Source organism: Cetorhinus maximus, chromosome 6 (assembly GCF_964194155.1).
Source record: "Cetorhinus maximus chromosome 6, sCetMax3.hap1.1, whole genome shotgun sequence".
Lineage (NCBI taxonomy): Eukaryota > Metazoa > Chordata > Chondrichthyes > Lamniformes > Cetorhinidae > Cetorhinus > Cetorhinus maximus.
Window position 1 is genome coordinate 17824725 of NC_135884.1, and position 142840 is coordinate 17967564.

The 142840-nt window shown below is 41.4% G+C and overlaps 2 protein-coding genes across 6 annotated transcripts; one reads left to right on the forward strand and one right to left on the reverse strand.

Annotated features, from left to right (window-relative positions):
- Positions 1–23930: 23930 nt before the first annotated feature.
- Positions 23931–33180, forward strand: cidec (cell death inducing DFFA like effector c). Its single transcript, XM_078543302.1, has 5 exons — positions 23931–24241; positions 25485–25623; positions 28376–28525; positions 28819–29006; positions 31838–33180. The coding sequence occupies exons 1-5, from the start codon at positions 24189–24191 to the stop codon at positions 31971–31973; spliced, it is 666 nt and encodes a 221-aa protein (XP_078399428.1). The 5' UTR covers positions 23931–24188; the 3' UTR covers positions 31974–33180.
- Positions 33181–33343: 163 nt separating this feature from the next.
- LOC144681586 (mitochondrial mRNA pseudouridine synthase Rpusd3-like) lies at positions 33344–57551 on the reverse strand. 5 transcript variants are annotated; one of them, XM_078543296.1, is made up of 11 exons: positions 57480–57551; positions 54882–55013; positions 54067–54227; positions 49107–49151; positions 46026–46116; positions 41028–41135; positions 39819–39903; positions 39111–39237; positions 38151–38290; positions 37180–37400; positions 33344–33511 (listed from the first exon to the last, which is right to left on the reverse strand). In XM_078543296.1, the coding sequence occupies exons 1-11, from the start codon at positions 57485–57487 to the stop codon at positions 33481–33483; spliced, it is 1149 nt and encodes a 382-aa protein (XP_078399422.1). In that variant the 5' UTR covers positions 57488–57551; the 3' UTR covers positions 33344–33480. The 5 variants fall into 5 exon arrangements, with proteins under 5 accessions (XP_078399422.1, XP_078399425.1, XP_078399423.1 ...); XM_078543299.1 differs by lacking the exon at positions 57480–57551 and adding an exon at positions 56817–56903; XM_078543297.1 differs by lacking the exon at positions 57480–57551 and adding an exon at positions 56460–56608.
- Between the last annotated feature and the right edge of the window lie 85289 nt (positions 57552–142840).

Here is a 142840-nt window from a genome sequence, read left to right on the forward strand (position 1 = left end):
CCAGATCAGAACCCAGTGGGGAGATGTTTAAATTTGTACAAGCTCTTCCAAAATTTGAGGAAAGGAATGTTGAAGCATACTTTATTTAAATTGAGAAGATAGCCAAACAGATGAACTGGCCAAAGGAAAACTGGACATTGTCCATGCAGAGCAAATTGACAGGGACAGCACAGGAAATTTATGCTTCACTGTCAGAGTGAAGTTTTTAGGGATTATGATGTGGTGAAAAAGGCCATTTTGAGTGCATATGAGTTGGTCCCTGAAGCATACAGACAAAAGTTTTGAAATTTAAGGAAACCGCCTGGGAAAACTTACATTGAATTTGAAAGGGTTAAGCAAAGGAGTTTTGACAGCTGGATACAAGTATTAGGAGTTGAAACTACCTATGAAGTTCTCGGAGAGACCATTCCCTTGGGAGAATTTAAAAACTCCCTACCTTCTGTAATAAGAACCCATGTTGAAGTCCAAAGGGTTGCAACTGCTAGACAGGCAGTAGTAGTGGCTGATGATTATGAGCTGATCCATAAAACTAAATCTTTTTTCCATCACCCACATAAATTTTAAAAGGATAGAAAGGGGGAGAGTGAAAGGAAGGTGAGTAGCCAGGGTAAAGAATGGATAGCTGGGAATACCTTGAGATCTCCTCACCAGGTCAGAAAGGAAGGTACTGAGGGTGGAGGTGAAACTCGAAGACCTAAGTGTTTCCATTGTAATAAAGTGGGACACATTCATTCAGAATGCTAGAAGTTGCGAGAGAAGCCCATGGGAGTTATTGGAATTCATAAGAGTGAGTCCAGAAAGGGAGCTCTAAAAGAAAATGCCACGGATCAAATTGTAGCTTTAGCTACAAAAAAGGGTCTGGCGGTAAACACTGCTGTGAATGCAGGTGGAGTGAATAAGGCAGATGAGAGACAAAAAGGGTTTTGTCTAAAGGAAAGATAACCCCTATTTCATCAAATGATGCAGCTAAACCCATAACCATATTAAGGGACACGGGAGCTACTCAAACTCTTTTGCTGGAGAAGGACGTAGTTCTTCCTCCAGAGGGTTCAATAAAAGCTAAAGTATTGGTAAACGGGATAAGAGGAGAGTATATCTCAGTTCCATTGTACAAAGTGCAATTGGGTTGTGAAATTACCCGTGGATGGAGTTGATTTACTCCTGGGGAATGATTTGGCAGGAGTGAAGGTTATAGCTTCGCCCACAATTACGGAAAGTCCGAGAGAGGCTAAAGAGACAGAGCAGTTACAAGAACAAGTTCCTGATATTTTTCCATTGTGTGTGGTGACCAGAGCAATGACTAAACAAAGTCCATCACCAGAGGTCAAAGTAATACCACAAGCAGATGTTAGAGTAGCCAAAACTTTATTTAAGGATGAGGATAATTCAAAGGAAGTGTTTGGCATGTCTTCCTTAATTGAGGCTCAGAGAGCAGATCCAGAGTTAACAAGTTAACACAGTCAACTCACACTGAAGTTGAGGCGGAAGGAGTTCCGGAGTGCTATTACATTAAAAACAGTTCTGGTGAGGAAGTGGAGACACCCTCACAGACCTGCGGATGAGGAATGATCGCTTGTTCATCAGATAGTGGTACCACCCAAATATTGTAAGAAGATATTGCAAGTAACACATGAAATCCCTATGACAGGACATGTAGGAATACAGAAAACCCAAGCATCAATAAACAGGCATTTTACATGGCCAAGACTTTATAAGGACATAGTGCAACTATGTAAAATGTGTCATTCATGTCAGGTAATAGGTAAACCTCAACATGTAATCAAACTTGCACCTGTAATAACATACCAGTTTTTGAAGAGCCATTCAGTTGGGTATTAGTAGATTGTGTAGGACCATTACACAAAACAGGACATCAGTATATCGTTACAATCATGGATATGACAACCCGATTTTCAGAAGCTATTCCTTTAAGGACAATTACAGCTAAGGTGATAGTGGAAAAGCTAACTCAGCTTTTCACTCATTGTGGCCTATCAATTGAAGTACAATCTGACCAAGGTTCCAACTTCATGTCTAAAATTTTCCAGGACATAATCAGCAGTTTAGGTATCAGACAACTAAAGTCTACTGCCTATCAACCACAGATACAGGGATCTTTAGAGAGAGACCATCAGATTCTCAAATCTATGATTAAGTCCTATTGCAATGGATACCCAAAGGATTGGGACAAAGGATCAGATTTCTTATTATTTGCTACCAAAGATTCTCCGAGTGAATCTACTGTATTTAGTCCATTTGAATTGATCTATGGTCATGGAATAAGAGGTCCATTAAAAGCGATTAAGGAAAAGTTCCTAAAGCAGAAAGACGAATCCTCCATGTTGGATTACGTGTTCGTGTTTCTAGAAAGACTCACAGGAGCATGTAAAGTAGCACGAGAGCACTTCAAAATTTCCCAAGCCAAAATGAAAGAATGGGCAGACTAACATGCTACAACTAGAACGTTCCAAGCAGGAGATGAAGTATTGGTATTATTACCTTTGCAGGGTGAACCCCTGAAAGTCAAATTCAGTGGCCCCTACAAGATAGTTAGGAGAGTTAGTAAAGTGACTTACCTGATAGATACTCTCGAGCGTAGGAAGAAGAAACGGTTACGTCATACAAATATGTTGAGCAATATCATCGCAGAGAAGATGATAAGACAGAGCAAGTGTGCCGGGTGGTAGGAGTCATGGAGGATGACAGAGACAGTAAGGGCAAGGTAGAAGGAGAAGTAGACAGTGCCCAAAGCAAACCTCCTACAATTCAACTAGGCAATACGACAATTCTGGGACAGTTAGACATTGTGTTCTCATACTTAGAGGGAGGACCAAAGAAAGATCTAATCAGGTTACTTAGGAAGTATAAGGGAATTTGTAGGGATACACCTGGATGAACTACGTTAGCTAAACATGACATGGATGTAGGAGACTCAGTGCCGATAAAACAACATCATTATCGGTTGAGTCCAGAAAAACAAGCTCAGTTAGAAACAGAGATCAAATACATGCTAGACAATCAATTAATTAAGCATAGCCAAAGTGGCTGGAGTTCACTGGTAGTGCTGGTTCCTAAGCCGGATGTATCCATTAGATCCTGTATAGACTACCGGGAAGTGAATGTAGTAACGGGTCAGATTCATACCCAATTCCTCGGTTAGAAGACTGCATCGATAGAATTGGCAGTGCCTCATTTCTTTATAAAATTGACCTATTGAAGGGGTACTGGCAAGTGCCATTTAACGTCAAGGGCTAAAGAAATATCTGCTTTTGTTACACCAAGTGGGTTGTATCAATGTCTGGTCATGCCGTTTGGGTTTAAAAACGTACCAGCTACATTTCAGAGACTTATGAATCAAGTTGTAGCTGAAGTACCTAACTGTGTGGTTTATTTAAACGATGTCATAATATATAGTAACACAAGGGAAGACAGGTAAAGCAATTAGAGGACCTGTTTAAGCAATTGCAGTTGGCTGGTTTAGTCATAAATCTGGCCAAAAGAGAATTTGCGAAAGCAAGGGTAACTTACCTAGGATACATTTAGGGCAAGGGCAAGTGTTGCCAAGAACAGCAAACGTGAATGCTCTAATAGAATTACCTATTCCTAAAACTAAACGAGAAATCATGAGGTTATTGGGAATGTGTGGGTTTCATAGGAAGTTTGTGCCTAACTTCAGCACAATAGCTGTACCTGTTACCAATTTGTTAAGAAAACAGGCAAAAGTGGTATGGTCAACAGAATGCCAAGCAGCCTTTGAAAATCTGAAGGCAATTTTAATAAATGAACCAGTGTTGGCTGCCCCTGACTTTACCAAACCTTTCAAAATGGCAATTGATGCTAGCGCCTTGCGGGTAGGTGCAGTCCTATTACAAGATGGTCAATTAGGGATAGAGAAGTGGGGTAGGGTACTTTTCAAAGAAATCAAATCAAAATCAGAGAAAGCACTCTACAGTAGAAAAAGAAACTCTAGCATTGTTGTTGCCTCTTCAACACTTTGAAGTTTATATCCGATATGATAACAAAGAAACACTAATCTACACTGACCATAATCCACTGGTGTTCATTGAAAAGTTTAAAACTAGAAATGTTTAGATGGAGCCTATTGTTTCAACCATTCAATGTTGTTAAGGTTGTTCACATTACCGGTAAAGTAAATGTGATCACGGATGCATTGTCCCAGGTATAAAATACTGAAATAAGTTAAAAGGGGTAAGAAGTGCTGAAGACTGTATAGGATTATATAAGAGGAGGATGAATGAAAGTAGGTCTCATATTTCGTTGTCCATGCGTCACATACCTTGTGATGAAACACATTTTTGAAATGGCATTTCATCTCTTTTAAGAGTGCAGGCACGTAAGGAACATATCTTTTTATTTCTGTTGGACTGTTGAACAACAAGTTTGTCAAACATGATTTCCCATTCATAAATCCATGTTGACTATGCCCAATTTGATCATTATTATCAAAGTGTCCATTCTTTATAATAGATTCTAGCGTTTTCCCGACTACTGATGTAAGGCTAACAGGTCTGTAATTCTCTGTTTTCTCTCTATCTTCCTTCTTAAATAGTGGGGCGATATTTGCTACCTTCCAATCCACAAGAACTGTTCCAGAATCCATGAAATTTTGGAAGATGATCACCAATGTATACTAGCTCCATAGCTACCTCTTTCAACACTCTGAATATCATGTCCCAGGAACTTATCAACCTTCAGTCACATTGATTTCTCTGACACAAACCTTCTTACTAATTTCCTTCAATTCCTCATTCTCCCTAGTCCCTTGGATCTCTAATTCTGCGAGATTTTATGTATCTTCCTCAGTGAAGACAGACACAAAGTAATCATTCAGCTTCGACTTTACTTGTCAACGCAAGCTTTAAAAGTATCCATCAACAATATTTGGTCGTTAGAAGTAGGGTGATCTGTTTTTGTAGTAATGATTCACTAATAGCAAAAAGTCAATTAAGTGATCTGCTCATCACAGATCCTAACATTAGATTAGTGCAGGTAGAGGACACACCAGGCTTTACCAGATGGCATGGGTACCTGTTTAAAAAAGATGTTCTTCCAGCACCAATAACAACTCTATTGATGATTACCATCAGAAAGCCAGGCAATGTTTTAATGATCAGCCCATTCATTTCCTTAGTATTGTACCAAGATCCATTCTCCCAAAAAAAGACTTGCATTTCCATAGTGCCTTTCACAACCTTGGGACATCCACCACAGTCAATGAAGTAAGTGCAGTCACTGTTGTAATGTAGGAAACATGACACCAAGTTTAAGCGCAAAAAGCTCCCCCAAGGAGCAAGTTGATATTGACCAGATAATGGGCCAGAACTTCTGAGGATTAGCACTCCATTCCTTTTTACTTACACTGGAACGCAGCTGCACATTTCGCACCCGACCTTCCAACTCGGACCGGGTGAGAATAGTGCGGTGCAGTGGGTTCCCGAGGCCTTCAGTCTAGAGCCGCAAAGCTGGAGGAAGTGAAGCCACGTTCCTCCCTTTTTACAGTACTAGCTGCAGTAAAGGCAAGCAGGTAAGATTAAAGATCACAACCATTTTGAGAAGCCAGGGAGAAGGCAAGTATGTAAGATAAGTGAGTAAAGTGGGGGGATTGGGGGGAGGGGTTCAGTCAGTCGGGGGCTGGGGAGAGCAGTCAGGGGACTAGTTGGGAGGTTGGGAGAAGAGTAGGGGGATCGGAGGGTAAATAGGATGGCATGATGGTCAGGAGGGTAGGGGGTTAGTCGGTGGGTTGGGAGGGCATTTGGAAGGTCCAATGGAAAGACTAGATGGGAGTGGGGTCATTACTATAGTTACCCAGGAGTTAGAAGTGCTTTTAATTCTTCTAACTTCTCCTGGGTCACTATTCTATTAAGAGAGTCGGAACCATCCAAAGTCTCCAATTTAAATTGGAGTATTGGATGGTTCCCAGTACAGGGTAGTTTCCTTATAAGTTTGAACTCCTTGGGAAATTCCCATGCAGTCCTTGCGTGGGGGGCTTCAGGGTGGGCGCCAGCGCATTGCATCTTCTGGGTACGCCCCCACCTCCCCCACCCAGCAGGTCAGAAGTTTTAAGCCAATCTGTTTTTAGTGATGTTGATTGAGTGATAAGTATTAAGTAGCTCACGATTGGCCAGGACTTTCCCCTCAGCGATTTGGGGGCAGGGCCCGCTCACCGAGGGGAAAATGTCGCGGGATGACATTGGGAGGAACCCCCGACGTCATCCCGGTCGCTTTAAATATTCATGAGGGTGGGCGGACAGCGAAATCAGCTGTCCGCCTGCCGACCTGTCAATGGCCAAACGAGGCCATTGACAGGCTAATTAACCTTATTAAACACCCTGCCCAGCCAACCTTAAGGCTGGTGGGCAGGCCAGGAGCCCCAGTGGGCTGTAGATTATTAATAAGACTTCATCCACTGGCGGGATGAAGTTCCATGTCCGTTTTTTAAAAATTTAATAAATTTTATGTGTTTATTATTAACATGTCCCATCTCATGTGGCATTGTCACAGGAGGGGGACATGTTAATAATTTTAATATTTATCTATTTTTAGAGTTTACTTACTTCTCACGAATATCCCTGAGACAGGACTTTGCCTCAGGGAGCAGTGCGCTCTTTCGCACTTTGACAGTTGGGGATTCACTCCACCCCCCACACAGGAAGTGCATAGTGCTTCCTGTCGGGCAGGCCGCTGGGCGGGCCTTAATTGGCCTGCCCACTCAAAATGGCGGCAGGCCCCGTTTCGGCGGCGGGGTTTGGCTGCCCGCCCACCTGCCAGCCAAGAGCTAAATTTTGCCCATTACTTTTCTTTGAAATAGTGCCATGAAATCTTTGTATCCGTCTGCAAAAGCATACGGGGTCTTACATCTCATCCAAAAGGTGGCATCTCCAACAATGCAGCACTCCATCAGTACTGCACTGGATACAGCCTAGATTCTTAAGCTCCAGTCTCTGGAGTGGGACTGGAAGCCACAAAGGACACCAGCTGGTGAATCCTACGAGATTAGCTGAACAATATTCCATATTTTGTAGGTCAATATGGTGCTTCAACAAGTAAATGCAATAAATGTTGGAGCAAAATTTTATTAGAAACTCCAGTAAACTATAAGCAGTCCATTAGCTTGTCAGAGTGCAAATGTTTGTCAGATTTTATATTTTTAATAATTCTTCTCACCTTTCTTCAGTGGCACATTGACAAAGTTACGTCGAGGAGTCTTTTCCCCATCAAAGATAAAAATTCTGATCTAGATGTAACATTGACACTGGTGGATCTCAAAAATCTCAGAACACTTCCAAAGAGACTAGAAACAGAAGAAAATGCACAAGAACAGAGAGAGAAAAGCACTGCTAAAACATCAATATTTAAAAATTTCACAACACTGCTAAAGAAACTAGAAAGAGAGGAAAATGTACAACAGAAGGAGTGGAACACTGGTAAAGTACCGATACATATATTTCTGATCAGGGAAAACACCAAAGTGACTCCAGAAACATCCCATAATGCCTGGGCAATGACTTGTATTGCACAGCAGACTGCTCAAACACCTCCAAGGACTGATCAAATAGATACTAGCATTCATACTTTAAGTAGGACACCTCCAAGGACTGATCAAATAGATACTAGCATTCATACTTTAAGTAGGACACCTCCAAGGACTGATCAAATAGATACTAGCATTCATACTTTAAGTAGGACACCTCCAAGGATTGATCAAAAAGATACTAGCATTCATACTTTAAGTAGGACACCTCCAAGTACTGATCAAAAAGATACTAGCATTCATACTTTAAGTAGGACACCTCCAAGGACTGATCAAAAAGATACTAGCATTAATACTTGTAGATGGAGGACACCTCCAAGGACTGATCAAAAAGATACTAGCATTAATACTTGTAGAAGGAGGAGCCTCCAAGGCCTGATCAAAAAGAGACTCGCATTCATACTTGTAGAAGAAGCAATTTGATGAATGCTGAAAGACAGCGTTGCAATTACTCTTGAAGTTTCAACATCTCATCATTGAGCAAGTGCACATGTACCGGAATGATAAACTATCCAAGCTTCTCTTCATCAATTACAGAAAAACACTCCAGTTAAGGATGCATCACAAGTTAAAGACTTTCCAGACATTGAACTTTCATCTATTATTCAGCTTCCACCAAAAGACTTTTTTCCTCAATGACTGGACACAGTTTAATTCAAACTTTACAAGTTTTAGAGTTACAAAGGTGATCACCAGCTGTCCTTGGTCCTCCTCTCTTATTACTATTGAAACATAACTCTTATGTCATCAGGTAGCTACTGTACTTACTACAGATCTGACCAACAAAGTGGTCGAAGTAGAAGACGAGACATTGCATGGATTTCTTGTTGAGACATTGTCATTTCTTAAGCACTAGTTAGATCATTCAATACACGAGCGCTTAAATGATATCAGAACTTTATATGATGTTATTAAAGCTTGAGGCAATTGCAACCTGAGAAAATATTGTAGCTGCATTGATTGTTGGTTCCACTGTCCCGAATAAAATCATCAGGAAACTCCAAAAGATTATATTAAGGAGCTGGCTAATGTTAAAATTTGTTATCCTTTAACCCTGGTAGTTCTCCAAATACTAAGCCTGTGGTCAAGGGGTAATACTAATCCTCCCTGCCAGGCTGAAATTAGGCAGGCAGGCAGCTAAAACCTGTGAGGCAATTTATCTGCAAGCAGCAGGTTGTTAGCTTAACCTGTTCTTCAGAGCAGGTGAGAGGGATACCCACTAGAAGGCAGTATTGCCCTTCTTTAAATACGTAGATTGGGCTCTATGTCTCTTTTGGGGCCTAGTATTAACCGGAGGCCTGCATGGGGAACCACCAGACTAATCTCTGAGGAGCTGGGGCCTGAGAAGCCCCAGGAAGGCAAGTGTGTTTTGTTAAGTGTCCTTGTAGGCCAAGAGGAGCAGGAGTGTTGCTCTGGTGCCTCCCCTGCCTGTTATTCCCTCCCACACCCCAGACTGCAATGTCCACCCAACACCCATTCCAACCACTTAGTGCTGGGGCCTATTCCTGCCACATTGAATCATGGTCTCACCTGACAGCCATGACTGCTAGAAAACTGACAGGTTAAAATCTCCAGGCCTCACATGACAGAGTCTCAGATGCTTTGCCGTCCACCTTGGCTTTCACCCACAGGGCTCCTGGCTGGGACTTAAAATCGGGGCTCTGGTATATGTTTTAGACACTAAATTTTTGGTAAACTCAACACAGAATTTAAAAGTACCTAAACATTCGTCATCACCACAGGAACAACCACTTTCATTTATATGGCACATTCAATGTAGGAAAACATTCCAATGTGCTCCGCAGAGACACAATCCAAAAAAGGCATTGAGCTTAAGAAGACGACATTTGGGAAGTTTGAACAAAAGCTTGGTCTAAGGGAGGGGTCTTAAAGGAAGAGAAGGATTTAGCCAGGGAGTTCCAGAACGTGGAGCCTAGGTGCTGAAGGCACTGGTGCAATGTTGCAGAGAGGGGAGAGGGTTGTGCAAGTCAGAGTCAGAGGAATGAAGAGCTTTAAGAAGGGGTGTTGTAGAATTGAAGGGGTTTAAGAAATGGAGAGGGGCTAGACCATGAAAAGATTTAAACTGAAGGATGAAACTTCTAAATTGGGAGTGTTATGTAGGTCAGTGAGAACAGGAGTGATGGGTAAGCAGAACAGCCTGGGACACGATGCAGGCAGCAGAGTTTTGGATGAGTTGAAGTTTATCCAGTCTAGGCAGTGCTTCATCAACTATGTACTATCATCCCATTTTTATTTGTTTTCACCCTATAGCTAAGTATTTCACCTTACTGGAGACAACATCAGTGTAATGCATGCACTCAGCATTTAACCATTTCACACTGTTAAGCTGTCTCGTACCGGTTGAATGATGTTAAGATATCTCGTCGTGTGTGCTGTGTGTGGGCTGATGTACAGGGCACCCAAATAGTGATTTCACTGTGTTCTGTACTCCTGGATGAAATGTGATCACTGATCTCTGTGGAATGGTCAATGAAAAGCATATTTAGTGATTTTAGTGCGTGTACAGCATGAAGTGTGAATATAGCAGAGATTTTCTGCATTAGCATTCATAAACTTAATGACCACAAAAAAGACAAAACTTTTTTTGACAAAATGTTTGACATCATTTGGGAGATTGCCAATGGGAGGGATTATTGAACTCAACCGTGCTGTTGGTAACCCCGTTCAAGAGTGTCAACCAGAATACCCTTGCTGTTGACATCATCATCCTTCACCCCATCCATCGACATTCGCCTCCTCTTAGTGTACCAGTCATCCTTGTGTGCCAATACTAATCTCCTCTCAATATTGAAACACTGGTGACAGTGCATTCCCACCACCAAAGCATCAGTAATCTTTCAGGGTTAACAGAAAGAAAAACTTTCATTATAACCCCCTTCACATTCCCGATTAATTACTTCTGAAGCATAGTCAGTGTAGACAATGACAGCACAGGAAGATCCCACAAACAGCACTGAGATAAATGACTAGTTAATCTCTTTTGGTTTTGTTGATTGGGCTCTAAGGGAACACCCCTGTTCTTCTTTAAATAGGAATCTTTTACATGCCTTCTCATCTGCTAGTCCACACGTGAACAGTATTGCATTGAAGTGTCAGCCTAGGTTGCGTGTTTGCGTTCCTGGACTAGAGCTGAAACCCCTAAGATGGGATGCTATCCACAGTCAAGTTGACACTTGCGGTATTACCCATTTCAGAGCACTATCAGAGGACCCTTCTCAAATGTCAACAGCTACTATCAAGAGTAAACAATAGCCCACATCCCCTCCCTCTCAACCTCTTCCCAATCCCTGGGGTTAATTAAAATCCGTCTCAGTGTTGTAAACATTTCAATTTTTACTAGGATCTTCTAGCCTGTGTCTAACTGGTCTATTCTTCAGTCATTCCATTAATTAATATCATGGTTTATTTTCTATCTTTGTCATCAAACCCATTCTTTGGATAAAGGGCTTTGTCTGAGATTAATAGGTCTCATTGAAAATAGATATAACACAACAATTTGTTTTGTGTTCTTTATTGGGAGATATACAACTCCAGACAAATATAATTAATCCTAACACATAGTATTGAAGCTGTTTTGACTATCCATTCAAAACATGTTAAGGATGAATTATTAAAAAATCCACTCATTACCAAAAAGCCTCATTCCAGCCAATTGAAACGAATTGATTTGAGTCCAATCTATTGTAAACTGAAGCAGGATTGCCTCTTATTGCAGCACACAATCTACTCCAACTATCATGAGGTGAATAGAAATAATCCGACATAATACGTAAATCATTTCCTTAGCGTAAAATAAAAATACTTTAAACAATGTTTAACAAAACGTTCTCTCCCTTTATCTGGGATGTTTTCTCCTCCATTTTTCCTGTGAGACTCAATATCTTGCTACAGTACAGTTCCGCACGTTGACTGGGGTTGTGCACTTGATACTCCCACTTAAGTAATCATTCTTTGTAATAGCATGAGTAAGTCAGAGGCTGTTTGTCCACAGTGACATCACAGCCACATTCAATCATGTGCTTCCACATGCATTCTCAAGAATGATTGAAACATGAATCATGGACAACTTCTCCTCCCTTGTCCAGCTGCCCTGCAGCCAATTGTAGATTTCTTAGATTAACTGACTCAGCGCAAAGCAGAGCTTGAACCTGGAATCTTTCTGGCATTTGTCATTCAGATATTCACTACTTATCCATTAGCCAAGGGCTTGCAATTCAATTTTCTATCAAATTTCTAAAACTTGCCTGTAAGAAGTATTGCCACAGCCTAGGAAAGGAAGAAATTATAAATTCTTACATTACAATACAAAGAAATATTGGCAGTGCCATCTTATAGGATCAGTTATTTGAATTCAGGACAAAAAAGTCGATAAGAATAGTCAATTTTGTGCTGAATTGCCTTCCAAGCTAATTCTATAAACACCACATACTAAAAACTGCAATTGGATCATAGTAATGGACTCTAGTATTGTAGATTAATTGAATGACTTGAGCCAACTTAGATACTCTCACTTCAATGCCATAATACCCATTAATAATCAAAACTGGTCACGCCTGCAAATATGTTTAATTAACCAATCAATCCAGGTTGCACACATAATTATGTTTAAAGTTACAATGTCTTCCACAAGGATCACAATTAGAGATTAGAATGAAAGAAGCCAAACCATTAAAACATACTCTTCTTAGCATTGTTCATTTATGAGAATATTCAGCTTTTTCACGATCAAAGTCAGTTTCAGGAGTGTTTGCTTTGTGTGGACCTATGCTTCCCTGTTAACATTAATGATGTAGTCAGAAGTAAGGCAGGGTCCAAGCATCAAGTATCAAATACCAAAAACTTGTTTTCTATAAAACTAATAACCCCCAATGCAGAGTGTACTCACAGAAATGTGCTTGGGTAACTATTTCACATGTTCATCAACAGAGTGATAGATGTTATGTGCAATAATGTTCTCTTCAATAAGGACACCAGTCACTACAGGCTGGCGAACACCACAGGCAGATACAGGAAATCTGGGCAATAGGCATGATGCTATTTTATCTTCAGTGAAAAGACCAATCAATAGCTATCAAGAAGGACAAGCCACGACGCTACCACTTAATTTCTGCTCTTTAAAGGTAGCAAACTTTATGAGTTACAAACATTTATCTTTCTAGGCTGGTAATCATAACCAACTCACATTGGGAAAGATACCTGGGAAACGTTAGTAAAGGTGTACAAATTCTGAAGAAAGCTAAGACACCAACAGGTTCAATGTTCGCCAAAGCCATCTGTCTCATATTGGAGTAGTTATGGCTTAGTTTTGCCAGCTGCAGAGAAAAATCATCTCCTCTTTGTTGACATCCTGCCATCCAAGGACCTGATGAGGATGGCTGACTAGCTATTTTATGGCAAGTCAATTTCCTTCATCTGAGAGATAGTTCATCAGTCTGGGTTATAACCAAAACAGCATTGCAATTGCCCAAAACACATCCCCAATTTAATACCAGGGCACCACAATTGCTGCAACTAAGTGCTCCGAAATTCAGTTTATCTACACAGGGTAGCCTAGCAAGCTTTTTCACCCTGCCTCATCTACCTGTGGGTCACCTAGAGCTATCTCTTGTATGTTTAAAGATAATCATTATTTGCTGAATCAAGAGTTCTTGAACACATACTGCCTAACTCTGACTTAGATCTTGACACCTGGAAGAACCTTTACCAGATCTGCTGTTCCTCCCCTGAGCCATACGATAATGATATTTCACTTAGCATCAACTCTGCAATGTTTAACTAAATAGTGCATACTATAAAACGGGCACTGTTGTCTACTTTACCGCCTATTTTAAATTAGAACTAGGTCTGGTGGGTTTGAATAAAACCCTTGAATTGATGACTAACAATCACTTCAGCTAAGAGGACATTGCAAACTTTGGGGCCAAAAGACTATTGAAACAAATGCAGGATTAACAAGAGTTTAGAACAATTCAGTTTACAGCAGGGAAATCAGGTATGGCTACACAATCCATACCTTTTTGGCACATATTCAAGTGACCTTGCAGTGCAGGTACATAACGTGCACTTCACAACCAATATATCTTAGTTGAGAATGATGAGCTCATTCTGCCAGATGACAGAATCATCCAACCAATTAGTTACCCATCCAGTAACAGTCTAAAGTCTACCATTACATCTATTTTTAAAAATGATACCAAATTTTTCCATTTACTAATCATAAGAATCATTTCCAATGCCTTTTACCAGTTTGAAACTGTGCTCGCGTTGTCCTCGTCATATAATTCGCTTGAAGTTAGTGTTTACTGACAAATATATTACATATTTCAATCAACTTTTTTAAGTTACTTTATATTTACTTCAAGATTTTAGCTAGGATAAACTGGTTTTGTAGATGTTCGTGTTGATATTCTGTGTAAAACTGACCCTATGCTGTAACATCCATTAATCGAGGGATAAGGGTCTGGTTTAACTGTTAGTTAGTGTTTGATAGGCTCAATGTTAATGGAGCGACGTCATCACACAGGGAGCAGTAAAGCAAGCCAGATGATGTCTTTGTAGCGGGCGTGTGTCTAAAGATCAGCCTCTGATCTATGTTCCTCCTGGAGAGCATATATCTGTTCAAAATTTGCCTTCTTTTAGGTGAGTACAGGTCTGAACAAGGCCGTGTATGTCTTATACCCTTCAGCGAGAAATCCCTTAACTCAGTCCTAGAGTGTGTATTTCCCAACATAAAGAATCAAGAAACATGCGGGACGAGGAATCCACAAATTAAGCAGGTCTATTTTCGTCCACACTCGACAGTGGCTGGGCTGGCGGTGGGTGTTGGAGCTGGTGCTGGCTGAGTGAGCCAGTTCCTCACCTCTGGAGCCCAGCCTGCGGTTTTAATCGATGGTATTTATTACAGTGAGTGGTTCTTGCAACACATTAATTAAATCGTTGCTACAAGGATGGTGTGACTATTTGTGTAGATGTTAAATCTGATCGTTTACTACTTTGTAATTCCCGGTTGCAGTTCCTGGAGATACTAGCTGGAATTGGCGAATGTTTTTCTATGGGTCTGGATGTGAAATTGCTCTGTTAGTTACACCAGGTTGTTGTCATTATGGGGGAGCGAAATAAGCGGGAAAGAAGAAGAACCCTTTTCCAAATGAAACATGATTTTTAAAAAAATTCATTCGCGGGATATGGGTGTCGTTGGCTAAGCCAGCATTTATTGCCCATCCCTCATTGCCTTTTGAGAAGGTGGTGGTAAGGTGCCGTCTTGAACCGCTGCAGCTCATGTGGTGTAGGCACACCCACAGTGCTGTAAGGAAGGGAGTTCCAGGATTTTGACCCAGTGACAGTGAAGGAATGGTGATTTATTTCCAAGTCAGGTTGGTGAATGACTTGGAGGGGAACTTCAGGTGGTGTTCCCATCTATCTGCTGCCCTTGTCCTTCTAGATGGTGGTGGTTGTGGCTTTGGAAGATGCTGTCTAAGGAGCTTTGGTTAGTTTCTGCAGTGGATCTTGTAGATGATACACACTGCTGCTACTGTGCATTGGTGGTGAAGGAAGTGAATGTTGTGGATTGGGTGCCAATCAAGTGGGCTATTTTGTCCTGGATGGTGGTGTCCTGGTAGATGGGTAGACATGTACCCTACAAAAATAAGAGTGGTACTGCCAAATCTAGACCCCCCTGGTTGTCTAGAGGAATACAGAAGATCAAACAGAAAAAGAAAGCATATGATATGCACAAAGAACTAAACACTGCAGATAGCTTAGACGAATATAGGAAGTGCAGGGACGAAGTAAAAAAGGAAATAAGGAAATCAAAGAGATGGCATGAAAAAAGATTAGCAAGTAAATTTAAAGATAACCCAAAGATGTTTTACCAATACATTAATGCTAAAAAGTTAGTTAAGGAAAAAGTGGGACCTATCAGAGATGAAGATGGAAACTTGTGTGTAGATGCAAAGGCTGTGGGAAGGGTTTTGAATGAATATTTTGTCTCCGTGTTTACAAAGGAAAGGGAGGATGTAGCTATAGTAGTCCAGGAGGAACACTGCGAGATATTGGACGGGATAGTCATAAAGAGAGAGGAAGTATTCAAAGGGTTGAAATCCTTGAAAGCTGATAAGTCATCAGGGCCAGATGGATTGTTTCTGAGGCTGCTGAAGGAAGTCAGGGAGGAGATAGCAGATGCTCTGAGGATGATTTTCCAATCTTCACTAGATACAAGGGAGGTACCGGAGGACTGGAGAAATGCAAACGTAGTTCCATTGTTTAAAGAGGGATCAAAGGAAATGCCAAACAATTATAGGCCAGTTAGTCTTACTTCGATGGTGAGCAAATTAGTAGAATCAGTCCTGAGAGATAGGATTAACTGTCATGTGGAAAGGCATGGGCTAGTCAGGGATGGTCGGCATGGATTTGTTAAAGGAAGGTCTTGCCTTACAAATTTGATTGAATTCTTTGTGGAAGTGACAGGATGGGTTGATGAAGGAAGTGCAGTGGATGTTGTGTACATGGATTTTAGCAAGGCATTTGACAAGGTCCCACATGGCAGATTAGTCAGGAAAGTAAAAGCCCATGGGATTCAAGGTAATGTGGAAAACTGGATAAAAGGTTGGCTTTGTAACAGGAAACAAAGGGTAATGGTCGATGGATGCCCTTGCGAATGGGAAGTTGTCTCAAGTGGTGTTCCACAGGGCTCGGTATTGCTGTTTTGTGCTATATATTAACAATTTGGACGTGAACGTGCGGGGCACGATTGGGAAATTTGCAGATGACACAAAGATTGGCCAAGTAGTGGATAGTGTAGAGGATAGCCAAAATCTCCAAAACGATATAGATGGGTTGGTGGAGTGGGCGGTAAAGTGGCAGATGGATTTTAACATAGAGAAGTGTGAGGTCATACATTTAGGGAGGTCAAACAGTTGTAGGGATTACACAATAAATGGGAATATACTAAGAGGGGTAGATGAAGTGAGAGATCTTGGTGTTCAAGTACACAGGTCCCTGAAGGCAGCAGTTCAAGTTGACAAGGTTGTAAAGAAGGCACATGGAATGCTGTCCTTTACTGGCAGAGGTATAGAATATAAAAGTAAGGATATAATGTTGGAATTGTATAAAACACTGGTGAGGCCACAACTGGAGTATTGTGTGCAGTTCTGGTCACCACGTTACAGGAAGGACGTAATAGCTCTGGAGAGAGTGCAGAGGAGGTTTACAAGAATGTTGCCAGGGTTAGAAAAGAGTAGCTATGAGGAGAGATTGGATAGGTTGGGGTTATTTTCCTTAGAACAAAGAAGGCTGAGAGGTGACTTGATTGAGGTGTACAAAATTATGAGGGGAATAGATAGAGTGGACAGGATAAAATTGTTTCCCTTGATGGAGAATTCTAGAACCAGGGGACATAGATTCAAGATAAGTGGCAGAAGGCATAGGGGGGGGACATGAGGAAGAACTTTTTTACGCAGAGGGTAGTGGATGTCTGGAATTCGCTGCCCAAGTTGGTGGTAGAGGCAGAAACCCTAAATTCTTTTAAAAAGTACTTGGATCTGCACCTTAAGTGCTGTAAGCTGCAGGGCTATGGGCTGGGTGCAGGAAGGTGGGATTAGAAAGGGCACCTGGGTGTCCTCGGGTTGGCATGGACAAGATGGGCTGAATGGCCTCCTTCCTAGCCTCTCATCTGCTCTTGTAGCCACAGTATTTATATGGCTAGTCCAGTTCAGTTTCTGGTCAATGGTAACCCCCAGGATGTTGGTAGTAGGAATTCAGTGTTGGTAATGCTATTGAATGTCAAGAGGTGATGGTTAGATTCTCTCTTGTTGGAGATGATCATTGCCTGGCATTTGTGTGGCATGAATGTTACTTGCCACTTTGCAGCTCTAGCCTGGATATTGCCCAAGTCTTGCTGCATTTGGACATGGACTGCTTTGGTATCTGAGGAGTCGTGAATGGTGCTGAACATTGTGCAATCATCAGCGAACATCCCCACTTTTGACCTTACGATGGAAGGAAGGTCAGTGAAGCAGCAGCTGAAGTTGGTTGGGCCGAGGACACTGCCCTGGGGAACTCCTGCAGCGATGTCCTGGAGCTGAGATGATTGACCTCCAACAACCACAACCATCTTCCTTTGTGCTAGGTATGACCCCAACGAGCGGAGAGTTTCCCCCCTGATTCCCATTGACTCCAGTTTTGCTCGGGCTCCTTGATGCCACACTCGGTCAAATGCTGCCTTGATGTCAAGGGCAGTCACTCTCACCTCACCTCAAGTTCAGCTCTTTTGTCCATGTTTGAACGAAGGCTGTAATGAGGTCAGGAGCTGAGTGGCCCTGGCAGAACCCAAACTGAGAATCAGTGAGCAGGTTATTGCTAAGCAAGTGCTGCTTGATAACACTGCTGATGACCCTTTACATCATGTTCATGATGATCAAGAGTAGAATGATGGGGCAGTAATTGGCTGGGTTGGATTTGTCTTGCTTTTTGTGTACAGGACATACCTGGGCAATTTTCCAGATTGCCTGGTAGATGCCAGTGTTATAGCTGTAATGGAACAGCTCGACTAGGGGCGCAGCAAGTTCTGGAGCACACGTCTTCAGTACTATTGCCGGAATGTTGTCGGGGCCCATAGCCTTTGCAGTATCCAGTGCCTCCAGCCATTTTTTCATATCATGTGGTGTGAATCGAATTGGCTGAAGACTGGCATCTGTGATGCCAGGGACCTCTGGAGGAGGCTGAGATGGATCATCCACTTGGCACTTCTGGCTGAAGATTGTTGCAAATGCTTCAGCCTTATCTTTTGCACTGTCCTGGGCTCCTCCATCATTGAGAATGGGGATATTTGTGGAGCAGCCACCTCCTGTGAGTTGTTTGATTGTCCACCACCACTCATGACTGGATGTGGCAGAGCTTGGATCTGATCTGTCAGATGTAGAATCACTTAGCCCTGTCTATCACTTGCTGCTTATGCTGTTTGGCATGCAACTAGTCATGTGTTGTAGCTTCACCAGGTTGACACCTCATTTTAGGTATGCCTGGTGCTGCTCTTGGCTTGCCCTCCTACACTCTCCATTGAACCCAGGGTAGATTGGGGATGTGTCAGGCCATGAGGTTGCAGATTGTGTTTGAGTACAAAGCTGCTGATGGTTGCCCAGTCTTGAGTTGCTAGACCTGTTTGAAATCTATCCCATTTAGCACAGTGTTAGTGCCACACAACACGATGGAGGGTATCCTCAATGTGAAGGCGGGACTTCGTCTCCACAAGGACCATGTCGTGGTCATTCTTAGCTATATCTGTCTATGACAGTATTGCTGCGGCAGACAGGTTGGATGAAGATGAGGTCGAGTATGTCTTTACATCTTGTTGGTTCCCTCACCACCTGCCACAGACCCAGTCAAGCATGTCATGTAGGACTTAGTCAGCTTGGTCTGTGGGTGGTGCTACTGAGAAACTCTCGGCGATGGACATTGAAGTCCATCACCATTAACACCCTTGGTGCTTCCTCCAAGTGATGATCAACACGGAGTACTGGTTCATCAGCTGAGGGGGAGGGGGATTCATGGTACATGGTAATCAGCAGGAGGTTTCCTTGCCCATGTTTGGGCTGATGGTATGAGAATTCATGGAGTCTGAAGTTGACGTTGAGGACTCCTGACTATATACTACTGTGCCACCACCACCTCTGTGGGGTCTGTCTTGCCAGTGGGAGAGGACATACCCAGTGATGGTGGTGTCTGGGACATTATCTGTCAGGTATGTTTCCGTGAGTGTGACTGTCAGGCTGTTGCTTGACTGGTCTGTGAAACAGCTCTCCAATTTTGGCACTAGCACCAACATGTTAGTAAGGAAGATTTTGCAGGGCTGGGTTTGCCATTCATAGTTTATGGTGCCTAGGTTGATGCCTGGTGATCCATGTGATTCAATTCCTTTTAGACTTTTTAGCTGTTTGATACAACTGAGTGGCTTGCTAGGCCATTTCAGAAGGCAGTCAAGAGCCTGGAGGCACATGTAGACCAGTCCAGGTAAGGACAGCAGATTTCCTTCCCTGAAGGGCATTATTGAACTAGATGGGTTTTTCCTGACAATCGATATCATTGAACTTTTAATTCCAAATTTTTAATGGGATTCGAACCCGGGTACCCCAGAGCATTACCCTGGGTTTCTGGATTACCAGTCCAGCGACAATACCACTACCCCACTGCGCCTCCCATTGATTACTTCAACAGCACATGAGTAAAAGGATACATGGTGAAATGTTTGCAATGCAGCTTTAGACTTGGTTTCTGAGCCTCTTTTTTTAATGGCTATTAAAATTGTCTAAATCTGATGCTGAAGCAGTGAACCTGCCATGAGACAATAGTGCCAACTGCTGCCCAAACTCTCATCCATGCTTGGCTAGAGATAGCAATGTTGCAGAGGTGGGAATAGGCAATTTTAATAATGGTTCAGCCTCAAGATAGTTTCTAGGCAGGAGAAGTTGATGGAAGGGACTGAAATAGTGGTTAAATTTGGGCTTTGTTTTGGGCCAGTATTATTTAAGGTCATCCAAACTTTGCTGCCCATGCCTTAACTCATACCAAGTCCTGTTCAGCCATCAGCCCTGTGCTCACTGTCCTGAAATGGGTCCTACTTAAGCAATATCTTGATTTTAAAATTCACATCTTTTGTTTTCACATCCTCTGTTACTTCCTCCAGACTCGAGACTGCCTGATATCTGCACTCTTCCAATTCTGGCCTCTTGTGCATTCCCTATTTTAAGTTCTCCACCACTGGCCATGCTTTCAGTTGCTAAGGCTTTAAGCTCTGGAATTCCCTCTGTAAACTTCAGTCTATTTACTCCCCTTTCCTTTTTAAGATGCTCCTTAAAACCTACCTCTTTAACTAAACTCTGCTCTAATATCATCTTGTGTAGTTCATCTGTTATTATGGTTGTGGGTCTTAATGTGATTGTTGTGGGTCTGGACTTCCAGACAAGGCTGTTGGTAAACTCTACCTTTCATTGAACATTAACTATGTACAATACAGACTCAGCAGGAGGCTTACATAGAACTTCGAACTATAGTTCAGTGCCAAATTCTGTTTGCTAACACTCCTGAGCAATTTTACTATGTTAAAGGTGCTTTATAAAAGTGCAATGATATTTCAACTTTGGACTTGTGCTTGTGTAACTGATGTCATACAATCAAGGAAGTGGCTTTCCTCTGACTGTGTTCTGTGTCTCTCCCCTGCCCCTCCCAACCATCCTGTGTCAGATTTGTGCCTGCAGCAGATCATGTTTTCCAAAGACCTTTGCTTTTTAAACTACAGTAAGTGAATTCACTGTTTTAAAACACAACACAAAATGGCTCAACACGATCATTTCCATTTAAGGGAGTGAGGGAGGAGGAAGGAAAACTTATTTCAAAATGTGATAATAAACACAAATTCATTGATGCATTTCTAATGTGCTGCTGTGGAGCAATAATGTCTTGTTGGTAGAACTTTGACCCATATGAGTCATTTGCCTTTAGTTGGAATCAGTGAAAACCAGTCAGAATCTACAGAGTGGGTAAGAGAGAGAGTTGAAAAGGAGTGGACCAGGCAGTTTTAAACATTTAAGATAAAGTGAGTATTGTATTTCCATTTTATATTTATCTTTTTTATTTGGATAATCTACGTATTCTGCTTGACTTGGACAGAATTGGCAGTGCTGTAATTTATACAAGTTGGCCTTCCTTTCATTCTTTTTTTTCCCAGCTCAAATCACTCCCCATACATGGGACTTTTCTGTTTCTTTTTCTATTCTTTCATGGGACGTGGGCGTCACTGGCAAGGCCAGCATTTGTTGCCTACCTCGAATTGCCCTGAACTGAGCGACTTGCCTTTTCAGGCAGCAATTAAGTTTCAACCACAATGCTGTGGATCTGGGGTTGCGTATAGGCCAGATAAGGATGACAGATTTCCTTCCCTAAGGGACATTAGTGAACCAGATGGATTTTTACAACTATCGATGACAGTTTTCTTGGTCACCATTATTGAGACTAGCTTTTAATTATTAATTAATTGAATTTAAATTCCACCAGTTGCCTGATTTGAACCCATGTTCCCAGAGCATTAACCTGGGCGCCTGGGTTACTTGTCCGGTGACATTACCACTACGCCACTGTCTCCCACATTTCTGTCCACAAGTGAAACAGCTACATTGAATAGAATTTGAATCTGTATGAATTGGCAAGTTTCCATACTAATGTCTTTAGAAACAAAAAGTTTCTCTCCTGCCTGTTGCAGCACTTGCTCAGTAACTATTCTTATTGTAACTCCTTAAATCTTAATGTATCACGGATCACAAGGTGGTAACTTTGTACCAAATTAAAACGTCGTAAGGAATGGAGTTTTGCTGATCATAAGGAAGTGGATGGGCACTGGGAGTGTCTTTTAACCCCAGTGTGGCTGCCTATTGCAAACAACAACTTGCATTTATGTGGAGCCTATGGCAAAATGTCCTAAGGTGCTTCACAGGAGCGTTATAAAACAAAATTTTACACTGAGTCACAAGGAGATATTGAGGCAGGTAGCCAAAAGCTTGGTCAAAAAGGTTGTTTTTAAGAAGAGTTTTAAAAGGGCATACGAATTAGGAGAAGCAGTTGGCCACTCAGCCCCTCGAGCCTGCTCCGCCATTCAATAAGATCTTGGCTGATTTAATTGCAACTTCAAGTCCAATTCCCACCTACTGCTGATAACCTTCCACCCCCTTGCTTATCAGGAATCTATCTAGCTCTGCCTTAACGTTCAGACTCTGCTTCCACCGCCTTTGAGGAAGAGAGTTCCAAAGACTCACTACTCTTTGAAAGAGAGAATTTTCTCCTTATCTTCATCTTAAATGTGTGTCCCCTTATTTTTAAATAGTTCTTGATTCTCCCACAAGGGGAAACGTCTTTTTCACATCCACCCTGTCAATACCGCTCAGGATCTTGCATGTTTCAATCAAGAAAGAGGTAAAAGGCAGAGAGCCTAGGGTAGGGAATTCCAGAGCTTGGGACCTTGGCAGCTGAAGGTACAGCTACCAATGGTGCAGTATCAGAGATGTCCGAGATACCAAAATTAGAGAAGCACAGATGTCTGAGGCTCATGGGTCTGGAATAGTTTAAAGGTAGGGAATGGAAAGGCTATGGAGGGATTTGAAAATGAGGATGAGAATTTGGGGGGAAAAAAAGCGTTGCTCAGCTGGGAGCCAACATAGGTCAGTGAGCACAAGGATGATAGTGAATGTGACTTGGTGCAAGTTAGGACAGAGACAGCAGAGCTTTAGAATTTTGGGATTAAGTATGACAGCTTGGTTGTGAACAGTATGGGTCTGACTTGGACAGTTGCCAGGGAGAGGACTGGAGTTGTTCTTTTGTGGGGGGAACCGAGTTGGGGATTGAAGGTGATGCTTTGGTCTTTCCAATTTTTAATTGGAGGAAATTTCTCATTTAGTATTTGATGCTTGACAAGCGGTCTGATAGTTTAGAGGCAATGGAGGGGTCTAGAGGTGGTGGTGAGGTAGAGCTGGGTGTCATTAGTCAGTGTGGAAACTAACATTGTGTTTTTGGATGATGTGGATGAGATATAGTATGAGGATGAGCAATAGAAGGAGTCTAGGAGAAACCCTTGAAAGATACCGGAGATAAGGGCACAGGAGTGGGAAGAGAATCCATTGCAGGTGAACCTCTGGCTACACTTAGATACATAAGAATGGAAGCAGGTAAGAGCACTCCCACCCTGCTGGACAATGGTGGAGAGGCTTTGAAGAGGATGGTGTGGTCAACCGTGACAAAGGCTGCAGACAATTCATAAAGAACGAGTTGCACAGAAATCTTAAATCTGTAATGCCCTGTCAGTCTTTCCACCCCACCCCCACTAGAGCTGTACCTTGAGTGTCCTGCCATCCATTCTTAATTAGCACATTCTCTTAGATAATATCACCACCTTTAACATGTCTTTGTTCCTTTGTCTGTGACATCTTTTGATTATCTGCTCCTATCACTGCTTGCTTGTCCCTACTACCACCACCCCCCCTCCCACCAACTTCTCTCCCCCAACCTTAAACCAGCTTATATTTCACCCCTCTCCTAACTTTACTCAGTTCTGCTGAAGGGTCATGAGGACTCGAAACGTCAACTCTTTTTTCTTCTCCGCCGATGCTGCCAGACCTGCTGAGTTTTTCCAGGTAATTCTGTTTTTGAGTTGCACAGAATGTCATCTGTGACTTTGAGAGCTGTTCTGGTGGCAGAAGCAGGGATTCAAACATGGGAGTTCTGGGAAAGATTGGCATGGATTTGGGGAAATGACAACACATTAAAGAATTTAGAAGAGGAATGGGGTGGTGGTTTGCACAGATGGAGAGTTTTTTTTTGAGGAGAGGTGTAATGACAGCAGATGGTATGGATATTCCTCTGAATTTAAACTTCTCCACTACAATGCATTTAACTCTGTAGCCTTGTGTAAATACTGACTGGGGCTGAGGTAATGAAGAGGAGAGATTTCTGTAGTACAATATTCTTTTATTTCAATCTCTATTTAATCCAGATGAACATTCACTGATCAAAATTTTTAAGGAATGTAACTTTTAATTTTTAATCTGGCAGGCTTAAACCCTTGTGAAAACTGAAAATGGAATATGCAAAGAAATCCCTCAGTTTCTTATCTCCCAGTTCCATATCCAGGTAAGATCTCCACAAATGCTATTTTAGAAAATGATTTTCTACTTACCTTCTCAGATTGTGATTGAAGACTTGTGAGGAATTTTTTAGTGATCTTCAGTTCATACAGCCTGTTTGTGACCTTTAGGAACAAATACCCTTTTCATGAGTTGTTCAAAAGATTGTACTATTGACCCCTCTTGGCCCTCCAACGTGGTGACTGCCTAACCTCTAAAATACATCCTGTATCACTGCTCGACAAGATAGTATTGATTCTGAACTGTCAGTGCACCTGCTGGTAGCTAGCAAATGCTGTAATGGAAACCAACATAATTCTTCAGAGAATGGTATAGGGGAAGAAACTTTAAAATGTGCCTACATCACGTGCCTAGAGTAATTCAGACCAATATGCTGACTCTCCACTAATCCCTTAAAGATTTTTTGTAAAAAAAAATGGTAAACTCTTGTCTGGCATTTGGATGAAATATCATTTCCTCTTTTGGCCAGTTCAATCATTGGTTTATATGAACTTGTATTCTAGCAAGGAATGGAACAGATTGGTTAGTTGAGCAGTGCTTGGGAGTTTGGATCTCATTCTCTCGATTACTGTCTGTAAATTAACCACCAAACGATTGATATCCATCCCACCAATATCCATTATGTGAATATTCTGGAACTTGTTACCTATTGGCTTCATGGGGAGCACAATAACCTAGAGTTTCAAGAAGTCCAATTTGGTCCCCTGTATCTGAGAGCACATGAAACAATGTTTTTTTTTCATCACTTTTTCTCTCCAGGCTAGACACTTAACATCAGCATTCTCCATAGTTACAAGTCTGTTTGACTTATCCTGCTTCTAGGTTGTTTCTGCCTCTAGGTTATTCCTATAACAAAAGGCATTTTTATGTGGGCAGGTCATTGGCCTGATTCTAAATGCTACTTGGGAGGATTGGTGAAGTGCCTTTAGTCTGGCTCCTATCTTTTGGAATGCCTGGCTTGGGTGGCCCTACCAGGGGTTATATTGCCTCAATCATGGCTATTGATCATAGGAGATGTGGTCAGCCCCTTGGAGCATACCAGGAATAGACAGTAAAAGCAGCCTTTCTGAAATGAAACTTCAAACCTATTATGCTCCAAGGAATGGTTTTAATTAAATAATTAAGCACCATACTGTAGTACTCTTACTCATTCCTTACCAGTTAACCCAAGGAAAGTCTCCATGGCAGTAGGAATATGAATGGGCATCTATAATTTTGTCTCTGAATAGGTGTGTTTCAGCTAGTGCATCAGCAACATCACAACTGTTGCACAGTACTCCACAGCAAAGACCATTCCGGGTGTGCAACTGGGATCGGAGCCTGAAGAAAGGCATCGTGGCTGGGAGCCTTCAGGATTTCCTGGACAAGGTGAAAATCAATTTGCTAAATCATCTTTCTGTGAAGTTTTTGGTGTGGGCTGGCAATATTACTCTGCCTTGCACAAATTGCTCCAGGAAGTCTAAACATGCTCTAGTTTTGCTTTTATACAAATACTGCAGATGCTGGAAATCTGAAATAAAAACAAAATGCTGGAAAAACTCAGCAGGTCTGGCAGCATCTGTAGAGTGAGAAACCGAGTTAATGTTTTGAGTCCATTATAAGAAGAGTCATACGGACTCGAAATATTAACTCTGTTTCTCTCTCCACAGATGCTGCCAGACCTGCTGAGTTTTTCCAGCATTTTGTTTTTATTTCCCCCTAGTTTGTATTGGCTTACTCTTCTGATCCATACCCCTGGGAAACTAAGTGGATGCAACTTATTATTAACCCAAACGTCTTGTCTCGTTGTTCCTACCATACAGAAGCTGGTCTTTGTCTTGTTTTTTTAATATTGAACTAATGTAGCTGCTGAAGTCTCTAGTATCTAGTGACTGAGATTCATAAGCATTTTAAGGTGCTAAATTCTGCTTTTTTGGTTCTCTGACTGTACATTTGCTCAACCAGGTAACCAAAATAGAGCATGCTTTACTCATAGTGAGTCTGCTTGTTTTGTTTTTGTTTATTGGATGTGGGTAGTACTGGCAAGATCACACTTATTACAAATGCCCAGTTGTCCTGAGAAATTGATGGACCTTTCCTTGAATTACCGCAGTGCTTGATGTGAAAGTGTTCCTGTAAGTGTTCTAGCTGAGGAATAGACTGTTGACCTGAGACTTTAAAGAATGGTGGTGTATGACTTTGAGTTGATAATGTTCCCATGACTTTGCTGCACTCCTCAATGGTAGAGGTCATGGGGATGGGGGCTAGGAGATGCTGTCAGAGTTTGAGTTGCTCTAGATAGTAAATACTGCAGCAAGATGTGGCAGAGTCCAGTGGTAGGAGAGCTAATCAGATTGCTTTTGCCCTGATGTGATTAAGCTGATTGTGGCACAACTGGACTTATTCAGGCAGACATTCCACTCTACTCCTTGAGTCTGTAGATATTGAAGAGACTTTGAAGGAGTTGGCAGATGAGCAATCTATCACAGTTTCCAAGTTATGTCCCTGCTTTGAGCCACTATGGTTTAGTTAACTTGTTAACTTTCGGTTAATTCTTGACAATTCTCCTGCCCACAGCCATCAGCCTCCCCCCCCCCGCCCCCCCCAATTCAATTCTGTTGTGTTACTGTTGAAGCTCAGGGAGGTTGGTGGTTCCATTCTGGAAGATGTTCATTGCCTGGCACTTGGGGATCTGAAGAATAGACAGTGATTACACCTCAGTCCTGAACACTTGAGGGAATTAGGGAGGTCATTAAAGTAGTTGAAAATGGTTGGGCCCAAGGCACTACCCTAAGGAACTCCTATGGTTGCAAGCACTGGTTTCTGTCATTCGCAACCATTTTCCTCATTTGTCTCTGACTCCAGCTTTTTGATTTTTTTCTATTGACGTAGGGCTGCTTGGTGGCATACTTAGTTGAATTTTACCCGGTGTCTTTCAGTTACACTGGCCTCTCTATTTCAGTTAACTGTTGTGCCCATGTCTGGAACTAAGTGGTTCTGGCAAAATCTACACATTGTTGGTGAGTAGGTGTCATTTAATGTCTTGTTCTGTTGCTCTGAGAAGACAGAGATAGAAACTGGCCAGATGAGACTTGTCCTGCTTTTTGTGATTAGGCTAACCTGGACAATTTCGCTGTCTGGGAGATTCCAGTGCAGCCATTGTACTGGCATAGCTTGGCTAGGGGGTGTGGTGGTGACATGAGGGAAACCTTTTTCATGCAGTGAGTGGTTAGGATCTGGAATGCACTGCCTGAGTGTGGTGGAGGCAGATTCAATTGAGGTATTCAAGAGGGAATTGGATTATTATCTGAAAATGAAGAATTTGCAGGGCTATGGGGGAGAACGTGGAGTAGTGGCACTAAATAAATGGCTCCTTCAGACAGCCAGCACAGACATGACAGGCCAAATGACCTTCTGTGCTGAAACCATTCTGTGGTTTTGTTCTTTAGCGCTAGAGCAGGGATATTGTGTCGTAACCTTCACTTTGCTCAATCACTTTCTCATGTCATCTGGAGTAAAGAAAATCGGCATTAACAGAGATGGAGACCTTGAGAGGGGGCCAAGTAGCATTTCACAAAGGCTAAATAAAGCTAAACTAGGGATCTGTTGTGAATATAGCTCATGATACACATTAATTCATTTTTGCACACTTTCTTTTGAAACTGATGCAAATATTTTTGATGTGTTTTGGGGATTCCAAAACTGTTGCATAAACACGAACATTTCTGCTTACAACTTTTTTTTTTTGCCCTAAAGGCAATTATTTTTCATCTGAATCGGTGATGAAATGCATTTCAATCAGGTTAAATTATAGTAAGCTAACTGGGAAATGGGGTTCTTTCTGATTTTTGTTTTTAAGGTTGACATTTTTTTGGGAGATTGCTATAGGAGCTGCCTCTTCACAGCCAGCTTTTTGTTCTATGAATTCCACCACAATCTCCCTATCGCCCAAATTCAGAACCAAAGCTAATTACGTGTACAGCAAATTTTTTTTTTTTTTTTACTGTTTTCGATACAATAATGTTCATTTCCTTAAACTGGAAACTGTCTTTGTGACCCAGCTTGCTTTCTTTTGTCACTTTCCCTGTACTAGTCTCTGCTCTCTGCTATCTATATAAACCATTTTACACTTGTGCTGCAGGTTCAAGAATCATTAGACACAACATCCAGTGCCTCATTGCTACTGGAGGAGGATGGGACCATTGTTGAGACAGAAGATTTCTTTCAGACTCTACTAGATAATACACTGTTCATGGTACTTGAGAAGGGACAGAAATGGACACGATCAGAGGTGAGGACTGCAGTAGCATTTTATTGGGGAATATTTTTAAATTCTGGAATCTTATTGAAGCATATCTTTATTCCAGGTACTCTTTTTAATTCTTAAAGTCTTTACAAACAAAATTCAAATCCAAACCTAATAACTAGGAATGCCTGTACTGTTTTGAGTACAGCCTATTGGTTACAATGTATATGGTACCAGTTCATAAAATCACAATTTTGGGGATAAGTCCTGTAGTTTCCTTTTTTTTTTAAAAATATGGTCTGGTGTTGAGAACAATTGTAATTTTTTTTTTTAAACAGAATAGTGGCTTTCATCTGGGTTTCACAGAGAAATTGCGTAGAAGAAAAGATGTTGCCAGAATAACCTTTGACCTTTACAAAGAAAGTCCTCAGGATTTTATTGGCTGCCTGAGTGTGAAAATGACACTCTATGGCTCGTATTCCCTAACGTATGATGTCCAATGTGTGGGAGCAAAGAAAATAGTGAGGTAAGAAAAGAGAATTCCAAGCTAAAATCACTGAATTGCTAATCAGGCACATAATGACTCGAGGTTTAAATGTTTTCCATTTTGAGTAGATTATTGGCTACAAGATTCATATTGCAGCTGGTATCTTGAAATTCTAAAGATACCACCCCAGAGTCCTAAAGCCTGTGAATTTCATTAAAATTATTGTCCTGAAATGTAATCATCAGATTGTATGTTTTTTGGGAACCTGGTATTTATTTTTTGGGGATTTTTTTTTCTTGAGCCCCAGTTTTCAGATGAGATTGAAGCCTCAAACACTTTTTTCTGACGAAGGTTAAGTAGGCTTGGGCTACAATTGAAGTGTTCTAATGTTCAGTGTCTAATTTGGCTTCAACACTCCAGTGAAGTGTCTTAATGTTTTTTTGTTGAAGGTGCTATATAAAAACAAGGTGTTGCTGTTGTCTGTCATGTTGTTATAATGATATAAGCACCAGTCGCTTATAAGGGATTATGTAATTGTGTAGTGGGTTCACTTTAGACAAGTCACTCGAACAGATATACATAAACAGAAAGCTTGAAGACATCAGCAGCAGAGCTGCATGTGAGCTCTGCCCAAAAAACAAAAGTGAAACCAAGACTGGATCGCATGACACACTTCCCTTCTAGTGATGTCATGCTGCTATCCCTTGTCCATAAATCCCAATCTTACACCCTAGTCTCTCTGCCACCAGCATTTCTCTCTCCTTGTTCCATGTCATTTGCTATTTTGTCACTGAACTCCCAGTTCATTTGTCTCTTCACCAACACCCATACCATTCCCCAATTCCTTTCAGTTTTAACCATCTTTTTCCCATCTCTAAAATTTGCCCTTCTTTCTATGCCAGAAATGTCCCCCTCTCTTCTGATCTGTTTTTACACTCAGTAATTTTACATTTATCAAATTCAGTTGCAACCTGCACTTGTTTACTGTGCTCCTGCTTAATCTCACCCTCCATCAACTTCCTCTTGTCCCATACATTTACCCCTCCATTTTATTACATGTGGCACTTCCACTATTTATAGTGATGAAACCCCCTCCAACTTGTTTCTTTCTTTCATTCCCGCCCTCCCGCCTCCAAACCCCTCCCCTCCTGCCTCCAAACCCCTCCCCTCCCGCCTCCAAACCCCTCCCCTCCCATCCAACCCCCTCCCCTCTAACCCTCCATTTCCCTGAGAGTAGTAAACTACCTCTTTCATTCTCCACCCTGCTCCACCCCTACCTCTCTCCATGTCTTGACCTGCTTAAATGATTCCTTTGGTGTTGTTTTTCCCTCCCACCTCCATCACTTATGGTATAGCAATCCCTTATTGCAGCCTCCATATATTATGTAGCTCTGGCACCAAGTTATCTTCTTGCTGCTTCTTAATCAAAACTGCTCATCTCAATTATCCAAGAGATCCAAACAAATGGTGAAAATTAAATAGCCAATGTGGAGCGGTTGAGCTGAATGGTCTGTTTCTGTTGTCATGCCCAATAAAGGCATGTTATATTGTGAACTCTCAGCCAATACATGGATACCAACAAGCTGTTAAGATGGCTGCTGAAAATCATGTGCATTTTGGCATTTGGACTACAGAAAGTATCAGATCTCTGGTGAATACCTAATTAAACATGGGTATAGATGAGAGTACTCTCAGCCATCTGTGGAATTCACACATTCTTTAAGGATGATCCAACACCTAAAGACTGTGGAACTTCCAGATTGCCTGTCTCCATGTTTTGTACTAGACAAGAAGGAAAGTCAAATCTCAATTGCCACGATTAACACCCCATTGTATCACAATGGCCTCTCCAAACTAGACTGGATGAGCCTCAAGAGTGTTAACCTAGTGGTCATGTGATCAAAGATGGTTTCAGGGACTGCACCTTTATTACCCACCCAGCCGCCCCCGCCACGACCCATCAGCCAGCCTGAGAACCAGACTCTGAAACTAGCTGCATCATCAAGTAGCCAAAGTACTTAATTTGTACCAGTTTGAATGTTCACCTGAGAACCAACCTCCTAGATATTTTACTATAAGGAACCTCACAACCTACTGTGAACCCTGGTGTTTTACAAGATCCTCATTTCAAACCATATGTACGAAGAGTACGAGTAGGCCATTCGGCCCCTCAAGCCTGCTCCACCATTTAATAAGATCATGGATGATCTGATAGTAACCTGAAATCTGCATCCCACTTACCCCCGATAACCTATTTCAACTTTAAATCATATCCATTCAAGCAACCACAGGCCTTCCATGTGGGAGTCTGGAAATCATGTATCAGACACTGAATTAACTGTAATTTGTAAAAGTGCACTATCTTTATCTGTATCCAATCTGTGTGTGCGCGCGCACACATAAGACAGTGATGGTGCATTTAATTTGGGTCATGTGTGAGAATGAATGATCTTTTAAACTTATGAAAGCCTGCAGCTGAATTATTTAATTGAAATACACACTCCAAAGTAAGATGCATCCCTTTCCATACAAAACATGCTAATTATAGGCAGTGAGAAAGCAAATATGTTGTCTGTGACATTGCTGTACAATTGATGTAACTGCAAAGTTGCTTCTTCCATTACTAATATTACTTATCTATTCCCTGTTTTGATCCCATTTACTTTCTCCACCACCCCCCCCCACCACATCCCACATAAATGGAAAAGAGAATTTTATCCACCCTAAGTTTTGCAGAAGAGTTTTAATTAATTATTGACTTTGCTCCCATGGAGTGAGTCTTGCACTGTGGACTGGATTTTATACAACTTTTATGTAACTCTACCTGTTTTCCAATAGCCTTGCTATTAATTATTTTTGTTTCCTCTTAGGGAAGCCTTGCGTTTGACAATGTTCACAATGCAAGCTACAGGTCATGTTCTACTTGGAACGTCATGTTATGTGCAGCATCTGCTGGATGAGGAAGAAAAACAGGCAGCAGTCAAACCCCTCTGTGCTCTTGAATGAAGTGCATTTGCCCTGCCTACTCTTTAAAAAATCTGCAAATGAACCTTAACCAGAAAGCACACTTCTGGCACAATTTATGTAGCCACAGCATAAAGTTGCCCTGAAAGATTTCATTAGTGTACAATGTTTGTTTATGGTTAGTCTGATGCAGAAATATATAATCAGAACATGCATTGACATGGTATGTAGTCAAATGTGTGCTGTACATTACATGTATCTAGCACTTTTGAGGGTATTTGTCTCAAATGAACTTGAATGTATCTGCTTTATTGTGCCAATCAAAGAGCTATACTAGTACAGGGTAACACTTGTATAACTGGGGGATATGTCTCACTAGTATTTTTGTGGAATAAACATGCATTTAACTGGAATATTGCAGGCTGTGCAATAATGCTCATCAAAGTAAGTCACTTGTTATTTTCTGTATCAAGCTATACTCTTGGCCCCTAATCCATTTGAGACTGGGCTGTCAATCACTTTCTGGGGCTAGTTTTATACTTTTTCCCTCAGACCTAGCACTGCTCACATTTTTTGTGCCTGCTCCCTCTACACGGCCTACATCAACTAACCATTGACCTCCAGCTATAGTAAAATGGAACTGTACTGTTAAGTGATTTAGTTAAACCACACCTGAGCATTGGTTCAGGAAAGACAGTACCCAAGCCTGCAGACAATATAGTTTACAATTCTGCAATTTTTTTCTTTCCATTGTCCATTTTAATCTACAATGGTATTGATTGGCAATATTCTAGAATGAGTACGACTTGATATTATATTGCTTAATTTATTGACCGCAAAATAGAGCTGAGATTATTAGCCGATTGACTGACAGACTATAGGATTTATTCAAATTGCATTTTCCCCTTTTAAATCCTTTCTGTGGCTGGGGTTCATGGGATAAAGGCACTCAGCAGGAAATTAACTCTTAACTCAACCACCTTCAGGATCTGCCAGTTGACAAAAATAACTGGACAGATTGATGAACTGATATATCTTCAAGATGGTTATAAAATAAATGAGAGTATGACAACATTGCATTTATCCCAGAAAAATAAGCACAACTTATTAAATGCAGTCCTAATGTAAGCATATTACTTGAGTTTTGGTACATTTGTACTAAAATGCTTCTTGTATAAAGTTAACTTAATTCAAGTGAAAAAAATGTTTGTAATTACAAAGTATTTATTAAACCAAATCTTGGCTTTGTTGTGAATAGTAAATCTTTAGGTGAACAATTGTATCCTGGGTTAGAGTATTTTTCCTTTAGATCTGCAACTTGATTACAATCCAACTCAGCATTTCATCTCGAAGGTTTGGGTTTCCACCGCACAGTAACTCAAGCATTGGGGAAACAGGGTACAGGAGTCATTGTCGGCTCTTTCCAAGAACAATCCAGTTAGTTGCACTCCTCTGCTCTTTTCCCATATCCCTATATCGAGTGCATCTGCAATGGACTTGCTTGACATTTAAATTCATGATGTGGTGTGTTTCCAGTGCCCTTGTCTTTCTAATCTGCCTTTGTTGTGTTGGGCTCATGTCTGGTTCAGTGCATAAAATAAAATCTAGGTAAAAGTTGAACACCACCATGCAGAATACAAGCCATCATCCCAAAATAGCAGTAGAAAATCCCAGGGATAAAGCATAATGTGAGACACTTTTCAAACCCCTTTTATCTTTAAATAATTTTCACATTTGAATAGTGTAACAAGGACTTAATTCATCTATTACCATAGACTACTTGATTAAAAATTAGTTGGTTCAAATGTTAGCACTAAATTCCCAATGACATTAATAAATTTACATTGTTAATTGTAGCACTGATACTGATATTTGAATTCTCAGTCTATACCATACCAAGTACTGGACTCCAGTCATAAACATTGTGTTAAGGTTTTTTAGCAGTTCATTTCAAACTAGGGTTAAGATTATGTGGGTTCTCTGTGTGCAATGGTTTGGATTGAAAAATACTTTTCACTGGTTTGTCATGCTTAGTGAAACACTCTGGAATCAGGTTGTGGGCTTTAGTGATGTCCTGGTGACCACAATATTATGGTGCTCCAGATGCTGTGGCTTTGCTTCTCTTCTTGGAGGAAATTGGTTTGAGCTCATGACAAATGAATTTGTTCCTCCTTTAATGACATTTAAAAAGCATTAAAGCCAAGTCCTAATTTGTTTCTCTCGCATTGCCCAGCATCTGAGGCAAAGGTCAAAATGCAGACAATATTCCCCCCAGTTCACACTGTTGATTGATGTATGGACAAATGTTTCATTTGAATTGCTAGCCATTTCACTTTCTTTCAAAATTAATTAGCAGGCTATTTCTAAGCTGTCAACCAAGCACAGATTCTCAATAACTTTATGATTGGAAAGAAAGAAAATGTCCAGATATGAGATCTAAGTACGTTCCAGCCTGGTCTTATGCCTGGCAGAGGTAATCCTAAATCTACCATGTTCCAAAGTACTGTCGATTTAGTTAAAAAAAATGATGTGCAGTGGAGGGTAGTGTGATTGGGATGTTAAACAGCCTAAGTTTGATCATTTTACAGAACAAAATAAAGAGTGCATTAGAAAGCATATCAAATAGAAATATTTGTGCCATCTAGTGGAAGAATAACTAAATGCCCAAGGTTTGGTTTTGCACTATATACTAAGCTAATGCAGGTTGTTTAAACTGCTCCAGAATTTAGCATTTTCAAGATCTTCCTAGCCCTCTGATCCTTCGTCTTTCCCATCTTTGATCTGCTTATTTGATGACTTCATCCATCTCTGAAGTTCATCCATCTCTGAAGTCAATCCAGCCAAGTGAAATAATAGAAGAAAAATAGATGCCCAGTGGCTTTAACGTGAACTTATATATCTGATTCAGTGAAGTGACATTGGCTAGGGTTTCCCACTTCTATGTTTATGAGCCCATATGTAATGGGAAGACAATTGCAGGCAATTGAGCAAAAAACCATGGTCATCTTTTCAGCACATTGATAATTATAGTGATGCATTGAATGTTCCAGCCCAGCTTCACATGCTTTGATCTCATTTGTGACAGAAGGATGCAGCAGCTGGCACTCTGAGAAGCACAGTAATGACCGAGTCACCACATTTGAGATTTGGGACAAAGTGCTTAAATGCAAGCTGTTCCCACACTTAGTCTCTTTACTGGCAGCAAACCTGAGGGTGATTGTCAAGTAATTTTCCATGAAGGAAACTGATATTCCTACAATTTGCAGCAATGGGTACAACTCGTTCCTTCAGACATTCATGAAAATCACCTCAAATTAACTTATAAACTAAATATTTGCAACTTTATAGCACTATAATCATGACACTCAAAAATATCAGTGCTCCATACTCAACAAATCATTTGCAAAAGTAGTACCACAGATTTTTTACACTTTATTTTTTCAAATATTAATCGACCGAAGTAGCTCTGGAAAAGGGGGTTGTACCAGATAAATAACTCAGGCCACCTGTGTCCACTGGTGTGGTTTCAAAATCTCCCATGCAGGTGATATTTATCAGAGCAAGTTCCCTCAATGCTGCTGCAGATGCTATTAAATAGACAACACTGTACATGTCTCAGTGCTAAACCATAGCATATATCAGCACAACCAAAGATCAATGGCAGAGGCGTTTGTCAATCCATTATTTCCCCCCCCCCCCACTCACCTTAAAGAGCTATAAACTGCAGGCTGATTAGCATAAAATGAAAAGCCCCAGGAAGTGTATTTAATAATTTCACAAAGCAATCAATACTAAATAGGAGCTGTAGATTCACTTACAATCAGACACACTCAGCAACCATTATAGACTCACGTTGCATTCTGCCAGCAGCAGCAACCTGCCACTGTGCCCGAGTGCAACAGATTATGATTTCTTTCTTGATAGAACCATAGACAAGTGCAGCACAGGAGGAGGTGGAGTGGGGGCTGGGGGCATACACCCTTTCAAAGAGCATTCCAGTTAGTCCCACTCCCTTGCTCTTTCCCCATATCCTTGTAATTTTTTTGCTTTCAAGTATTTATCCAATTCTCTTTTGAACTCTGCTACTAAATCTGTATCTGTTACTCTCTCAGGTGGTGCATTTCAAATACTAACCGCTCATTGTGTAAAAGACTTTCTTCATGTCACCTCTGGTTCTTCCGCCAATCAGCTTAAATCCTTGCCCTCTGGTCATCGACTCTTTAGTCAGTGGAAACCGTTTCTCTTTATTTACTCTAATTAAAATCCTTCCAGATTTTAAAGACCTCTACCAAATTCTGGTAGCACGGGCAGCTGGCAGTTTGATTTCTTTATAAAAATACTTGTGTCTGGCCACTGCCAAATTAACCCTTTCTACACTTGGACATTTTTACACAGCTTTAACGTTTTGTGTTTATGTGAGACTGGAATCAACTCAGCTTGTTCTACCTTCAGGATATGGACCATATGTGGCCACAAGTAGGTAAAGTGAATTACCCCCATGCTTCTTCCTGGAACCACAGGGTCAGCAAGGACACCAAAGATAGCAACCTAGGAACAACTGTCCCTGTCTTTTCCTCAAAATTTTTCTGCAGCAGTAAGTGGGATTTGCAACTCTTTGGAGTGTACCACTTATTGGTTCAGCATCACAGTCTGCTGTTTCCCATGATCTTTTTCTTTTTAAACTCTTTCTTCCTGAACCTGCTGACTCTTTAGCTGGGATATGGCAATAGGAAGCTTTCCCCATCTTGCTCAAGTGGCCATTCTTCATCTAAGTTTAGACAATGAGTGTCAACAGGCCACAGGAGCACTCTGCACACATGATTATATTTTCACCCACCATCCACATAGGTATATTGTTAATTGCGGTCATTAGCTATCAGAAATGAGAAACTCTGGCTGTTTTTACTTTCCTGAGCATTAAGGTATGACGCACCATGATTATTTCTGGATAAAATTGGGTTTTGGTAAATATTGCACCAAATTTCTAGAGTCATTCGTATTGCAGATAATTAATTGTTCCCATTGTTCTGTGGAATAGATACCTTGACAACACATCTCATCTGGAAGCTGCAGTTATTCAGGTGCATTTCCTTGTTGCATGTCAGTGAAGAAATATCCCTGATCTTGCGAATTTATAACCAGCATTTACAGTTGGATTTTACTACAAAATAAACAGCACAGAGATGCAGCAACTTCTTTATCCCAGAGTACTGGCTTGAACTACTGCTGAATACATACAGTTCCTTACTTTCTTTTTGTTATATTTTCTTCAGCAAACTCATTCATTGTTAAACCCAAGAGTTCAAGAGTCCTAAGAAAGTATGCTGGAGGAGCGACCGTAATCATTGTCTCTGATTTCTTAGTTTCGAAAGGTGGAATTGAAAGTTTGTGTAAGTGAAGGTGAAGAGGCATTTTCCACATCTGTTTCTGGTCAAAATGCAGCTTCCGCAGCAAGGATTTATCCAATACCTAATGAGTTAAATAAAGTGTTAGCAAGGGTTTCCAATACCTACTGATATTGGGGCAGGCACAACTTCAAGTTAACATTTGGGCATACTGTCTAGGACACATTAGACATTTATAAGGAAAGATCATCCAATATAAGACTGGAAATATGATGGTGCTAGCTTGAATCAATGATTACCTACGAGTGTGGAGCAATATCTGCACAGCTCATTTAATACACTGAGGTTCGTAAACAATAAGGAGGATAGTAATAAACTTCAGGACATGGATAAACTAGTGAAATTAGCAGACACATGGCAAGTGAAATTTAATGTAGAGAAGTGTGAAGTAATACATTTTGGTAGGAAGAATGAGGAGCTGTAATGCAAACTAAGTGATGCAGTTTTAAAGGGGGTGCAGGAACAGAGAAGGGAATTCCAGAGCTCAGTGGCGCAGGCAGCTGAAGGCATATTTGCCAATAATGGAGCAATTAAAATTGGAATATTCAAGAGGCCAGAATTAGAGGAGTGTGGATATCTCGGAGGGCTGTGGGCTGGAGATCACAGAGATGGGGGGCGGGGGGGTGTGGTGAGGCATGGAAGTTTCTGAAAACAAGGATAAGAATTTTAAAATCCCTCTCACACACATATACTTTCCCCCATTCCCTAATAGTACTCCATCCAGTAAAACCTACTTCCCTCCTGCTCATCCTTCCTAACAATATCCCATCCCCCCTACAGCACCCTAATCTCTATTACACTACACTATACTTACCTGAGTTCGAGGAATTGCTGATTCCACTGGGAGGCAGAAGGGAACTCCAAGCACCTTCCCCAGCCGCGCAGAATGCACATGGTCCCCAAGAACTGCACAGAGTTTAACAGTGAGGTGGACCTGCAACAGGCTCTCAAAGGCTGGAGGGAAAAGTATGTAAACATTGAAAAATTGTCAATCTTAGTTAGGATATAACCAACTGACAACAGCTTAATTAAGGTTTAACCAGACATCATAACCCTGTAATATTAATATATTTCACTATTACAAATGGTTGGGACTGGTGCTTAAAAATTAAATAGGAGTTAAAATAAGAATGATAGATTTACGATTTTTGCACCACTTCTTTAAATTTTAGAATTCCTGGGACCCACACATTGTTTCTTAAATCAGATGCAAAGCTAAGAGTTAAGGATGTCAGACTACTAAATCAGCTTTTTCCAGCACTAGTCAACTTTTAGTAATGGAGACAAAAATCAGAAACAATCAATCTGCTGGCCTGTACCACTGACTTCTGCCCTTCTATCTCTGTGACTATCAGAAACCAGAGACAGAGTGAAGATCAGTAGCACAGAGGTATCAAACCACTGCTCCAGCCATCACTCTATTCCCAATTATAAACTCCAAAAACATTATAGTTCTTGCTTCCAAGAGCTCAGCTCATAACATTCATGGACCGTTCCCTGATCCTATTTCAGCCCAGGTTCATTTCTGTCAATCCTCTCATCAATGGAAGGTACAGACAGCTACCACTGCCTCTTATACAAGCCAAGTACTAGTGAAGTGTGAGCTTCTGCTACCACTCCATCTAGGAACAGACATCAGTCCATATTCTCCATCTAGGCATAAGTTTCTATTGTACTCCCTGCTCTCACCATTGTCTACACTACTCTCAAGCCCATCTGGTCTGCACTCCTTTCACTGATAGACTGGGAGTATTTTCACCGCTAACTGACTCACATGTGAGAGGCTGAAGCTGTACCAACGCACAGCCATCTGTAGAATCCAGAACCTTGTACCGTGTAACAGCCTTCCTTACTTCCCTCCGCTGAAAGTTTCCAGGAGTGGGATGAAACACAGGAACCACCTATTAGTGTAAATAAAGTATGATAAAGCAACTTCATTGCAACATTTACAAGCCCAAATAAGCAGGAATAGTGATTGTATATCTGTGCCACATTTCCCTCACTACATGACTACTGGGGATATGGGTCTGTCATTACTTCCAGAATAGAGAAGTGCAGTCTGCATTTTCAAAGCAGCATAAACTTGAATTTATTCCTTTTCCATATTTCTTGCATTTCCTCCGCAAGAGAGCTGGTAGTCAATGGCACGCAGGCTACTTCCAATGATATTATTCTGTTATCATTAGCAGGAAGAAAGCTTTGAGGTAGAAAGTCAGCTGTCCCTAATTTTCCTTCCCTCTGTCTAGGGAATTGTCTCAACATGGCTCAGCATCTCCTGCAACAGGATAGCTGATATCAAGTTCTCATGATGGAGAGTTCTCATGTGAGGAAGTCCATGTATTGCCATGCATCAATTATATAACATTACAATACACGGTTGCCTGTTTCTGATTTTCCACTTATTTTTCACTAACCAGTCACCTTTTCTTGCTGCTTATTCTGATGGGGTAAGTGGAGGGGGTGTATCAAATAGAATAATTACCAGCTCATGCTCCCCAATGTTCTGTTTTTTCAAAGCAACACTGATTTCTCCCTCTGCAGGTTCTGGAACACCCACTGTCACTGCACTGTTAGAAAAGGAAAATACAGTAAATGCAAGTAATCCAAAAGGGAATCTATCAACACACAGAACCCTGGAGCAGTAAGGTGTGATTCACACCACCTTCATGTGCCATGCATTTATAATTTCAATTCATTAAACTTGACACTGTTATATAGAATAAATTGATATGGTAAATTTATAATTAAACAATGAACGGACGTCATTATATAGTACCTTCTCACATCCTCAGAGCATTTTAAAATAGTTTACATCCAATGAATTATGTCTGAAATACACTCTTGTTATCTGGTAAATTACGTGTTGAAAGCAAAGAAATTGAAGGGGATTAGTTCATTCTCTCACCTCCTCCTTCGACATCTTATCTTAACAAGTTCCACAACCTTTCCTGTTATGCAACCCAGCCACTGATGCACCGCCTCCTACTCTTGTCTCCTGGGCCCAACACAGTTCTGCGATATCTCCCAGCTACACTCTCACACCTGCACTCACCCTTATACATATCCCACCACATTCACACCCCTCCACCATCTCTTAGCCACACTTGCACATTTGCAGTGACATAGATCTGGCAGCTGGCCACAACATCAGTTGAGGGCAGCATCTAGCACAGAGAGAAAAAAAAAATCTGCAGGAAAGAAAACAAAATATCTTTTTAAAAAAAATCTAAGTTGCAATTCAAAACATGGCAAAAACACTTGAAGAGTTTTAAACAAAACTGCTGGCTGGAGTGCTACTCCCAGGTCAAATGGGACAGAAATTTAGTTAGTGATAGCCCTGTGCTCATTAATATCCAGTTTGTGATAGCCTTGTTACTCACAATGCACAGCCACTAACACAGCTAAAATATTGGTGCTGTAACAGAGCAAAGCTTGTGTGAAGTGGCTTTATATTGGTTTGAATGAAGAGAAAATCTAAGACAAAGTATGAGTAATGCCCATTTCTGGATGTATCTAAATGGCAACTCCATTTTATTGTTGAGTAGTTAAAAGATACTACAATTGTGTTTCCATTACACTGTTCTTGCAGATTTTGTTCCTTTGATTAGTATGTGTGACAAGAACCCCAGGTTAGTATGTATAAGCTTTAATAATTTGTTTCAATGATTTTGTATAATAACTCAACCATTACCAGTAACTGGCGAACGCTCCCTTCTTTCTCCGAGCCTGTATGAAGGCATCCTCAATGTGCTTGGTGGTTTGATGACAGGTGGAAAGCAGCACCAGGCCAGAATAGTCCCTGTAAAGAAAGTGCCATATTCAACTGTTTACAGAGGGTTACCTTCTGTTAATACAAAAGAACATGAATAACTGAGTTATTCACATACAACCTGTAGATTTTATAGCACCAATAGCTATGTATGAGTGTAATGATTCTGGACCAGACCCCCAAGTTTTCAGTACAATCCGATAAGGGACCAGCATTTGTTTGTTCAAAGGTAGACAAAATTTGAGATTCAAGATACTTGCTAAAATTCCACAGTTTTTGAACAAACAAAGCAAAATAAACTGTACTAAACAGGGTCAGAAAGATAAAACAATTTACAATTTCCATCTTATATTCTTGGGTGAAAGAAAGCTGGCACCATAGTGAAGGTTTCTTTACAAGGGCTTTACAATTTCTTTACAAGAAGTATTTAACATCATAAACTTCCAACAAATAGCTTATTACGTACTGTACAGATAAACTTATCATTTTGCTGCACACTTACATACATCATATCACAGTTACAAAGGCTTAACCAAAACAAGAGCCAGTACATGTAACCAGTAGGATTTGCAGGATTTAAACATCATAGAATTATCAAAACTCAGGACCTGTCTTTTCTCCTATTCTCTCTCTTTAAACTCTGGACAGGGTTTAACAACAATTACATTTTTTTTCCCCCATAATCTTTTCATGGTCAACCAAAGGTGGTGAAGTTTTCTTTAGAAACATTTTGACCAGCTTGTGTTTCTAGTTTGTGCATGGGTTTTCAACTTTTCAGCATAACTAAAAACCAATACTCTGGTGGTTTTCCCCTCTTTACATATGCTTGCATATTATTCACTCTATATGATACAAATGACTTTCATATAGGCTTCTCAACATTAATACAGAAGAACATGGGGTTTTTCTTATTTTTTTCCCCTGTTGATGGAAGCATGCCTTCAATGGGTCCTCTAAGTTTGCTACGGAAAGCACACGTCTGATTAACAAACAGCTTCAAAATTATTTTCTTCATTCACTTCTTCCATAACAGATTTTGTCATTTCATTGTTTTGATTAACAGCAAATGAATAAACCTGCACTGAGGGGGTTTTCCTCATTTTACTTAAGTCATTTTCTAGCTTCTCCAAGAGATGTTCCACAGCCTTCTGCACATGTTCACATTGTTCTCGTTAATGTTTGGAAAATGGAACCTTCACCTTCACTTCTTTCATAATTTCATTCAAGTATTTGTTTGTTCTCTTATTTTGCAATTCTTTTCCAAGCTTATTAATCTTTTCATTCAGGTCAGCAACTGTTTGGTCAGTTCAATTGGCTTGCTTTCAGAGTCATCCTTATACAAGCTTAACAACTTCACATGAGCATTCAGTTAATTTTGGAATCTTTCTCCCATGGTTACTGACTGCACCTTAGACTTTTCCAATTCACTTGTTAGATCCTCAATCTGTTTCTTCAAATTTTTCTTATCTGCTTTTAAAGTTTGGATGTGCTCTTCCATACCACATGTCTCATCCATTTTGTGCTCCAGAATGCATTGATGTTCAAGAATTTCACTGCTCTTTTCATGATGAAGTACCAACAGTTCGTCAGTCTTGGTTTTTAATTCCACATTCAACCGACTGTTCTGATTCATCAGCAATTCCTTTTCGTGTTCAAGGTGCTTTTCACCATACTTAGAGACTTTCGATACTTGAAGTTCATCAAGTTTTAACTGAAGATCTATCTTTGTTGAATGTGCTCCCACAAGTTTATCATTTAGACATTTTAAGTCCTCATTCAAGTGTTCCACTTCCTGTGACCGATACTCCAGCGTTCTCACCAGTTCTCGTTTCTCATTAGCAAACTCTTTGTGCGTGGAAGTCGGTTCTCTACACTGATCAGTTTTCCCTTAGCAGAGCCAAATTCCTCGTGCAACTTTTGACACTCCTGCATTTCTGATGCTAACTTTTCTTAGTCCTGGGCTAGTTGTTTTTCCACCTCATTCTGTCTAGCCTTATAAGCTCGGACCACAAAATAGGGAACAATCCAGTATGATACTCCTGCAACATCCCATTTCTCTCCCCTCAACTGGCTTTCTTGAAACTCTCAGAGATGCTAAGAATTTCAAACCTGCCAAATCATTACCCAGTATAAAATCTATCCCTCCCAAGGGTAAACTAGGAACAATTCCCACTGTAACAATTCTGTTTACTAAGTCACTTCATAAACTGTCTTTACACCAGTGAACAGGTTCATAAGTCCCGTAAAGAGCCCAATAAATACTTTCTCTTTCATCAAACCATCTGGAACACAAATCTTGTTATCAACCACCATCAATGACTGACCTGCCTCAGTAAGGGCACTAGTTTTCAAAATTTTAATTTGTTTACTGGTTTGGTTGGAGGAGCAAGTGAATACTTCTCCCTTAAAGACAATACTTCTATAACCTCTAGCAACCTGCCTCACTTTACCAGTTTTCACGGAAGAATCCCCTTGACTATCCTAAGCTGCATTCCCCATTCTAGTAGGTTCTGAGGGAACACATTTCACTTGTACCATTGCCACTATTTTAACACACATTTCCTTTTTTGAAAACTCCTTAATCATTCCTATTACTGCCATCGATTTACCTTTCAATTTCTAACAACTGGCTTTGAGATGCCCTGTCTTATGGCAATAAAAGCACACTGGTTTCTTTACATCACTTTTATTGACTGGAACAGCTTCAGCCTTCTCCCTAAAGCTAGACTATTTTCTATTCCTCCAGATTCCCTGTGGAGATCTACTGCTCCCAGTTGCCTATGTAATATATCATACTCTCTTTCACCCTGAAACCTAAGCTTTTTTCTAGCTAGTTCTTAAAATCTGATTTCTTTCTCTCTTTGACACTCAAGCTTTCGCATTTCCATTGCTTTTACTCTTTTTCAAGTTTTTTCATTTCCTATTTCTGTCTCAAGCTGCTTCATCTGCAACTAAATTCTAGCCAACTCAACTGAAATGCTATCTGGGTTAACTTTTCCTTCTTCCTGTCCCACATGTTGTTCGATTATCTCAATTATGTCTGCTTTCTTAGCCCCTGCTTTTAACTCTTAACTCTTTTGCTAATGCAATTAACCAATAATTGGTTAATTATTGCAAACCATTCAGAGATAAATCCTCCCTCTGCGGAAAGGTTGTAGCAACTGACAAAGCCATTCTGCTTTTCAATCGGTATAGTAAAATTCACCATGGAAATCTTATCAGCCTTAACCACAGCAAGTACCAGCACTTGTACCTGTCTGTGGATTTGAAATCCCACAAGAGGCCCCAATTTATGTTATGATCCGGGACAAGACCCCCAGGTTTTTGCTACAATCCGCTTAGAGACTTGTAACTTTTTTGTTTAAAGTAGACAAAATTTGAGTTTCAAGACACTTGCTAAGAGAATAAAGCCACAAGATTCCATGGTTTTTTGAACAAAAAAAAAAGTTTTAATATACAAGATCAGGAAGATAAAACAATTTACAACATTTATCTTAAGTTCTAACATTCAGGGTTAATATGAGGGACAGGCAAATTAACAGGCAAACTGTGGTCAAACGCACTACGCTGTACACTAAATAGCAAATGCGACCAAGGCAGACCTCATGGATTTCTCAGCAACCCACCCAGGCATCAGTAAACACTGCGAGTCAACCAATGTCATTGGAACTCTCTCTCTCACAAGGGATTCCAGTCTTCACCTTTGAGAAGCTAGCCTTGAAATTTTCTCCAAAAGTCGCTCCAACACAGGTGGCCTCAATGACGGCCCACCTCACAGGGTTTCAATCTCATCTCCTGCGACTCCGCTCCCAGGTCTGCACTTCAGCACCAACGCACAAGCACAACTTCAGTTCTTCAGCTGCGCCCAACAGAACACTACTGCTCCAAAGGGATATCTTTTCCCCAACAGCCGCAGCACGGAACACCAGCCTTCTGCTGCCTTCTTTGATCTCCGGGGCTTCTCCCGAGCCGTCGCTACTTAGTCTACCACCCACAGCCCTCTTCCTGCTTGGAGCCTCTTTCTCTGCTCCTCTATCTTTCTTTTTAAACTGGGACCTCTCCCTGTCCCCTCTGGGACTCTTCTTTGGTTACTGCACCCTCGTCCTTGGTCACCTGATTGGAGTTTTTGCGCCATTTTCTTTTTACGCAGGCACACTGTGCCTGTCCTTGGCCCAAAGAACTACAAAACGCCGGATTGCCTATGCGCTGCCTGCCCCAGGTCCGCGCATGCGCGGAAACCCATGAGGCCTGTCAGGACCCTGCTCACCAATAAGATAAGTCGGATCTTGCAGCAATGAGACTTCATGTACGTCCACGTTTAATAGTCTTCTAAATGTGAGGATTACTTACAGGCAGTATCCTTATCTATGAGAACAGTCTGGAGTTGTTCTTCTAAATTTGTGTCGTCTTGAAGCTATCACCTCTACGTCACTGATACCTCTCTATACATGCTGCTATAAATCAGTACACGTAACATCAATACCCCAGTATTTGCTTTGCTCCTGTAGGTATAGCTAGGCTGGGCTGTAATGTGCTCTCGTACTGTATAAGGACCAGCACGACCAGCACTGCTCTAGCATGCACTCTGGTCCTGCATGTGTACCTAACCTACTCTAACATGCACTCTGGTCCTATGTTTATCTGTGTCACTCCAACATGCATTTTGGTCACGTATCTGTGCATGCACTCTGCTTCTGTATACAGACCTGCACTATTCCAACATGCAATTGGTCCTGTGTCTGTATCTGCACCGCTCTGGCATAAACACTGATCCTATATTAAAATCAAATCCATTATGCTGTGTTTCTACATTTTAGCTATCAGACCTCCAAATTACATTCTGATCCTGTATGGAGTGCTAGATTCACAGTACTTCCTAAAGGAGAAGTAGTGTCAGGTTTCCACAATAAAGCCACTTACCTGCTACTTGCTTTTACAATGTGGAGTTCTTTTGAAAGATGCAATCGCTGCTGAAGTTCTGGAAGCAGTGAGGTCAAAGAGAGGTCTTTACCTGATGCAGTGGAAAAAAAGAAATGCTTTGTCTTTTCTAAGCAACGATTCTCATTCAGTCAGCAGTAATTAAGCAGCTTTTGTAGTCTGGTTGGAGCTGACACAGCACTAAAATTTTGTGGTCCATTGCTAGTCCAGTTCTATCCTATCTATTTATTCATTTAGCAAATGGAAAGGTAGAACAGAGGTGTTGAGTAGGCCATTCCACCTGTCAAGCCTGCTCCGCCATTCAAACAGATCATGGCTGATCATCTGCCTCTATGCCATTTGTCCCCATATCCGCTGATGTCATTAGTATCCAGAAATCTAACAATTCCTGTTTTGAACATACTCGATGATTGAGCTTCCACAGCCCGCTGAGATTGAGCATTCGAAAGATTCATCACCCTCAGCGAAGAAATTCCTCCTCACCTCTTGTCTTAAATGGTCTGCCTCTGATTCTGAGACTGTGCGCCCTGGTTCTAGACTCACCAGCCAGGGGAAACACCCCATCTACATCTCACAGCCTGTAAAAAATTTGTAAATTTCAATTGGATCACCTCTCATTCTTCGAAACTCTAGTGAATACAGGCCCAGTTTCCTCAATCTCTCCTCATAAGACAATCCCAACATCTCAGGGATTAGTATGGTGAGCCTCCTTTGCACTCCCTCTATGGCAAGTATATCCTTTCTTAGATAAGTAGACCAAAGCTGTACACAATACTCCAGGTGCAGTCTGTTCAATTGCAGCAAGACATCTTTACTCCTGTACTCAAATCCCTTTGCGATGAAGGCTAACATACTAATTGCCTTCCTAATTGCTCGCTGCACCAGTGACTCATGAACAAGGACACCCAGGTCCCTTTGGACATCAACACATCCCAATCTCTCACCGTTTAAGGAATACACTGCCTTTCTGCTTTTTCTATCAAAGTGGATAACTTCACACTTATTCACATTATATTCCACCTGCCATGCTCTTGCCCATTCACTTAGTCTGTCTAAATCCCCTTGAAACTTCCTTGCATTCTCTTCACAACTTACATTCCCCCCAATTTGGGCCCCACATTCAAATCATTTATATAGATTGTGAACAGCTGTGGCCCCAGCACTGATCCTCGTGGTACCACAAAGGCCTGAGAATGACCCGTTTATTCCTACTCTCTGTTTTCTGTCTGTTAACCAATTCTCAAACCATGCCAGTATATTACCCCCAATCCTTTGTGTTCTAATCTTGTTTATTAACCTCCTGTGTGGGATCTTATCAAAAGTCTTCTAAAAATTCAAATACACCACAGCCACTGGTTCTTCTTTATCTGTGCTACAGGTAACATCCTCAAAAAACTCCAACTGGTTTGCTAAACATGAATTTCCTTTTCATAAATCCATGTTGACTCTACCAAGTCATATTATTTTTTTTAAGATCACATCCTTTACAATAGATTCTAACATTTTCCCTATTACTGACGTCAAACTAACAGGTCTGTAGTTCTCCATTTTCTCTCTTCCTCCTTTCTTAAACAGCGAGGTAACATTTGCTACTTTCCTGTTTGCAGGAACCTTTCCAGAATCTATAGAATTTTGAAAGGTAACCACCAATGCACCCACTATCTCTCTAGCCACCTCTTTCAACACTCTGGAATATAGATCATCTGGTCCAGGGGATTTATCAACCTTCAATCCAATTAATTTTTCCAGTACTACCTCTTTATTAATACTAATTTCTTTCAGTTCCTCATTTTCACTAGTTCCTTGGTCCCCTAGTATCGCTGGGAGATTTCCTGTATCTTCCTCCATGAAGACAGATTCAAAGTAATTGTTTAGTTTCTCCACCACTTCCCTGTTCCCCATTATAAATTCTCCTGTCTCCACCTGTAATGGCCCCAAATTTGTCCTTTAGCTCACTGAGCTAAAGCCACATGTTTATACCTTCGAGAGCCAGGACTTCCAAAGACTACAGAAACACTTCAGAAATAACACTTAAACTGAAAGAATCTCATGAGGTGCCCTCAGACAGAGTTTATCCAGGTCCCCGTTTCTGTGTATACCCTGCGAGGGCGAGGCGTGCCTGACCCTAGTTTATCTGCAGTGCCCTCTGTGGGAGAGTTCTTACTGTTCCAGTTTCTCTAGAGTATTCACTCTCTCCAATCGTAGTATTTACAAGTGAAGTCCTCTTTGAATTTTCTTTTAAGTGGTGAGCAAAGAACTAATACTAACTTCTTTCCCTCTCACTCTTCCCCTTGACCCACATAATCTCTATACGGTTGACAACTCCTCCTGAAGGTATTAACTTCTTCCCAGTGTCTGGCTCCACGGTGCACGGACATCCTACTCCTTTCACCAAGCGTTGGTTATTCCTGTGTGAGCATTGTCAGTGAGTGTTAAACAGAAGAATCACTGCTGAGGCAGACTCTGTCCTCACCCAGCGTATGAATAAATACACTTCAAAAGTGCGCTATATATACTTCAGTCAATCTGAACTTACCCCTATATCATTGTCTCTTTTGTTGGAATGAGCTACTGCCTCAGTGAACTATTCCGAATGATTTTCTTTGCCCATCGGAACAGGAGCTGAGCAGACTAGGGATCATACTTGCATCCTCCCACACATTGCAAACTGAACACTAATTATGTTGCCATTTTCTCCCTCTACTACTTTACCAAACAATGCTCAACTAAGAGAAAAGCTGGATAGATATTTCTAGCAATTCATCAAGGTCGTTCTGTAACTAGCCACCAAGAGCTGTATAAGAGCTTGGCAGAGAGTAACTCTACATCTTGTTCTTTTTTGCGTGGCTAGGCACTGAGCCGCTATTCAATGTCACTGTATGACAGCGATTTTTAGATCAGAGACCTACTGTGAAGGTAAGGGTAGATCTGACGATACATCCTGCAACTTTTAGAACCTCAATACCTGGTATCACCCATGCTGGACTGTTATTTTTAATCTGGTTCAAGTATGATGTTGGAAAGATGACAAACACTTCAACTCAAGAATGTGCACACTGTTACCTGTGACGGGGAGCCCTGAAGGTTTATTGATGCCGATCAGAGGATCTGGTAGAGAAGCAAACAGTAAGTTAGGAACCAGCTTATTCTCTTACATGCACAATATATTGATTAAGAGAAATGCTACCAAGCCGTGCCTCTGCACACAACACAGAAACTATAGTGAACGTCCTGAAGGGAGTTACGACAAAGTAATTAAACGTGTCTCAAGTTCTTTAAAACATTAATAATGTTAGCGTGTCTCAAGTTCTTTAAAATGCTTCACATGACCCGCATGATGTGCATCAAACAAACATTTATCCCTATTGTTCCAGAGCAGTGAAATATCTTCATATGGTGTTCCCATATCTGCGAACTTTCAACATCGCAAAGGCATAGATGTCAAGGGCATAGTCACTGCACAAAAATGTATTAAATTGTTAACTCTTTTTGTATATGTCCAATGTTCATAAGGTTAAAGTTATCCTATATTTCAGGGATCAGATGGGAAATGTTTCCACACTACACTTTAACAACAGGGGTTCAAATGAGTCCCTCCAATTCCAGCAATAATTTTTTTTATTTAGTCGTTCACGGAATACGACTGTTTTTGGCAAAGCCAGCATTTGTTGCCCATCCCTGACTGCCCTTGAGAAGGCGATGGTGAACCACCTTCTTGAACTGCTGCAGTCTGTGTGGTGAAGTTACCCCCATAGTGCTGTCAGGCAGAGAATTCCAGGATTTTGACCCAGAAATGATGAAGGAATAGTGATTTAGTTCAAAATCAGAATGGTGTGTGACTTGGAGAAAAACTTGCAGGTGCTGGTCTTGCGCCTTCTGGCCTTGTCTTTCTAAGTGGTATGGTCACTGGTCTGGAAGGTGCTGTCAAAGAAGCCTTGATGAGTTGGTGCAGTGCATCTTTTAAATGGTACACACTGCAGCCACTGTGCGCCAGCAGCAGTAGGAGTGAACGTTTAAAATGGTGGACGGGATGCCGACCAAGCGAGCTGCTTTGTTCTGGATGCTATTATGGGAGCTGCACACATCTAGGCAAGTGGAGAATATTCCATCAAACTCCTGATTTGTGCCTTGTAGGTGGTGGGACTTTAGTGAGTCGGGAGGTTACTCACTCGACATAGAATATCCAGCCTCTGGACTGCCCTTGTGCCACAATATTTACGTGGCTGGCCCATTTAAGTTTTTGGTCAAGGGTGACCCCCAGGTATGTTGATGGTGGGGTACTGATAGTAATGTCATTCAGTGTCGAGTACAGGTGATTAGCTTCTCTCTCGTTGGAGATGGTTGTTGCCTAGCACTTGTGAGGTGTAAATGTTAAATGCCACTTATATAGAAATGGTAGAAAAGTGGTAACGTTACTGCCCTAGTAATCAAGAGACATGAATTCAAATCCCACTATGGCAGCTGAGGGAATTGGAATTTGGCTAATTAAATAAATCTAGAATTAAAAAGTTAGTCTCAGTAACAGTGTGCATGAAACGCACTTGGTTCACTAATGTTTAGGGAAGAAAATCTGTCATCCTTACCTAGTCTGACCTATATGTGACTCCAGACCCACAACAATGTGGTTGTCTCCTAACTTCCCTCTGAAATGGCCTAGCAAGCCGCTCACTTGTACCAAACTCTCAACCACCAACTCAAGGGATGGACAATAAATGTTGGCTTTGCCAGCAATGCTTACATCCCGAGAATGAATAATGTTGTTCAGGTCTTGCACGCAGTGTTTCATTATCTGAGGGTCTCTTCTTAACTTATGTATATCACTATGCTAGTTTTTGACAGGCTTTAAGTGCCAAGTAATTTTTATTAAATCACAACAGAGTAAATGCAAAGTAACACAACGTATATTTTCACAGTAGTTATTATGCTTAGCCAATTCCTCTATAGTAGGAAATGCAATTACTCTGCTGAACTATAATGCAAATAATATTCTTACAAAATAGTTCCTTTCCTTTCTCAACTACAGAAGCAATCAGACCTTTGTCTTTCTTTTAGGGCTTTAGATAAGATTCTCAGATTTGAAGAAGACAGGTCAATAAATACATTAAAGTGACTGGGACTAAGCAAACTGAAATAACAAAGCAATAATTGCCAATCAAGCACATAATTAAAACACATCCCCCAAGATGTTTGCACTCGAAATGAATAACTTGGCCTCTCCCTTTCATACTAGTCTCAGGCAAACCTGCTATTTCTGAAAATTGTGAGGGGGCTGTTGTTTTTAAAATTTAATTTGTATTTTTTGAGACAAACCCTAACTAAAAGAAGAACTGAACTGTAAAGGGAAACAGAAAGGGAAAGTTAGATGGGAAACTGATCCTCTCATTTTCAAAGGAAACAAAAACAAACTGAGGTTTGGAAATCAAGCGTTCTGGAGAAACTGACCCTGTTTAAAAGATATAAAAAGATACAGATCAGTCCAAGCCGAGCAGTAGCAGTTGAGTCCACTAGTGTAGTACAAGCAAGCTAAAGAAGACAGAAGAAGACAGAGGCTAGATCCAGAAGATGGGAATAAGTTACTGCAGCTTCTTCTGTTGCTTGAAGATAACGTTGGTGGATCTACCCCCTCCGGACCGAGTTGAGCAAATTCTGCAGACATGCTATTTTCGGTGACGACTGTGCCCATGGAACATGGGCTGGTTGTGTACTGCTGTCAGCTGGGGATCAGACTAGCTCCTAGAAAGAGAAGAGCTGAAATTCTTCATGAAGAAGACAGAGTTTAAAGGATATTGTGACTGAGTGTGATTACCAAAATCTGAGAGGACAGCTGAGCCAATTCATAACTGTCTTAGTTGTATCTGCCATTCAATGTGCAATTTGTATTTTATATTCCACCACAATTTGCTGTTAATTCATGGTTAACTCATTTTAATTTTGGATGTTAGAGTATAGGACAGATAGTATTTATTGTCTGCTTTGTTGACTCTTGTAGAGTAAAAATACTTCTGTTTTAAACTGTGGAATCTTGTGGCTTCATTCTTTTAGTAAATAACTGGGATTTGTATTTCTTATATTTTATTAAAAAAAACTTACTGGGGGCTCTCCAACGAGATCATAACAATTGTTTCAAATTAAGTTGGTTTTTAAAACCTTCTGTATTAAGGTAAAATCAAAGAACCAAACAGCATGCTGCATCTTAATTTTTTGTCATATCCTGTGTGAAAACGATTGTACTGCTGCAGTAACGATAATACTGTGAAATCCGATACTTAAGTTAGCTTTGAATCAGCAATTGTAGTTTGGGAACTACAGTTCCCATCGGGCCTTGGGACTTCTGTGCACGCGCAGGCCTGGAAATGGGCACATGTGCAGTTCGGGTTTTTTTTAAAACATAGTTCGGGCCTTTCACTCATGCGCCGGCCAGGTGATGGCCACGAGTGCGCAGATAAGTGTTTTTCCGTTCTTCAGGCCAGGAGCCAGCCCAGATGAAAAGAAGTCAAATGAAAAGTAACAGAAAGGGCAGGTCTGCTGATCTGTACAGGTGCACCATTGCAGAGAGTATGTCCCAAGGAGCAGGACACCAGGAAGGGGACAGGGGGAATATTCCAAACCAAGAAGAAGGTCCCAAACAAGGGAATGGGACAGAAAGACGTCTCAGAAGGAACAGGCAGGCACAAAGACAGGGATTAGAAAGGGGCCCAGAAGATAGTCCCAGGTAAGGGCAAGCACAGAGATCAGAAACAGATCCTGTAAAGATGGGAGAAAGTAGCAGAGAAATAGGCTCCAAATTAAAGGCAGAGCTCCAGGGATCAGACTTGAAGCAAAGTGGGCTCGAGAGAAGCCCTGAAGATCTGAGGAGGCAGCCAAAGGTTGGTGACTCCTTATTGTGGGTCTTTTGGAGCAGTGGTGTTCTGCTTGGCACAACCAGAAATTTGAAACTGGGCTTGGAAGGTGAAGCTTGAGCGTACATGAGATCCAGAGGGAAGGAATCTCAGAAGGTGAGATTGAAACTTTGGGGGTGGATCCTTGTTGAAGTCATCTGAGTGTGACCGACATTTGGAAAGAATTCCGAGGCGAGTTCTTTGAATGTGGAAATTGGAATCCCTCGTGAAAAAGACAGTTTCAGTGACGCTGGTTGGTTCAGTGTGACAAGTGTCTGGGTGGATTGTTGGGAAATCCATGGAACCTGTTTGGGTTGCATCTGTCATTTACTTTGGAGTGTGGTGTGTATGACCACAGTTGGCCTCTTAATTCACATACGCCGCAGAGTACCATATCTATCTTATACTCTTAGGGTAAGTGTTTCATCTTTCCGAATTTGTATGTGTCTGTAAGGATATTGCTGGGGTGAAGGAATAGTGAATATTTGGATCATTTTCTTGTGTTTGTATTGAGATCTTTCCAATCTTTTTGTCTGGTGTAATATAGTTCATTTTTCTTGTTTAATGAATATTTTATTCTTTGTATTAAAAGTTCATGTGAATTTGTTCAGTAACTTTCCTCCATGGTTTTAAAATAAATGTTAGGATCCATCAAGCCAGGTTCCATTCTAGGATCTGACTTGTCCAGTATCAACATCAGCTGGGATCACAACAATACTTCAGAAGCTGTGCTAATAGGCACATTTATTAAGACAAAGCATTAGAAGCAGTACTCTCTATCTAACCCGTGCAATATTTGACTGACCTGGGAATGGTGAATAATGACAATGCATGCTAAAAGTGAGATTCCTTTGCTGCCCCTAGCTGAAGGTAATGATTCCTTACTGGGGTAAAGTTCCATAGGTATCTTCTGGTATCTGGCCCAAGTACTCACATACAAGTGTGGAAAGCGACTAATAACATGGCACTTAACCACAGAGGCAGCATGGCTGAGACCCCTAGGCACACCTGTGGGCACATTATTTGTCCCTAGATACACAGGTCCTAACCCAGTTACACATTTACAGCTTTACGAGTACGCTGCACACTCCCTTTTGTTTAACCTCCAAAAAGGTGGAGTTGATTTTACTGAAACGGACACTCACTTTCCTGGTATACCACACTGGATGCTAGCAATTCCAGGAGGTCATCTTTAGTCAGTTTCCGGAGCACCAGGATACCTGGATCCCGGAGGATACTAACAGCATTGTCTTTTTTCAAATGCTGCCTATGTTTCTGTGTCTGTTCCTTTAGCTGTATATCATACCTAAAACAAAACAGGGACATAGAAGGAAAGATAAAACAATGGTAGTCTTATCACCTCTCTCTCTGAACTTTTAGATCTAGGGTCATCTGTTCCTCTGAAATTCCCAGCTCCAGTTCTCCCCATATCACTGTTTTCCCAATTCCAATCCTGCCCGTCACTCTACTCACAACACTGCCTGCATTTTACCCCTTATCATCTATTTACGTTATCCTCATCAGAAAAATTAGTATTCTAATACAGCTAATGGCACTTTTTGGTCAAGCTACCAAGAACTTACCCTTCCCCATCCTTTCCTAACAACCCAACGTACAATGGCAAACTTCCCATGAGGAGGTCCAATTGTCCACTGTCATTTGAGACAGGGTATGAAACTTGAACTTTGTCATTGTGAGACTAATACTACGCCATTGTACATCCCTATTCTGCTGCTCTTTCACAATTGCACTGTTTAAAGTACTGTGTACTTGTGCTCAGCTTTGCTCCCACACAAAGCCAAATGGGGACATTCTCAACTGGCAATATGCTAAACACAGCAGTTTCCATGCCCTTGTCTAATAATAGTTGAAACTCTACCCATACTTTGATAAATATTGAACTGTGCCTGGATATACTAAAATACTTCAGTTTGGGAAATAAAACAATTTAGCCACTCACCAGGACACTGCACTAGAGAGATGTGACGCTGAGTCAGTCACAAGTCTTCGTATGAAAAAACAGAAGTGTCCATGCATGACAGCTGTCCGAGTCACACTTCCTGTCCATATTTGTTTCCATATCTGGTTCATCCTGAAAAAAAACCACAACTACATTAAAATCTCAACCACAGCTGAAGCTCACAGGATAGCATGATATTCTCAGAACCTTCCTTTTGGCTCCCTAAGCACAAATCACCCAAAGTTATGCCTTCGTCTGCCTGAAATAGGGGTGGGGGGGTGGGTGGAACTAATTGGATAGCTCTACCAAAGAGCCAGCAAAGGTATGTTGAGCCAAATGGCCTCTTTCTGTGCTTATCATTCTAGGGTTCTAAATATAGCTAGATTCCACTAACAAAGAGGCCAATTAAGCCATGAATTCCAATAAAAGTTATCAAAGTTCAATTGTAGAGAAGTTGCCATAAACAATGATTATCTAAAGTCTCACTAAATAGTAGCAAAATTACTTAAGCTTCCTATTCCTTCATTTGCTTATGTAGATCACCATTACCACATAATTACTGACAGAAACCAGATTAATCTCATTGGTAGGTTTAAAGACTCAGATGCAATCCAATGTTTTATCCTTGTAACACAGTTGACTGTATACCTATTAACTTCATAACAGGCTCAATAGTACAAGCAGAACATACATTACAGATAACTAGAAATAACTTTGTTCTAAAAAGTTAGCAAAAACCAAGCCAGATAAGTCACTCGTCACTGATGACATGCACCACTGGGTGTTGATGGAGGTCAGACAGGAACTAGTAAAGGCCCTAATCAATATTTTAGTCCTGGCTAGTTGTGTAAATTTTGCCTAGAGGATAACCAATTTAATATTTCTGTTTAAGGAGGAACTGAAGAATTAACTGAGACAAGCATCAGATATGGGAAAATTTAAGAATACAAAACTCTAGCTAGGACTAGTGCCGTTTTAGAAACAGGAGTTAATTTTGGCCAATCCAGATTAAGGAAAGGTAAATTATGTTTGGCAAATCTAATGAGTTCTTTGAAGAGTTAATTGATTGGATAAAGGGTATACGGTATACATACATGGATTTTAAGAATGTTTTTAATGAGGTTGGTTACAAAAATACCAGCATCTGGTATAAAGGTGAATGTTTCTAATCCATCAAGCACCCACAGGGTTGATGGGTTTTGCCAGATTGGAAGAGGTTAGTGCTGGGTCCACCTAGATTCCTCAATCAACATCACTGAAACAGATTGTTTGGTCATGGTCACATTGTGGGACCATGCTGTAAACTGGCTGGCATATTTCGTACATCGTTGCAATGACTACCCTTCTGGCTGTAAAGCACTTTAGGAGCATGTGAAAGGCACAATAAAAATACACTTCTGAATCCTTTATTCAGTAATACGGAATACGTGCGTAGGCGTCAAATTTCCCAATGTCAAGGTGTTGACAGGCAAACAATGCAGACTTCAGAAAGGCAGAGTCATTGGCAGACAGGCGGGAGGGGGGGAATACACTTTCCAAGTTAAAAAAAAAATGTACACACAATGGAAGGATGCTGACCTTAAAAGTGTGAGCACAGACAAAGTTACAAAATCAAATTATAAAGATGAACCCAGGATAAATGTCTGAACCCAGGATAATACAAAGCAAGGGGAGGGGGTTGGGGATGTGAGTTTTGGAGTCGCTGCTCTCGGAGGCCTGGATCCAATGCTCTCGGGGGGCCTGGATCCCAATGCTCTCGGGGGGCCTGGATCCCGGTGCTCTCGGGGGGCCTGGATCCCGGTGCTCTCGGGGGGCCTGGATCCCGGTGCTCTCGGGGGGCCTGGATCCCGGTGCTCTCGGGGGGCCTGGATCCAATGCTCTCCCTCCGAGTGTTTCTAAACCTGCAGCTTCCTTCCGTCCGTCCCCGAGACTCACTGCAAACAGCTGCCCTTTCACTGAGTCTGAGTCCGGCTCCACCACCACCGCCTCCCAAAGCCCCCAGTGCGATTCATCCAGACAAACCCGCCCTTCAGCCCACCGGCCCCTCCGAGCTCCACTTCCTCATCGCCGGCCAGAAACTCGAGCTCCGCAGATTGGTTCCACCCCACCTCCCAGGGAAGAGCCCAGCTGAAGGCCGTCGCAGCAGCTTTTTGTGTCTGAGACCCTGTATCCCGCTTGTGTCGCTTTACCTTTCCTGATTCTGCTTATTTGCAGTTTTTTCCCAACGTTATTAGAGTGAAGTAGAGAATCATTGACACGTGGCAAGATTAAGTGACCCAGAGGGTATTTTCAAAAGTCAAATGCAGTTAAACTCGGAAAGAAAGGTGACTGTTGTTGAGAACAAACGATAATTAGCAGGTCTTGGCAACGCAATTTCTTTATTTAGCACAGGAACCATTCCCAAACTCAGTTACCTCCCAATCACAAAAACACTCCTCAACTTACCCCCAATCCCTCCATAGAGAGGCATGCAATACTCCATAACTAACCCACCATCAGTGTACACTTCCCAACTTTCCTCTTAGATTCCTTAACTCATCCTCCCTTTAAAAAAGTGTTCCATCAATTCAGGGGGACAGCTGTCATCCTAACTATTACCTTTTCATTTATCGATCTTGTCACTGTCAGACCTAGCTGATGCTCTAGACACCAACCAGGCTATACGGGACCAGGCATTGTGCAATGGGATAGGATTAATGACCTCATAGTGAAGGCACCCCTAGATAGCAGCGATCATAATATGATTTAATTTTACATTCAGTTTGAGGGAGAGAAGAGTGGGTCCAAGACTAGTGTTTTAAACTTAAATAAGGACAATTATGAGGGCATGAAAGCCCAGCTAGCTAAAGTGAACTGGCAAATTAGGTTAAGGGAAAAGTCAATAGCGATGCAGTGGCAGACATTTAAGGGGATATTTCAGGATACACAGAATAGATATATTCCAACAAGAAAGAAAAATTCCAAGGGAAGGACCCACCATCTGTGGTTAACTAAAAAAATTAAAGATAGTATCAAACTTATTAAAAGCATATAATTGAGCAACACTGGATGGCAGTCAGAAGATTGGACAGACTATAAAAAACAGCAAAGAATGACCAAAAGGTTGATAAAGAAGGAAAAATTAGATTACAAGAGGAATCTAGCTGGAAATATAAAGATAAGAGTAGTAAGAGTTTCTATAGATATTTTAAAAAAGAGTTAACAGAGTGAGCATTGGTCCTACAGAACGTGAGTCTGGGGAATTGATAATGGGAAATAATGAGATAGCATATGAATTAAACTGATATTTTGCATTGGTCTTCACAATAGAGGATACAAATAACATACAAGAATGAACTGTAAATCAGGAAATGGAAGGGAGGGAGAAACTCAGGAATATTACAATCACCAGGGAAATGGTACTGAGAAAATTGTTAGAGCTGCGGGCTGTCTAGTCCCTGGATCCTGATGGACTTCATCCTAGGGTCTTAAAAGAAGTGGCTAGTGAGATAGTTGATGCGTTGATTTTAATTTTCCAAAATGGGAATGTTCCATTAGATTGGAAAATAGCAAATGTAACTCCTTTGTTCAAAAAGGGAGGGAGATAGCAAGCAGTAAACTACAGCCGAGTTAGCTTAACATCTGTGATAGGGAAATGTTAGAAATTAATATTCGAAGAGTTATAACAGGGCACTTGGAAAAATTCAAGGTAATCAGGCAGAGTCAACATGGTTTTATGGAAGGGAAATCATGTTTAACCAATTTATTGGAGTTCTTTTTAGAAGTAACATATGCTTTGGATAAAGGGAAACTGATGGATGTACTGTATTTAGATTTCCAGAAGGCATTTGATAAGGTGCCACATCAAAGGTTATTGCGAAAAATAAAAGCTCATGGTGTAGGGGGTAACGTATTGGCATGGATAAAAGATTGGCTCACTAACAGGAAGCAGAGGGTAGGCATAAATGAGTCTTTTTCTGGTTGGCAAGATGTAATGAGTCGTGTGCCACAGGGATCAGTGCTGCGGCCTCAACTTTATACAATTTATATAAATGATTTGGATGAAGGGACCAAAGGTATGGTTGCTAAATTTGCCGATGACATAAGATGTGCAGGACAGTAAGATGTGAAGAAGACACAACAAGCCTACAAAGAAATATAGATAGGTTGAGTGAATGGGCAAAATACCTGGCAAATGGAGTATAATGTGGGAAAGGGGAGGTGGTGGCATAGTGGTATTGTCACCAGATTGGTATTCCAGAGACCCAGGGTATTATTCTGAGGACTGGGGTTCGAATCCGAATTTGAATTCAATAAAAATGTGGAATTAAAAATCTGATGATGAAACCATTGTCATAAAAACCCATTTGGTTTTCTTTAGAGAAGGAAATCTGCCATCCATACATGGTCTGGCCCATATGTGACTCCAGACCTACAGCAATGTGGTTGGCTCTTAAATACCCTCTGAACAAGGGCAACTAGGGCCTAGCTGGGGATAAGCCGGCCTAGCACTTCCCATGAATGAATAAAAGAAAGTTGTACAGGTGAAATTGGTGAGGCCATATTTGGATTACTGTGTACAGTATTGTTATCCTTATTTAAGGAAGGATATAAATGCATTGGAAGCAGTTCAGAGAAGGTTAACTAAACTAACACCTAGATTGGGCGGGTTGTCGTATGAGGAAAGGACTAGACTTGTATCTGCTGGAGATGACTTGGTTGAAACATATAAGATCCTGAGGAGTCTTAACAAGGTGAATGTGAGAGGGTGTTTCCTATTGTGGGAGAATCTAGTACTAGGGGTCATGGTTTAAAAGTAAGGGGTCATCCATTGAGGAAAATTTGGAACTTTCTTCCTCAAAAGTTGGTGGAAGCAGAGTGTTTGAATATTTTTAAGGCAGGGGTAGATAGATACTTGATAAGCAAGGGGTGGGGAGTGAAAGGGAATGTGGAGTTGAAGTTACAATCAGATCAGCCATGATCTTATTGAATGGCAGAAAAGGCTCGAAGGGCCGAGTGGCCTACTTAGACCATAAGACATAGGAGCAGAAATTAGGCCATTCGGCCCATCGAGTCTGCTCCGCCATTCAATCATGGCTGATAAGTTTCTCAACCCCATTCTCCTGCCTTCTCCCCGTAACCTTTGATCCCCTTACCAATCAAGAACCTATCTAGCTCGCTCTTAAATACACTCAATGACCTGGCCTCCACAGCCTTCTGTGGCAATGAATTCCATAGATTCACCACTCTCTGGCTAAAGAAGTTTCTCCTCATCTCTGTTCTAAAAGGTCTTCCCTTTACTCTGAGGCTGTACCCTCGGGTCCTAGTCTCTCCTACTAATTGTCCTTCTGCTCCTAATTTGTATGTTCACTCAGAACTTTGTACTGCAGGGTGGAATTCCTGATCTATCCTGAGACCAGAAATTCTCCACTTGCAGTCCACAACAGAAAATCTACTCCTGGAAGAAAGTAAAGGCAGGAGATCTGAGCCACCTCAATTACAAGAACAACTTCTATTTATATGGCACCTTTAACATATAGTTAGGGCCATAGATGAATTTAAAAACAAGGATGAGCATTTTAAAACTGAGGTGCTGGTTAACCAGGAGCCAATATAAGTCAGTGAGCACAGGGATGGTGGGCGCACAGGACTTGTTACAAGTTAGGATATGGGCAGCAGAGATTTTGATAATCATAAATTTATGGACGGTGGGATGCCACCAGGAGTGCATTGGAATTTGGGGGAGACAGTGTCTTAGTGGTAACGTCATTGGATGAGTAATCCAGAGGCCCTGACTAATGGTCTGAGGACACAGGTTCAAGTCCCACCATGGTAGATGGTGGAAATTCAATTAATAAATCTGGAATTGAAAGCTAGTCTCAGTAGGTAACCAGGAAACTATCACTGAATGTTGAAAAAACCCATCTGGTTCACGAATACCCTTTAGGGAAGGAAATCTGCTATCCTTACCTGATCTGGTCTACCAGTGACTCCAGACCCACAGCAATGTGGTTGACTCTTAACTGCCCCATGCAGTAATAATCCTGATTACAAGTTCAAATCCTACCATGCTAATTTGAAAATTTGTATTCAGTTTAGAGTAAGAATGTTGGTTCACTAACAGAACCTCCCCTAGTATACTCTCACACCAATTTAACCATCCTTAAGAGTGTCTTAGCAAATTAATGCCTTATCAGTAATACCCACATCCCAAAAATGAATTAAAAAATAGGTTTTCCCCTATACTTTGAACATATGAACAAGGAGCAGGAGTAGGCCATTCAGCCCCTTGAGCCTGCTCCATTTAATAAGATCATGGCTGATCTGATAGTAATCTGAAATCTGCATCCCACATACCGCCAATAACCTATCACCCCATTGCTTACCAAGAATCTATCCACCTCTGCCTTAAAAACATTCAAAGACTCTGCTTCCACCACCTTTTCAGGAAGAGAGTTCCAAAGACTCACGACCCTCTGAGTGAAAAAATTTTGCCTCATCTCTGTTTTAAATGGGAGACTCCTTATTTTTAAACAGTGACTCCTAGTTCTGGATTCTTCCACAAGAGGAAGCATCCCCTCCACATCCACCCTGTCAAGACCTCTCAGGATCTTATATGTTTCAATCAAGTCATCTCTTACTCTCCTAAACGCCAGAGGATACAAGCCTAGCCTGTCCAACCTTTCCTCAAAGACAACCCACCCATTCCAGGTATTAGTCTGGTTAACCTTCTCTGAACTGCTTCCGATGCATTTACATTCTTCCTTAAATAAGGTGACCAGTACTGTATACAGTCCTCCAAATGTGGTCTCACTAGTGCCCTGTACAACTGAAGCATAACCTCCCTACTTTTGTATTCAATTCCCCTCGCAATAAATGATAACTTTCTATTAGCATTCTTAATTACTTGCTGTACTTACATATTAGCCTCTTGTGACTCATGCACTAGGACACACATATCCCTCTGCACCTCAGAGCTCTGCAATCTCTCACCATTTAGATAATATGCTTCTCTTTCATTCTTCCTGCCAAAAAGGACAATTTCACCTTTTCCCACATTATACTCCACCTGCCAGATCTTTGCCCACTCACTTAACCTGTTTGTAGCCTCCTATGTCCTCTTCACAACTTACTTTCCTACCTATCTTTGTGTCATCAGCAAATTTGGCAACCATCCCTTCAATCCCTTCATCCAAGTTATTTATGTAAATTGTAAACGGTTAAGGTACCAGAACTGATCCCTGTGACATGCCACGCATTACATCTTGCCAACCTGAAAAAGACCCATTTATGCCAACTCTCTGCTTCCTGTTAGCCAGCCAATCTTCTATCCATGCCAATATGTTACCCACTATACCATGAGCTTTTACTTTCCGCAATAATCTTTGCCTGTACTTCATTGCCTGTAAAGCACTTTGCGATATCCAATGGTTGTGAAAAGCTCCATATAAATATTTTCTCTGGAGGAGTACATAGAGAAAAACTAGGTGGGGTGATCACACACCCATAAGATACTGTAATTTTCCAACCATTTAAAATATGGAAGCTCCATTACGGGCATGTACCTTTAAACTTTAAACTTTGTGTCGACCATCTGTATGTTCAAAACACTCAAGTTTACAGGTAACAATTCAGAGAAAATTAAAGACAAGGAGAATATTTGAGTTGGATTAATGAAACAAGAATAAATAATTAATGTTAGCATATAGATAGATAGAAATTGAAGTATCATAAATTCTAAGGTGATTAGCTTTGAAAGAACTGAAACTGCCATTTATGCAACTAAAGAAAACCCTCAATATCTGACACTTCAAACATACAAATATATAAATATACTCAAAGCAGCCTAACTACAAGAAAGATGAATGGAGCTAAAATTAACCCACCTAAATGCTACCGCAAATAAGCATTTGAACCCAAGTGGTGCTGCACATACTTCCCAGACAGAACAGCATTCAAGGGATGATGGACTGATTTTACAGTTGATGTCATTATCTGTTTCCCTTCTGGAAGAAGGTCGTGGAAATGTTAGAGATATTTCCAAAGATACAGATCTCAAGAGCTCTTACAACTTATGTTCCAATGCACTAATACAATCACAGGTTGGGCTCTGTGGCTTGTTGATGGCATAGTAAAATCTGATCCATAGTTGGAATGGTTGACCTCTTGAGTCAAACTGAGAATTGGCTTAAATAAGGTGTTGATAATTAGATGTTATTTGGAGGCAATTTGAATGTCTTGTTTGCAGATCAAAGTAATCCCTAATAAAAGAAATTAAAAACTAACAGAGGAATGCCAAGAAATTAAGTTTCCAGTATTGACAAGGAAAGTGATAAATTTGGCAATTCAAGTAGTTTGTTTGATATCTAAATTTTCGTCATCAAAAAGTAATCTGAAACTGATTGCGTGAGAATTTTTTATTTTTAAAGATTCAGGGAATGCACCTTTCTGTGTTCTAATTTCTTTATTGGTCCCATTTATGCTTCACTCTGCAGCATATGGAGCTGCAAACTGAATTTACACAAGCTTCCTCTCCACAGTAGATTATTTTCCTCTTAATTTACCAAGATTCATTAACAGACCATTTTTAATGTTCTTTTAATGTATTTTCCGAGGGCTTGGGTGTTTTGCACCCAATCAGAAGATACATGCAGTAATATTGCTGTGTTACTTGCTTTTGGTTGTTTCACATCTCATGTTGTGTATAGGATGCTTTTACTTAATGAAACAATAAAGAGTTGCTGTGCATCAACAAAACACCTAACAAAAATGTCCCTCCTTAAAGGAGAAAAACTATAAAGGAAACTCCACCATAAGGCAAAGGAAACTTACAAAATTAATATAGCCACCCCTTCCCTCTGGTACTCCAGTCAAGGGAAGCTTCAAGTGTAACAGCGGACACCACATGTTCCCTCTCCAGGGTCAATTGTTTATGGGATGTAGTGGGAGGAGAAATTGACACTGTACCAAAATAACAAGCACTGAAATTGAAAAAAATAGATAGTGGGAAATTGCTTTGAAACACTGTGATGTAAAAGGCAATAAATAAACATAAGTGGTACTGTGTAACTTTTACTTGTTAAGCTGCTAACTTTCAATTTACTGAGATTGACGCTGCAAAAACTGACTATCCTTTGTTGTTTCATGTTTTTGCTTTGATTGACTTCAGCAGATTGTGAGAGAAGTATTGTTTCCAAAACTGGCTAATGCATATAAAGAAAATTATTCTGCTTTTTATTTTAAAAAATAGAAACCTGTGCCAAATTTATAATTTGTGTCAGTGCCCCTCACTGTTTGTGGTATGTCCTCCCCACCAGCCACTCCCATGGGCAGGATAAGGTTGCCAGTGCTTACTCAAAAAAATTTTTAAATTTTAACATCCTTTTTCACATGTTCCTCTTCATGTGACTGAGTCACATGTGGGGATGTGTTCATCTCATATGTTAAAAGTTTATTTTTGTATTTAAAATCAATCAGCTCCCTGAGGCAGCTCTGTGCCTCTCCCACGCATGCGCATACCTCAGCGCTCACGCTCCTCCCACCCTCACCTCGGCAGCGCTGAGTCTCCCAGTGCGTGTTTCACGCTGGCTGGCCACCAGCCAGTGTGAAATCGCGGTCGGAGCCCGATAGCAGGCTGCGGTCAGTTTCACGGCCGCTCCCAGGCCTGCCCGCCGGATGAGGGAAAAATTCTGCCCAGGGGTCAAGACCAAGTATAGTGGTCAAGTGAATTGGGGTAAGGGAGGAGGGCATAATTTGACCAGGATGTGTAGATATTATTTAGTCCTCATTTTAAAATCATACATTCATTCCTTATTTTTATATAATACTTTGATTTGATATTATTATTAGTTATATAGCAAAACATGACAGTTTGGGAAGTAAAGAAGTAGTGTTGGCTGGAGCATAGCACTTTCTCAATAGTGTGAACTGAGGAATTGAAGGACTCAAAATAAGGTGCTGAAGCATCATCACTGATGAGAAGTGCAATTACACAGTGGAAAATTTACACAGGCAGTTTTCATTATAAATGTGGTCATAGTAAGCTATCATGGAAAAACTAAGACAGAATTGTGACAACAACACAATCAGAACATAAGGTTTTGTATACAGGAAAAGCACACAGACATAAGTTTAACATTATAGATGCTGTCAGATCTCCACATATTTTGTTACATTCAGCATTTATTGTACTTGATTGCATCATATTTGTTACGTTTAATATCTATTATATCTGATCCATTCCACATGTTCTGTTGCTTAAGTAATTATTGTGTATATAAGTTTGCCTCTGATATTTTCAATTTAGTTGGTCGATTGACAAAAGCAGAGGTAGGATTTTTTTTAATATATAAAGTAGAGAAAAACAACAGATCATAATATAATCAACGATGAGAACAATGTCCGATTCATTATTAAAATCACCTTCAATTTTCCAGGTATACCTATATAACCTGACAGTTGTTCTTTAAACTATTCTAAAGCATTATCTTTCAAAACACAATTGCTGTTTAATAGTGCCAATTGTCTACAGGGTAAAAACTGCATTTTACATAAAGATAATTTTTGAGGGCACAAACTCCCCAACAGGAAGTGCAGAAAGTTTACCTTTGTGTTAGTGAAAGAGTTGGAAAAGACCTATCAGCAAAGTACTTCTTTTACTGAGACAGCACAAAGTATCAATCAGAAAAGCCCTAGAATTATTGGAGGAACTGGGGAGAACTTGTCAGCATGGCAATTGTGTTACTGAAAGAGCGGAAAAGAGCTTGTTAGCAGATGCTTCTTGATGTTGAACAGGTTACTAGTTGCATTCTTATGGGTTTCAATATACTTGTTGCTGATATCATTTGACGCTTTAAATTGAGGCTGCAAACCAGTAATGTGGAGCTGTGGAATATTCTGATCCTTTAACTGCAGCCGTGGTGAATTGTATGAGTAACGCAATGGAGCAGATTTCTCATGGATAGCTCTAACTCTGTTTGCATCTGTGACAGCTGAGGATCTTGAGTGCTGCCTGTCTTCAAAGTTCAACATGTCAAGACTCAAACATTTCAAATTTACATGGAGGGGATCTCGAAGTATCTGTCGATTGGGCAAGATTAGGTGCTTCACAGACATGCTCATCTGTGAGATTTTGGATTTAGGCTGTAAACGTTGCTTGCTGGTTTTTCTAATCCCTTCAATTTTGCTAAGCCTTGGCACTTCATAATCTTGTTCCACTTTGTCATCAGAGTCACATTTGGTATCGCTTTCAGTCACAGTAGCCTGAGCTATTTCAGCAAGGTTATTTTTCATTTCCTGCATCTCATCCCATGCCTTTAAAATACTGGTGCCTAGAATTTTGGGACTGCTTAATTTCTTTGCCTTTTTACGATTGAAACTAGTGGAATTCCTTGTCTTGTGAAAATGTTTGGAAACACTGGAAATTTTTATCTTGCTGGAGTTGTTGGAAACATCAGGACTTTCCTCTTTACTACAACTGTTGGAACTTCCATGATCTTGAAGAATATTGTTGGGATCTTTGGAAATACTGTTATAATCCTTTGCAGCGTTAGGATTGGGAACTGTGGAATTATTTACATCACTAGAATTATTGGAAATGAGAGAATCTTTTTTATGGCTGGACTTACTGGGATTTAAAGAGCTGTTTGCAACGCTGGAATTACTGGGATTTAACAGATCCTTAGCAATGTTGGAATCAGTCAAATTTAATGGCTTTTCTGCGACGCTGGGATTATCAGGATTTAAAGAATCACTTGGAGTGCTGGTATTATTGGAATTTAGCAGATCTTTTGTGGAGCTGGAATTAGTTGAATTTAATAGATTTCTTGCAGTGCTCAGATTACTGGGATTTAACGGATCTTTTGTTGAGCTGGAATTAGTTGAATATAATATATTTTTTGTGATGCTGAAGTTATTGGAAGTCAAAGGATTCTTTACCTCACTCAAATTATTGAAATTTAGCAAATTCTTTGAAATGCAGGAATTATTAGGATTATATGGGATCTTTGCAATGCTGTGATGATTTGGAACAAAAGGATTCTTTTCATTACCAAAATTGATGAGATTCTTTACATTATTGCAACTCTTTGCATTAGTGAAATTGTTGGAATTGAGTAAGCGCTTTGCAAATTCAGGATTGCCGTTAATTAAGGAGTGTTTTGATTTGCTTGGTTTGCTGCATATTTTTGTATTGTTTCTATTCCTGGAATTTTCAGCATTGGCTGGTCTGTTTACATCATCATTCAGGATGACGGAGTGGTTATGCAATGTGAGACCACAGATCTTTTGCACAGTTTCGGAGATCTGGGAGATATTGCGCAGCCCATTGCTCTGGGTCCTCTGAATGACAGCAGGTGGTTTCTTCATGCTTGAACCTTCAACCAGTAGATTTATTCCTAGATACAGAGGAATGGTCATGGTACACTGTAAAATAAAGTAAATCAAATGAAAACCAAGCAAGATTGCATGATCAGCATCATGGTTATGTATATTATTTGAACCTTGGTGTTATTGGTTCAAAGTTTTAGATAATTTTATCAGAAAATAATGGAATTATTGGATTTGTTGCATGTCTTCAAGAAAGAGCTGGCCCAGTTCTTGGGTGCAATAGAGATTGTGGCAAACAGAAGGTAGGTGGAATACTAAGTAATATAAATCACAGTTAATTTGGTGGTCTGAACTGGCTTTTGATTGCCTAAGGAGGTTCAGAGGAAAATTTTCCAATTTTTTTTCTTTAGTTTGACCTTGAATTTATTTATTTGTTTCGGTATGCTACTTGCAGAAGATTACCTGGGCTGGTGGGACAGAGGGAAGTTGGGGTGGGGGGGGAATTGCCAGGGGGAGTGGGATGTTAAGATGTTTTAGGCATCACAAGTATCACAGTCATAGAGTCATAATGGCACAGAAAGCCATTCGGCCCATAGAATCCATGCTGGCATGGTGCAGAGCAATCCAGTCAGTTCTATTCCCTGCTCTATCACCATAGCTCTGCAAGTTTGTTTCTCTCAAGTTCCCATTCAATTTCCTTTTGAAATCATTCGTCCTCTCCACTTTTATCACCCTTGTAGGTAGTAAGTTCCAAGTCATTACCACTTGCTGCATAAAGATGTTCTTTCTCATAACTCCCTGCATCTCTTGTCTAAAAATTTAAATCTGTGTTGCCTTGGTCCATATAGCATCAACTAATGGGAAGTTTTTTTTTGTCTACCTTATCTAAACCTGTCATCATCTTGCACACCTCCATCAAAATTCCTCTGAATCTCCTTTGCTCCAGAGAAATTTACCTAGTTTCTCCAACCTAACCTTGTAGCTAAAATCCCTCAGTCCTGGAACCATTCTGGTAAATCTCCTCCACACCTCTCAAAGATCCTCACATCCTTCCTAAAGTGCAGTGACCATAACTGGATGCAACACTCTAGTTGTGTCCTAACCAGACCTTCTAAAGATTCAGCATAACTTTCCTGTTTTTGCACTCAACACCTCCAAATATGAAGCCCAAGATTCCATATGCTTTGTCAACTGCTCTAACAATATGTTCTGCCACTATCAAAGACTGATGCACATGAACCCATAGGCCCGTCTGTTCCTGTACTATCTTTAGAACTGTGACGTTTATTCTATATTGCCTCCCCCTATTCCATCTGAATGTATCACCTCACACTTCTCAGCATTAAATTTCATCTGCCGTTTCTCTGCCCATTCTGTTAGCCTGTTGTGATCGATTGGTATCAGCCATCCTTGGCTGAGAGCCCAGACATCAATCAGTCCATTGATACAGCTTTGCCTAAGGGAAGACATTGCTTGATTTACAGTTTTTTCCTCTTAGATCTATTTCTTAATTGCTCAATCCCAGAATCAGCCCCGGACATCATTTTTAAATGTCCATGGAGTCTCCCCGACTGTACAAAAGTCCAACCCATTGTGTTCAATTCTGAGCATCACACTTTAGGAAGTATTTCAAGGCCTTGGAGAGGGTGCAGAAAAGATTTCCTAGAATGGTACCAAGACTAACAGGCTTTTGTTATGTGGCAGTACTAGAAAATCTGAGGTTGTCCTGCTTAGAGCAAAGAAAGATGAGTAATTTGGATCGAGTAAATAAAGGAAAACTATTTCAGTGGCAGAAGGGCCAGTAGCCAGAGAACACATCCCTTTTTCATTGTAATAGGGGTGCGGTATTCTGAGCAGGAAGCAATCACCTTCTTTATTTCCCTAAGTGGGGTCACTTTCTTCTTTACTCAGTGATGTTTTATATTACCTGTTTATACAGAAGCTCAAATCCTCCTGTGTCACAGATCTTCTCATTCTTCCGGTCGACAACAACTTTTATTGTGTCCTCTTGAACGTTGCTGCACAATGTGGCTGTCACGGGTGTTGAGGGTGACATTGTGGGGCTACAATTAATTTCAATCAGCCATGGTTTGAAATCCTCTCCCAACAGGAAATCGGCACCATACAACTCAAAACTGTTCTTGCGAGGTTTCACAATGTCCTGCATTACCTGCATGGTATTCACAATTGCCTTCTTCATGCCAGGGGAGATGATATCCTCCCAGATGTTTTCAAAGCCATTCTTGTTCAGATATTCTTTGAACTGTTTACTGGACCACATGTTGTCTCTAGGAACTAATGGGTGACGGCTGGAGGAGGTCACAAAGTGTTTTTGGATTGAGTTATTACACAAGTGAATTGCTCTAAATGACACAAAGAGAAATTTATTAGCTGCAATTAGATGGATTGCAATTATTTTTAAGGTGTGTGCACATTTACATGGACAGTTTCGATACAATACTATGCAAAATAACGCATTGCTTCTGCATTATGAGGGAAAATATTCGTAAGATATGCCTGACTTACTGCCTGATGTGGAATATGATAAGACTGAAATTCCATAACTGATCAATTCAATCCTAAGATTGAAGCATAATTCAACAGGCTAAACAGTACAGTAAATCTGTAAGATACCTTTTGTACACATCTACATCGACAGGCAGCAAAGTGTAATTCCATGATCCGCATCAGTGAAATTGGCCCCTGATGCCATCATTTCACCCGGTTTCCACATTTACACTGGATTCTGATAACTTGTTGCCTTCTCCAACTTTAAATTACAGTCAGTCATATTTGAGTGAGAAAGGAGAGAGTAAGTTCCACAATTCATTTCAAGTCCCTTTTCCTGCCTGTTTTCCGTTAGATGGGACTGAGGAGGGGTAACTGAGTTAAAATTGGGCACAAAGTTTTAGGGATATGATATTCATAGACAGGTTTCCTTGGGAAATGACTTGCGTTGTCCAGAAAGGCAATGATTGTTAAATTTGTCTGACTTGTATGTCAGCCACCATTTGAGACTGGTACAACTACTGATTATGGCATTGAACTTTGGCAGAAGGTCAAGAATATTACATCTTTTGCATCCCAACTTGCCTAACAGCCCAAAGTTCCGAATCCTTTAATGGCACTCAGAGTGCATATTTTCCTCACTTATAACTCTTACTGTTAATGTGATGATACTCTACAGTGAATTACCATTCAAAAGGCATTGCCTGTGATGTCATGGTGATACATACGTGTCCAGATTGTCCAATGTGAATGCTTGAGTTGAGAAGCGCAGGTAACAGTCCTTATAATACCAGATCGTCACAGGGTTCCAGTCTGTCACTAGAAACCACTGCCGCACATCGAATTTTGTCCCATAAATAAGTAGCGGGTGTTCAATGTATTTCTGCACTACCCACTTGCCATCTGTGATGAGAGTTGTCTGGCCATAAACTAGCTTCACGATCTGCTCCAATCGGTTCATGCAGGTGATTCCTGCAGAGATAGACAATAAAAATCTCATTCCACCTCACTAAAACTACAATTCAGGCAAATAGTAGGAAAGTGGTGTGGGAATAAGGATACACTGAGGGCTCCACTGGTAATGTGCACTTGCTACCCTCCAATTCACAGACACACAGGGTATATGAATAAAATCAAAGAATTACAGAATAATACAACATAGATGAAGGCCACTTGGCTGATTGTGTCTGTGCTGTATATTTGGCAGAACTATTTAATTAATCCTGTTCACCATAGTCATGTAATTTTATTTCTTTCAGGTATTAATTTAATGCTCTTACAAATGTTACTATTGATCTGCTTCCAGCACCTTTTCAGGCAATGCATTCCACATCATCTAGGAGATATGTGCCTTTCCACTTACCTGCTAGATCCAGTTAACCTGCTTTATCCAGCCCTCATGATCAGACAATCCCCGATTCTTCCCATCTCATCCATGAGGCTTCTGATTTCCCTCAAGGCCTCCAAGGCCCTGATAATATTCTCTACTCCGAGGCTTATAATCACCTACCCTTCTAATCTCCCCTCTCCCAAGGCTCTGCCAGCAAGGCATTTCCAATCTCCCACTGATCCGATCATACCAACCCCTCCCCAAGGCTCCCAACCTCTCCACCTACCTCAAGGTCTATGATCTCCTCCACCATCAATCCTTTCAATCACCACCCCGCCCTGGTGCTTAAGCTGCCTGGTGCTTAAGGCTATCTCCCTGACAGGCAACCAGCTTCTCAATCTGGCTGGCTGTGGCTGAGAAATGGAGACAAAAATGTTAGTCAGAACTGACCCTGCCTCCAAGTTAATATCCAGACCCATACTTCAGCTGAGCACTAACCAATGTTTTATAAAGGTTTAGCATAATTTGCTTGCCTTTGTACTCAATGCCTTTACTATTAAAAGGCCAAGAATCACATCTGTTTTTTTTTTAAACAGCCTTCTCAACTTAGCTTCATACGCTCAGGTCTCTCTGTTCCTGCATCCCCTTTAAAATTATACCATTTAGTCTTCTTATTCTTCCTACAGAAATGTATAATTTCACATTCTCTGAATTAAATTTCATCTGCCGCATGGCTGCCCATTTTACCACTTTGTCAATGTCCTCATGAAGTTTGGACCTATCCTCATTGTTTACTACATTTCCCAGTTGTGTGCCGTCTGCAAATTTTGAAATTATGCACTCCGTACCCGATTGTAGGTCATTAATATTTATAAAAAACAGCAGTGATCTTATACCAACCCCTGGGGAACACGGCTGTATACTTCCCTCTGGTCTGAAAAATAAACATCCTTCAAAACAGGGACTCATTGAAGGACAGATCAGTAATGTAGATACTCCTTTTATACAAAGGTTACACTGAAGTAACCTAAACCTCTCAACATACAAGGGAAACACAAGAGGGTGTGTACCCATAGTGTTGAACCTTCCTTAAGGGACACCTCTGCAGTACACAACAGAAAATCTCTTCATTTAAATGGTTTTAAATTGCTTTGACAAAGCCTAATTTTAAAAAAAATCATAGATTCTGCAAGAAATCCCCAGTGTCTGGATGGTATATCATTATTGTCTAACCCACTGCCAGGGAACTCACTCTCTCAGTGGGAGACAGTGGCATAGTGGTATTGTCACTGGATTTATATTCCAGAGGCCCAGGGTAATGCTCTGGTGACCCAGGTTTGAATCCCACCACAGCAGATGGTGAAATTTGAATTCAGTAAAAATCTGGAATTAAAAGCCTGATTATTGTCGTAAAAACCCATCTGGTTTATTAATGTCATTTAGAAAATCTGCTGGTCTACATGTGGCTCTGGGTTCATAGCAATTTGGTTGACTCTTAAATGCCCTCTGAACAAGGGCAATTGGGAATGGACAATAAATGCCCACTTCCCATGAATGAATAAAGGAAAAAAAAATTCTGCTGTTACTTTTATTCCTCCAGGGTTAATGGGACGTAGGAAACTAATTAGCACATGGTTTTACAGCTGCAGAAAAGATGCATTGAAAATGCAAAAACTTCTTGAGTCTTGGGTTCCCTATTTTGTTCTATACATCAGTGAGCTATGAGGAACTCACTGAGGAAATTATCCCCCATGTAGCTTCCAAGGAAACTGTTACTCAAAAGCTATTACAAAGAACTGCAAAGTTTCAGAATTTCTCTTGGCTTTGAAAACATTTATGTCTTGTCTTAATCTGATTGTTTTACTTTAATAGCTCAGTATGTCTTTTTGCTTCTCACATTTTGTGCATAAATAAATTTGACTGTATGCACTGCTTTGCTGACATGATATTTTCTACCTTAAGAACCGCTGAGAGTGTGTGGTGGGAAATCTCCAGTGAACAATGTGCTGAAATTAAGAATTCATTAAGTCTGGAGTCACTATCCTGCATGTGACAGTGAATGAAATGCAAGTTTCGGTTTATAAGGAATTTGGTTTGCTTATGGAACCTAACATGCATAAACACCTTAGCATGCTAGGAAAAAGCCCAAAAGGTAACAAGATGTATCGGTAACGTAAACCACTCCTTGTGAAAGGGAAAGATAGAGTTTATCAGTAAATGTTAACCCTCCCATACAAAGAGCATACTGAAGGTATATTAGTGATGGAGACCACTCCAATACATGGGGTGTGTAAGTATTTTATGCTCCCTCTCTTATAAAGAATGCCAGACTAGATTTTATAGCTTTGTTTCAGTAGTCAAGGTTGCAAGTCACTTTGGATTTCTGACTCTGTTCTCATACCTCTACCACGAGACTGTGCTCCAGGTTTCACAATCCAGATGTTACACATTCCTTCCATCTTCAGCTGTGTATTCACCTTCTGTAGCTGCTTCAACATATTTTCACAAACAGCAGCATAGACCTTCCAGTTCTGAATTGTTGCTCCCTCACTGAGATAAAGACAAATGACAATGCAATACAAAAGTACAAAATACAGCTTCCAGAAATCAGCTCAGGCAGAATTTCACTGGGGCAGGTGGACTACAGCATTTTATGTTTTTAGATTAAGAATATCCTGGAAGCAAGTTGGAAAAAATCACATTTTGATGACTTACTGCTTCCAAACTTTCAGGAAATGGTACTGCCTAGTTCTTAGTAATAGAAATGGAACATTGGGATTCCATGCGTAGTTCAACATATTGTTACATTGGGAAAAATTGATATTGCATCACTGAATTATTAATATATAGGAATGACTTGGAGAACTTCTTAACACTCTTCTTCCTGAAGCCTCAATGTGTTAAGATCATCTACATCATTTCCTACACTAACTCAATCTTTTCCTTGACCCCACAATTTTTAGCTCCCTTAGTCCTCCTTGCAATCTCCATCCTTTTAAACCCCATTTTACATCATCTTACCACCAATTATATGATTATCTTGATTTCTTCTCCACACTTTTCAAATTTCATAATGCCCTAAACCCCATGCATTGGCCCTTCACCAATGCTTAGAATTAAAACACAAACTTGAATCAAATTGCAACTTCCATCAATTGTGTTGTCCTCCTTTTCACCATATTACTTGCTGCAATTCAGAGACTTTGGCAGTTTAGGGGTCATGAAACTTGGAAGAATGGATTTCCCTTGGGTCTTGAGGGAATTTAATGGGCAGGACCTGATTACCATGTGTGGAATCTATTAACAGGAGGTTAACAGGATTCCTCAGAGAGCTGGTAGAAGTACTCATGCTCCTCCTGGTCCAGAACTAGTGCAGGAAATTGTTCAATTCAGTAGTTCTCACCTACCTTCAGCTGCTGGCTTCCTCAGGGGCCAGGAAACCTAGCCATCCCAAATGGAACATAGGGAAAAAATGTTGGATGCAGCCTCATTAAAATATTTAAATGAGGAACCCTCTCTGAGAGGAGGTTGGGTCAGCTGCAAACAGCCACCCCCGCTCCCACCGTTTTGCTATTCGTTCATGGGTTGTGGGCATTGCTGGTTAGGTCAGCATTTATCGCCCATCCCCAATTGCCTGATGGGAAGGTGGTGGTGAGCCGCCTGCTTGAACTGCTGCAGTCCATGTGGTGTAGGTACACCCATAGTGCTGTTAAAAATGAGTTCCAGGATTTTGACCCAGCGACAGTGAAGGAACGGTGATATATTTCCAAGTCAGGAAGAAGTATGACTTGGAGGAGAACTTGCAGGTGGTGGTGTTCTCAAGCATCTGCTGCCCTTGTCTTTCTAGGTGGTGGACATTGCTGGTTTTGAAGGTCCTGTCCAAGGAGCCTTGGTGAGTTGTTGCAATGCATCTAGTAGATGGTACACACTGCTGCCACTGTGCATTGGTGATGGAAGGAGTGAATGGTAGATGGGGTGCCATTCAGGCAGGCTGCTTTGTCCTGGATAATGTCGAGCTTCTTGAGTGTTGTTGGAGCTGCACTCATCCAGGAGAGCATTCCATCACACTCTTCACTTGTGCCTTGTAGATGGTAGACTAGATTTGGGGAATCAGAATGTGAGTTACTCTCCGCAGAATTCCCAGCTCTGACCTGCTCTTGTGTTCAGTTTCTGGTCAATGGTTACCCCCAGGATGTTGACAGTGGGGTATTCAGCAATGCTAATGCCATTGAATGTCAAGGGGCGATGGTTAGATTCTCTCTTGTTGGGGCCTCCACCTGTTAAAACCGTAAGTGGGTGGGTTTGAGGTGGGTTGGGTTTGTGTTTGAAAGTTTTTTAAGTTTTAAAATATTTCAAAAGCGAATTTGAACTTCCCACCCAACACAAACCTACCTATCTTGAAGGGTTAGAATTAACCCATTATGATTTACAGTTGATGCTGTGGTCATGTGCATCTCCAAGCAGCATGTAGTGATTTTGCATTTTAGTGGATCTATGTTCATAAGTTGAAGGCAATTGCCATGAGCATGTACCTGTTAAAAGTATCTAAACATTGGCCAGATTTGAATTTACTATCCCACCGATCGTAGTTGAAGCAGAAAAGTGGGAGGGGTGAAGGGGAAATTGTGTGGTGAGGCCTACTGCTGCCTCACTAGGGTTGCCAACAGTGTTTAAAGGTACTCCTGGAGGTTTCATCACACGCTTCAGCCATTAGTCGACCAATACATCCAACTTTGTGATGTACTGCCTTCCTATGCCAATTGAAAAGCAAGAAGACTCATTATCAAGAGTTTAGAAAAATGAGCGGTGACCTTATTGAAACACACAAGATTCTGAGGGGGCTTGACAGGGTAGATGTTGAGAAGATGTTTCCACTAGTGGGGAAATCTTGATCTAGGGGACATAGTCACAGAATAAGGGGACACTCATTTAAAACTGAGAATGTAAAGGAATTTCTTCTCTCAGAGGGTAGTGAATGTCTGGAATTCTCTACCCCAGAGAGTTGTGGAGGCTAGATCACTGAAAGTATTTAAAGAGGAGGTAGATACATTTTTGAAATATTGGGGAGTTGAGGGCTGTGAGGGGCTGGCACAAAAGAGGAGTTGAGGCCTGGGGCAGATCAGCCATGATCTTATTGAATGGTAGGAAAGGCTTGAGGGACCGAATGGCATATTCCTGCTCCTATTTCTTATGTTCTTATCCAATTGGATGATGCAGGTCTCATGGACACATCTTAGCAGCAGCCATAAAAGTTACAGTGGCTCTGAACTTCTTTGCATCTGGGTGGTTTCAAGGATTGGCTGCTGACCTAAGGGGCATTTCTCAAGTGGCTGTCTATCATTGCATATGGAAATTCACATATGCACTATTAATTAGAATTCCAAATGAATATGGCAGTGGGATTTGCCTCCAATGCTGGATTCCCTCAGGTGCATGGGGGCATCGATTGCACCCATATGATCTTCAAGGCACCAACTGAGCAGCCGAGCCGATTCCTCAATAGGAAAGGTTGTCACTCCCTAAATGGGCAGGTGGTTTGCGACCACAACAATCATTTCATGCAGATGTGTACAGGGTATTCTGGCAGCTGCCATGATTCCTTCATCTTCAGGCATTTGCAGGTGCCGCAGCACCATGGCACCCGAGAGCCTCCATGGAAGGGCTGTGTTAGGGGAAATACAGTAAGAATTTATTGAAAGGGAATGAATTACTTAAAATCTCCAGGCAACCAATGCTACCAAGCACATTAACAGTTAAAGGTTACCAGATGAACCTTGCATAGCCTTAGGGCCTGCAAACAACAGAAAGGCCTTGGGAGCAGGACTGGAGTCAGAGGATGGCAACAACATAGATTAAGTGTGCTCTTCAACAGATAAGGAAAAGACAGTTGGTCCCAGCCTTGATAGAGGGAGAGGTCTCTGCCGGCATGAAAGAGCATGTATGATGTAACCTATGTGCAGACAAGATTGGAATTTGAACATTGTTCTTGTACGTGATCAGTAGTGTATAAAATAAGCTGTATGCTTGTAGTTTGGCAGAGTGCTATGTCAAGCTGCCTTGAGATGGTTCTCTCCTTGCAATTGCTCGAATAAACGATCGTGACCTGTACCTGAGCCTCCTGTGGTCCGTTTGTCAAAGATACCACAACAGTTTAGCGTGGTCGGCAGGATACTCGGTTTGGATCATCGGGACGGCTCTGCAAAGTGGGTGAGTATACTTTATTTACCACCCGTAGTTAGTGCAGAAAGCCTACCTGAGAACAGTCCAGTCGAGTATCAAAAGAATCAGGAGGAGGACTCAAGACAGGAGACAGGAGGCGCCAGGGTAGGAGGCAGAGCTGCGCAGGCGGGCTAGTGGTGCCAAAGCCACGCAAGGAGGCCAGATCACTACTGAAGATAGGAGGCAGAGCCATGCTGACGGGTTATGGTTTGAAATACAACCTTAGCCAAAGCCGCTCAGAGAGGCCAGACCTCTGAGTAGAGAAAATAGGAGGCAGAGCCGTGCTGGTGGGCTACAGTTTGAAATAAAATTATAGCCAAAGCCGCACAGGGAGGCTAGACCCCAGTTAAGAGGAGGTGGAGCCGTGCTGGCGGGCTATGGTTTGAAATAACCATAGCCAAAGCCGCGCAGGGAGGCCAGACCCCAGTGAAATAAGTAGCCCGCACATACCGCAAGTAACTAATTGTCAGAGCCGTGCGAACTAACTGCACAGAGACAGACGGAATTGAAGAATAGAATGCCGTCAGGAAAACAGGCAAGTGCTATGGAACTCGACAGGAGAGCCGTGGACTCCATCACGAGGTCCATAGCGGAACAACGGTCAAAATTAGTCAAGAAAATGTGGAAGGATGACTGGGAGCCGAAAGGTCCCCTACTGAATTTTCTGTAACTTAATAAAATGAATTGATCTAAGTTACAAGAGCTGTTTGTGCTGAACAGAGAGAGAGAGAGAGAGAGCGCAAGGGGGTGCCCCTAGGGGGGCTAATGAGCAGTGACATGCAGGAGCAGAGGAAATATGAGCTTCAGTCAGTTTGATTGTTCCTATAGGTAGATCCTCCAAGATCCCTTTATTCCCCCCACTGCTACTTGAAACTTTGGTTAGAGTATTTTAAGTCATTAAGTTCATGTTATAGGAATATAAATACATACCTTTATATACGTGTTTGTTTGTATGCAAGGGAGCATTTGTATGTGAGCTTTAATGTGTTTTCTTCCGTAAATTGTCATTTGTGTGTGTAGTTCAGCACTTTAGAGTTGAAAGCCCCATATCAGATTAAAGGAAAAGTATACTCAAACATTCCAAAGTTTTGAGTATAAGGTTTGAGTTAAGATTTCTGGCAAAAATCGCAATTTGAAGGTATTGTAAAGCTAAAACAGGGTTTGTCTTTGTTTGAGATGAACCAACTTTGTACCACCCTCTTGCAGTCTAGTAGGGAATAACCCTTATCACCAGTTTCCAAGCTGATTGAGATTGATACATACGAGTTACATTAGCACAAACGAGTTGGTATTCTAAAATTCTGATGGAAAAAAATTACCTGAAGTCCAAAGGATCCTAGGAAAACCATGGGGCATAAACGCATGGTCTAGGTGGTTCCAATGGATACAAAGGGGTTTCTTTTGAAGCGACGAATTAAATAAGAAAGGAAATCTGCATCCCAACAGCACTGTGATTTGAATTTGGGACAATCTTGAGATGTGAAAAGTGCAGTGTAATTTAACAGGTTACTTCTGAATAACTAGGATGCTATCTAAGATGAAGAATATGTTGATAAACATATGGGACCTTTAATCTGGATACAAATCAATACACATGAGAAAGAGGTAGTTTTAATTTTGATAGTGTGAATTACATTTCTTGCAAAGTTTAAAATTTTGAGGTTTGGTTCGTAATAAAGTTCTCAAAAGGGAATTTTCATTTTAAAGAGTTTTTGACAACAATTGGCACTAATTCAAATGCTGCAAGCTTTTGTATTTGTAAGTCTGTTCCCAAAATATGAAGTTAAGCTCAAGACCTTGACAAAGTTTGGCAGAAATCCAATTTTTGGCCTAGTTAATGAATCTGGGATGATTCTAAAGGAAAAAAGGTCAGACAAAAATAGTGGGTTACTTTTGAGACAAAAAGATGTTGCTTGAGAAGAAGAGAAGGAAGCAAAACTTGTCAATGCCTGCGAGCTACAAAAAGTAAGACCACAGGATTAACATCATGATGACAGGCAGAGTTAAGCAGCTCCTAGAGAGAACTGCCACTGGAAGTGAAGATACTGAGCCATTGAAAGTTAGGATAAGAAGGTGCATTGTGGAGTGTGTAGACAACTTAAGAAATTGAGGTCCGACGTGGGATAGCAGCAGGAGATAGTAGACTGGAAGGAGCGGGGGTGCCTACCCAGATGGATTCAGATCAGGGAGCTCATTTCATAGGAAGAGTCATTAAAGAAATGTGTAAATTTACGGGGATTAAATAGGAATTCCACATTCCCTACCACCCACAGAGCTCGGGGATGGTGGAAAGGATGAACCGAACTTTTTTAAAAAAATCAATAGCAAAAGCAATTCAAGAGACAGGGAACAGCTGGGCAACAGAGTTGCCCAATATTCTGATGCACCTTAGGGCTACCCCAAGCAGGACCACCAGATTCACCCCATTTGAACTAATGACAAGGAGAGCAATGCTGTTACCCGAGGGAATCATAGTAGGAGGGGGAGATGTAGGACCACTACAAGGGAGGTTATGAGACTATGTGAGGGAAAGAGTAAGCAATTGCATGAGTTAAGGAAGGAAGTCAGGGACCGACAGATGATTAAGGACATGGAAACAGGTAAATCCGAAAGACAACAACAGACCCCCCAGGTGACCAAGGTGATGGTTAAGATAAACCCGGAATAAACAGGGTTTGCACCCAAGTCGGTGGGACCAGATGAGGTAATCATGACCAGTGATACATGCGCATGTGTGGACTTTAGGGGAAAGGGGCGCTGGAAGCACTGGTCACAATTGAAGCATTTTATTAACTGATTCTATCCACACAACTAACCTCAACAACCGACCGGTGATGACTGGGACGGTTATCTGCTTAAGTTCACAGAATGTTAATCGCATTGTCAACGCTCATGGGCATGGCATACTGGCAGCAAGGCTGGGGATCATCACAGCTCGTCCCGCACCGCAGGAGGGACTCTGGTATAGCACGGACAGTGCCGAATGCGACACACAATGGGGAATGCTAAATGTAATAGTAGAAGAACAAGTGATTTTGAATTGTAGCAATCAAATCAGGTGCGGAAGTGTCAGGGATATGACACGTACAGGGACATCAATGGTTAATTCTATTGACTTGGCAACTGTTGACCAGAAGGTCTAGGGCTCCAAGCTTAAGGAAATTTCAGAGCAGGGACAGGGAATTCACAACACCCAATTAAATACAGACCAGGACATGACACGGTTAATTCAAAACCTGACTACCATGCTCAGAGGTCATGCGGGGACTATCAATAAACTGATCGGGATAGGGAAAAATATTTCAGATGAAGCAAGCAGAAATGAGGTTTGCAGCACCTATGGATCTTGGGCACTGGAACAAGCCCGAGAGAATTTAAGACAGATTAATGAAGGGGTAGTTCCTTTATGGGTAACTAATGAACATTTATTTAGTCTGTCAAGACATAAGGATCATGACTTGACTGGTTGCCAGCTCAGAGTTTAACACGTGTATTTGAATGAATGTTAAATGTATAGTGAATAATAATATGTTAATAGGCATTGTCTTGGTGATACCTGTTACACCTATGTCAAACCCGGCAGAATATTATAGGGAGTAGAAAATAATGGGGTGATACGGCGGTTGGGGGGCGGGGATTACTATATTAGGTACCATGACATTCCACCATATACAGTAGACATAGAAAGGAAAATAGTTAGCACCACATTAGAAGGGTGTAGTATAGAGGCCACCACAGTAGTATGCGCGCATCCAATATATGAGACGGAAGAAGCAGCAGCAAATTGTGCAATGGAAACTATATGGGCTGCAAAAGAACCGACTCATGTTGCATATATGGGGAATGAGAGATATTGTATTTCCCTATCGGCAGCAAAAGATCCAGTACGGGAGCAACTGGCTGTGCCCCATCCACAATCATTCAGTGTGCCTACATCCGCAGGTGCCAGCAAGGGTGGGGAAGGTGGAACTGGTCGAAATATGCAAGAGAGGAACGGCTACTATTCAGGTCATGGAAAGCCTTAAGGATAACCTGACACAGTATTTGAACCAGTTCTCCTATGAAATTCCCTTATTACCAGAGCACCTAACCGCGATTCGGAGACAGGCTCAGCGGATATATAGAACTTGCCATACACTGCAACAAAAGCCTTAAAAGAGGATATCGAGCAAATAGATTCCTCCACATGGTGGCGGTGGAATTGGGGCTCTAATGTACAAATACACCATGGATTCAGATTATCTCCCATGCCCTGGCTGTGATTCAGCTGACACTAGTGATATATTTAACATACTTGATTCATCGTACCTGAATGCCGCAAAAGAGGTGGCGCTGGGGGAGTTTTAACAGGTGGAGAAGAGGTTTAGCAAGTACGAAGCCTGAATTGAAGGGCCAGATGAGACAGATGATCTGACCAGTACCGTTTTACGTGCCAAAGCTGGATACCTGGCCAGTATCAATGGGTGGCGGTACGTAAAGGGACGGACAGTATCACTGTAGTTGGCTACCTTGGGCTAGGCCAAGGGCCAAAAGGGGGGACTGTTAGGGGAAATACAGTAAGAATTTATTGAAAGGGAATAAATTACTTAAAATCTCCAGGCAACCAATGCTACCAAGCATTACAGTTAAAGGTTACCAGATGAACCTTGCACAGCCTTAGGGCCTGCAAACAACAGAAAAGCCTTGGGAGCAGGACTGGAGTCAGAGGATGGCAACAACATAGATTAAGTGTGCTCTTCAACAGATAAGGAAAGGACAGATGGTCCCAGCCTAGATAGAGGGAGAGGTCTCTGCTGGCATGAAAGAGCATGTATGATGTAACCTATGTGCAGACAAGATTGGAATTTGAACATTGTTCTTGTACGTGATCAGTAGTGTATAAAATAAGCTGTATGCTTGTAGTTTGGCAGATTGCTATGTCAAGCTGCCTTGAGATGGTTCTCTTCTTGCAATTGCTCGAATAAATGATCGTGACCTGTGCCTGAGCCTCCTGTGGTCCGTTTGTCAAAGATAGCACAACAGGCTGTTAGGCGACAAAGGGTATCCCTTGAAGAGATGGCTATGACACTTGCGTGCGACCTGCCATGGAGGCATAGAAGATCAACAACCAATGTCATCCCACCACAAAAATTTTACCTTCTGAGAAGTAAAAGCAGGAATTTAAATGACTCATTATCAATAGTGGATCCTACCGTTTGGTATATGGATGATAGGAAAAGCATATTAAGATTCTGTAAACTTTGACGACACCCTTTAAGTAATGTGTTGGGATGCTATGCTTGGGTCAAACCCTCTATATAACAGGAATGATGAAGGATAGTAATTTAGATGCTGTTTCCTTGGATCAAACCTTTTATAATAGAATAGGGAACGATACTTTGGAATTTCATGCCTGGATCAATTAGCCCATTTAATAATAGTCCATTGAGATGGCATGTTTGAATCAAAGATATAAGTATCAAGAATAATAGAAATAGTACATTGGGCAGATACTTGGATCAAGGGATGTTAGCAATGGTACACTGTACTGAGATTCCTTACTCAGATTACATCATCCATGCTAGTGTGATAAGATTGCTCTATTGCAATTTTGTGTTGCCAATGTGTTTTACAAACTGCATTCTAATAGAAGCAACAGAGACTTTCAAAGTCAATATGAAATCATTAGAAATAGTATCAATGTTAAAAAAATGTTTTTTTGGGGGTATGGGACTGAATATTTCTAGCACAGAGTAACTGTTGGATGAACCAATGATACTTACTGAATGACCTCGTAGTACTGCTGGATGGTCTCTTCCCAGCATCTTTCTGTTACTACTGGTGGTGTATCAAGACTCACATCAATATCCTTGTGGTCCATGGCATTCAAATACTCTTCACAGGCACGAAGTGCTGTCTCGACCAGTTGAACTGGAACAACGCCACCCTTCTTTTGAGTCTGCCTATGAAAAGCTAAGAAAAAGATGTCTCCTGTGTATCACTGGCTTTTAGCTGCCACCAGTTTGATAATTATATCTATAGTTAGAAGTAAGACAACCCTTGTTTTATTTTTATTCTTTTTTTACTGCGAGTTTCACCGCTTCCTTCCTCCCTCTGGAAGCATTAACTCTTTGCTGGGAAACAGTTCTAAAGACACCAAGGCCCTGTAACACATCATTGAAGTAGCCACTCTTATGTGACTTATGCACTTAGTGTTATTAGGCTGTGGTAGGCATCACAACTCAGCTTGATTCTCTGCTTACCTAATATCCTTATGAGTGAACTTCAAACAGAGAATCAGTGGCTAGCAATCAGAAGCGAGAACCTTGACTGATTTTTCTTCATAACCCAGAGACACTGATATGAGTTCCTATGCTTTGTGTGAAATTAGTTAACTCAGTACTTAACAGGATTTTTAAAAAAATCATCCATGAATGTGAACACCATTGGCAAGGTCTACTGTTATTGCTCTTCCCTGTATGTCCTGAGAAGGTGGTGGTGAACTGCAGCCCTCAGATGAAGCTACTCCACAGTGCTATTGGGGAGTTTTAGAATTTTGACACAGCAGCATTAAAGGAATGGTGACATATGTCCAAGTCAGGATGGTGTGAGACTTGGAGGGGAACGTGAAGCTATTGGTGCTTCTGGTCAACGGAGACCTCCAGGATATTGTGGTAGGGTAATGCCATTGAATGTCAAAGGCAGATTGTTAGACTTTCTCTCATTAGAGATGGTCATTGCCTGGCATTTGAGTGGTGCAACATCACTTGCCACTTATTAACCCAAGCCCGAATGTTGGCCAGATCTTGCTGCATGCAGGTACAGACTGCTTCATTATCTGCAGAATTGTGAATGGAACTGAATGTTGTGCAATCATGAGTGAATATCCCCACTTTTGACCATATAATAAAAAGGAGGACATTGATGAAGCAGCTACAGATGAATAGGCCTAGGACACTGCCCTGAGGAATTCCTGCAGCAATGTGCTGGTGCTAAGATGATTGGCCTCCAAAAAGCACAACCATCTTCCATTGTGCTATTTGTACCTTCAGCAGGTGAAGAGTTTTCCCTCCAATTCCATTTACCACAGTTTTGCTAAGGCTTTTTGGTACCACCCTCAGTTCTGGAATTCAGCTCTTTTGTCCATATTTGGACCAATGAGGTCTGGGGTCAAGTGGTCCTGGCAGAACCCAAATTGAGCATGATAAGCAGATTATTGGTGTGTAAGTACCACTGGATAGTGCTGTCGGTGAACATTTCATGACTTGGCTCATGATTGAGAATAGGTTTATGGGGCCAGATTGTATTTATCCTCCTTTTTGTCAGCATGACATACCTGGGCAATTTTCCACTTTGCTGGGTAGATGCGAGTGTTGTAGCTCTATTGGAACTGCTTGGCTAGAGGTACAGCTGGTTCTGGAGCACAAGTCTTCAGCACTACAGTCTGAATATTGTTGGAAACCGTAGCCTTTTCTGCATTAAGTATGCCATTTCTTGATATCACAATGTGTTAACTGAATTAGCTGAAGACTGGCAGCTGTGCCAATGGGAACTTCAGGAGGAGGCAGAGATGGATCATCCACTTGGCAATTCTAGCTGAAAATAGGTGCAAACTCTTCAAATTTGTCTTTTGCATTGACTACTGGCTCGGTCGTCATTGAACATGGGGTTGTTCATGGAGCCTCCTCCTCCTGTTAGTTGTTCCATCACTGCCCAGGACTTGGTGTGGCAAGAAATTAAAGGTTTGACCTGATCTTTTGGTTATGGGGTCACCTAGCTGTCTAGAGCATGCTGCTTCCGCTGTTTAGCATGCAAGTAGTCCTGTGTTGCAGCTGCTGCAGGTTGGCACCTCATTTTCAGATATTCTTGGTGCTGCTTCTGGCATATTCTTCCACACTTCTCATTGAACCAGAGTTAGTCACTTGGCTTGATGATAATTATAGACTGAGGGATATGTGGGGCCTTGAGGTTACAGATTGTAGTAGAACACATTTCTGCTGCTGCTGGCCCAAATCACATCATGGATTCCCCATTTTGAGCTGTGAGATCAGCTGTTAATCTATCTCATTTAGCAGAGTGATTGGTTCCACACAATACACTGGAGGGTGTCATCAGTGTGAAGACAAGACTTCATTTCCTCAATTACTGTTTGGTGGTCATTCCTACCAATACTAAAATGGACAGATGCAACTGAGATAGGAAATTGGCGAGGACAAGGTCATGTAGGTTTTTGCCTCATGTCAGTTCTCTCACCACCTGGCACAAGTCCAATCTGGCAGCTTCATCCTTCAGAGTTCAGTGCTGGAACTACTGAGCCACTCTTTGTGATACACATTGAAGTTCCTCACTCAGGATACATTCTATGCTCTCACTACCCTTAGTGCTTCTTCCAAGTGGTGTTCAAATGGAGGAGTACTGATTCATCAGGGGAGAGACACTGAGGTGTGGTAATCTTTTTTTTATCCATTCATGGGATGTGGGCTTCGCTGGCTGGGCCAGCATTTATTGCCCATTCCTAGTTGCCCTTGAGAAGGTGGTGGTGAGCTGCAGTCCATGTGGTGTAGGTACACCCACAGTGCTATTAGGAAGGGAGTTCCAGGATTTTGACCCAGCGACAGTGAAGGAACAGCAGAAAGGTATCTTTGCCTAGCTTTGACCTGATGCCATGAGACTTCATGGGGTCTGGAGTCAACATTGAGAACTCTAAGTGCCACTGCCTCCCGACTGTATACCACTGTTTGGTTCTGTGGGACAATTAACTAATAAGTACTATTCTGTGAATCTGACTATGTCAGGTTTTGCTTGACTGGTCTATGGCACATTCCCATTTGTTGGTGAGGAGGGCTTTGCAGGGTCCACTGGGCTGGATATTCCTTTGACATATTCAAAATGGATGCTTAGGTCAAAGTTGAGTGCTCCATCTGGGTTTATTCTTCTTGCATTTCTTTGAAGCCTAAATGTGAGATAATTCAAATCTGTAAGGATCACCTACACACAGTCTTAATCTATGAAGCAGTTAAGGAGAATCTCCTGACAATTTTCATTTCCAGAAATTTTCAACTTTCTAGTTTTTGGGTTGAGGCTTTCACTATTGTCCTTTTTCCCTCATATGAAAAACTTGGCCATAGTTTCCACAAGAAGATTACACCCCTATTTTTAAATCTCTGGATTAACCAATTAACCCCAATTAGAATAAATTGCCTGTTGGAGAACATACAGAATATTCATTTTATTTTCAGCTAAGTTGAATGATAGGAAATGTTAACATCAGTGGAACACGTACTATAGACTAAACCATTTGTTGTTTGCTCAGCTGCTTTTGGCCATCTATGGATGGACGCAGTTTCCGATGCCACAGGATACCGCCATGAACCATCTACCCAAATATCACTCCAAATTTTTGACTGACGTCTTCTCTGCTTTCTTCCCTCTTCCTCTGCACTGCACAACTTCTCATTCTCAGTGATTTCAACCTCTATGTCAACTCTTCTTGTTCTTCATACAAACTCTTTTAACTACACACAAGATCTTGACATCTCACAAGGTCTTGATACCCCTATCATTACTATCACTGCAAGGCTATCTCGTCATTTGCTTGTATTGCTGTCTACCTACATTCCCTTCCCAAGCCCACTTTTTCCTGGAATAAACTCTCTCAAGCCATTTACTTCTGCACTCGCGACTATTTAGCTTTTGACCCTTAATTCATCTTAATATCTCAGCAACTATTGATTTTCCAAATCACACCATCTCACCACTTTGTATGATAACTATTACTCTTTCGCGCTCCTAATGTTCCCCGCTATACCCCTCATCTCTGCTTCCTCAAATCCAAGAAACACAGACTTAAATTTATTTGGTTGATTACTAATTCAACTATTCATTGCCAGATATGGCTAGACCACTTAAAGCATTATCAGGTTATACTCTCAACTACATCAATCACTAAAACCACCCACTTTTCAAAATCATTCAGGAAGGCAAGGATAATAACACCTGGCTTTTCGTTCCCCCAACTGACCATCTTTTTAAACCACTCCCCCTTGCCTCCTCCCTCACCCTCACCTCAAACAATAAGTGCAATGAACTCATGACCTTTATTGTTTGTAAGATTGAGACCATTCATTCAGCTTGTCTCTGCTGTTTCCATCCTTTCCCCTAGCCCACTAGACCTAACTTTCTCTAAGCTTCCTTCTTGAATTTGTATCTTCACAGTATCACAGTAGTATCACAGTATATTTAGGTGCAGAAGGATGCCATTTGGACAATCGAGTCTGCACTGGCTCTCTGAAAGAGCATTCCACCTAGTCCCACTCCCCTACCTTATCCCTGTAACCTTGCACATTCTCTCTTTTCAGGTAGAAATCCAATTCCCTTTTGAATACCTTGATCGAACCTGCTTCCACCACCCTTTCGGGAAGTTTGTTCCAGACTCCAACCACCTTCTGGGTGAAAAAACTTTTCCTCACATCACATTTACTCCTTTTGCCAATTATTTTGAATCTGTGCCCTCTAGTTCTTGATGTTCTCGAGTGGGAAGTTTCTCACTATTTACTCTGTCCATACTCCTCAGGATCTTGAATACCTCTATCAAGTATCCTCTCAGTCTTCTTTTCTCCAAGGAAAACAGCCCCAACCTCTCCAATCTATCCTCATAGCCACAGCTCTTCATCCAGAGAATCATTCTTGTGAATCTTCCTAGAGTTTCTCTCTGATTTCCCCTAATTCCCTCTTTGAGCTCATCCTGTTGATGAGATCTGTCGCTTGCTTTCTAGACTCTATTCTCACTGAAGCGCTGGCCAATCAAATTCCCTTCCTGGCTTCTAGTTTAACCAACATTATTAATTCCTCTCTTCTCAGGTACTGTCCCACTGTCCTTCAAACGTGCTGTCATTACCTCTTTCTTCAAATACCAACCCTTGACTCTTCAATTCTTTTAAAATCTACCACCCCTTTTCCAAACACAGTTTCCTCTCCAAATCCTTGAACGTTTTATTGCCTTCCAAATCCATGCCTATCTTTCTCAGACATTCTGTATGAATCCCTCCAATCAGGTTTCCACTGCTATCACCAAAGTTACAAATAAAAACCTAGTTGACTGTGACAATGTAAACTATCCCTTCTCGATCTGTCTGTGACCTTTGATACAGGTGACCCTGCTCCAAAGCCTCTCCTTCAGCTTGGTGGGACTGCACTTGCCTGGCTTGGTTCCTGTTTATTCTGTTGTAATGGCTTCTTTTTTTGCTCCCACATCGTTACCTCTGGTGTTCCCCAAGGATCTATCCTTGGCCCCCTCCTTTTTTTCATCTACATGCTGCATCATGGTGGCATCATCTGTAATAATGTCGGTCTTCATATGTACGCTAATGATACCTAGTTCTACCTCTCCTCCACCTCTCTTGATCTCTCCTCTACCTCTCTTGATCTCTCCTCTGTCTTTAAATTGTCTGCCTGCTTGTCTGACACCCAGTATTGGATGTATTTTTATTAATTCGTGAGACATGAGCGTCGCTGGCAAGGCCAACATTTATTACCCATCCCTAACTGCCCCTGATATAATGGTGGTGAGCCGCCTTCTTGAACCATCCAACTGGTGTAGGTACACTGATGGTGCTATTAGGCAGGGAGTTCCAGGATTTTGACCCAGTGACAGTGAGGAGCAGCAATATAGTTCCAAGTCAGGATAGTGTATGACTTGGAGGGGTTTTTGAAGGTGCTGGTATTTTCATTCATTTTCTGGATGAGCAGAAATTTTTTCAAATTAATATTGGGAAGACAGAAGTGATTGTCTTTGGCCCCCATCACAAACTCCCTTCCCTTGCCACTAAACCCATCTCTCTCCTTGGCAACTGCCTGATGCCGAGCTGGATTGTTCGCAACCTTGGTGTTATAATTTTTTCTTAATTTAATTTATTCTTTCATAGGTCATGGGCCGTACTGGCAAGTGCAAGTGTAGCATTTGTTACTCATCTCTAATCTCTAACTTGAACTGAGTGGCTTGCTAAGCCACTTTAAAGGACAGTTAAGAGTCAACCACATTTTTGTAGGTCTGGAGTCACATGTAAACCAGGTCAGCTAGGGACTGCAGATTTCCCTCCCTAAAGGGTATTAGTGAACCAGATGGGTTTATACCACAATTGGTGATAGTTTCATGGTCGCTTTTACTGAGGTGAGGATTCAATTCCACATGTTTTATTAATTGAATTTAAATTCCACCAGATGCCCTGGTGAGGTTTAAACCCATCTCCCCAGACCATTAGCTTGGGCCTCTGGATTACTAGTCCAGTGACATTACCATTACACCACCATCTCCCCGAACAGGGATAAGCTTCCTACCAATACATTCATGCCATCACTAAAACCATCTACTTTTACCTCTAACATTACTGAACCCCACCTTTGCCTCTGCTTATCTGCTGAAATCCTCACCTATTCATTTGTTACCTCCAGATTCGAGTATTCCAATGCTCCTGGTTATCCTTCAAGTTTATGGAGGTCAGAAAATGGAAGTCATTCAAAACTCTGCTGCCCATGTTCTAAATTGCATCAAGTCCCGCTAACCCATCTCTTCTGTGTTTGCTGAATACACTGGCTCCTCATCAAGCAATGCCTGGATTTAAAAATTCTCAATCTTGTTTTCAAATCCCTTCATGGCCTTGTCCCTGTGATCTCCTTCAGCCCTACAACCCCACGCACACAAACCAGATCTCTGTGCTCTGCCAATCCTGGCCTTTTGAACAGTGCTGATTTTTATTACTCTACCATTGGCAGCCATACATTCCGCTCTGGAATTCCCTCTCTATGGGCAGGATTTTACCCACAGGCTTCAGAATTCCCATTGTCATGGTCAAATGTGTGTCAGGAACCCACCTTGTGTGGGGGACAGGCTGTAATTTCCCCAAATTCTCCAATTAATGGCCAGAGGGCAGACTCTCAGTAGGGCCAGTATTGAAGAAGTAGCAGGCCCTTTCTGATGTGGGAGAGAGGGCACACCAAGATGGAAGCGATTTTCTTTAACTTCAAATTATAAAATGATGTCACCAGCCTGGCCACCATTGTGGAGGGGAAAGAGTGGTCTGCAGCTGAAGCTAGGCAGACTGGCAGGGCGTATGAGCCTGTCTAGAGTGCTGGTCTGCTGTCAGGTCCTCTCCAGGCAGCTACACTCTTCTCTGATGCCTCCAAGGACCTGGCCTCTCTATGACAGCAGAAACGAGGTCGGTTAGAGATCCTGTAAATCTGAAAGAGGTTCCTCTAGCTATGGGACGGGTTAAGTGACAGATGAAGAGTCTTTTTAATTGTCAATAAAATGCTTTCACTCATTTTGGATGGATTAAAACCAAAAGATATCTTTTAAGAGATATGCATATATTCACACCTAACAGCCCATAAATTATTTGATTCATCGAGTCCTTGTCAATCTAATTTTAAAAGCTATATATTGGTGTTGACAGATCATATTATAAACTCCACAACTAAATGAATGGATAATGGATTAAAGAAACATAAGTGAACGGTAAGCTCAGCAAGGGAATCCCAGACTTTGATAAGCACAAGAGTCCTCGCACAAAATCCCAGTAGTTTCAAAGATTCAAATGCAGCCTGCATTTTTTTATGTGCAGGAACTCAAAACTATATTGCCATTTGCTAAACTGAGTTTGCTGGTACTCATAATACTGCTGGGGACTTATCACACCACATTGCACTTTCATCTGGGCTCCTTGAGTAACTTGCTATTTGTACCTCTGAGCCTTCAGAAATTATACATATAATTGAAAAGTAATGCCAGATTACATAAAATTAAAATAATTTGCCTCTGGTATACACTTCAGTTTTACAGGGCATTGGTCTCCTTTTTTTAAGGGAGGATGTAAATGCGTTAGAAGCAGTTTAGAGAAGGTTTACTAGACTAATACTGGGAATGGGCAGGTTGTCTTATGAGGAAAGGTTGGACAGATTAGGCTTGTAAGCACTGGAGTTTAGAAGAGTTAGAGGCAACTTGATTGAAACCTTTAAAATCCTGAGGGGTCTTGACAGAGTGGATGTGGAGAGGATGTTTCCTCTTGGGGAAGAACTAAGGGTCACGGTTTAAAAATAAGGGGTCACTCATTTAAGACATAGATGATGAGAAATTTTTCTCTGAGGGTCATGAGGCTTTCAAACTTTCTTCCTCAAAAGGCAGTGGAAGCAGAGTCTTTGAGTATTTTTAAGGCAGAGGTGGATAAATTTTTGATGAGCAAGGAGTGAAAGGTTAAAGGGGGTAGGCAGGTATGTGGAGTGGAGATTACAATCAGATCAGCCATAATCTTATTGAATGGCAGAGCAGGCTCGAGGGGCTGAGTGGCCTACTGCTGCTCCTAATTCGTACGTTTGTATTTACAGCTGTGACATGTGCTCAATTAATTCGTAATAAATAGGCAAACTGATGGAATATGACAATTCATAGGCAGTTGTCAGACTCCAATGACATCTGTTTCAATAAATCATTGCTGGGAAATTCTTTGACACTTTTCCACCGGATTGAGGATTAACGACTTCTGGGTTAGATATTGCACAGGTTAGATATAGAGTAAAAGTGCATCCACACTGCTGCCCCAAAATGTACCTTAACCCTCATCTTGGAAGTGCAACAGGTAGTGGTCTAACATTTTAGTTTTTCATTTAGAAGCCTCTTTTACTGAGACTTAAAATTTATGCCAACTTAATGTAGTCTTTATACTGCAGACTCAGCCCAGAGGAACTGGACTGAATCTGCACAAATGCATTTTACTTAATACTATTATGATCATCAAAGTGGAGAATCTTAGAAAGTATGGAACTAAAAAGGCCTACATGTCTGCAATTTTGTATTATGGTGAACCCCAGGCTCTCTTTTTCCCCCCATCTCATATCACAGTGAACTTAGGGATTTCATGTCTTTTGTTCCAGTGTCATCATGAGCCTAAAGGTCCCTTTCTCAATATTTTGTAACAGTGAAAATTGTGAGTCCCTTTCTCTACTACCTTCCATCACAGAAGATCTTGGTGTCCTCTCTCTACAATCATGCCCTTTACGAGACATGTCACTCTTCTTCTTCAGTTCCACAACCCACTTCAGAATGCTTCGTGCTGCTGTCATTCTGAAATCCTCTGAAGATATGAAGGATAATGATTAAGGTAGCCTATTTTTCGAGTAGGAACAATAAAAACAAGAACAATGAATAATAATGCTCGTTTTGCTAAAGCTCTATAATGCATTAATGGGACTTTTCTATGCATTAAAAGCATTGCCTAAGCTTGTAATGATTCATACTGGTCAAGCATTAGAAATTCAATCTACTCTACACAGACAGAATTCCTCTCTATAGCTGTTATAACTCACCGATCAAATGCTCCCCTTTCTATGTGATGTTGATTTATTATTTTTGATTTTTTAAAAAAGGTATGATGCAGGATAATGTTCTGTGTGTGTTTTTTTCCCCATATTAACTCCCTGGATTATGTTCATCCTATGTCCAAAAGGGTAGGTAGTCCAGTGACATTACCACTATGCCACCATCTCCCCAATCTGTGTTTTTACTGTTAATGGTACCATATGGTTTTTGTGGCTCAAGAAATTGCAGGAGTAGTCTTGACTTTTACTGCTCATAGCTGATGAAAAATTGTTCATTGCATATACACCAGTCGTTAGCTATGTATGTAGTTGCTAGGAAACATAATATATTTCATTGAGTCAGTTGCATGCAGATCTCAGAAATTTGATTAGATATTTGAATCTGGCATGATTTAAGTTGCTACTGATTGGATAACAGTAGTGTCCTGCTTTTTAAGAATCATACAAAACCCATATTATAATGAAAGAGTGGAGAGCAAACTCTGAAGCGGGCGAGACTGTGTACTGAGATGCATAATGGACTACCCACTGGGTAGTGAGTTTTGTTTGTCATGAGAGTTCTCATGTCATGCAGCACTGCATAGCAATTGTACAAAATATTTATATTATTAAACATATATTAGTTTTTCATATGAGGATACTGTCAATGAATTGAAGGCAGTAATTCAGTTGAGTTGCTTCAGATGATGACTGTGAATTAGACTAACTTGGTATTCCTTGTATATAACATTACCTGAACTCCTCAACTAGATGAGTGACCCACCATGGCTGCCGAAAGTCATCTGTCTTTAGGCTGTCAATATGCAAGCTGTCCATTGCAGTTCTGTACCCATGTTTATTTCAAGACATTAAAATCAAGAATATACTTTCCTGCTAATGTAATTGTGGTTTTCACAATTATGAAAGCAATTGACAAAATTGATCCAGGAAAGTAGTTTAATATAACAGTAGAGCATTTTTGCCCAACGAATAATAGACTTGAGGACAAAAAGTGACCATTGAATAAAAGATATAAATTTGTTCAAGTAGAAATTCCTTGTGCTTCTGGAAAGGGATTAAGGGATATGGTGTTAAGGAAATTAGTTGTAATTGGTTCAGCCAAATGAATAACTTTGTTGAACCTAACAGCCTCTATTTTTTTTCTGTTTATAAATTTACAAGATGTGGGCATTGCTGGCTAGGCCAGAATTTATTGCCCATCCCTAATTGCCCATCCCTGATTGCCCCTGAGAATGTGGTGGTGAGCTGCCTTCTTGAAGCATTGCAGTCATTGTGGTGCAGGTACACCTGCAATGCTGTTAGGGAGGGAGTTCCAGGATTTTGACCCAGTGACAGTGAAGGAACGGCGATATAGTTCCACACACACAGGATGGTATGTGGCTTGGAGGGGAACTCATGGGTGGTGCATCTGTTGCCTTTGTCCTTCGAGGTGTAGAGGTCGCGGGTTTGGAAGGTGCTGGTGCAAGATCCTTAGTGAGTTGCTGTTGTGCAACTTGTAGATAGAACACACTACTGCCACTGTGCTTCAGTGGTAGATGGAGTGAAGGTTTAAGGTAGTGGATGGGTTGCTAATCCAGTGGGCTGCTTTGTTCTGGATGGTGTCAAGCGTTGTTGGACTTGCACATCCAGGCACGTGGACATTATTCCAGAAAGCTTTGACTTGTGCCTTGTAGATGGTGGACAGGCTTTGGGGAGTCAGGAGGTGAGTCATTTGCTGCATAATTCCCAATCTCTAACCTGCTCTTGTAGCCACGGTATTTATATGGCTAGTCCAGTTCAGTTTCTGGACAATGGTAACCCCCAGGAGGTTGAGAATCGGGGATTCTGCGATGGTAATGATATTGTATGTCCAGGAGAGATGGTTAGATTCTGTCTTGTTCAAGATGGTCAAAGCCTGGCATTTTTATGATGTGAATGTTACTTGCCACTTATCAGCTCAAGCCTGAATGTTGTCCAGGTTTTGATGTATATGGATGCAGACTGCTTCAGTATCTGAGGAGTTGTGAATGGTGCTGAACATTGTGCAATCATCAGCGAACATCCCCACTTCTGACCTTATGATGGAAGGAAGGTCATTGGTGAAGCAGCTGATGATGGTTGGGTCTAGGACACTAGCTTGAAGAGCTCTTGCAGCCACGTCCTGGGTCTGAGATGATTGACCTCCAACAACCACAACCATCTTCCTCTCTGCTAGGTATGACTCCAACCAGTGGAGGGTTTCCCCCCTGATTCCCATTGACTCCAGTTGTTCTAGGGCTCTTTGATGCCATACTTGATCAAATGTGGCCATGATGTCAAGGGTAGTCACCTCACCCCTTGTGCTCAGCTCTTTTGTCCATGTTTGGACCAAGGCTGTAATGAGATCAGGAGCTGAGTGGCCCTGGCAGAATCCAAACTAAGCGTCAGTGAGCAGAGTGCCACTTGATAGGACTGTTGATGACCTCTCCCATAATTTTGCTAATGATAAGAATAAACTGATGATGCAGTAATTGGCCAGGGTGGATTTGTCCTGTTTTTTCTTGACAGGGCATACCTAGGCAATTTTCCACACTGCTGGGTAAATGCCAGTGTTGTAGCTGTACTGGAACAGCTCGGCTAAGGGCATGCTGGCTAGCTCTGGAGCATAAGTCTTCAGTACAATTGCCAGAATGTTGTCATGGCCCATAGTCTTTGCAGAATCCATTGCCTTCAGTCGTTTCTTGATATGATGTGGGGTGAATCGAATTGGCTAGGACAGGCATCTGTGATGCTGGGGACCTCAGGAGGAGGCCGAGATGGCTCATCCACTTGGCACTTCTGGCTGAAGATAATTGCACATGCCTTGTCTTTTGCACTGATGCCCCACCATCGTTGATGGGGATATTTGTGGAGCTCCTCCTCCAGTTAGTTTTTTAATTGTTCACCACCATTCATGACTGGATGTGGCAGGACTGCAGAGTTTAGATCTGATCAGTTGGATGTGGGATCGCTTAGATCTATCTGTCTCATGCTGTCTATGTTGTTTGGCACATGTGGTCCTGTGTTGTAGCTTCACCAGGTTGACATCTCATTTTTAGGTATGCCCGGTGCTGCTCCTGGCATGCCCTCCTGCACTCTTCATTGAACCAGGGTTGATCGCCCAGTTTGTAGTAATGGGGGATATGCTGGGCCATGTAATGGTGGTGGGGTGGTAATCAGCAGGTTTCCTTGTCCATGTTTCACCTGATGCCATGAGACTTTCTGGTGTCCAGAGTCAATGTTGAGGTCTCCCAAGGCAACTCCCTCCCAACCATTTACCCTTGTGCTGCCTCCGCTGGTGGGTTTGTCCGGCCAGTGAGACATATCCAGGGATGGTGATGGCGTTGTCTGGGGCATTGTAAGGCATGATTCCATGAGTATGACTATGTCAGGTTATTGTTTGACTAGTCTGGGACAGCTCTCCCATTTTGGCACAAGCCCCAGATATTAGTAAGGACTTGCTGGTTAGACAGGGCTGGGTGTGCTATTGTCATTTCCGGTACCTAGTTCGATGCCAGGTGGTCGGTCCACTTTCGTTCCTTGCTGACTTTTCTATAACGGTTCAATACAACTGAGTGGTTTGCTAGACCATTTCAGAGTCAAGAGTTTAAGAGTCAACCCCATTACTGTGGATCTGAAGTCGCAGCAGATTTCCCTTCCTTAAGGACATTAGTAAGTCAGATGGGTTTTGCAACAATCGACAATGGTCGCCATTACTGACACTGGCTTTTAATGTCAGATTTATTAATTGAATATAGATTTCCCCAGCTGCCATGGTGGGATTTGAGGCCATGTCCACAGAGCATCAGCCTGGGCCTCTGGATTACTAGACCAGTGACATTACCACTACCTCCCACTTTCTATTCCTAAAAAGCTTTCTGTCAATATTATACTTCTGGAATTTTTCAAGTGGAGGACAATTGACTAGATAACATACCAATAAATGATTGCTTTTCTTCTTCAACTGCAATTCTGTAGCATCGTGGGAAAAAAGTGTCAGGATTCACCCCATTAAACCACTGGAAGTTTCTAAGATTTACACAAAGTCCTGCCTGGGAAGAAACAGCAGTATTACTCACTCATATAATCTGAAACACACTAGAATCTGATATATAGTCTGGGACAATAGGAATTTTACTTTGCAAAAAATATAAGCAATAAGCACACACAGCAAGACATCAGTGTACACTCAAAGAACTGGAAATGTTTGATGTAACGACTGAAGCAATGCAACCATTATACACTTAGAAACTCTAATATGCTATAAAAAATGGTGCTACGTGGTTTCACAGTTCCTGAAATTACACAGCTGAAATACTTACATGCATTTCTATTCCAAATGTAGTAGTTGGCAACAAGCACTTTCACTTCACACAAGTGCTTCAGCTAGTGTTAATGCAACCTAAATCTCAAGCTGGGGTCCAATCCGACTGGAGCAAAGTGGAATGAAATTCTCTGGGCAGAATGCATTTGACTCTATGCTGCTCTGGAATAAGGTTTGCACTAATTCTGAATTTACAGCATGCACATTTAACATCAGAAATATGGGCTGAATTTTACTCCCATTCCCTCCAGCCCCAGCACCTCCAACCCCCCCTCCCCCCACTGTGAGAGATGGCAGACAGGGGAGGGGCGTAATATTGGGCGCCATGGCAGCAGTGCCGTGCCGGCCACTTGTCCGTCCCGCTTAGCGCCATGGGGATTTTACCCGCAGCAGGAGAGACATGCGTGGCCTGCTCACCCATGGGTGACCTGCTCACCCATGGGCCAATTGAGACCCTTAAGTGGCCAATTAATGGCCATAAGGGCCTCCTCCCACCTGCTACTGGCATTTTTCCTGTGTCCAGGCCGCTAAGTGAAATGTGATGGCATTGTGGCTGGGCCTGGAGTTGGTGGGGGGTGGGTGGAGGGCTTCCTGTTTGGGCACCCTGTGACCATCTGAGGCACCCCCAAGATATTTCATTCCCACCACATTTTCTCTACCAAGCCCTGCCAATCCCAGCACCCTCACCCCTTGTCAGGGCCTACCAGCCTGGCCCCAGTGAGATCCAGACTTACCTGAAAGTCCAGACTCCATCGGTTCTCCTCTGGAAATGCATGCTGTCCCAGCAGTGGCTACCACTCCCAGTGGCACTGTTAGGAGAAGAGAGCTGCTAACCATTTGATTGCTGGCAGCTCTGATGGAAGTGGGATTCCTGCCTCAAATCAATTAAAAGCCTGTCAGCCATGAAATGGCTATGGGGCGAGAGTTGACCAAGTGCAGACGTGCTCCGCCTTAACTTTTACATGGGACACGGTGGGAAGGGAACCCCTCTCCCCCATGTAAAATTCAGTCCCATTTCCTGCTGACGTTAAATTTGTAGTGGAGGTATTTAATTATTTTTTAAATTTCATACCTGTAAAGCACCATAAACACATACACTAATTGAAGCTAAATATCTCCAAAATTCCAAGATCTTTTTACGCTCATAGAGCCCAGACTTTTGAGTTTTTGCTTCCCGCCAAACAAAACAAGTTAAGGTGATGGGCCACTTGGATCTAAGAATAGCTTCCTTCAAGCTAATGGGAATCAGCTCCATAGACCAGCCTAAGGGTTGCCCAGAAAACAATCTATTGGCTGAATAGGCTACAGTACCTAGCCAGCAAGTCACGGCTTCTGGCTCTAGATTGCCTTAAGCTAGGCAAAGGTGTGCCACCCAATGGCTTGTAAAATTGGGCCTGTTTTCTTCCATGCAATGAATTACTGATCAAGGCCACAAGACAGATTTTATCATGCTCTCGTTTAATGCTAAGAACGTATTCTTCTGCTTCCTGTTAATTAGGAATTTTATCCTTTTCATGTTTGAATGTTTCAGGAAAATCCACATTTGCTTTGTTAAGTGACAAGAAATTCCATAAGTCGACACAGAATCACACAGTGCAGAAGAGGCCCTTCGGCCGATCGAGTCTGCACCGACATGTGAGAAACACCTGACCGACCTACCTACCTAATCCCATTTACCAGCACTTGGCCCATACCCTTGAATGTTATGACGTGCCAAGTGCTCATCCAGGTTCTTTTTAAAGGATGTGAGGCAACCTGCCTCCATCACCCTCCCAGGCAGCGCATTCCAGACTGTCACCACCCTCTGGGTAAAAAAGTTTTTTCTCACATCCCCCCTAAACCTCCTGCCCCTCACCTTGAACTTATGTCCCCTCGTGACTGACCCTTCAACTAAGGGGAGCAGCTATTCCCTATCCACCCTGTCCATACCCCTCATAATCTTGTACACCTCGATCAGGTCGCCCCTCAGCCTTCTCTGCTCCAACGAAAACAACCCAAGTCTATCCAACCTCTCTTAATAACTTAAATATTTCATCCCAGGCAACATCCTGGTGAATCTCCTCTGCACCCTCTCCAGTGCAATCACATCCTTCCTATAATGTGACGACCAGAACTGCACACAGTACTCCAGCTGTGGCCTCACCAAGGTTCTATACAACTCCAACATGACCTCCCTACTTTTGTAATCTATGTCTCGATTGATAAGGCAAGTGTCCCATATGCCTTTTTCACCACCCCACTAACATGCCCCTCCGCCTTCAGAGATCTATGGACACACGCACGCCAAGGTCCCTTTGTTCCTCAGAACTTCCTAGTCTCATGCCGTTCATTGAATACTTCCTCGTCAAATTACTCCTTCCAAAGTGTATCACCTCACACTTTTCAGGGTTAAATTCCATCTGCCACTTATCTGTCCATTTGACCATCCCATCTACATCTTCCTGTAGCCCAAGACACTCATCCTCACTGTTAACCACCCGGCCAATCTTTGTGTCATCCGCAAACTTACTAATCCAACCCCCCACATAGTCATCTATGTCGTTTATATAAATGATGAATAATAGGAGACCCAGCACAGATCCCTGTGGTACGCCACTAGACACCGGCTTCCAGTCACTAAAGCATCCTTCTGTCATCACTCTCTGTCTCCTACAACTAAGCCGATTTTGAATCCACCTTATCAAATTACCCTGTATCCCATGTGCATTTGCCTTTTTTATAAGTCTCCCAAATGGGACCTTGTCAAAGGCTTTGCTGAAATCCATATAAACAACATCAACTGCACTACCCTCATCTACACACCTGGTCACCTCATCAAAAAATTCAATCAAATTTGTTAGGCATGACCTCCCTCTGACAAAGCCATGCTGACTATCCCTGATCAAACCTTGCCTCTCCAAGTGGAGATAGATTCTCTTCTTCAGAATTTTCTCCAATAGTTTCCCTAACACTGACGCGAGACTCACTGGCCTGTAGTTCCCTGGCTAATCTCTGCAACCCTTCTCAAATAGCAGAACCACATTAGCTGCTCTCCAGTCCTTTGGCACCTCCCCCATGGCCAGGGAGGAATTAAAAATTTGGGTCAGAGCCCCTGCGATCTCCTCCCTTGCCTCCCTCAGCAGCCTGGGACACAAATCATCTGGAGCTGGAGATTTGTCCACTTTTAAACCTGCCAACATCTCCAATACCTTGTCACTCCCTATATCAATTTGCTTAAGAACCTCGGAGTCTCTCTCCCTGAGTTCGATACCTTCATCTTCATTCTCTTGGGTGAAGACGGATGTGAAGTATTCGTTCAACACTCTACCGATGTCCTCTGGCTCCACCCATAGATTGCCCCCTTGGTCCCTTATGGGTCCTACTCTTTCCTTGGTTATCCTCTTCCCATTGATATACTTATAGAATATCTTGGGATTTTCCCTACTTTTACCATCCAGAGCTTTCTCATATCCCTTCTTTGCTCTCCTAATTGCTTTCTTAAGCTCCAGTCTGCACTTTCTGTACTCCACTAATGCCTCCGCTGATTTGCTCCCCTTGTACCTGCTAAAAGCCTCTCTTTTCCTTCTCATCGTATCCTGAATATCTCTGGACATCCATGGTTCTCTGGGCTTGTTACTCCTTCCTATCACCCTAGAGGGAACATGTTGAGCCTGTACCCTCCCCATTTCCTTTTTGAAGGTCCCCCACTGCTCCTCTGTAGATTTCCCCACAAGTAGCTGTTCCCAATCTACCTTGGCCAGAGCCTGCCTTATTTTACTAAAATCCACTCTCCCCCAATCCAAAATATTTTTTTGCAACTTGTCTATTTCTTTGTCCATGACAAGCTTAAATTCTACCATGTTGTGGTTGCGGTCACTAAAATGCTCGCCCACCACCACCTCAGCCACCTGTCCGGCTTCATTCCCCAGAATTAGGTCCAGCACTGCGCCGTCCCTTGTTGGACCCTCCACATATTGACCTAAAAAGTTCTCCTGTACACATTTCAAGAAAGCCAATCTTTCCAAACCCTTAACACTATGTCTATCCCAATTAATGTTGGGAAAGTTGAAATCACCTAATATAATTACCCTATTGTTATTGTTTTTACACACCTCCGCAAATTGTGCACACATTTGCTCCTCAAATTCCCACTGACTATCTGGGGGTCTATAATAAACACCTAACAGTGTGGCTGCCCCTTTTTTATTCCTAAGCTCTACCCACAAAGCTTCATTCGATGCCCCCTCCAAGATATCATCTCTCCTTACTGCAGTAACTGACTCCTTAACTAATAATGCAATGCCTCCTCCTCTTTTACCCCCTCCTCTGTCTCGCCTGAAGATTCTATATCCCGGAATGTTGAGCTGCCAATTCTGCCCCTCCCTCAACCACGTCTCAGTGATGGCTACTATATCACAGTTTCACATATCAATTCTCACCCTTAACTCATCCGTTTTACCTGTAATGCTCCTGGCCTTAAAGTAGAGGCCATCCAGCCTTGCCTTACTCCCTTGAAATTTAATGCAGCTGTACTCCCTCTGACTTGATTGTTTTACTGTATTATGATGTGTCCCTATTCTGCTAACATTCTGTGTCCCCTCCTCCTGCCGAATTAGTTTAAACTCCTCCCAACAGCACTAGCAAACCCACCCGCAAGGATGTTAGTCCCATTCTGGTTCAGATGTAGACCGTCCTGCTTGTACAGGTCCCACCTTCCCCAGAAATGGTCCCAGTGATCTAGGAATCTAAAACCCTCCCTCCTGCATCATCTCTTAAGCCATGTATACATCTGCGCTATTCTCCTATTTCCGAGCTCGCTAGCACGTGGCACTGGGAGTCATCCAGAGATTACAACCCGAGAGGGCTTGCTTTTTATTCTACAGTGTTGGGTTATGTATAATTTGATAACATGTTAACTTCTCATGTTCATGGTTCCCTTGTGGGGAAATGCAAAGAATGTTCAGTGCTTGTAATGGTATCGAACATTTAAACATGTCCCCTCTTAATCTTCCTTCTTGCAATGAGGTTAAATATAGTGCATTTAGTCTCATTTTGATGATACAAGACTTGGTATCATCATTTTGCCCTTATCTGAACTTATTACAACACTATTATATCTTTTTGCAATACAGTGATTGAAACTGGACACAGTATTCCATCTATGGTTTCATCAGTGCACCAAATACACCAATTTCATAGTTTATCCTCTTGATCCACAGGCACAGCATAGCCTGGCAAATGCTGGTCCACTACATGATGAGATTTTGATGTTTGGTCAAAAAGCGCACCCAGCTCTTTTACTTGATGGACTTACTTAACATTATATACATCTTACAGTCTATTCATAATAAGAGGTATAAATTCAGCTTTTGCATTCACTAGACTGCAGTTTTTCTGCCTATTCACTTTAATGGAGGGAGAATTGATGACTGGTAGCCATAGAAGCAGAATTTTCACCCCTAGGTATTTTTAGCACTCTAAAACATTACTTATGATTCTCAGCATTAAATATAATGTTATAACTGACTGTGCAATCTTTTGATTATTATCCTTTTATAAATATCCTACATTCCCATACACATCATCAGCAAACTTCTACTTTCAACATCCTCATCAAGATTCACGTACGAGTGTTATGAACAGCAATGTCCCTAGGTCCAATTCCTGAAAGACTCCTGTGATCAGTGTAGCACATATGGAAAAACTATCGATATTGTTACCCACTACTTCTTAATAATTCTTTATAAATAATGCAAGTTACAATTTCATGTTGGATCCTAACATATTTTCATTTATTCATGTTTCCTGTGAGGGACCAAATCAAACGCTTCTGAAACTCAAAATATGCTATTTTGCTCACAATTGTATTTTTGTCAATGTTGGATTGTTTATTGAATTCTCTCTTTTCTGGTCACAGTACACAAGGGATTGAAATTAAGTGCTGTTACCCGGTTCATCAAACTGCAAATAACATACATTATTGTCTGGTAGTAAATAAGATATATATGATGAACGCTAACTCCTGGACAAAGGTCCCACTTTTGTCATATTCAATTTCAATGAATGTGGCATGAATGCTGACTTATAGGTGTAACTTATTGAGAAGATCTTATCTCATTGGGGAAGCAACAAGCTGCAATCATTTGGAAACCTACGTGGTGAAGGAACAAGCCCAAATATAGTGAAGAGCATGTTTTATTGATAAAGTAGTGAGCTCTGATACAATAGGGAGCCTTACCTTGGAAGAGAAGGAGCTATATTTCATATAATGGAGAGCCATTGGCAAAGAAGTCAGCTATGTAATTGAGGTCCTACGTTAATGATGAAGGAGCCAGCCACGTAATGGAACTCCTACCTTTGTATAAAAGAGTCAGTCACCAAATATTGGAGAGACCAGCTTGTGAAGAAGGAATCAGTCCTAATAATGCAGAGCCTACCTTAGTAGTGAAAGAGCCAGCCCCAACATAATGGTTAAAAATCTGATCTTTTTGCAGGTTCTGAGCGTCAGTCCCATTTGTCCAAACAAAAAATGTAGCTTCATTCTTCAGTAGTCGGGACTGCAAAAGAAAACTAAATGAATGTTTATATTTATACCACAATACAAACACATATGTTGATATTAATATATTGCTTCATAGTGTGGGCATCTCTCACAAAGCCAGCATTTATTGCCCATCCCGAATTGCCCTTGAGAAGGTGATGTCAAGCTGTCTTGTGGATACACTGCAGTGTACGTGGCATAGGTACATCCACAATGCTGTTTGATAGGGAATTCTAGGACGCTATGTTAGGATGTTACTTGACTGGTCTGTGCTACAGCTCTCCCACATTTTGCACAAGTCTCCAGATAATAGTAAGGAGAACTTTGCAGGATCGACTGGGCATGTTGTGCCTTTGTCGCTAACAGGGGAGGAGGTGGCATAGTGGTAATGTGATTGCTAATGCTGTGGGCACAAAGGTGCAAATCCCACCACGGCAACTGGTGGAATTTAAATTCAATTAACAAATCTAGAATCAAAAGCTAGTCTCAGTAATGGTGACCATGAAACCATTGTTGATTGCCATAAAAATCCATCTGGTTTTATCTGCCATCTTTACCTGATCTGGTCTACATATGACTCCAGATCCACAACAGTTTGATTGACTCTCAAATGCCCTCTGAAATGGCCGAGTAAGGCAATCAGTTGTATCAAACCACCATGAACTCTAAAAGGAATAAAACTGGATGAACCACCCATCATCAGCCTAGGCGTTGGTAATGACAACAGCCCTGTCGACTTGCAAAGTCCTCCTTACAAACATCTGGGTGCTTGTGCCAAAATTGGGAGAGCCTTCCCATAGGCTAACCAAGCAACAGCCTGACATTGTCTTTAAAGTATGATTCGGTGACCATCACCATCCTGGAGTGTGTTCTGTTCCACTGGCAGGACAGACCAACAGATTTGGCGGCACAGTAGTATACAGTCGGGAGGGAGTTGCCCTGGGAGTCCTCAGCTTTGATTCCAGACCCCATAATGTCTCATGGCATCAGATCAAACATGAGCAAAGAAGCATCCTGCTGATTAACACCTACTGACCATTTCACAGCCGATGAATCAGTACTCCTCCATGTTCAACACTAATTGGAAGAAGCACTGAGGGTGACTAGGGCATAGAATGTACTCTGGGTGGAGGACTTCAATGTCCAACACCAAGAGTGACTCAATAACACCACTATTAACCATGCTATACGTGTCCTGAAGGACATAGCTGCTAGACAGAGTCTGACCTTTTCCTCACCAATCTACAATTCTCAGATACATCTGTGCACGACAGTATCTATAGGAGTGACCACAGCACAGTTGCTGTGGAGACGAAGTCCTGTCTGCACATTGAGGATATCCCCAATCATGTTGTGTGGCACTACCACCGTGCTAAATGGGATAAATTTCAAACAGATCTAGCAACTCAAAACTGGACATCCATGAGGCACTGTGGGCCATCATCAGCAGCAGTATTCAACCATAGTCTGTGACTCCATGGCCCAGCATACCTCCACTCTACCATCACTGTCAAGCTGGATGATCAACCCTGGTTCAATGAAGGTTGCAGGCTGGGACAAGCCAGGAGCAGCATCAGGCATAGGTAAAAATGAGGTGTCAACTTGGTGAAGCTATAACACTAGACTACTTGCATGCCAAAAAGCATAAGCAACATGCCATAGACAGAGCTAAGCAATCCCACATCCAAATGATCAGATCTCAGTTCTGCAGTACTGCCACATCCAGTTGTGAATGGTGGTGGACAGAATATAAAGAACAGCAAAGAATGACAAAAAGGATTAAATTAGAGTATGAGAGGAAGCTGGCTAGAAATATAAAGAATGATAGAAAGAGTTTCTATAGATTTTTAAATAAGAAAATAATTTAAAAAGTGAGCATTGGTCCTATAGAAAGTGCGTCTGGGGAATTAATAATAGAAAATAAGGAGATTGCAGATGAATTGAACAGTATTTTGCATTGGTCTTCACTATAGAGGATACAAGTAACATCCCAGAAATAGCTGTAAATCAGGAAGTAGAACAGAGGGAGGAGCTCACGAAAATTACCATCACCGGGGAAGTGGTATTGAGCAAATGGTTGAAGCTGCAGGCTGACAAATCCCCTGGTTCCTGATGGACTTCATCCTAGAGTCTTGAAAGAAGTAGCTAGCGAAGTAGTTGATGCATTGATTTTAATTTTCCAAAACTCCCTGGGTTCAAGGAAGGGGACATTTGATTGGAAAATAGCAAATGTAACTCCTTTATTCAAAAGGCTGGGGGGGAAGAGATAGAAAGCAGGAAACTATAGGCCAGTTAGCTTAACATTTGTCATAGGGAAAATGTTAGAAGCTATTATAAAGGATGTTATAGCAGGGCACTTAGAAAAATTCACGATAATCAGGCAAAATTAACATGGTTTTGTGAAAGGGAAATCATGTTTAACCAATTTATTGGAGTTCCTTATTTGAAGGAGTCACATGTGCTGTGGATAAAGCGGAACCAGCGGATGATCTGTACTTAGATTTCCAGATGGCATTTGATAAGGTGCCACATCAAAGATTATTGTGTGAAATAAAAGTTTGTGGTGTAGGGGGTAGCATATTGGCATGGATAGAAGATTAGCTCACTAATAGGAAACAGATGATAGGCATAAATGGGTCTTTTTCTGGTTGGTGGGATATAACGATGGTGTGCCACAGGAATCAGTGCTGGGGCCTCAACGTTTTACAATTTATATAAATGACTTGGATGAAGGGACTGAAGGTATGGTTGCTAAATTTGCTGACGACACAAAAATAGGTAGGAAAGTAAGTTGTGCAGAGGACATAAGGAGGCTACTGTCAAGAAAACAAGAAATTGTAATATTTTTCTTCTAGTAATAACCCTGGCATATTTTCTTATGTATTGGAAGTGAGGCTTAATTGGATTAAGAGCTAGAGTGACGGCAAGGGTCTAAAGTCAACAGTTAGAAGTGCTTTTGATATGTTAATGAACCAAGATGAACTTCAATCAGAGTTTTACATAAAGCAATAATAGGAATAGTTTGAACTGAATTGTTTTAGTTCAAAGAGGGATATATGCAGGTTGTAAAAAGGTGTAAGGAAGTGGGGTAAAGATAGGGCAAGTTTGTTTTTACAAGTCTAAGAGCTAAAGTAAAGAACGATTTAATCAATTCTGGGAGGAAAGCATTTCTGAAGAGACTGGTTGAAACAATAGAGAGAGTAAAGGGAAGGAACGCATTTAAGGAAATACTGAAGCCTATGTGAGGGGGTAACTGCTTAGGTCTCCCAGAAGACAGCAGGATAGCTGGTCAGAACTCCAAGAAGGCAGTGTGAACAAGGCCAGACCTGAAGACCCAGTTGCTGTCAGCCTCAGAGGACACTCCAAGGAAAAAGCACTGTGTGGTAAAATTACTGGACTTCTATAGATTTTAAAACCTATAAGGATAGTTGCTGAATAAAAAAGGGAAAGGTTGGATGGGATTTTATGCACCCACCCACCGCTGGGATCTTCCGGTCCCGCCGCAGGTCAATGGACTTCTGGCTGGGGCAACGCCTCGCCTGCAGCGGGTCCCGCCCATGACAGGGCCAGAAAATCCTGGCTGTTATCTCTGGGGGTAATTAAATTAAGATTTGTGGAACTGTGTTAAAGTACTGTTTACTGTGTGAAGCCATTTTTGTGTTTAAATGTAATTGTGTTTTTTTTCCTTTATTCTTTTAATAAACATTTGCTTCACTGTAAAATCATCACAGGTAGTCAGGGAAATCATTTCCTGATTTCAGAACTGCTCCTCATACTATACAAATTGCATTAACCGTTTTGGAAGCTGTTTCAAGTTTCCCTCTAGGATTTGAACAGCTCAGTATTTACCATCCGCCATGCCATAACACTACAAAGTGACATAGATAGGTTAAGTGATTGGCAAAGATCTGGCAAACGGGGTCTAACGTGGGCAAATGTGAAATTGTCCATTTTGGTAAGAAGAATAAAAGAGAAGCATATTACCTGAATGGTGAGAGATTGTAGAGCTCTGAGATTCAGAGGGATCTGGTGTCCAAGTGCATGAATCACAAAAGGCTAATATGCAGGTACAACAAATAATTTGGAAAGCTAATAGAAAGGAACTGATTACAAAAGTATGGAGATTATGCTTCAGTTATACAGAGCACTGGTGAGATCACATCTGGTGTACTGTGTACAGTATTAGTCTCTTTATTTAATGGAAGCAGCTCAGAGAAGGTTTACTGGACTCAGACCAGGAATGGGCAGGTTGCCTTATGAGGAAAGGTTGGACAGGTTAGGCTTGTGTCCAGTGGAGTTTAGAAGAATAAGAGGTGACTTGATTGAATCCTTTAAGATCCTGAGCGGTCTTGACAGAGTGGATGTGGAGAGGATGTTTCCCCTTGTTGAAAGAATCTAGAACTAGGGGTCACGGTTTAAAAATAAAGGATCACTCATTTGAGATGGAGATGAGGAGAATTTTTTTTCTCTGAGGGTCATGAGTCTTTGGAACTCTCTTCCTCAAAAGGCAGTGGAAGCAGAGTCTTTGAATATTTTTAAGGTAGAACTATATAGATTCTTGATAAACAAGGGGGTGAAAGGTAATTTTGGGTAGGCAGGAATGTGGAGTGGAGGTTACAATCAGATCAGCCATGATCTTATTGAATGGCAGAGCAGGCTCGAGGGGCTGAGTGGCCTACTCCTGCTCCTAATTCGTATGTTCATTTGTAATTAAACAACTAACTGTATGGAGAGGCCCCACAAATATTCGCATTCTCAATGATGAGGAAATCCCAGCACATCAGTGTAAAGGCTGAAGCATTCGCAATAATCTTCAGCCAGAAGTGCCCAGTGGGTAATCCATCTGGGTCTCCTCCTGAGGTCACCAAAATCACAGATGCCAGTGTTCAGCCAATTCAATTAACTCCACATGATATCAAGAAACAGCTGTAGGCACTGGATACTGCAAAGGCTATTGGCCTTGATAACAATCCGGCAATAGTACTGAAGACTTGTGCTCCAGAACTAGCCATGCCCCTAGCCAAGCTGTTCCAGCACAGCTACAACATTGGCATCTACCCGGCAATGTGGAAAATTGCCCAGGAACGTCCTGTCCACAAATAAAAGTAGGACAAATCCAACCCAGCCAATTATAGCTCCATCAGCCTGCTCTCAATCATCAGCAAAGTGATGGAAGGTTCTGTCAAGGCCACTCAGCTCCTGACCTCATTGCGGCTTTGAACCAAACATGGACAAAAGAACTGAACTTGAGAGATGAGGTGAGAATGACTGCCCTCGACATCAAGGCAGCATTTAACTAAGTGTGGCAGCCCTAGCAAAACTGGAGCCAACGGGAATCAGGGAGAAAACCTTCCACTGGTTGGAGACATAACTAGCACAAAGGAAGATGGTTGTAGTTGTTGAAATCAATCTCAGCCTGGTACATAGCTGCAGGAGATCCTCAGGTTAGTGTCTTAGGCCCAATCATTTTCAGCTGCTTCACCAATGACCTTCCCCCCATCATAAGGTCAGAACTAGAGATGTTTGCTGATGATTATGCAATGTTCAGCACCATTCATGACTCCTCAGGTACTCAAGCAGTCTGTGCCCATATACAGCAATATCTGGACAACATTCAGGCTTGGGCTGATGAGTGGGAAGTAACATTCGCGCCACACAAGTGCCAAGCAATGACCATCTCCATCGAGATAGAATCTGACCATCTCCCCTTGACATTCAATGGCATTATCATCACTGAATCACCCACTATGAATTGAGGGTTACCATTGACCAGAAACTGAACTGGACCGGCTGTATAAATACTATGGCTACAAGAGCAGATCAGAGGTTGGGAATTCTGCAGTGACGAACTCACCTCCTAACTTCCCAAAGTCTGTCCACCATCTACAAGGCAGAGTCAGGATTGTGATGGAATACTCCCCACTTGCCTGGATAAGCACAGCTCCAAAAACACTCAAGATGCTCGACACCAACCAGGACAAAGCAGCCTGTTTGACTAACACCCCATCCACCACCTTAAACATTCACTCCCTCCATCACCGTCTCAGAATGGCAGCAGTGTGTATCACCTACAAGAAGCACTGCAGCAACTCCCCAAGGCTCCTTTGATAGCACCTTCCAAATCCCCGACCTCTACCATCTAGAAGGACAAGGCAGCCGATGCATGGGAACACCACCACCTACAAGTTCCCCTCCAAGCCACACACCACTTGACTTTGAACTACGCCATTCCTTCACTGTCACCGGATCGAAATCCTGGAACTCTCTTCCTAACAGCACTATGGATGTATTTGCACCACATGGGCTGCTGCAATTCAAGAAGGTGGCTCGCCACCACCTTCTCAAGGGCAATTAGGGATGGGCAATAAATGTTGGCCTAGCCAGCGATGCCCACATCCTGTGAAAGAGTAAATTTTAAAAAGTGCTTAAGTCAATGTCATATGATCCTTTGGGTTTATTCTTTTTCGACTTTTCTGTAACAGTTTGGTAAAACTGAATGGGCTTGCATATCCATTTCAGAGGGCAGTTAAGAATCAACCATATTGCTGTGCATCTGGAGTCACATGTAGGCCAGACCAGGTAAAGACGGCAGATTTCCTCTGCTGAAGGACATTAATGAATCAGATGTGTTTTTATGATAATCCGTTAGTTTCACGATCTCCATTACTCACATTAGCTTTCTATTCCAGATTTACGAATTAATTGAATTTAAATTCCCCCTATCATGGTTGAATTTGAACTCCAGAGCATTAGTCGAGGCCTCTGGATTACTCATCCAGTTACATTATGACTATGCTACCGTTTCCATTATAAACCATCATATATTGGTAATAAATGCATTTCTGCCATTCACTTTTTCTTTCTCCTTAAAAGCAGAATCATAGAATTTTGCAGTCCAAAAACAAGCCATTCAAATTTGCAGCAGCACTTTTCTCCACCTCGTCTAATCCCATTCTCCTATTTGCCTCCTATACACTTTACTGTTCCTATTCTTGAAAGCAACTAATTCCTTTCTGAAAAAAAATCATGGGTTTTGCTTCAATAACTGTTTGTGGCAGGGGTTTCCATATCCTAACCATACTCTATATAAGAAATTTGTTTTGACCTCTCGATATAATTATTTTTGTGATTATCTCAAAATTGTGTCTTTTTCTTAATACCTTGCCAATCAATGGAAGTAATCTAGCACTGTTTTACTTTATCACTGTTACACTTTGATAATCTGGAATGTCTCTAACAAGTCATCCCTTGATTTTCTCAGTTCCAGAAAAAAATCTGAACTTCTTGAGCCTTTTTATAACCTCAGCCTCTCAATTTGGTGATAAAATCCTGTCTACCATTGATATTATAACCATGTAATATCCAGGCAAAACTGTACTGCATCTTTTCTGTCCTCTTATATCTTTCTTATAATGGACTGTCTAAAATGTAATTTGTTTGTCCCCATTTCACCTCTTTATTTAATTGTTCCTGCTATATGTTACTGTATTTTTCCTAGGAGAGCAGGATAATCTGAGGAACTGTCCATTTAACCAGTTAATAAGCAACTGTTCTGACAGTATTTTCCCCATTTTCTTCCAGATGCAGCATCCATGTACTATCTTACCCCAAAGTATCCCCAATGTTATTGAGATAGATAGCTATGTTGCCATAAAGGTTTCAACCTCCCAACCCCATGACCAACCAAGCTAAATCGATACATTGTTGGTCATATCCAATTAGCTGAGATTCCATCTTGCCACTCTGGTATCTCCAAAATGGATAGCTCCACTGGTACATAGTATTCTTCTGGTAGCCAATTCCAACCAAGGTAGACCATTACACTGTTACGCAGAGCCCATCCGTTGGGTTTAACCACATGATCTCTCTGTTGCCATTAAAACTGCACTAAGTGGCCCACTCATCCTGAAATTGACCATTATGCTATAAGCCTTTAACATCAACACACAGCCTATTGTTCCTGAAACTGAGGGTGACAGTCAAGTTAGTAAGACTAATATCTATGCAACACTAACCGTGATGTTATAGATGTTATTTGGGTCATCAGAGCTGTCTTTCTCATCGCCCTGTTTATCTGTGATATAAAATGAAACAATTACAGCTAAATGTCAATCTCATTTAAGCTCTACTTACATCAGCATAGGATATGGAACATTTCAAATGTTGATGGCTTTGCAGTAATAGTTGTTGAACTAAGCTTAAATACTTCGCATACAAGAGGCTGAATTTTACGGCCTCTGGGGTGTAAAATTGGGCACCAATGCCACAGTTGCCATTCTCAACACCTACTCACCCACCCTGACTATAACTTTATTAGTGACGGGGGAGCCATCAGGAGGCCACCTATTCATGGGCCAACTGAGTAATTAAGTAGTCAGTTAATGATCACTTAAGGGCCTCTTCCTGCTGCTGCTGGGATTTAACCCACAGTGAGAGAGGACCATGCCAAGTGTGCTTGGGTTCGTAGCAGGACAAGGTGAGGGGGTGAGGGGAGGTAACCTCTTTTTCAAGCTCCCTGTGCCTATCATATGTCCCCTTCCCAAGGTCTTTCCACCCTGCATTTTCCCCCATGCCCACCCTAGCTTCCTAACCACACACCACACCCCCACCCACCGTGCTTTGGTCCCTCTCCCGGGGCCTGCCAGCCTGGTACCGGCAATACCTATAGTCCCTGCCCCCTACTCACTTTTACATTTGACTTCATTGATGGTCATCATTGGGAGCTGGCTCCTGGTGACTCTGCTGGGGCTAGGGGGCTGCTGGTCATTTGATTGGCCGGCTGCTCTTGGAGACGCAATTTAATCCTTCCCAGATGAGGTGGAAGGCCTGTCTCAAGCCAATGAATGGTCTGGGTGTCGTTAAATAGCCACAGGGCGAGCTTGCTAAGTGGGGCCAAGCTTTCCCACAACTTTTATGCCAAGGGCGGGGTCCCCACTCCTGTAAAATCCAGCCCATGGTGTCATCTTTCAAAGAATTTGAAGTTTGTTTATGTGAAATGCATTTCACGCCACATGAAGTAGTATGATTTTCCTCAAAGTCATGAACTTTTGTTAAAAAAAGGTCGCAGTTTCCACTAATGGTTTGGTGATTTTGTCTATACAGTCCAGGAAAATTCCAGGTTTGATCCCTGGTTTGTGTTGAGTTAGCTGATCTAAGTTGGGGTTACCTAGCTCAGTGCCCCTGAGTTGGAGAGGGGAAGATTAGTCATGTTTTGTGTTCCTGATCACAACTTCTGCTAGAAATGAGTGCATGTGTCACAAAAGTATAATAATTCTCATAATATTATTGTGATTTATTGTAATAGTGGGGTTTGGGTTGAGTGAGTGGGTGAGTGAGTGAGTGAGTGTGTGAGAGTGTGAGAGTGAGAGTGTGAGTGAGTGAGAGAGTGCGTGTGTGTTTGCATGATTGCGTGAATTTAATTGAGTTGTAGAGAGCTGGTCTAGAGGCTTTGACTCATCAAAAGAAGCTAGGTTTGAAATGCTAAAAACATAAACATGGCTGAAGTTTTAGAAGGTGAGGTGAGGAGAATTTGCATTTTTAGGTAAATCAGGGTAGTTTGAATTTCAAAGAGATGGTAGGATGTTACACCTAGCCACAGAAGCTAGGCCAAAGGTTTGATAGTATTAGCACCATGAAAAGATTTATATTATGAGAAAAATAAAGTTCCAAACACATGGGAACAATGGGATCTATATTAAAAGGAAGAAACATGTATAAAGGAGATAGAAGCTATGTATCAGGGAAGGCATTGTAAGATCTACCAGAAGTGTGAAAAGCCTCTTGTATTTGTGCATTAAGTCTGCTGTCAGCAGAAACCGAAGCTGGGAAAAGCCACTTTGAATTCCACTGTCCAGGGTAATGTGTTGGCTTGCTTGGATCTGTTTAAATCTATTTGTTTTTAATGTTGCCTTAACGGAGGTGTAACGGGAAGCCAGATTAATTAGGGGTTTTATGAGTTATTATAGTAGTAATTTGTTGTCCTACGTATGTGCTTGAAATCTTTTCTTTTGTTAATAAATGTTTAATTTAGTTTTCTAAAAATCTCTAAAGTCTTGGTGGACTTATTACTACTGAAGTCAGGGCAAGCACCTCAAAATAAATACAAATTGCAAAACCGTTGTGATTGCAGGATTGAGTTTCCCTCATGGATTCGATCTGCCTGGCACACAGCATCTGCTGCCTTCACAACTTTTGCATGCTGTTATGATGCAAGATTTGCTCTGATATTCCCCATAAGAATACCAACACTCATTGCCAAGATTTGCAAACAAATGAAGTTTATTTTAATGAGGCAATAGAGGACACCCACAGAGCCATAGCCCAGCAAAGAATTAACATCTTTAAGAAGAAAAGAGAGGAATGAATTGGTAAATGGAGGCGGGAGAGAAAAATATCAGTTCACATAAATACTTTGAGTGTCATGTGCTAACTGCACTAATTGTACAGGGTAGTTTAAGTACGGGTATGCTTCATTGCATTTTGTGTGCAGGATGGTATATGCAAGACCATGTGCTTACTGTGTTGTACACAAGATTATCCATGAAACATCACATGATAATTCAGCCGTAAGTAATTGTGATTGGGTGTGAAAAACATGTGATCAGTGCCTTGTTTGTACAAGATAGTGCATTAAATGTTCCACTGTATGGGATGGTGTGTGGATCTTCTTGTGGTTACTATGTTTTATGTACAGGATACTGTATGAAAACCCTTGGTGAAACTTGCATAAAATTAGAGAAAGTACACTGAAAGTTATATCTATGTGAAGTGATGTACCCTCCCAGTTCAATTTCCTTCATCTTTGTATAAAATTCTGCTTACCATCAAAATCACAACCATCAGAATCACCAACGCCATCATCTAGGTCATTTTCCCCATTCATTATCCTATCCTTTTTCTGAGGGCTCCTCGGGGGTTTAGGCATCTTCTTCTCCAACCACCCTCTGTTGCGCAGGCTTTGTCGGATCACTGGATATGGACCGTAGATGGTAAATATCTTTTTTAGCTAAGCAATAAGAACGTTGTTCAATTACTTACTATTTGATGAAATTATATTTAACTTATTCACTTTGTACAATGGAAAACGGCGATGTTAGCTCACAACACGCCTGATACAGAGCATAACTTGTCCTAACAGATAAACCATTTTCTCCTCTGCAAAGTGCTGCTCCTTTTACACTTTTGATAAGAATTTTGTTCTATAGTTATGCTTTATTACAGCATTAATTTCTCTGACTAGATTGTCTTCAGTTTCTTTGATAAATTTATCTTCAGTATTGTTGAGAAAAAAGAGACCTGTCAAAGCTTTTCCTCTTGCACTCTTCAGGACACTTTTTAAGAATACCAATATAAGGGAAGAACAACAATTTATACTGTATTGTTGTCTTCCCCCTATATTGGTATTCTTGCGAAGTGTCCTGATGAGTGCAAGATGAAAAGCTTTGACATGTCTCTTTTTTCAGCATTACTCAAGTTCTGTACTACCAAACGACTATTAAAATTTATCTTCATTAAGGGGAAGGGTGTCAATGCTGGGCACAGGAATCTATTTTCCACTTTTGTTCCCCAGCTTCAGTATCAAGTTCTTTCAGATCAATTATAACACAGAAAGAAGCATCTGCACGCACTCCACCTTACCCATCGCCCCACTGAACCAATCTGAATCTTTCCACTTTCCACACTAACAATCTTCATGCCCTTTCTGAGTATGGCTGCCACTTTAGTGTCATTTAGTGCCAAATGCAGTGACAGCTTTATCTCCTCTAGGAATTGAAATGTTCACTGCACTGCTCTTTGCCATGCATTGAAAGTGCAAATCAAAATTGTGTGACACTCACTAGTAGCCTATGATTCTATGTTGTTACAAATGCAAGGTTTTATAAGATTGTTATGTTTCGGGACTGTGTCTTTAATTTAGGGTGAAATGGAGGAATGAAGGGGCTGATGTGGCCTGTTCTGAATTCTGAATTCAGCAAACCAGGATAGCTTGGGTGTTAAAAATTAAAGGGGGACCCAGGTGGTTTTAGCAGGAAGAAGGTGCAAGGTGTTCACACGTGTAAACAATGAGCAAAGCATCTATACTGATGATGGATAAACTGTTAGTCTCCAAAGTCCCAGAAATGTGTTAGGAATGTAAGAGAAACTTTCCCAGCGGTTAAAATTTAAATGCTTAGAGATTGTAAGCAGCACTATCCATGCTTTTTAATTAACCTTTTAAATAAATCACAAGTGTGTTTAAAATGTGTTCACCAGGCACACTGGACACAAAACAAAAACAGAATTACCTGGAAAAACTCAGCAGGTCTGGCAGCATCGGCGGAGAAGAAAAGAGTTGACGTTTCGAGTCCTCATGACCCTTCAGCAGAACTGACACAAAGCTCGTTTTAAAGTCTGGTTACCCTCCATAGTGTCAAACGCAAGATGTGAGACAACCCTTCCAAGGAGTGTAATACCACTTCTGTCCAGAGTCAGGTCAGATCATGATTCTGGATTTACCCTACAATTTTAGATTTGCAGCAAAATGGAACACTGAAGTTCTGGTATAAATGTGACTGGCCTTGAAGAAACGCAGACAGAAGGTGTTATGACTCCGATTTTCTCTTTTGACCTGTTGAATATTCAGCTCTGAGCAAAATAGTTTTAAAACTTCGCTAAATATTTTCATTTACCTTGACAGCTTTCTCCACAAGGCGTTTGCAGTTTTTTATTCTGGCGAAATTTACATCTGATCCAATCACATGAGGCTTGTGGAATTTGATCTCTTTGGTTAATATAGGCTCTGTTAGAAGTTAAAAAAATGACATTCTTAAATTTCACATCAACTTGCATTGGGTCTAAATGCACTGTAGAAATCAGTTATATAATCATCTCCCTATTTAATTATAAATAATTTCCATATGAACTGCAATAATGTCAGTAGATTTGTGACAACTCAGCCATATTTCCTAAGTGTTGTAAAGAACCTATATTTTTATTTCTTGGGCTGTGACTTTAAAATTGGACTGTGGCTTTAAAAAGCTACAGTAGCTGCAATTTTAAAAAAGATGTTCTCTGAAGCAGGAAGAGAAGATCTACAATGTTGCCACTTCTTGGAACAAACTGTGCCAGGTTGGACGATGTGATGGTGCTGGAAAGGACATGTCTAAGAAAGAACTGCCTAGCGTAGACGTTTGATTGGCTGCTGACCAGGGTTTTGTGATAGCAATAGCCAGCAGAAGCATCCCAACCTGCCAAGAAGACCTAAAAACCTCTCTCTCCTGTGTTTTTGGCAAAACTCCAATAATTCTGCTACAGTAAATAGCTGGCTTTTCCCCATATCTCTGTATCCTGTTTTTTGAGAAATCACTGGTAGAGACATTAAAAGCAGGTTTTCAACTAGTAAACTACAGACTGGAAGTGCTGAAATATCACCCCGTGTCAGCAGTACAGGTCTGCGAAGAATTTGGAAAACTTCAAGCAAAATCAACTCATCTGACCCTGTACTCGGGATTGGTGCTATCGAACTGTTTTTTCTTCTAATCCTTAAAATCCTTGTTTTGTATGTCTTATGTGTGTGTTTAAAAAGGAGTTAAAAAGGGGTACAATAATATATAGAGTTAAGAGTCAGCAGTTCATATTTCTTTCTTTTGTTATTGGTTAAAAACAATTTGTTTAATAAACACTTATCTACTTGTTAAGTACCTGATGCTCGTATTCTGTTAATCTAAATTAAATTAAATTACACAGTTAGGTAAAATTGGAGCAATTTGGTGGTCTGATTAAACTTTTAACATTTGTCATGGCTCGGGGAGCAGTGGGGCTTGAAATTACAGTGCACTATCCACAGTGAGTCATGAGTCAAAGAGTGATATAATACAACTCTGATGTATATTACAAAGAATGTCTAAATTATGATTGAATTGTGAAGTTTATTTGCCATTTAAGAAATACAATTACTACTGCAAGATTGTAAATTACCATGTCTTTGGATTTTAAAGATCTTATAAAACCATTTCAGAGCAAAATATTTCTAGCTCAGACATAAACCATTGCCTGCAATTTAAATGCAGAGACAGTATATCAGTGCTTCTAGGTGGCGATGCAGTGGGCACACACCCTGCTCAATTTTTCTTTAACTATTCATTCACAGATGTGGGCTTCGTTGGCTGGGCTAGCATTTATTGCCCATCCCTAGTTGCCCTTGAGAAGGTGGTGGTGAGCTGCCTTCTTGAATCGCTGCAATCCATGAGGTGTAGGTACACCCACAGTGCTGTAGGGAGGGAGTTCTAGGATTTTGAACCAGCATCAGTGAAGGAATGACAATATATTTCCAAGTCAGGATGGTGAGTGTCTTGGAGGGGAACGTCCAGATGGTGGTGTTCGCATCTATTTGCTGCCGTTGTCCTTCTAGATGGTAGTGGTTGTGGTTTGGAAGGTGCTATCTAAGAAGCCTTGGTGAATCCCTACAGTGCATCCTGTAGATGGTACACACTGCTGCTACTGTGTGTTGGTGGTGGAGGGAGTGAATGTTTGTGATTCTGGTAGCAATCAAGCAGGCTGCTTTGTTCTGGACAGTGTCAAGCTTCTTGAGTGTTGTGGGAGCTGCACTCATCCAGGCAAGTGGGGAGTATTCCATCAGACTCCTGACTTGTGCCTTGTAGTGGACAGGCTTTGGGGAGTCATGTGGTGAGTTACTCATCGCAGGATTCCTAGCTTCCGACCTGCTTTTCTAGCCAGAGTATTTGTATGGCTAGTCCAGTTCAGTTTCTGGTCAATGGTAACCTCCAGGATGTTGATAGTGTGGGATTCAGTGATGGTAATACCATTGAATGTCAAGGGGCAAATGTTAGTTTCTGCCTTGTTGGAGATGGTCGTTGTCTGGTGGTGTGAATGTTACTTGCCACTTGTCAGCCCAAGCCTGCATATTGTCCAGGTCTTGCTGCAGTTGGACATGGACTGCTTCAGTATCTGATGAGTCACGAATGGTGCTGAACATTGTGCAACCATCAGTGAACATCCTCACTTCTGACCTTATGATGGAAGGAAGGTCATTGATGAAGCAATTGAAGATGGTTGGGCTGAGGACACTACCCTGAGGAACTCCTGCAGTGATGTCCTGGAGCTGAGATGACTTACCTCCAACAATCACAACCATCTTCCTTTGTGCTAGGTATTCTCCCTGATTCCCATTGACTCCAGTTTTGCTAGGGCTCCTTGATGCCACACTCGGTCAAATGTGGCCTTGATGTCAAGGGCAGTCACTCTCACCTTACCTTGGAAGTTTGGCTCTTTTGTCCATGTTTGAACCAAAGCTGCAATGAGGTGAGGAGCTGAGTGGCCCTGGTGGAACCCAAACTGGACGTCAGTGAGCAGGTTAATGCGAAACAAGTGCTGCTCGATAGCACTGTTGATGACCCTTTCCATTACTTTACTGATGATCGAGGTTAGACTGTTGGGACGGTAATTGGCTGGGTTGGATTTGTCCTGCTTTTTGTGTACAGGACATACCTGGGCAATTTTCCACATAGCTGGGTAGATGCCAGTGTTGTAGCTGTACTGGAACAACTTGTCTAGGGGTGCAGCAAGTTCTGGAACACAAGTCTTCAGTACTATTGCCAGAATATTGTTAGGGCCCATTGCCATTGTGCTATCCAGTTCCTTCAGCCATTTCTTGATATCACGTGGAGTGAATTTAATTGGCTGAAGACTGGCATCTGAGATGCTGGGGACCTCCAGAGGAGGCCGAGATGGATCATCCACTCGGCACTTCTGGCTGAAGATTGTAGCAAATGTTTCAGCCTTATCTTTTGCACTGATGTGCTGGGCTCCCCCAATGTTGAGGATGGGGATATTTGTGGAGCTTCCTCCTCCAGTGTGTTATTTAATTGTCCACCCCCATTCACGACTGGATGTGGCAGGACTGCAGAGCTTAGATCTGATCCATTGGTTGTGGGATCGCTTAGCTCCGTCTATCACTTGCTGCTTGTGCTTTTTGGCATGTAAGTAGCCCTGTGTTGTAGCTTCACCAGGTTGATACCTCGTTTTTAGGTATACCTGATGCTGCTCCTGGCATGCCCTCCTGCACTCTTCATCGAACCAGGGTTGATCCCCTGGCTTGATGTTAAGGCAGAGAGGGGGATATGCCAGACCATGAAGTTACAGATTGTGTTTGAGTACAATTCTGCTTCTGCTGATGGCCCATAGCTCCTCATGGATGCCAAGTCTTGAGTTGCTAGATTTGTTCGAAATCTACCTCATTTAGCACTGTGGTAGTGTCACACAACATGATGGCGGGTGAAGGCGGGACTTCATCTTCACAAGGGCTGTGCAGTGGTCACTCCTACCGATACTGTCTTGGACGGGTGCCTCTATGGCTGGCAGGTTGGTGAAGATGAGGTCAAGTATGTTTTTCCCTCTTGTTGGTTCCCTCACCACCTGCCGCAGGCCCAATCTAGCAGCTGTGTCCTTTAGGACTCAGCCAGCTCGGTCAGTAGTGTTGCTACCGAGCCACTCTTGGTCATAGACGTTGAAGCCCCCCACCCAGTGTACATTCTGCGCCCTTGCCACCCTCAGTGCTTCCTCCGTGTGGTTTTCAACATGGAGGAGCACTGATTCATCAGCTGAGGATGGGCATTTGAGAGGTTACGGAGGTAGATCTCTCAATTAAGGAATGTTGATTTAATAGGCAAAAATGATTTAGTGTGAATGACACGGGTACAGTGTGTGTAACAGATGTACACTGTAGAATGATGCAGATGCATGATAAGAATAGTACGAGTGTACAGCATAGCAATGCTGTAAATAATACAGGTGTATAGTGTAAGAAATACAATTACATTGTGAAGAGGTGTAGTGTGAAAGTGAGACACACCATTGCACAGTGTGAAAATGATATTGATACGGTTCAAACCAAAGATACAGCAGAAGAATACACATATACCATGCTAAATCAACAATCCTATGCATTAAGAGTTATAGGTACAGTGTCAGTCACAGGCATACAAAGTAAGACTAAGTCTGAGTACGTCTGAATAACACAGCATCATTGAGAGTTACAGTGAAAGCAACACAAGTGTCTCTTGTGAAAGTTGTTTGAATGGTATAGTGTAGGAAATGCAAGTACAAGTAGCCTGAGAGTACAATGTGAGTTACAGAGATTCATTGCAAGTTCTAAGTACAGCGTTTGTGACAGGTGTGCAACGTGAATGACTGACATTGTGTTAAAGATACGAGAGTTGTAGACACAAATGTAAATGTCATAAACTCTCAGTGAATTTCAGGTACAGTGTGAATAACAGATGTGCAAACTAAGAGTCAGTATGAGTTACAGTGGAATAGGCCAGATGACATGGCTACAGCAATACTGAAGCTCTCTTTTTCTCACCGCAAGACTTGTTCGTCCCTTTGACTTCAGTATACTGGGATTTGCAATTCTGTTTCAATCTGATTCCCTCCATGATTTGAACTGTGTCATCCTGTTTCTCAGAAACTGGGTCAACAAAAGAGAAAATCTAATTAAAACATGGGTACACTCTGGACTCTCAGTTCTGTGAAATCTAAACCAGAACGAAGGAAGTAAATCACCATTCCTCTTAACCCTTTGATTTGTGTCACTTCTTGTGGTTCCTCTAAAATTATCCTAGGTAGCAGACTTTTATCCATTCAGTTTGGGGGCTGCATAGTACTCTGGCTCACTTGTGTGAAAGGAGTGGTTTAACTCATCCAAAACCCTGTTTCCCATCAGAATGCAAATATTACAAATGCAATTCGTGCATGACAAGGGTAACCATTTTGCTTTTCAAATACGCTGGTGCCGTGGAGGGGCTGAGAGGAGTGTTCTATGCATCTTTGCTTTGCCTTTTTACCAAATGCTATGGTACCTCGGACTGAAATGCATCCTTTGGATTTATCATTGTTTCCTAATTCCATTCAGCAAAATAATAGATTGCATCTAGATGGTCTCTTAAATTTATTCTGTCATCATAATTGTAGGCAGTTTGAAATGTGTCCAAATGAGACTGTTCAGGCTGTAATGCAAGCAATCACATTGAATATAATACATTACAAGAAACCATTCTCCCCAGTTTAAAAGCTGCAGCATTAAGCACATAGCTAGTCCCACTCTGGACCAGTCAGTTGTAGAAATCTTGCATTGACCAAGTCATCACCTGAAATAACATTTTTTGACAAAAATAATGATATGCTTATGAGTTTTTCCACTTTCGTCAATTATTTCATTTGAATCTGCACAGCACTGCCACTTTGCAAAAGCTTCCTAAAGATATTTGATGGGCTGATGGTGGAATTAACAACAGGGTGGGTCCATTTTTCTTTTCTCCAAGGGGAACAAAGTGATGTTTTAATAAATTCGGAGAGTAGCTATACCCGCATTGCAACAATTTCACAATGCTTTGCACCTTACCATTCTCCTTGGGACAGCTGCCACCAGCCATCTTGTCCTTGATCTGTAGATATTTTTACTCTGTTGTAATAATAACATAACTGTTAGTCAGTTATGAACTGCTGCAATGGTTAGCAGTTAGTCGTATAAGAAATTGTGCTCTGGGAAATTTCTGTCGCAATAATAGTTCTGCCCAAAAATCGAAGGTAGCTAAAAGCTTCTTGAGTGTAATTGTTTTTCTTAATAGATTTAACTAAATACTAAAACAAAAACAAAAATAGCTGGAAAAACTCAGGTCTGACAGCATCTGCGGAGAGGAACACAGTTAATGTTTCGAGTCTGTATGACTCATCATCAGAACTAAAGAAATATAGAAATGTGGTGAAATATAAGCTGATTGAGGGGGGTGGGACAGGTAGAGCTGGATAGAGGGCCAGTGATAGGTGGAGGCAAAGAAGAGATTGCCAAAGATGTCATAGACAAAAGGACAAAGGGGTTTTGACGGTGGTGATATTATCTAAGGAATGTGCTAATAGTGACATTAAGGGTGAAAAGCAGGACAAGCAAGTGACAGATGGCCCTAGTGGTGGTGGGGTGGGGGGAAGGGATCGAAATGGGTTGAAAGGTGGAGATAAAATGATAGATCGAAATAAATTGCTATAACTAAATACTATAAAGTTTCTGCTCCAAAAAGACTTACAAACACTAACTCAATAAATTGAATAAACATATGTGCAAGTCTATTTAATGTTTATGCATATTTACCCGTTTCCCCATCTCATTCCCATAAAGATACTCATTTATGCAAAAGTTTAAGGAGGCCACTTCACCGTCCCCTTTAGTTAGGTCCATTGGAAGAATCTGGCTTGTTTGGCTCGAACCTCCTAATTTGGTTGTGCTTCTTGATACTCTGTACTTAGGATAATTAAAGTTTATTGATTTATCTGAATTAATCTGGCTGGGCTGAAAAGACAACTGCAGGTGTTACTTTCGAGCATTGGTAGTGTTCTCATTTCCAAGTCAGAAGGTCTAGGGTACAAGCTCCATCCCAGGATCTGCATACATTACATAGAGTGATGCTTCAGTGTATTACTGAAGGAATGTTGCAATTTTTGAGACACTGGCCCGGATTTTCTAAAGCCAGGTTTACTCTAGTGCCATTCAAAAATGGTGGGTGGGATCTAATTCTCAAACTCCCATCCTCCATTCCCAGCGCTGGATATTTTTGCCATCGTGGGATAAAGGTGTGGGTAGTGGGGGAAGGCATGTCATAGACCTCCGCAATTTTTGTGAAGTCAGGCCAGCTTCTCTATAACTCATTCACGGCTCCTCAGATGTGTCATGAACCATAGTCTGAATTTGAGAACCTTTTGAAAAGTAAATTCGTAAGGTCTTACCTATGCCCCTTCCATGCCCTTCACGTCACTTCCATGGACACCATGCCACCTCCATGCCCACACACCTCCCCCACCCCAACTATGGCCTTTCCATTCCTATTTATGCAGAATGCACTATGTTTCCAGAAACAGATGGCCAGACATCTGGGTTCTCTATCTGTGATCATTATGAATGCTTCCAAGACTCACAAATGCATTAGCTTAGCAGAGGTTCTGTTTTGAAAACTGAGTGTAGTGTTTACTTTGCTTGATTGACATTTTTATGTGATCATAACTTATTTTTCAGTGATCTATTTTGGCAATGTCTGAATGTTTATTTGGACAAGAGTAAGACAAGAGAAATTGTTAAAGGTTGCCCTATCTGACTGATACTTTTATGGGGTTGTAGGAACAGCAGCCTTTTTTCAAAGATTTCCAAATTTTTTTTTTTCTCAGCATTTCAATACTTGCCATTGGTACTATATGGCTCATTGGTTCTGAACTTAGTGTATACTGGGTGAATGGGCATGGAGGAGGCATGGAGGCCATAGACCGGCTATTGATTTATCTGAATTAATCTGGCTGGGCTGAAAAGACAACTGCAGGTGTTACTTTCGAGCATTGGTAGTGTTCTCATTTCCAAGTCAGAAGGTCTGGGGTACAAGCTCCATCCCAGGATCTGCATAGAGTGATGCTTCAGTGTATTACTGAAGGAATGTTACATTTCTTGAGAAAGTGGTGTTGGGCTGCCTTCTTGAACCACTGTAGTCCACGTGTAGATACACCCACAGTGTTGTGGTCATGGGTTTGGAAGGTGCTGTCTGAGGAGGCTTGGTGAGTCAGCTAAATTAATAACGTATGATGAAAGATGGGAAACTATTGCTTCCTTTAAATACACTTTGTTAATTTTTAGAGATCTTGGCTTATTCAGTGCAACAATAACAAGAATGTCCTTTCTTATTAGTGCCGAACAAGACTCGTGTGAGAGGAAGAGATTGTCATGCTGTGTCAAACAGAATAGGAACGCAGAACAAAAACAAAAATACCTGGAAAAACTCAGCAGGTCTGACAGCATCTGCGGAGAGGGATACAGTTGACGTTTCGAGTCCGTATGACCCTTCATCAGAACTAAGACATATAGAAATGAGATGAAATATAAACTGGTAGAAGGGGGTGGGACAGGAGAGCTCGATAGGGGGCCAGTGATAGTTGGAGGCCAAGAAGAGACTGCCAAAGATGTCATAGACAAAAGGACAAAGGAGTGTTGATGGTGGTGATATTATCTAAAAGATGTGCTAATGGGGACATTAAGGGACGCAAGCTAGTGGCAGATGGCCCTAGTGTTGTGGAAAGAAGGAACTCTCTCCTCCATCCCCACCCCCTTTCTGATCCCCCCTTTTCCAATAATTTATCATTTTTTTACAACTATATTTTTTTTTCCCTCCTATTTTTAAAATAATTTCGATCTATTGTTTCATCTCCACCTTTTATCCCATTTCGATCCCTTCCCCCCACCCCACCCCCACTAGGACTATCTGCCACTAACTTGCTTCCCTTATTGTCCCCATTAGCACATCTTTTAGATAATATAACCACCGTCAACACCCCTTTGTCCTTTTGTCTATGACATCTTTGGCAGTCTCTTCTTGGCCTCCACCTATCACTGGCCCCCTATCGAGCTCTCCTGTCCCACCCCCTTCTACCAGCTTATATTTCATCCCATTTCTATATGTCTTAGTTCTGATGAAGGGTCATATGGACTCAAAACGTCAACTGTATCCCTCTCCGCAGATGCTGTCAGACCTGCTGAGTTTTTCCAGGTATTTTTGTTTTTGTTCTAGATTTCCAGCATCCACAGTATTTTGCTTTTATATTAGAATAGGAACACAGTCTAGCTCAGTTTCAGGCTAAGATGGAGGAGGTAACTAGGTACTTTCTAATATCTATTTTTGGTAGGAGATTAGGCTCCAGGTTTACCTGTGAGTTACTGACATCCTGCAGAGTTTACTGTAAATAAGTTGAATAATACTAAAATATTTCACAGGTATGGTAAAGTGATGTGAAAACAAAAAAACCAAGTTCACAGTGCAACAGGAAAATTTGCAAGGAAGGAAATGGACACATGCACTAGCAATGTGAACTTCAGCATTTTCAAAAATTGTAGTTAATTACAATTAATTTGACCATCCCATATCAGTATCACAGTAAGTATGCCAACTCTAGGCTTTTCAAACTGTTCAATATTCTATATGGTGCTGCAGTGTTGAATCAATCTGCTCCTCATCATTAAATACCACAAAGTCACTAGTGATAAATGTTAGAAATGTGCACAACCACCAACTGCTTCCAGCATTTCTTCCTCACTTTACATTCATCATTTCTCCATTCTCATCCATCTTGCTTCATCCCCACCTCTCAAAACATAAACCCCATGGATCTGCACTTATCATTTCAAAATACGGACTCACTAACTCTGCCTCCTTCTTGCTGTACGTCAAGGCCACGTATAACTTTTGTCTTTTTTCACTTACTTCTATGTCCTTCTCCACAGGAGGTGGCTCATGCACAAGACAACAGCTCAGAGGAATATAATCCTCTTGCAGATGCACCATCACATGCTCCACCTGTTCCAGACATCAGATCAGATAGTGGCTCTCCATAAATTCACGATGCACCTTCCTGTCAGCTAAAGCTTTCCATTGGGAGAAATAATTCGTTAAATCTTCCTCATTATTTTGATTTGATGACTAGAATTGGAATGCAGTGCTCCAGCATGTTATCAAACCCCAACACGTTCCTGTATTTTACTATTCGACAGATATAACACAATACTCCATTTGTTTTCTCTTCAATTACTATTGAACTTTTAATACAAGTTCCTCTTCCTTTCTGTAATGAAATCAAGATTCATTGCACCATCTTTTACTGTAACCACCACTGGAATTCAATCACCAGCCCCACTATCAACAGCACACTGTGACTGCAGTATTTACAATCTACAGCACTGCAGCAATTCACCAAGTTTACTTCAATGGCCCTGGTGATGATATCACTGAGAAGCACAAGAGAGGCAATGTTATGGGAGTGCCATCACGTCCAAGTGTCCCTCCCTACGCCACACCAGCCTTACTTGACCCCATCTTACTATTTTGACATTGTCAATGGATCAATATCTTGGAATTCCCTAGCCAACACCACTGTGGAAGCACCATCACCAAAGGGACTGCAGTATGTGATTCAAGGAGAAGTGTCACCACCATGGTCTCAAGGCAACTAGGGTCAATAAACACAGTCTGTGCACATTGGACAATAAATTTAAAAAGCAGTTTTCTTTCCAAGACCTAAGATTTTTGGAACTCCTCACTTCTTTTATTCTTCCATCTCCTTACAATATTTAATAATAACACAGCCTAATCACTACTTTTGAAATTTACTGCACTTTATATCTCTTGCTCTTTTCAAGCTTAGTGGTCTCCTGCACTAGGAACCTTGGCCCTTCATCCAGGGTCCTGAATTTAAAGAAAGAGTTTTCAAAATTAGGTATTATGGGATAGCCAGATACAGGATTCTGACTCCTGCTACAGATTTCTCACTACACTGTTCCAATGGGAATGTGCTGAGTTGAGACTAGGGCACTTCCTGTCAGCTTGGGAGTGAAACTGGCTGTGTGCTGGGAGCAAGACAACTGCAGAGCTGTTTTTATGGCTCAAAACAGCCTAAGTAACACTGTCAAGAATAGACTTCTGATAGTTCAGTGGTATACCACTCTTATATAAAATGGCATCAGAAAGATGCATTTTTGAGGGACCTGGGAGGTTTTATGTTGAACTCAGTAGGGTTTCCAAGTAGTTTTCAAGGCCCCAGCTTAAACATAAAGGAACTTTTGCTTAAAGAATAAAGAAAAAAACTTTTAAAAAGTGAAGCTATGGTAACAGAATTAAACTTTTGACCCACATTTTGTAAAGATACCAAAAGGGCTGTGCGGTATCAAGGGGCCAGGTTCTGTTCTTTGTTTACCCCAGTGGGGGTTTACCAAGCTATAGTGGGAACTATTTTCAAATGTGACAGCCTATCAGATAATCAATTTTCAGATTATGGGTGTGAATAAAATGGCAGGTGCTACCTTTCTGTTCTATAATTTGTCAACACCTTCCATATATTCTGAAAGGCGTCTTTGTGCTGAACTCAGATTACATTAACCCATATTTAAAATCCTCAGTTATACATATGCTGCTTGAACAAGGATTCCAGCCTAATCTATTTCACACATCATGACCTCAAGCTATGTGTGTTTATTGGAGAATCGCACCATCAGAATTAGGTTCTAGGACTAAGGGTCACTGTTTAAAAATAGGGGGACGACCATTTAAGACATAGATGAGGAGAATTTTTTGCTCTCAGAGGGTTGTGAGACTTTGGAACTCTCTTCCTCAAAAGGTGGTGGAAGCAGAGTCTTTAAATATTTTTAAGGCAGAGGTAGATTGTTTCTTGATGAGCAAGAAGGTGAAAGATTATTGGGGGTAGGTGGGAATGTGGAGTTGATGTTACAATCAGATCAGCCATGATCATACTGAATGGCGGAGATGGCTCAAGGGACTGAGTGGCCTACTCCTGCTCCTAATTCATATGCTTGCATGTATCAGATTCCTTTAGTCTATTTACAAGCTATTGCTGCCCTTTCCCTTTTTCTTATCAATGCTGATGCATCCCAATTCCATGCACCTTATTTTTTCTTAACAAGCTCCTAATGTGGCACCTTATCAAATTTTTTTTGAAAATGCATGTAACACCTACTGCATTTTATTTATCAATGGACTTGTTTGCTCAGTGTACTCTTGAGCTTTAAAAATCTGTGTTGGCTGTCCTTAAGTAACCCAGGCAAAAGAAGCAAAAGCGATATGAGAAAAAAATATTTTCATGCAGTGAGTGGTTAAGGTCTGGAAAGCACTGTCTGAGAGTGTGATAGAGGCAGGTTCAATCAAAACATTCATAAGGGAATTAGACTGTTATCTGAAAAGGAAGAATGTGCAGGATTAAAGAGAGAAGATGGGTGAATTGCACTAAGTGAATTTCTAATTTGGAGAGCCAGTGAAACACGATGGGCTGAATGGCCTCCTTCTGCTCTGTAACAATTCTGTGAAGTCATCAGAGAATTGTGATTAGCATCCAATCTGTTTCTAACTAGTAGACAAGAGTGTTTCTGATATGAGATGGTGCTGTAGACTTGGAGTGGTAACCCTCCCTGACAGAGAAGAAACTGGATTGTAAATATGCTCATATTTTGCAAAGGTTACATTTATAGGCTTTGCGTATTTTGGCAATAATGATGATGATGTCAGCTACAACTCTAATGAAAAATGATGGAGACATGACTGTTAATTTCATTACCCTCCTCTCTTACTCTAAGACTTCACTGTTAGACATCATACTCACTACTTGATCAAGGAACAGCAGCCTGATGTAATCTACAACAACAAGAACTTGCACTTATATAGAGCCCTTAACATGCAAAACATCATATGCCACTTCATAGTTATCAAATAGAATATGACAGAGTCATCAAGGAGATATTAGGACAGGTGACCAAAAGCTTGGCCAAACAAGTAGGTTATGAGAGTGCTGGGAAAGAGAGGGAGGTGGAGAAGTTAATGGAGGGAATTCCAAAGCTTCAAACCTAGGGCATAGCTGTCAATGAGGGAGTGATGAAAATCAGGGATGTGCAAGAGGCTAGAATTGGAGGAGTGCAGAGCTGAGTGCGGGGTGAAGTTACCAATCACAGAACATCCTTAGAAATACATAATAAGCTGAGCTCCAATCCATGTAGCATCTGTATGGTCAATAGGGTACATGTTTTGAGTTTCAAGAAAGTTAGACTTCCCTTACAGTGCCCCTAGAGCCTTGTCACTCCAACCAGACAGCCATAGTAGATTCGCCTTTTTCAGTTGTGAATTTTTTTTCTCCAGATAATATAAAACCTCTGGATTTACGGTTGTCTACAATCAGATTTTACTAATTTGGTGCAGAGAACTGCCAAATTTGTCAACATGCATTACTTCCCAGAAAAACCTCACCTTTATTTTGATTCTCACAACATTTGGTTTTATGTGTCTTTTTCAGCTGCACATGGTGATGGTGTCCAATATGGATGCAGCATTTTCATTCGTCTGCTCTCTGGTATACTATCTACAAATATAAAAACATTTATCTTATTTAAGTAGATTCAGAAAAAAAAGTATGTTAAAAAAAAATCAATAAAATTCAAGTTTAAAAATTCAAATGTAAATAAAAGTGGAGAAAATGTTTTGTGATATTGAATTTAGTTTTCATTTGGGTGTAACATATAAAAAAAACTGAAATGTTGCTAGAAAATTTAAATAAAGAGAAACTGGAAATGAAGCATAGAAGTGATATAGCCAGGAGCAGTGAGTTTCTTCAGTCCCATTGATGCCTTTTTGACATTCTGTTCTGTCTGATAGTGTCATCAGCTATTCCTCTCCGCAGATGCTGTCAGACCTGCTGAGTTTTTCCAGGTATTTTTGTTTTTGTCATCAGCTTTGTTGTGTTGCTAGAAAGCTCATTTCACACTGGTGGAGTGTCTTAAATGAGGTCGGGGAAAACAACTAACCACACTGACTCACCCACCAAGCTATAGATGTGTCAATGCTAGCCAACTCATGGCAGTACTGGTATGTTGTTAGTCTGCAGCTGAACTAATCTTTCCCTTTCCAGGAGGAACAAAAAGAGAAACAATAAAGAGGAAACATGAAAAGAAATAATAAACTTTACCCGTTTTCAGAAATGGCCCAAAATGTTTATTCAGAAAATAACCAGTACAAATGTCGACTAGAAGATATGCTCTTCAATCTCTGATCTCAACAGGTTATCAGTCAGTTTCATCTTGTGTGTTGAATCCAGGAGGTATGGCTGCAGTTACTGTTTAAGTAACAGGAAATGAACGTGTTAGTTTTGTTGTCTCTGCTAATTTTGTGTGCTACCTTATCACAATATATCCTATACAGTCACACCATTTATTGCAGTGTTACATGAGGTTCGCCAACTCTCACAGATTGTCCTGGAATTACTAGGAATTGAAGACTAATCTGCTGAAGATTTGTATCCTTCTATTATCTCTCTGCTCTAAGTTCCTCTCCTTATTCCATTTTTATATTATTGCTGTTGCTTATTATCTTCAGTCTTGTTTTTAATTTGTATTTAACATTCTGTTTCCACGACCTGCAATTTCAGTCTTTCATTATCCTATTTCAGTTTCACACTTTGAGGCCTCTACTCAGACCACACCTACCATGTGGAAAATGGCAGACTAGACATCAGCCTTACTTTTTAACAGCATTAATATAAATTCACAAATTTTAAGTATATTTTACCAGTGGGTGAACTATACTAATTGAACTAATTATTATAGAGAAAATTAAATGAAAGTAAGTTGTACTACACAGAATCTACTTTTAAATTAAAATTGCTTCATTCAAATTATCTGATAGTTGAAACATTTAGATCTAAATTACCTGTTAGGAATGATCTTTATGCTTCTTAGTTCAAATTGGTGGTTAATTTTAGCCCTTGTGCAAAAACAACTTTGAATTATCAGCAATCAGCTGCATTTTAATTAATTACATTGCACATTCCACAAGTGCTGAATTCATACTTGGACCAGACCCTTAAAACGACAACAGATTATAACCCAAAACAGTTCCAGTTACCTTTTTAAAATGTGACACAAATACAAAATTAGTGTGCATAGCATCATGCATTAATGTGTTAATTTTCTTTACTGCATTGTGTTGGAGTATGGGCAACAAACATTAGCACCTGCTCTGAATTCACACCCTAGAAATGGTTGCATGTACAAATTATGTGGTGGAATTTATTTTCCTGTTGTAACTGGTCATAACTCAAGCCACCTCACTGTCAATGTGTTAAACACACTCTCAGAATAAAAAAGCTTCACATATGACTGAACATTCCAGACAGCAACACTTTTGCTCAAGGGTGTGAATGCTAAGGTTTTCAAACCTACATATCAAATGGGATTGGAGAACTGCAAGAATGCAGAAAAGATTACAGCTTTATTTTTCTTACTTCCGCCTGTACTATTTACTTCAATTGTATATATATATATATATATACAAAGCTTCAATTCAGTTTAAAATGCATGCTTTTCTATGGAATGTTGCAGCGATGATGCCTGAAGGCACTATAAAAGAGCTGTTAATACAGCAGTACTATTATTTACCACCATTATTTGTGTTCTTAAGTATGTCATAGAAAGAACAACATTTTTTTATTCATTCATGGGGTGTGGACCTCGCTGGCTGGGCCAGCAGTTATTGCCAATCTCTAATTGCCTTTGAGAAGGCAGTGGTGAGCTGCCTTCTTGAACCACTGCAGTCCATATGGTGTAGGTACACCCACAGTGTTATTAGGGAGTGAGTTCCAGGATTTTGACTCACCAACAGTGAAGGAGCACTGGGGAGCAGCATCAACAACAGCAACAATAAATATTTATAATAGCACCTTTGAAAGAATGAAATGCCCAAAGGCACTTCACTGGACCATTATAAAACAAAGTAGGACACAGAGCCACATACGTAGATGTTAGCTCAGAAGTAGGTTTTAAGAAGTGGAGGAAAGTGAGGTAGAGAGGCAGAGAGATGTCGGAAGGGAATTCCAGAGCTTGGTGCCTCGGTAACCGAAGACCAAGGTTGCTTCTTTATCATTCGGAATGGACAAGAGGCCAGGATTAGAGGAGCGCAAATATCTCGGAGGGTTACGGGGTTGGAGAGATTGCAGAGATAGGGAAGGGCAAAGTCATGGAGAGATTTGAAAACAAGGATGAGAATTTTAAAATCAAAGACATTGCTTGACTAGGAGCCAATGTGGGTCAGCATGTACAAGTAATAATGGAATGGGACTTGCTGCATCAACGGAAGAACTTGCTTAGTCGGATAGAAGCCTGCCCAACCAAGGGGTATGCTAGACCACAGCCTGTTAAAGGACTGAAGCTCTAGGCCCTATTAGGAGGGAGCTCAGAGGCCAGCAAGTGTGGAATATTGCTCTGCTGGTCAGGGTGCCAGTTCCCCAGCTCCATTCTGCCCCCAGACCATTTTCCTGGATGCAGGATTGGTTGGAGGGGGGGGTGGGGGGTTACAATAACAGGGCTATCTTGCTGAAAGCCAATTCAGCTAGTTAAGGGCCCCTTAAGGTATTAGGGGGCCTATACTGTCAGAATTCCAGTCAGCCTCCAGGATCCAAGAGATGTCAGGGAGCAGTGTAACTGCCTAAACGTCACCTTTCAGTGGCAGACCAGGAGGCCAGCACTCCAGGCCCTCCCTGTGTCAGCTGCAGCCACAGGCCTCTCTGTGGAGGGCTTCCCCATCAACAATAGTGGCCCCACTGCTTTCTGAGGCCATTTGTAAATTTAAAGCTTAAAAAGTCAGAGACAGGGTCCCTCCACGTTGAGCCTCCCATTGGCCCTCCAGCTTCAGGAGCCTGCCTGCCGTCCTTAATTGGATGGCAAGCCTGCTCTCTGGCCACTAATTGGCCAATTTGGAAAAGATCACAGCAGGGTGACTGTTCCTCCCACTGTGCAGGTTTCTCATCCCCATTTGACAGTGGAGTTCTGAAGCCTGCAGGGAAAGTCCTATCTATCGTCTGTCAGATGACTTGAAGGAGGTTCTTAATGGCATCACCCTGGTCCTTGTACTGAGATGTCTTGCAAATTTTGTATCAGTGTTATGAGCAGATTTATAAAGAACATCAATTGTACCCAGCCCATTGCCATTGTATATCTAGTGTTACGGCCATGTGAGGAGGGGTAAAAATTGACTCCCCTAATTTACCACTCTAGGTCTGGCTATAACAGGGGTTTGTTGTGAAGTTAGTGAGAATGTCCTTCGCCAATACTGCAAGAGTCCCACTATATACACTTTCAGATTATAAAGAATTAATCAAACAAGTTTTCTGAGTTTAAATCAAAGAACACGATAAGTTTATTGGCCCTACTTCCTGAATTTAAAAAAACTAGGTAAATTGTAACCCTCATTCGTACATCACACGCATTCTCTGGGCCCCACACACATACTAGTACAGATGGTAGAATACGAGGATACACTTAAAGATGTTTTACAGTTCATGAAGAAAATAAACAAAGAAATATATGGTTAGCTGTCCTTTGGCTGGTCTTGATGCGGCGATTCCATGTTGTGGCTGTTTTGTTCAATTGTCTTCCTGAGTGTAGTTGTACAGAGCAGATTGCCATATTTTATCCCCCAAAAATCTTGGTTTGCAGTAGATTTCTCTTCTTAGGATGGTTACTTTGCAATATCCATGCACAACACTTCCAAGAGAGACAGACACACGGCTCTTGCGGCCTTTCAGTTTATCCTTCCGATGTCTGTTCTGACTTGGTAAACAATTCTTTAAAAGTCTTGCCGGCTGTATATTCCAGAGGAATTCAATTATCATGTCTGCTGTAGTCATTGCTGTGTATAACAGGTAATTACATTTTTGATGTCTCAAGACAGAAACTTTTGAAGAGTAATAAAATAATAGTCAATAGGAGATGGGGTCTTTCATAATCACCCGGTGAGAGTGAGATTTGAGAGTCTGTTACTTTTCACCCCACTTGGGGTGGAATGCAAGTTTCATATTCAGCTGGCTGGTAGTCTTTCCATTGTCTTAATGGGATTACGGTTCATTAAAAATCCAGCCAGAAAAAAAAGGCATTAGAAATTGTATATTTTTCTTTAAGTAAAACCACATCCTCGTAACTGTGATTATTCATAAAAATACATAAAAGCATTTCAGCCCAACCAGTCCATGTTGGCACTTATCCTCCACATAAGCAAACAGTTCCAAACACATTTACCCACCCTATATCTATATTCCTTCATCCTCTTATCTGCATCCACCTATCTAATTCAATCTCAAATGTTGATATAGCCTCCGACCCTGCAAGTGAATTCCAAAGCCTCACAACAGTGTGTGTGAAGAGTCACATTCTAAGTCTCTTACATTTAATCTTGTATCTATTGCTTGCTCTTGGCCCCTCCACTACTGAACAGGTCAACCTCTTTATTGTGATGTGAACTGTGACTTATTGTGTTCTGATATTTTTGTATCACTCAAAAGCTTACAGAATTTTTTTTGGAATGTGGGTTGTGGTTCAAATTATAATAGAGGAAGTCTTGTATTAAAAGAATGGGACTGACTCCAGGCAGGCCAAAGTGAAAGAACGACTGATTAATACCTCTCAAAGAGAGAAAAAAGGAAAATTTATATTTATATCGGCTTTTCATGACCACTAGACATCTCAAAGCCCTTTACAGCCAATGAAATACTTGTTGAAGTGCATTCACTGTTGTAATTAGGCAATGCAGCAGCCAATTTGCATATAGCAAGATCCCACAAACAGCAATGCGATAACAACCATTTAATCTGTTTCTGTGATAATGATTGAGGGATAAATATTAGCCAGGACCCCAGAAATAACTTCATGGTTGAAACAAAAGAAATACTGATCACCGTGGAAGCCTCTTGATAGGATGAAGTAAAAAGGGCTGCATCGCAACTGAAAGGAAAAACTGGATGGACACTGGAAACCAACATGATTGAGTCAAATCAAAGACAATGAATTAAGAGAGTGCCAATCCATTCCTGAGCTATATTTAGGAACAAGTGACATAGGAGCATAGGACTTAGGAGCAGGAGCAAACCATTCAGCCCTTCGAGCCTGCTCCATCATGCAATAAGATCATAGCTGGTCTGGTTGTGTCTCAACTTCAATTTCCTGTCTGCCACCCATAACCTTTAGCTTCCTTGTCTATCAAAAATCTGTCTAACTCTGCCTTGAATAAATTCAATGACTCAGCTCCCACTGCTCCCTGGGGAAGAGAATTCCACATACCAACAACCCTCTAAGGAAAACATTTCTCCTCATCTCTGTCTGAAAAGGGAGACCTCATATTTTTAAACTGTGTCCCTTGGTTCTAGTCTCCTCCACACATGGAAACATCCTCCTGGAATCCACCCCATCAAGACCCCTCAGGATCTTCTATGTTTCAATAAATTCACTTCCTATTCTTCTAAACTGCAATGGGTATAGGCCCAACCTGTTCAAGCTTTCTTCATAAGATGAGCTCTGCAACCTAGGAATGAGTCCAGTGAACCTTCTCTGTACTGCTTCTAATTCAATAATAGCCCGTAACTCCTGGTTGAATTGTAATTGAGTCAGATTGCCACCCTGCTCCTAGTTCCTTACCTTAAAATTAAGCTGCTCCTATCTTGTCTGACCTTCTGACTCAGGCTGGACAAGATCTGTGCAACACAGCGGGTTCCCAAGGCCTCGAGGGCAGCTCAGGTGAAGGTAAGTAAGCTGCACCCTCTTTTTAAGGCACTATCTACTGTAAACCAGTTAAGTTTAAATGTCCAGGCACTTTGACAAGCCAGGGAAAGGGTAAGTTGAAAAGGTAAGTGGGTAGGATCTTGTGGGGGCGGGGTGGGTTGGGCTAGGCCAGGGTGGGGTGTGGGGTTAGGGTCGGGTTGATGGGGGGAGGTAGTTATAGGGTGGGGGGGGTAGTCCTGTGGGGAGGAGGGGAGGTAGCCAGGGGTGGGGTGGGTAGTGGGGAATGGGGGGGATTCCCATGGGTGGTCAAGGGAGTCGGGCGGGTCACTGCTATAGTTACCCAGAAGCTAAAAGTCATTATAATTCCAACCTTTTCAGGGTGACTATTACTGTAACACAGTAGCAGCCATCCAAAGTTTGCAATTTAAGTCACATTATCGGATGGTTCCCAGTGCAGGGAAATTGCCCCAAAGAAGTTTGAAGTTCTCAGGCAATTGCTATGCAATCCTCAGCCGGGTACCTCTGGGGGGTTGGAGGGTGGTTAGTGTGTGTGTGTGTGTGTGTGTGTGGCGGGGGGGGGTTTCCAGCGTATCTTTGGGGTACCCCACAGATATACTGCCCTGGAGCTTGGAAGTTACAGGCCTATATCTTTTTTTAAATAAGGACACCAAAACTGTACAGTATTCCAGATGTGGTCTCACCAATGCCCTGTACAGGCTGCAGTAAAACTTCCCTACTTTTATATTCCATTCCTCTTGCAATAAACACGAACATTCCATTTGCCTTCCTAATCACTTGCTGTACCTGCACACTAATTTTTTGTGATTCATGTACCAGGACACCCAGATCCCTCTTTACCACCGAGTTCTGCAATCTTTCTCCATTTAAATAAAATGCTGCTTTTCTATTCTTCCTGCCATAGAGGTCTACAGTACAGAAAAAGGTCCTTCGGCCCCTCGAGTCTGTGCCAGTCAAACAAGTACCTCATTATTCTAATTCTATTTTCCAGCACGAGGCCCATAGCCTTGTAGGCCATGGCATTGCAAGTGCACATCCAAATACTTCAAATTGGATAAGTGGACAAGTTCACATTTCCCCATATTACACTCCATCTGCCGAATTTTTGCCCACTCATTTAACCTATCTATCTTTTTTAAGGAAGCTTATTGTTGGAGAGTGACTACCCCAATAGCCTGGTCCCAATCAAGGCAACATGACAATGAGCATGTGAAGGGAGCCATCCCTTTGCTGCTTCATCCAGATCTCCTTCTTTAATACTGCCTGATTCTGAAATCATCCACATAACTACCCCTGGCCATGGAGACATCTATATGGCCTGAATAAACCTCAAATTTTGAGCCAATGCTAAGTCTGCATGGCCTTTTAAGGAGATACTAGAATATAGGCCTTTTTCTCCAACAAGGGTATGCATTTTGGAGTCAGAAAGTTGTCCTTTCAACTTTTTTTGCTTTTAAAGTACTTCTAGATCATTTATGAACTGTAGATATTTTTTAACTCTAGGTATGTTTTTGTTAGGTATATGATGTTTTTAATTTAAAGGCATGGTTCATGCTGGAGTTCCTTATGAGGATAACAAACCCATGAAATAAAAAAAAAAATTTAAACTTGCGAAGATAAAGACTAATTTCCCGAAATTAAATAAAAAGAATCACATTGTGCATTTTGTCCTAATGTAGGAAATGTGGAATTGTAGCTGGCAATTATTAAAACTGAGCAGCTTGCTAGGTCGCTCCAGGAGGAAGTTAAGTCAACCATATTAGTGTGGAACTGAATGGGCCAGCCCAGGCAAGAAGAGCAAGATTTATTCTGTGAGGTCATTAGTAAACCGATAATTTTAAGATTTCTTTTACTGATATCAGCTTTTTTTCCTCTGCATTTTGTGCAATTTATTGAATTTTGGAAATTTTTTGTTCTGTGCAAATTATGGCCCAAGCTTTTTTTTTATATACTTTTGGCATTGGGAGAAAAGATTTTTGTATAAAAAGGCACCTTTGCATTTGAGCCTGCGAGATATATGCTCACCTCTACCCTTTTAGCTACTACTGCCACCAACATTGAATCACATCAATTGATATTAGGAACATTGATCAAGCAGTCTTACTTTCAATCATTGAATTGGTAAATGTGATTAATTTTACCTAACCCCAATAACTAAGTCACCACTACAACAACGACAACTTATATTAACATAATAAAATGTCACAAGGTGTTTAGCAGGAGCATTGTAAACAAAATTTGACACCAAGTCACATAATGAGATAATAGGGCAGAGTGCCAAAATTCGGTCAAAGATGAAGTGTCCTAAAGGAGGAAAGCAAGGTAGAGAAACAGAGAAGTGTAGGGAGGGTACTCCAGAGCTTAGAACCCAGGCAATTGAAGGCACGGTCATCATTGGTGAAATGATTAAAATTGGGGATACGCAAGAGGCTAGACTTAGAAAAGCGCAGATATCTCAGAGGATTGTGAGGCTGGAAGACATTACAGATATGGGGGGGGGCGTGGTATAAAACAATGGAGGCTTTCGAAGACAAAGATAAAAAATTTAAAATCAAGACGTTACTTGACTGGGAGCCACTGTAGCTCAGTGAGCACAGGGTTGATCAGTGTGAATTAAAACATGGGGAGCAGAGTTTTGGATGACATCAAATTTACAGAGGGCAGAAGTGGAAGACCAGCCAGCAGTGCATTGGAATAGTCCAGACTAGAAGCAAAGAAGGCATGAATGAACATATGAACTAGGAGAAGTAGTAGGCCACTTGGCCCCTCGAGCCCACTCCGCCATTCAATAAGATCGTGGCTGATTTGCTTGAAAGAAGGTTTCAGAAGCAGATATGTTAAAACAGAGGCAAAGCTGGAAATAGGCAGTCACGGTGATGGTGCAAGTATGAGGTCTGAAGCTCATCTCAGGATCAAATATGACACCAAGGTTCCAAGCAGACTGGCTACATTTAAGATAGTGACTTGCACAAATTCCCTACTGAGCTGCTGACCAATAAACTTACCACCATCATCTAAAATGCCTAAACGCCTGTGAGCCCTCACTTGTATTCCATCATCTCGCATAGTTACTGACCCTTTTTTAACAGGCATTAATTAACTGCAACAAGACATTGTGGGTGCTGTTGATTTTTTTTTGCAAGCTTTCCAGCACAGCAGCCGTTCCTTCAGCTTTTGTCTCTGTGTGTGTGTGTGTGTATTTTTCCCCCACTTTCCCTCCCTCCAGTACTCACTCTTCCTGATGAATGTTTTGCTTCAGTATGGCTCTTGCCTTCTCCCTTCTCTCACGATTTTGATCCCTGCAGCTTACCTGGGGCTCCTCGGACCGTCCTGCAGCCTGCCGTCTCCTGCGCAGACGCAGAAGCTGTCTGTTTACAGTTGCCAAGGAGACGGTTCGCCGACGTCAGCCGCCATGTTTGTTCAGGCCACCAGTTGTTGAAGATCATCATTTGGCGATCATCACCTCTCAGGAACCAACTCATTGTTTACGTCAAATACTTGCGTAGGTTTACCTTTAACCTTTCGTTTTCAACATTATTATTTGTTGGCAAGTGCTAACTTTTGAATGCGATTGTTGTCAGCTTTACAATGAATAATGAAAACACTTCTTTTTAAATAGGTTTAGTGCCTGACAATTGCCATTTTGAATACAAACCTTTGCTTACAGTAAAAGGAAAACAACTCCTTTTTTAAGTGGAGTAACTGTTCGCTCATGAGGAACAGGCAAGTTGGTGGGGAAGATATCTCACAATTGGAATATCTACTCCATCCTTCTCCTCCAGACCAGGCAATGTTGTCCCTACAAACAAAAATCAAATTTCAGATGCTGGATATTTGAAACATAAATAGAAAATGCTGGAAAGACACACTGTGAAGAGAATGGCACCAGTGAATGTTTCAGGTGTGCAATCTTCATTGGAGCTGTATGCTTGTATTGTGATATGGCCATCACATGAAGGCAAGCGCACACAAACAGGGATACAATGTGGATGCAACTGGACTACACACAAAAATAATACAATGGAAGATTATTGGTTTCAGTATTGCCAGGACACAGTAGCTACAGCAAACAAGGGTGAGGATATAAAGGAAAGCCAGTAGGTTGGCCAGTACTGCTATCAATGGCTAGAATCCCGCAGACAAGTTTAAAAATTGAGATCCACAACCCTGTTATTAAATGGGGAAACAATATAAATTACATAGATACTTTACTGGGTTTGTGTGTATCTGCATGTATTCCATGGACAGCTGATCAGTATATGCTATTTTACACCAGCCAACACTGTAACCAAGGAAATTAAATCTAGGGGAGAAATTAGGAAAATTTATTTTATGCAGTGAGTTATGATGATCTCAAATGCATGGCCTGAAAAGGTGGAGGCAGATTCAATAGTAATTTTAAAAAGGGAATTGCACATATACTTGAAAAGGAGAAATTTGCAGGGCTAAGCCTAAAAAGCAAGGGATGGAATGCATTGGATAGCTCTTTCAAAGAGCTGACAAAGACACAATGGACCAAATGTGCTTCATAATTCCATCATTGCTTACACTACTTCTCTCAGAAAGATCTCAAAACATATCTTATTCAATGAACTGCTTTGATTTTTTAATTAACTACTGCAGTTATTTTCTACATGTCAAGATCAATACAAAACTTGTATTTATATAGTAACTTTAATGAAATGAAATGCCCCAAAGGACATCACAGGGGCATTGTAAAACAAAATATATCATTGAGTCACATCAGGAGATTTTAGGGAAGATGACCAAGAGCTTGGTCAGAGATGGGTTTAAGGAGTTTGTAAATAGAGAATAGCATTTAGGGAGGTGGAAAGGTTTAGGAGAGAATTTCACAGTAACCAAAGCTGCTGAATACATGGCCACCAATGATGGAGTGATGACATGCATAGGAACATATGAATTAGTGGCAGGAGTAGGCCACCCGGACCTTCGAGCTTGCACTGCCATTCAGTAATATCATGGTTGATCTGATTTTAGCCTCAACACCACATTTGGGGAGGTGGTGGCATAGTGGCATTGTCACTAGACTAGTATTCCAGAGAACCAGGGTAATGCTTTGGGGACCCAGGTTTGAATCCCACCATGGCAGATGGTAGAATTTGAATTCAATAAAAATCTAGAATTAAAAGTCGAATGATGACCACAAAATTGCCAATTGTTGTAAAGATCCATCAGGCTCACTAATGCCCTTTAGGGAAGGAAATCTGCCTGGTCTGACCTACATGTGACTCCAGACCCATGTGGTTGACTCTTAAATGCAATTAGGGTTGGGCAATAAATGCTGGCCTAGCCAGTGATGCCCATGAATGAATAAAAAAAAATTCCCACCTACCCCCAGTAACCTTTTATGCTTGCTTGTCAAAAATCTATCCACCAAGTTCCAAAGACTCACCCTCCAAGAAAAACAATTTCTCCTCATCGGTCTTAAATGAACAACCCCTTATTTTTAAAGGGGCTACAAGTTCTAGATTCTCCCACAAGAGGAAACAGCCTTTTCACATTCACCTCGTCAAGACCACTCAGGGTCTTATATGTTTCAAACAAGTTACCTCTTACTCTTCTAAATTCCAGTGAATACAAGCCTTGTCCAACCTTTCCTCATAAGACAGCCCTCCCATTCCAGGTATTATTCTAGTAAATCTTCTCTGAACTGCTTCCAATGCATTTACATCTTTCCTTAGATAAGGAGACCAATACTGTACATGGTACTCCAGATGTGGTCTCACCAATGCTCTGTACAACTGAAGCATAACCACCCTACTTTTATATTCAATTTCCCTCACAATAACATTCTATTAGCTTCCCTAATTACTTGCTGTACCTGCATACATGTGATTCATGCACTAAGACACCCAGATCTCTCTGCATCTCAGAGCTCTGCAATCTCACCATTTAGATAATATGCTTTTTTTTTACTCTTCCTGCCAAAATGGACAATTTCACATTTGTCCAATCTATGTCACCCTGCAGCTGTCTCTGTAATGGCTACTTGGTCATATTTATTTCTATTTGTACTCAGTTCATCTGTTTTGTTTTGAATGCTACTTGCATTTGGATACAGACCCTTTAATTATTTATTATTTTTGTAACATCTGGCCTTGGTTTGTACTCTCTATACCTTCCTGTCACATTCTGTTTATCATTTCCCATATTAATACCTTTCTCTCTTGCCTTATTTCTGCTTGATTTACCACATCTTCCCAAATTTGATCCCTTGCCCCCATTGTTTAACTTCCCTAGTTATGTGGTTTGCTTGAACACTGGCCACAGCACGGTTCAGGTGAAGACTGTCCCAACATTACAACCCCCACAAAATGGAACCCACTTCTCCCACACTAGTCTTTGTGCCACACATTCATTTCTCAAATCTTGTTTGCCCTATGCCAATTCTCATGTGGTTCAGGTAATAATCAATAGATTATAACATCTGAAGTTCTGCTTCTTAATTTGGTGCCTAGCTCCTCATACTGACTATGCAGAACCTCCTTTCTCATCCTGCCTTGGTCATTGGTACCTACATGGACCACAACAACTGGATCCTCCCACTTCCGCCTGCAAGTTCCTCTCCAGTCCTGAGCAAATGCCCCGCACCCTGGCACTGGGCCGACAATACAGTCGTCTGGACTCTCATTCTCGGCTGCAAAGAACTGTGTCAATCAAATTAAAATCAGAGAGCTCAAGAGGCCAGAATTAGAGGAACATAGATATCTTGGAGGGTTGTGATCTGGAGGTGGTTACAAAGATAGGGAGTGACAAGACCATGAGGGATTTGTAAACGAGGATGAGAATTTTAAAATTGAGGCTTTACTTAAGCTGGAACCAATGTAGGTCAATGAGCACATGGGTAATGGGTGAACAGGGCTTAGCGAGAGTTAGGGAGGCAGCAGTGTTCTGGATGACATTAGGTTTACGGAGGGTAGAACCTGAGGGGCTGGCCGGGAGTGCGATGGAACAGTCAAGTCTAGATAAAAACAAAAAACTATTGCGGATGCTGGAAATCCAAAACAAAAACAGAATTACCTGGAAAAACTCAGCAGGTCTGGCAGCATCGGCGGAGAAGAAAAGAGTTGACGTTTCGAGTCCTCATGACCCTTCAGCAGAACTGAGTATAGTTAGGAGGGGTGAAATATAAGCTGGTTTAAGGTGGTGGGGGGGGGGGGGGGAGAGAGAGAGAGAGAGAGAGAGAAGTTGAGGGGGGGGTGGTTGTAGGGACAAGCAAGCAGTGATAGGAGCAGATAATCAAAAGATG

What these genes read in the sequence shown, in the direction of transcription:
- cidec (XM_078543302.1), top strand. Translation starts at nt 24,189, where the DNA reads ATGGAATATGCAAAGAAATCCCTCAGTTTCTTATCTCCCAGTTCCATA. An exon ending in AGAAATGGACACGATCAGAG is followed by an intron (nt 28,526 to 28,818) that starts GTGAGGACTGCA and finishes TTTTTTAAACAG; the next exon opens with AATAGTGGCTTTCATCTGGG. An exon ending in GGAGCAAAGAAAATAGTGAG is followed by an intron (nt 29,007 to 31,837) that starts GTAAGAAAAGAG and finishes GTTTCCTCTTAG; the next exon opens with GGAAGCCTTGCGTTTGACAA.
- LOC144681586 (XM_078543296.1), bottom strand. An exon ending in GGAGCGTTCGCCAGTTACTG is followed by an intron (nt 39,904 to 41,027) that starts GTAATGGTTGAG and finishes CTTTTCTAACAG; the next exon opens with TGCAGTGACAGTGGGTGTTC. An exon ending in GAAAATATAACAAAAAGAAA is followed by an intron (nt 33,512 to 37,179) that starts GTAAGGAACTGT and finishes GCACTGAACCAG; the next exon opens with ACATGAGCCCAACACAACAA.